This window comes from Equus asinus, chromosome 29 (genome assembly GCF_041296235.1).
Source record: "Equus asinus isolate D_3611 breed Donkey chromosome 29, EquAss-T2T_v2, whole genome shotgun sequence".
NCBI classification, from domain to species: domain Eukaryota; kingdom Metazoa; phylum Chordata; class Mammalia; order Perissodactyla; family Equidae; genus Equus; species Equus asinus.
In genome coordinates, this window is record NC_091818.1 from 2,137,500 (window position 1) to 2,281,678 (window position 144,179).

General features: G+C 45.5%; 1 pseudogene; it reads left to right on the plus strand.

The window, feature by feature from the left end:
* The first annotated feature begins 127,245 nt into the window (after positions 1–127,245).
* Positions 127,246–128,393, plus strand: LOC139042533 (mortality factor 4-like protein 1 pseudogene; annotated as a pseudogene).
* The last annotated feature ends 15,786 nt before the right edge of the window (positions 128,394–144,179 follow it).

A 144,179-nucleotide genomic window follows, 5' to 3' on the forward strand; every position in this document is an offset into this window, starting at 1 on the left:
CATGCCAGAACCACCTCTCAGATGTGCCAGAACCACGTGCAGGAGACGCCGGAAGCACCTGCCGAGCATGCCGGAACCACCGCCGGACACTCAAAGTCACCTGCCGGCTACGCCAGAACCACTTGGCGGACACCCAGGAATCACCTGCCGGGCATGGTGGAACCACCTCTCAGACGTACCAGAACCACGTGCGGCACACTCTGGAACCCACTACCGGACAGACCAGAACCACCTGCAGGACACACCGGAACCATCTGCTGAGCATGCCGGAACCAACTGCTCGACTCACTGTAACCAGATCCCTGACATGCCAAAATCACAGGCTGGGTATGCCAGAAGCACGTGGCTGACAGGCCGGGTTCAAATGCCGGGCATGCCGGAACCACCTGATCCACTCCCCAGAACCACCTGCCGGACATGCCAAAATCACCTGCCAGCTGCACCAGAACCACTTGGCAGACAGTCAGGAATCACATGCCGGTCATGCCGGAACCACCTCTCAAACGTGCAAGAACCACATACCGGAGACGCCGGAAGCACGTGCCGAGCGTGCCAGAACCACCTGTGGCACTCCACAGAACCGCCTGCCCGACACACCAAAGTCACCTGCCGGCTACACCAGAACCACTTGGTGGACAATCTGGAATCACCTGCCGTGCATGCCGGAACCACCTCTCAGACGTGCCAGAAGAACGTGCCGGACACGCCGGAAACACCTACCGCACAGACCGGAACCACCTGCCAGACATGCCTGAACCATCTGCTGAGCACGCCGGAGTCTCCTGCTCGACTCGCCGGAACCACCTTCCGGACACACCAAAATCTACTGCTGGCTTTGCGAGAACCACCTGGCGGACAGTCCGGAATCACCTGCCGGGCATGCAGGAACCACCTCTCAGACGTACCAGAACCACCTGCCGGACACGCCAAAATCGCCTGCCGGCTACGCCAGAACCACTTGGCGGACACTCCAGAATTACCTGCCAGGCATGCCAGCACAACCTCTCAGAAGTGCCAGAAGCACGTGCCGGACAGGCCGGAACCATCTCCCAGACACACCGGAACCACAGGAAACACTTGCCGGAACCATCTGCTTGACTCACCGGTCCCACCTGCCGGACATGCCAAAATCACCTGCCCGCTACACCAGAACCACTTGGCGGACAAGCCAGAATCACGTGAAGGGCATGCCGGCCCAACCTCTCAGACGTGCCAGAATCTCGTGCCGGACACCCCAGAACCACATGCCGGACAGACCGGAACCACCTGCCGGACATGCCGGAACCACCGGCTCGACTCGCCGGAACCACCGCCGGAAATGCAAAAATCACCTGCTGGCTACGCCAGAACCACTTGGCGAACACTCCGGAATCACCTCCTGGGCATGCAGGAACCACCTCTCAGACATGCCAGAACCACATGCCAATGACACCGGAAGCATCTGCCGAGCATGCCGGAACCACCTGCTCGACTCGCCAGAACCACCTGCCGGACACCCCAAAATCACCTGACGGCTACGCCACAACCAGTTGGTGAACACTTCGGAAGTACCTGCCAGGCTTGCTGGAAACACCTGCCTTTCACGCCAAAATCACCTGCCAACTACGCCAGAACGACTTGGTGGACACTCCGGAAACACCTGTCGGGCATTCCAGAACCACCTCTCAGACGTGCCAGAACCATGTGCCTGAGATGCCGGAACCACACCCCGAACAGACCAAAACCACCTGCCAGACACGCCTGAACCACCTGCCGAGCACACCGGAACCATCTGCTCAACTCGCCGGAACCACCTAGCTGACATGCCAAAATCATCTGCCGGGTATGCAAGAACAGCTTGGCGGACACTCTGCCAGACATGCCGGAACCACCTCTCAGACGTGGCGGAAGCACGTGCCCGACAAGACGGAAACACCTACCGCACAGAACGGAACCACCTGCCAGACATGAAGGAACCTCCTGCCGAGCACACCAGAGCCACCTGCTCGACGCGCAGGACCCACCTGCCGCACACGCAAAAATCACCTGCTGGCCTTGCCAAAACCACTTGCCAGACACTCTGGAATCACCTGCCGGGACTGCCGGACCCACCTCTCCAATGTGCCAAAATCAAGTGCGTGAGACGCCAGAAGCACCTGCTGAGCTACCCAGAAGCACCTGCTCGAATCGTCGGAACCACCTGTGGGCACGGCAAAATCACCTGAGGCTACGCCAGAACCACTTGGTGGACAATACAGAATCACCTGCCGGACATGCCAGAACCACCTGTCAGACGTGCCGGAACCACGTGCCGTACATGCCGGAACCACCTACTGGACGGACCAGAACCACCTACCGGACCTGCCTGAACCACCTGCCTAGCATGCCGGAACCACCTGCCGGACTCGCCAAAATCACCTCTGGGCTAGGCCAGAACCACTTGGAGGTCTCTCCAGAATCACCTGCAGGGCATGCCAGAACCACCTCTCAGACGTGCCACAACCACGTGCCGGAGAGACTGGAAGCACCTGCCGAGCTCGCCGGAACCACCTGCTGGACACGCTGGAACCACCTGCCTGACACGCCAAAATCATGTGCCGGCTATGCCAAAACCACTTGGTGGACACTCCAGAATCACCTTCCCGGCATGCCGGAACCACTTCCTGGACAGTCTGCAAACACCTGCTGGACCTGCCTGAACCAACTGCCGAGCACGCCGGAACCACGTGCTCGACTCACCAGAACCACCTGCCGGACACACCAAAAACACCTGTGGGCTATGCGAGAACCACTTGGAGGACTCTCTGGGATCACATGCTGGGCATGCTGGAACCAGCTCTAAGACATGCGAGCACCACATGCCAAAGATACCGGGAGCACCTGCTCAGCACACCGGAGCCACCTGCTCGACTTGCTGGAGCCAGCTGCTGGACACGTCCAAACCACATGCCTGCTATGGCAGAACCACTTGGCAGACTCTCTTCAATGTCCTGCCTGGCATGCTGGAACCACCTCTCAGACGTGCCGGAACCACCTCCTGGACAGACCAGAATGACCTGCCGGACCCGCCAGAACCACCTGCCCTCACGGCAGAACCACCTTCTCGACCTGCCAGAAACACCTACCTGACATGCCAATATCAATTGCCGGCTATGCCAGAACCACTTGTCGGACTCTCCCAGATCACCTGGCGGGCATGCCCGAACCACCTCTCAGACGTGCTGGAACCATGCGCCTGACACGCCGGAACCACATGCTGGAGTGACCGGAACGACCTGTTGGGCCCACCTGAACGACCTGCCGAGCACACTGAAACCACCTGCTTGACTCACCAGAACCACATACCGGACACGCCAAAATCACCAGCCAGCTATGCCAGAAACACTTGTCGGACACTCCGGAATCACCAGCAGTGTTTGCTGGAACCACCTCTCAGACGTGCCAGAACCATGTGCCGGACATGCCGGAAGCATCTACCAGAGAGAACAGAACCACATGACGGACTCGCCTGACCCCCTGCCGAGCATGCCGGAACCACCTGCTCGACTCGCAGGACCCACCTGCCGGACATGCCAAAATCAGCTGCCGGCTATGCCAGAACCACTTGCCGGACACTCCGGAATCACCTGCTTGGCATGCTGGAAGCACCTCTCAAACGTAACAGAACCGTGTGCAGGAGACGCCGGAAGCACCTGCCGAGCATGCCGGAACCACCTGATCCACTCCCCAGAACCACCTGCCGGACCCACCTGAACCACATGCCGGCTAGGCGGGAACCACTTGGCGGACACTCCGGAATCACCCGCCGTGCATGCCGGAAACACCCCTCAGACGTGCCTGAAAAACGTGCCGGACACGCCGGAACCACCATGCCGGACTGACCAGAACCACCTTCCAGACATGCCTGAACCACCTTACAAGCACGCTGGAACCAAATGCTCGACTCGCTGGAACCATCTGCCGGATATGCCAAAATCACCTGCCGGCTACGCCAGAACCACTTGGACGACACTCCGGAATAACCTGCCGTTCATGCTGGAACCGCACCACAGATGTGCCAGAAACAAATGCTGGACGCCCCCGACCACTTCCGTGAAAGATCGGAACCACCTGCTGAGCATGCCAGAAACACCTGCTTGACTCCCGGGAACTGCCTCCAGGGAAAGTGTCATAGAAATGCAGGTCAAACGGCCTTTCTTGCGAGGCCTTGACTCGCCACTTTAGAACTTCTGCTTCTGCCACAATTGCACCTTGCCAACCCGGCTCAGACGAAATGCCTACATCTTCCCCGGAAGCAACTGGGCTGAGTCCCAAAAGATTGAGCGTCCACGTGCTTGGGAGGCGAGAGACTGCACGCCTTTTTCCAACCACCATTGTGCACTGCTGGAGAGAGTGTCGGAAAGCAGCTATGTCAGAAAGACCCCTTTGCTCTCAGCCGTGCTCTCCATTGCTCTAGACGTGGAATGCACAATGCACTTGCTCCACCCTTCAAGGGGCGACAAGCCATGGACCATCTTCCTTCCATCTCTTTAGGAAGCTGAGAAAGAACTCGCTTTCAACAGTGCTCTTTCGGTGGCCTGGCAACATCTCATACAAAGGCAGCTGATATGCCGTTTCTTTTCAGTGCTTAACTCGCCGATTTGGAACTTCAGCTTCTGCCAGATTTCACCTTGGCAACCTGGCTTAGACGAAATGTCTACATCTTCCCCTTCAACAACGGGGACGATGCCCAGATGATTGTGCTTCCACATGCTTAGCAGGAGCAGACAATAGGCTTTTTACAGACCGCCATTGTGCACTGGTGCAGAAAGTGTCAGAATGCTCCTATGTCAGAAAGGGCCCTTTGCTCTCAGCCGTGCCCTCCATTGCTCTAGAGGTGGAAGGCACAAAGCACTGCCTCCATCCTTCATTGGGAGACAAGCCATAAACTGTCCTGCTTCCAGCTCTTTAGGAAGCTGGGAAAGCACTCGCATTCCACAGTGCTCTTACAGCGTCCTGGGAACATCTCATACAAAGGCAGCTGAACGCCGTGTCTTTTCAGCCCTTAACTCGCCATTCTGCAACATCCGCTTCTGCTGCATTTCCACCTTCCCAAACCGGCTCAGACAAAATGCCTACATCTTCCCCTGAAGCAACTGGGCTGAGTCCCAATGATTGAGCGTCCAGGTGCGTAGGAGGCTATAGACTGCATGCCTTTTTCCAACCACCATTGTGCACTTGTGGAGAGAGTGTCGGAAAGCAGCTATGTCAGAAAGACCCCTTTGCTCTTAGCCGTGCCCTCCATTGCTCTAGACGTGGAATGCACAATGCACTTGCTCCACCCTTCAAGGGGCGACAAGCCACGGACCATCCTTCTTCCATCTCTTTAGGAATCTGAGAAAGAACTCGCTTTCAACAGTGCCCTTTCTGTGTCCTGGCAACATCTCATACAAAGGCAGCTGAACGCCGTTTCTTTTCAGCCCTTAACTCGCCGATTTGGAACTTCTGTTTCTGCCACATTTCCACCTTGCCACCTGGGCTCCGACGAAATGCCTACATCTTCCCCTTCAGCAATGGGGACGAGGCCCATATGACTGTGCATCCACATGCTTAAGAGGAGACCGACAATAGGCTTTTACACATCACCATTGTGCACTGGTGGAGAGAGTGTCAGAAAGCACCTATGTCAGAAAGGTCCCTTTGATCTCAGCCGTGCCCTGAATTGCTCTAGAGGAGGAAGGCACAATGCACTGGCTCTGGCTCCACCCCTCAACGGCAGACGAACCAGAAACCTTCTTGCGTCCAGGTCTTTAGGACACTGAGAAAGAACTCGCATTCCATAGTGCTCTTAGAGCATGCAGGGAACATCTCATACAAGGGCAGCTGAAAGCCGTTTCTTCCAGCACTTCACTCGCCGATCTGGAACATCTGCATGTGCAACATTTCCACCTTGTAAACCCGGCTCAGATGAAATGCCTACAACTTCCCCTTAAGCAATGGGGATGAGGCCCGAATGATTGTGGTTCCACATGCTGAGGAGGAGAGAGACAATAGGCTTTTAACCAACACCCCTTGAGCAATGGTTGGGGGAGTGTCAGAAAACACCAATGTCAGAAAGGGCCCTTTGCTCTCAGCCGTGCCCTCCATTGCTCTGTAGGTGGAAGGCACAAAGCACAGCCTCCATCCTTCAATTGGAGACAAGCTATAAACTGTCCTGCTTCCAGCTCTTTAGGAAGCTGGGAAAGCACTCACATTCCACAGTGCTCTTACAGCATCTTGGGAACATCTCATACAAAGGCAGCTGAACGCCGTGTCTTTTCAGCCCTTAACTCGCCATTCTGCAACATCCGCTTCTGCTGCATTTCCACCTTGCCAACCCGGCTCAGACGAAATGCCTACATCTTTCCCTTGAGCAATGGGGACATGGCCAGGATGATTGTGGTTCCACATGCTGAAGAGGAGACAGACAATAGGCTTTTAACCAACCGCCCTTGAGTAATGGTTGGGGGAGTGTCAGAAAGCACCAATGTCAGAAAGGCCCTTTACTCTGGGCCTTGCCCTCCATTCCTCTAGAGGCAGGAGGCACCAGGCACTGGTACCACCCCTGAAGGGGATCAGAAAGCACCTATGGCAGAAAGCCCCCTTTGCTCTCAGCCATGCTCTCCATTGCTCTGCAGGTGGAAGGCACAAAGCACTGCCTCCATCCTTCAATGGGAGACAAGCCATAAAGTCTCTTGCCTCCAGCTTTTTAAGAAGCTGACAAACAACTCGCTTTTCACAGTCCTGTTACAGCATACCAGGAACCTCTCATACAAAGGCAGCTCAAATGTCATTTTTTCCCAGCCCTTAAATTGCAGATTTAGGACTTCTGCTTCTGCCACAATTCCACCTTGCCCACCCAGCTCAGACGAAATGCTTACATTGTCCCCTTAAGCAACTGGGCTGAGTCCCAAATTATTGTGAGACCATGTGCTTAGCAGGAGATAGGCAATGTGCTTTTCACCAACCACAGTTGAGCACTGGGGGAGAGAGTGTCAGGAAGCACCTATGTCCTAAAGGCCCCTTTCCTCTCGGCCTTGCCCTCCATTGCTCTAGACGTGGAATGCACAATGCATTGGCTCCACCCCTGGTGGGGCGACAAGCCACAGACCATCTTTTTTCCATCTCTTTAGGAAGCTGAGAACAAACTCACCTGACGTTTAGAAAGGAATCATGCCCCTTAGATGCCAGAAAACCCTTTGGAAACATGCCAAAAACACCCTCCACACACTCTCAAGGAACCACACCTTCATGTCAGAATGACCCACCAGGCACACCAGAAGCACCGACGTTGCATGTCAGAACCACCTGTGGAACAATGATTCTGACACTGCAGAACCGTCTCTTCAACATGCCAGCTGCACACAATAGACACGATGGAACCAGATTCCAAACGTAGCACAACGACATGCCAGACACATTGGAAACACCTGTTGGATATGCCACAAACAGGTGCCAGAAACACTGAAACCACCTGCGGAGTATGTCAGAACCAGGGGCCAGAAATGTTACAAACACCTGTCTTACAAGCCAGAGCCATGAGCCCAAAAATCAGGCAAGACCTCCGGACAGGCCAAAATAACCTGCCGGCTACGCCAGAACCACTAGGCGGACACTCTAGAAACACCTGCGGGCATGCAGGATCCACCTCTCAAACGTGCCACAACCACATGCCTGACATGCCGGAACCAACTCCCAAACAGACCGGAAGCACATGCCGAGCATGCCAGAACCACCTGCTTGACTCACTGGAACCACCTGCCAGACATGCCAGAACCACCTCCCAGCTACTCCAAAACCACATGGTGGACAGTCCGGAATCACCTGCAGGGCATGCCAGAACCACCTCTCAGACGTACCAGAACAATGTGTTGGACACGCTGAAACCACCTACAGGACAGACTGGAACCATATGCCAAGCATGCCAGAACCACCTGTTTTACTCGCCGGAACGACCTGCTGGACATGCCAAGATCACCCACTGGCATGCCAGAACCACTTGGCAGACATTACGGAATCACTTGCCAGGCATGCCAGAACCTCCTCTCAGACATGCCGGAAACACATGCCAGAGATGCTGGAAGCACAGGCCGAGCATGCCAGAACCACTTCCATGACAGACCGGATTCACCTGCAGGACACGCTGGAACCACCTGCTCGACTCACCGGAACCATCACCGGACAAGCAAAATAATCTGCCGAGCATGCCGGAAACACCTGCTTGACACGCAGGTCCCACCTGCCGGAGACGCCAAAATCACCTGCTGGCTATGCTAGAACCACTTGCTGGACACTTTGGAATCACCTGCTGGGCATGCTGGAACCACCTGTCAAATGTGCCAGAACCACGCTCCGGAGATGCCAGAAACACCTCCCGGACAGACCCGAACAACCTGCTGGACCTGCCTGAACCACCTGCCGAGCATGCCGGAACTACCTGCTGGACACGCGAAAATCACATGCCGGCTACACCACAACCAGTTACCGGACACTCCATAATCACCTGCCTGGCATGCCAGCACAACCTCACAGATGTCCCAGAAGCACATGCTCGACACACTGGAACCACCTCCGTGACAGACCGGAACCACCTGTCAGACTCACCGGAACCACCTGTTTGACTCGCTGGACGCACTTGCCGGACATGACAAAATCACCTGCTGGCTACACAAGAAACACTTGGCGAACAAGCCGGAATAACGTTCTGGGCATGCCAGCACAACCTCTAAGATGTGCCAGAAGCACGTGCCGGACATGCTGGAACCACCTCCAGGACAGACCAGAACCATCTGCCAGACACGCTGGAACCACCTGCTCAACTCGCCAGAACCACTTGATGAGCAATCCGGAATCACCTGCCAGGCATGCAGGAACCACGTCTCAGACGTGCCAGAACCATGTGCCAGAGACACCAGATGCACCTGCCAAGCACGGCGGAACCTCCTGCTCGACTCGCCGGAACCACCTGCCGGAGACGTCAAAACTACCAGCTGGCTAGGCCAGAATCACTTGGCAGAAGCTATGGAATCACCCGCCGGGTATGCCAGAACCACCTCTCAGAAATGCCGGAAGCACGTGCTGGACACGCCAGAACCACCTCTCAGAAATGCCGGAAGCACGTGCTGGACACGCCAGAACCACCTACTGGACAGACCGCAACAACTTGCCAGACCTGCCTGAACCACCTGCTGAGCATGCCGGAACAACCTGCTCGACTCGCTGGAGCCACTTGCTGGACATCCAAAATCACCAGCCAGCTATGCCAGAACCACTTGAAGGACACTCCGGAATCACCTGCAGGGCATGCCAGAACCACCTCTCAGATGTGCCAGAACCACATGCCACAGACTCAAATCACCTGCCGAGCATCCCGGAACCACCTGTCAGATGTGCCACAACCACATGCCAGTGAGACCAGAAGCACCTGCCGATCTCGCCAGAACCACCTGCTGGACACGCCGGAACCACCTGCCTGACATGCCAAAATCACGTGCCGGCTATGCCAAAACCACTTGGACACTCCAGAATCACCTTCTGGGCATGCCAGAACCACGTCATGGACAGACTGCAAACACCTGCTGCACCTACCTGAACAACCTGCCGAGCACGCCGGAACCACCTGCTCCACTCGCCAGAACCACTGGCCGGACACACCAAGAACACCTGCGGGCTATGCCAGAACCACTTGGAGGACTCTCCGGGATCACCTGCCGGGCATGCCGTAACCACCTCTCAGACGTGCTAGAACCATGTGCCGGACACGCCGGAACCACCTGCCAAGTATGCCAGAACCACCTGATCCACTCCCCAGAACCACCTGCTGGACACACCACAATCACCTGCCGGCTACGCCAGAACCACGTGGCGGACACTCTGGAATCACCTGCTGGGCATGCAGGAATCACCTCTCAGAAGTGCCAGAACCACGTGCTAGAGACACCTGAAGTACCTGCCGAGCACGCTGGAACCACCTGCCGGACATGTCAAAATCACCTGCGAGCTATGCCAGAACCACGTGATGGACAGTCCAGAATCACCTGCAGGGCATGCCGGAAACACCTCTCAGACGTACCAGAACAACGTGCTGGACACGCCGAAACCACCTACAGGACAGACCAGAACCATGTGCCAAGAATGCTGGAACCACCTCCTCAACTTGGGGGACCACCTGCCGGACACGCCAAGATCATCCGCTGGCATGCCACAACCACTTGGCAGACATTACGGAATCACTTGCCAGGCAAGCCAGAACCTCCTCTCAGACATGCCACAACCGCATGCCAGAGACGCTGGAAGCACATGACGAGCACGACAGAACCACTTCCAGGACCGACCGGAACCACCTGCAGGCCACGCTGGAACCACCGGCTCGGACTGCTGGAACCACGGCCAGACATACAAAATCACCTGTCGAACATGGAACCACCTGCACGGTCCGCAGGACCCACTGGCCGGACACGCCAAAATCACCTGCCATCTATGCCAGAATCACTTGCCGGACACTCTGGAATCACCTGCCGGGCATGCCGGATCCACCTCTCAAATGTGCCAGAACCACGTGATGGAGACGCCGGAAGCACCTGCTGAGCTCACCAGAAACACCAGTTTGAATCGCCGGAACCACATGCCGGACATGCCAAAATGACCTGCCAGCTACGCCTGAACCACTTGGTGGACAATCCGGAATCACCTGTCTGGCATGCCAGAACCACCTCTCAGATGTGCCGGAACCACATGCCGGACATGCCGGAACCACCTCCTGGACAGACCAGAACCACCTGCCGAAACCGCCTGAACCACCTGCTGAGCATGCCGGAACCACCTGCCAGACATGCCAAAATCAACTGCCAGCTACAATACAACCAGTTGCTGGACACTCCAGAATCACTTGACGGGCATGCCAGCACAACCTCTCTGACATGCCAGAAGCACGTGTCAAACACGCCGGAACCTCCTCCAGGACAGACCGGAACCACGTGCTGCACACGCCGGAACCACCTGCTCGACTCGCCGGAACCACTTGATTGAGAATCCAGAATCACCTGCCGTGCATGCCGGAACCACCTGCTTGAAGCGCCAGAACCACCTGCCGGACATGCCAAAATCACCTCCCGGCTATGCCAGAACCACTTGGTGGACACTCCGGAAGCTCCTGGCAGGTGTGTAGGAACCACATCTACGACTTGCCAGAACTAAGTGCCAGACATGCAGGAACCACCTTCTGGAGAGACCGGAACCACCTGCCGAGCAAGCCAGAACCACCTCCTCGACTCGTCGGAACCACCTGCCGGACACACCAAAATCACCTGCCAGCTATGCCACAACCACTTGTCAGACACTCTGGAAGCTCCTGCGGGGCATCCCAGCACAACCTCTCAGACGTGCCATAAGCACGTGCCGGACATGGCGGAACCACCTCCCGGACAGACCGGAACCACCTGCCAGACTCGCCGGAACCACCTGCTCGACGCGCTGGAATCTCCGCCGGACATGCAAAATCACCTGCAGGCTATGCCAGAACCACTTGGCGGACACTCCAGAATCACCTGCCAGGCATGCAGGAACCACCTCTCAGACATGTCAGAACCACATGCCAAAGACACCGGAAGCACCTTCCCAGCATGCCAGAACCACACGCTTGACTCACCGGAAGCACCTGACGGACACGCCAAAATCACCTGCCGGTTGTGGCGAACATTTGGAATCACATGCCGGGCATGCCGGAACCACTTCTCAGAAGTGCCAGAAACATGTGCCGGACATGCCGGAATCACCTCCCGGACAGACCGGAACCACTTGCCGGACACGATTGAACCACATGCCGAGCACACCGGAACCACCTGTTGCCTATGCCAGAACAACTTGGTGGACACTCTGGAATCACCTGCTGGGCATGCTGGCACAACCTCTCAGATGTCCCAGAAGCACGAGCTGGACACTCTGGAATCACCTACAGGGAAGACCGGAACCACCTGCCAGACTAGCTAGAACCACCTGCCAGACTCGCCGGAACCACCTGCTCGACACACGGGAACCAACGCTGGACAGGCAAAATCACCTGCAGGCTACACCAGAACCACTTGGCCGACACTCTAGAATCACCTGCCGGGCACGCCGGAACCACCTCTCACACATGCCAGAACCACATGCCAAAGACACCGGAAGCACCTGCCCAAAACGCCGGAACCACCTGCTTGACTCGCCGGAAGCACCTGCTGGACATGCCCAAATCACCTGCAGGCTATTCCAGAACCACGTGGTGGACTCTCTGGAATCACCTGCCAGGCATACCAGAACCACCTCTCACACATGCCAGAACCATGTGCCGGACGTGCCAGAACCACCTGCCGATTATACCGGAATCACCTGATCCACTCCCCAGAACCACCTGCCAGACAAGCCAAAATCAGCTCCAGCTATGCCAGAACCACTTGGCGGGCACTCTGGAATGACCTTCCGGGCATTCTGGACAACCTATCAGATGTGCCAGAACCACGTGCTGGACACGCCGGAACCACCTACCGGACAGATTGGAACCGCCTGCCGGACACGCCAGAACCACCTGCCAAGCACAGCGGAACCACCTGCTCGACCCGCCAGAACCACCTACCAGACATGCCAAAATCACCTGCCAGCTATGCCAGAACCACTTGTCGGAGACTCCAGAGTCACCTGCCAGGCATGCTGGAACCATGTCTCAGATGTGCCAGAACCACATGCCAGAGACGCCTGAAGCACCTGCCAAGAAAGCCGGAAGAACCTGATCCACTCCACAGAACCACCTGCCGGACAAGCCAAAATCACCTGCCGGCTAAGCCAGAACCACTTGGTGGCCACTCCAGAATCACCTGCCGGGCATGCCGGAACCACCTCTTAGACGTGCCAGAACCACATGCTGGACATGCAGGAACCACCCACCTGACAGAACGGAACCACCTGCCAGATGCGCCTGAACCACCTGCTGAGCATGCCGGAACCACCTGTTCGACTTGACGGAACCACCGCTGGACACGCTAAATCACCTGCCAGCTATGCCAGAACCACTTGGCGGACACACCGGAATCACCAGACGGGCATGCCGGAACCCCCTGCTTGACTCTCTGGAAGTACCTTCTGGACACACCAAAATCACCTGCCGGCTATGCCAGGACCACGTGTCAGACTCTCGGGATCACCTGGCGGGCATGCCAGAACCACCTCTCAGACGTGCCAAAGCCAAGTGCCTGACATGCCGGAACCACCTCCTGGACAGACTGGAACGACCTGCCGGAGCCGCCTGAATGACCCGCCAAGCATGCCGAAACCACCTGCTTGACTCGCCAGAACCACCTGCCGGACACGCCAAAATCACCATCTGGCTATGCCAGAACCACTTATCGGACACTCCGGAGTCACCTGCCGAGCATGTGGGAACCACCTGATCCACTCCCCAGAACCACCTGCTGGACACGCTTGAACCACCTGCCAGATAGGCGGGAACCACTTGGTGGACACTCTGGAATCACCTGCCAGGCATGGCGGAACCACCTCTCAGACGTGCCAGAACCAAGAGCCAGAGACCACAGAAGCACCTACCGAGAATGCAGGAAGTACCTGCTCCACTCCACAGAAGCACATGCCGAACACCCCAAAATCACCTGCCGGCTAAGCCAGAACCACTGGTCGGACAGTCAGGAATCACCTGCCGGGCATGCCGGAACCACCTCTCAGATGTGCCAGAACCATGTGTTGGACACGCCGGAACCACCTGCCGAGCATGCCGGAACCACCTGCTGGACTCACAGGAGCCACCTGCTGCACATGCCAAAATCACCTGCCAGCTATGCCAGAACCACTTGCCAGACACTCTGGAATCACTTGCCAGGCATGCCAGAACCACCTCTCAAACCTGCCAGTACCACGTGCCTGAGACACTGGAAGCACCTGCCGAGTTCGCCGGAACCACCTGCTCGACATGCCGGAACCACCTGCCGGACAAGCCAAAATCACCAGCCAGCTACCGCCGAACGACTTAGTGGACAGTCCAGAATCACCTGCCGGGCATGCCGGAACCACCTCTGAGACGTACCAGAACCACATGCCGGACACGCCGGAACCACGACCTGGACAGACTGGAACCACCTGCCGGACACACCTGTACCACCTGCCGAACACGCCGGAAACACCTGCTTGACTCGCAGGACCCACTTACTGGACATGCCAAAATCACATGCTGGCTGCGCCAGAGCACTTGCTGGACACTCTGGAATCACCTGCCGGGCATGCCGGAACCACCTCTCAGATGTGCCAGAAACATGTGCTGCAGTCCCTGGAAGCACCTGCCTAGCACGCTGGAACCACCTGCTCCACTACCAGGACCCACCTGACGGACACTCCAAAATCACCTGCCAGCTACAGCAGAACCACTTGGCGGACACTCCAGAATCACCTGCCGGGCATGCCGGAACCACCTTCCAGACGTGCATGAACCACCTGCCGAGATTGCCAGAACCACCTCATCGACTCACAGGACCCACCGGCCAGACACGCCAAAATCACATGCCAGCTATGCCAGAACCACTTGCTGGACACTCCGGAATCACCTGCCGGGTATGCCAGAACCATCTCTCAAACGTGCCAGAACCACGTGCCTGAGACGCCGGAAGCACCTGCCGAGCTCGGCCAAAACACATGCTCTACTCACCAGAACCACCTTACAGACACGGCAAAATCACCTGCCGGCTATGCCAGAACCACTTGGCATACAAGCCGGAATAAAGTTCTGGGTATTCCGGCACAACCTCTCAGACGTGCCAGAAGCACCTGCCAGACACACTGGAACCACCAGCAGGACAGACCGGAACCACCTGCTGGACACGCCGGAACCACCTGCTCAACTCGCCTGAACCACCGCCAGACACGCAAAATGACCTGCCGGCTACGAGAGAACCACGTGGCGGACACTCTGGAATCACCGGCCGGGAATGCCTGAACCAGCCCTCAGACAGGCCAGCACCACGTGCCAAAGATACCCTGAGCACCTGCCCAGCACACCGGAGCCACCAGCTCGACTCGCTGGAAGCAGCTGCCTGACACGTCCAAATCACATGCTGGCTACGACAGAACCACTTGGCGGACGATCTGGAATCACCTACTGGGCATGCTGGAACCACCTCTCAGACGTGCCAGAACCACGTGGTGGAGAACCTGGAATCACCTCCCGGAAAGACTGCAACCACCTACCGGACACGTCTGAACCACCTGCCGAGCACGCCGGAACCACCTGCTGGCTAGGCCAGAACCACTTGGCGGACACTCCAGAATCACCTGCCGGGCATGCCAGAACCACCTCTCAGACGTGCCTGGAAAACATGCCTGACACTCCGGAACCACCTCCCGGACTGACAGGAACCACGTTCCAGATACGCCTGAACGAGGTTATGAGGACGCCGGAACCACCTGCTGGACTCGCTGGAACCTCCTGCCTGATACGCCAAAATCATCTGCCAGCCACGCCAGAACCACTTGGCCCACACTCTGGAATAACTTGCTGGGCATGATGGAATGGCCCCTCAGATGTGCCAGAACCACGTGCTGGACGCCATGTACCACTTCCATGAAAGACCGGAACCACCTGCCGGATGCACCTTCTACACCTGCCAAGCATGCCGGAAACACCTGCTCGACTCCCGGGAACCACCTACAGGGAAAGTGTCATAGAAATGCAGGTCAAACGGCCTTTCTTGCCAGCCCTTAACTCGCCACTTTAGAACTTCTGCTTCTGCCAAAATTGCACCTTGACAACCTGGCTCAGACGAAATGCCTACATATTCCCCTGAAGCAACTGCACTGAGTCCCAAAGGACTGAAAGTCCACCTGCTTAGGAGGAGATAGACAATACGCTTTTTACAAACCACCGTTGCGCACTGGTGGAGAGAGTGTCGGAAAGCAGCTATGTCAGAAAGGCCCATTTACTCTCAGCCGTGCCCTCCATTGCTCTAGAGGTGGAAGGCACAAGGCACTGTCCCTGGATGAACCCCTCAATGGGAGACAAACCACATCTTGTCCTGCTTCCAGCTCTTTAGGAAGCTGAGAAAAAACTCCCTTTCCACAGTGCTCTTACGGTGTCCAGGGAACATCTCATACAAAGGAGGATGAACGCCGTTTCTTTTCAGCACTGCACTCGCTGGTCTGGAACATCAGCATCCTCCACATTTCCACCTTGCCAACCCTGCTCAGACGAAATGCCCACATCTTTCCCTTCAGCAATAGGGACGAGGCCTGAATGATTGTGGTTCCACATGCTGAGGAGTAGAGAGACAATAGGCTTTTAACTAACCACGAAGTGCAATGGTTGGGAGAGTGTCAGAAAGCACCAATGGCAGAAAGACCCCTTTACTCTCAGCCGTGCCCTCCATTGCTCTAGAGGTGGAAGGCACAAAGCACTGCCTCCATTCTTCAATGGGAGACAAGCCATAAACTGTCTTGCCTCCAGCTCTTTAGAAAGCTGAGAAAGAACTCGCTTTCCACAGTGATGTTACAGCATACAAGGAAACTCTCATACAAAGGCAGCTCAAACGCCATTTCTTCCCAGCGCTTAACTCGCCGCTTTAGGACTTCTGCTTCTGCCGCAGTTCCACCTTGCCAACCCGGCTCAGACGAAATGCCTACATCTTCCCCGGAAGCAACTGGGCTGAGTCCCAAGTGATTGAGCGTCCACGTGCTTAGGAGGCGATAGACTGTATGCCTTTTGCCAACCACCATTGTGCACCGGTGGAGAGAGTGTCGGAAAGCAGCTATGTCAGAAAGACCACTTTGCTCTCAGCCGTGCCCTCCATTGCTCTAGACGTGGAATGCACAATGCACTTGCTCCACCCCTCAAGGGGCGACAAGCCACAGACCATCTTCCTTCCATCTCTTTAGGAAGCTGAGAAAGAACTCGCTTTCAACAGTGCTCTTTCTGTGTCCTGGCAACATCTCATACAAAGGCAGCTGATATGCCGTTTCTTTTCAGCGCTTAACACACTGATTTGCAACTTCTGCTTCTGCCAGATTTCCACCTTGCCAACCCGGCTCAGACAAAACGCCTACATATTCCCCTTCAGCATGGGGACGAGGCCCAAATGATTGTGCTTCCAGATGCTTAGCAGGAGCAGACAATAGGCTTTTTACAAACAGCCATTGTGCACTGGTGCAGAGAGTGTCAGAATGCTCCTATGTCAGAAAGGGCCCTTTGCTCTCAGCCGTGCCCTCCATTGCTCTAGAGGTGGAAGGCACAAAGCACTGCCTCCATCCTTCAATTGGATACAAGCCATAAACTGTCCTGCTTCCTGCTCTTTAGGATGCTGGGAAAGCACTCACATTCCACAGTGCTCTTACATCATCCTGGGAACATCTCATACAAAGGCAGCTGAACGCCGTGTCTTTTCAGCCCTTAACTCGCCAATCTGCAACATCCGCTTCTGCCGCATTTCCACCTTGCCAACCCGGCTCAGATGAAATGCCTACATCTTCCCCTTGAACAATGGGGACGAGGCCCGGATGATTGTGGTTCCACATGCTGAGGAGGAGACAGACAGTAGGCTTTTAACCACCCGCCCTTGAGCAATGGTTGGGGGAGTGTCACAAAGCACCAATGGCAGAAAGGGCCCTTTACTCTCAGCCGTGCCCTCCATTGCTCTGCAGGTGGAAGGCACAAAGCACTGCCTCCATCCTTCAATGGGAGACAAGCCATAAAGTGTCTTGCCTCCAGCTCTTTAGGAAGCTGACAAGCAACTCGTTTTCCACAGTCCTGTTACAGCATACCAGGAACGTTTCATACAAAGGCAGCTCAAGTGGCATTTCTTCCAAGCCCTTAACTCGCAGCTTTAGGACTTCTGCTTTTGCCACAATTCCACCTTGCCAACCCGGCTATCAGATGAAATGCCTAAAACTTCCCCTTGAGCAACTGGGCTGACTCACAAATGATTTAGTGTCCTCCTGCTTAGGAGGCAATAGACTGCACGCCTTTTTCCAACCACCAATGTGCACTGGTGGAGAGAGTGTCGGAAAACAGCTATGTCAGAAAGACCCCTTTGCTCTCAGCCGTGCCCTCCATTGCTCTAGACGTGGAATGCACAATGCACTGGCTCCACCCCTCAAGGGGCGACAAGCCACAGACCACCTTGATTCCATCTCTTTAGGAAGCTGAGGAGGAACTTGCTTTCAACAGTGATCTTACAGCATCCAGGGAACATCTCATACAAAGGCAGCCGAAATGCCATTTCTTTTCAGCCCTTAACTTGCCGATTTGGAACTTCTGTTTCTACCAATTTCCACCTTGCCAACCGGGCTCCCACGAAATGCCTACATCTTCCCCTTCAGCAAGGGGGACGATGCCCATATGACTGTGCTTCCACATGTTTAAGAGGAGACCGACAATAGGCTTTTACACATCACCATTGTGCACTGGTGGAGACAGTGTCAGAAAACACCTATGTCAGAAAGGTCCCTTTGATCTCAGCCGTGCCCTGAATTGCTCTAGAGGAGGAAGGCACAATGCACTGGCTCTGGCTCCACCCCTCATTGGCAGACGAACCACAAATCTTCTTGCGTCCAGCTCTTTAGGACACTGAGAAAGAGCTCGCATTCCACAGTGCTCTTCAAGCGTCCAGGGAACATCTCATACAAAGGCAGCTGAAAGCCGTTTCTTCCAGCACTTCACTCGCCGATCTGGAACATCTGCATGTGCCACATTTCCACCTTGCCACCCTGGCTCAGACGAAATGCCTACAACTTCCCCTTAAGCAATGGCGACGAGGCCCAAATTATTGTGGTTCCACCTGCTTAGGAGGAGAGATACAATAGGCTTTTAACTAACCACCCTTGTGCAATGGTTGGGAGAGTGTCAGAAAGCACCAATCTCAGAAAAGCCCCTTTACTCTCAGCCGTGCCCTCTGTTGCTCTAGAGGTGGAAGGCACAAAGCACTGCCTCCATCCTTCAATGGGAGACAAGCCATAAAGTCTCTTGCCTCCAGCTTTTTAAGAAGCTGACAAACAACTCGCTTTTCACAGTCCTGTTACAGCATACCAGGAACTTCTCATACAAAGGCAGCTCAAATGGCATTTCTTCCCAGCCCTTAACTCGCAGGTTTAGAATTTCTGCTTCTGCCGCAATTCCACCTTGCCAACCCGGCTCAGACAAAATGCCTACATCTTCCCCTTAAGCAACTGGGCTGAGTCCCAAATGATTGTGCAAACATGTGCCTAGCAGGAGATAGGCAATGTGCTTTTCACCAACCACAGTTGAGCACTGGTGGAGAGGGTTTCGGAAAGCACCTATGTCAGAAAGGCCCCTTTCCTCTCAGCCTTGCCCTCCATTGCTCTAGACGCGGAATGCACAATGCATTGGCTCCTCTGCTCAAAGTGTGACAAGCCACAGACCATCTTTCTTCTATCTCTTTAGGAAGCTGAGAACAAACTCACCTGATGTATAAAAATGAATCATGCCCCTTAGATGCCAGAAAACCCTGGGAGACATGCCAAAAACACCCTCTGCACACTCTCAAACAACCACACATTCATGCCAGAATCACCCAACAGGCACACGAGAAGCACCCACGTTGCATGCAAGAACCACCTGTAACCACCTGCTGGACACAGTGGAATGACGATTCTGACACTGTAGAACCATCTCTTCAACATGCCAGCTGCACACAACAGACACGATGGAACCAGATTCCAAACATAGCACAACCACATGCCAGACACATTGGAAACACCTGTTGGATATGCCACAAACAGGTGCCAGATATGCCACAAACACTGAAACCACCTGCGGAGTATGTCAGAACCGGGGGCCAGAAACACCACAAACACCTGTCTTACAAGCCAGAGCCACTAGCCCAAAAATTAGGAAAGACCTGATGGAGACGCCAAAATAACCTGCTGGTGATGCCAGAACCACTTGGCAGACACCCAGGAATCACCTGACGGGCATGCCCGAACCACCTCTCAGACGTGCCCGAACCATGTGCCAGACATGCCAGAACCACCTCCCGGATAGACCAGAACCACCATTTGGACACGCCGGAGCCACCTGCCAAGCACACCGGAATGACCTACTCAACTTGGTGGAACCACCTGCTGGACACGCCAAAATCACCTGCCGGAACCCCAGAACCACATGGTGGACACTCTAGAATCACCTGCAGGCGTGCAGGAACCACCTCTCAAACGAGCCACAACCACATGCCTGACACGCCGGAACCACCTCCCGAACAGACCGGAACCACATGCTGAGCACGCCGGAACCACATGCTTTACTTGCTGGAACCACCTGCCAGACAAGCTAAAATCACTTCTCGGTTATGCCAGAACCACTTGTCGGACACTCCGGAGCCACCTGCCAGGCATGCTGCAGCCACCTCTGACACGCCAGAACCACACGCTGCACACGCCGGAACCACCTACAGGACAGACGGGAACCACATGTCAAAAACGCCGGACCAACCTGCTCGAATCACCGGAACCACCTCCCTGACAGACTGGAACCACCTGCCGGAAACCCTGAACCACCTGCCCAGCATGCCGGAACCACCAGCTCGACTCCCTGGAACCACCAGCCTCACACGCCAAAAACACCTGCCGGATATGCCAGAACCACTTGGCGGACACTCCAGAATCACCTGATGGGCATGCTGGAACCACCTCACAGACATGCCAGAACCACATGTCAGAGACACAGGAAGTACCTGCTTAGCACGCTGGAACCACCTCCTCGACTTGCCAGAAGCACCTCTCGGACACGCCAAAATGACCTGCTATGCCAGAACCACTTGGCAGACACTCCAGGATCACATGCTGGGCATGACGAAACCACCTCTCAGATGTGCCAGAAGCAAGTGCCGGACACGCCGGAACGACCTCCCAGAAAGACCAGAACCACCTGCCAGACACGCCGTAACCACCTGCTCGACTCACCAGAACCACCAGCCGGACTCGCCAAAATCACCTGCCGGACACACCAGAACCTCTTGGCCGAAACTCCGGAATCACCTGCCGGGCATGCAGGAACCACGTTTGAGACCTGGTAGAACCACGTGCCCGAGACGCCGGAACCACCTCCCGGACAGTCTGGAACCACATGCCGACCACGCCTGAACATCCTGCCCAGCACGCCACAACCACCTGCTCCACTCACCGGAACTACTTGCCGGACACGCGAAGATCACCTGCCGGCTGCCCCAGAACAACTTGGCGGACACTGCAGAATCACCTGCCGGGCATGCTGGAACCACCTCTCACACGTGTGAGAAGCACATGCCAGACACCCTGGAACCACCTCCCATAAAGACCAGAACCACCTGCCGAACACGCCAAAATCACCTGCTGTCTATGCCAGAACCACTTGGCCGAAACTCTGGAATCACCTGCTGGACCTGCCTGAACCACCTGCCGGACACGCCAAAATCACCTGCCGGCTACACTACAACCAATTGCTGGACAATCCGGAATCACCTGCTGGGCATGCCAGCACAACCTCTCAGACGTGCCAGAAGCACATGCCAGACACGCTGGAACCACCTCCAGGACAGACCGGAACCACCTGCCACACATGCCAGAACCACCTGCTCGACTCGCTGGAACCAATAGGTTGAGAATCCAGAATCACCTGCCGTGCATGCCGGAACCACCTCTCAGACATGCCAGAAAAACGTGCCGGAGACACCGGAAACACCTGCCGAGCATGCCAAAATCACCTGCCAGCTACGCCAGAACCACTTGGCGGACACTCCGGAATCACCTGCCAGGCGTGTTGGAATCACATCTAAGACGTGCCAGAACTATGTGCCAGACACGCAGGAACCACCTCCCGGAGAGACAGGAACCACCTGCTGAGCACGCTGGAACCACCTGCTTGACTCACCGGAACCATCTGCCGGACACCCCAAAATCACCTGCCGGCTATGCCAGAACCACTTGCAGGACACTCTGGAATCACGTGCCAGGAATGCTGGGTCCACCTCTCAGACGTGTGAGAAGCACATGCCGGACACCCTGGAACTACCTCCCAGAAAGACAGGAACAACCTGCCGGACACACCAAAATCACCAGCTGCCTATGCCAGAACCACTTGGCCGAAACTCTGGAATCACCTGCCTGGCATGCTGGAACCATGTCTCAGACATGCCAGAACCACATGCCGGATATGCCGGAACCAACTCCTGGAGAGACCGGAACCACCTGCCGGACATGCCTGAACCACCTGCGAGCACGCCGGAACCACCTGCTCGACTCGAGGGAAACACCTGCCGGACACGCCAAAATCACCAGCCGAGTATGCCAGAACCACTAGGCAGACACTCCAGAATCACCTGCCGGGCATGCCAGAACCACGTTTGAGACATGCTACAACCACATGCTGGAGACTCCGGAACCACCTCCCGGACAGTCCGGAACCACCTGCCAACCATGCCTGAAACAACTGCCGAGCACGCAGGAACCACCTGCTGGACACGCCAAAATCACCGGCCAGCTACGCCAGAACCACTTGGCGGACACTCTGGAATCACCTGCCGAGCACGCTGGAACCACCTGCTCGACTCGCCAGAACCACTGTCTGGACACGCAAAAATCACCTGCTGGCTACACCAGAACCACTTGGCGGACACTGCGGAATTCACCTGCCAGGCATGCAGGAACCATGTATGAGACATGCTAGAACCACGTGCCAGAGATGCCGGAACAACCTCCCGGACAGTCCGGAACCACCTGCCGACCACGTCTGAACATCCTGCCGAGCACGCCGCAACCACCTGCTCCATTCGCTGCAGCTACCTTCCAAGCATGCTGGAACCACCTGCCGTCTATGCAAGAACCACTTGGCAGACACTCCAGAATCACCTGCCCTGCATGCTGAAGGCAAGTCTCAGATGTGCCACAACCAAATGTCACACCTGCTGGAACCAACACCTGGAGAGACAGGAACCACCTGCCACACATGCCAAAATCACCTGCAGGCTATGCCAGAACCTCTTGGCGGACACTCCAGAATCACCTGCCGGGCATGCTGGAACAACCATTCAGACGTGCCAGAACCACATGCCAAACACTCCGGAACCACCTGCCGAGCACACCAGAATGACCTGCTCGACTTGCCAGAACCACGTGCCAGACATGCCAAAATCACCTGCTGGCTACGCCAGAACCACTAGGCAGACACTCCGGAATCCCCTGCCGGGCATGCCGGAACCACATTTGAGACATGCTACAACCACGTGCCGGACAAGCCGGAACCACCTCCCGGACTGACGGGAACCACCTGCTGGACACGCCTGAACCACTTGCTGACCATGCTGGAACCACCTGCTCGAGTCGCAGAAACCACCTGCCGGAAACACTAAAGTCACCTTCTGGCTATGCCAGAACCACTTGGCAGACACTCCGGAATCACCTGCCAGGCATGCTGGAACCACCTCCCAGACATGCCAGAAACACATGATGGACAGGCTGGAACCACCTCTCGGACAGACCGGAACCGCATGTTGGACACGCCTGAACCACCTGCCCAGCACACCGAAACCACCTGCTTGACTCGCCAGAACCACCTGACGGATACGCCAAAATCACCTGCTGGACATGCCAAAATCACCTGCTGGCTACACCAGAACCTCTTGGCAAACTCTCCAGAATGACCTGCCGGGGATGCCAGAACCACCATTCAGACATGCCGGAACCACATGCCATACACACCGGAACCACCTGCCGAGCACGCCGGAAACAGCTGCTCAACTCGCCAGAACCACTTGCCGGACAAGCCAAAATCACCTGCCGGCTACACCGGAACCTCTTAGCAGACACTCCGGAATCACCTGCCAGGCATGCAGGAACCATGTTTGAGACTTGCTAGAACCACATGCCAGAGACTCCGGAACCACCTCCCGGAGAGTCCAGAACCACCTGCCGACCACCCCTCAACCATCTGCCGAGCACACAGGAACCACCTGCCCGACTCGCCAGAAACACCTGCCAGATAACCCAAAATCACCTGGCGGCTACTCCAGAATCACTTGGCGGACACTCCGGAATCACCTGCCAGGTATGCCGGAACCACCTCTCAGACGTGTGAGAAGCACATGCCGGACACCCTGGAACCACCTCCTGGAAAGACCGGAACCACCTCCTGGACACGCCTGAACCACCAGCCGAGCACGCCAGAACCACCTGCTCGACTCGCGGTAACCACCAGCCGGGCACGCCAAAGTCACCTGCCGGCTATGCCAGAACCACTAGGCAAACACTCCGGAATCACTTGCTGGGCATGCTGGAACCAAGTTTCAGACATGCCAGAACCACATGCCGGAGATGCTGGAACCACCTGCCGACCATGCCTGAACCACCTGCTGAGCACGCCAGAACCACCTGCTGGCTGTGCGAGAACCACTTGGCGGACACTGAACAATCACCTGCCAGGCATGCCGGAAGCAACTCTCAGAATTGCCAGAACCACATGCCGGAAATGCCGGAACCAACCCCTGGAGAGACCGGAACCACCCGCTGGAGTCGCCAAAATCACCTGCCGGCTATGCCTGAACCTCTTGGCGGACACTCCGGAATCACCTGCCAGGCATGCCAGAACCACCATTCAGATGTGCCAGAACCACATGTCAGACACGCCGGAACCACCTGCCGAGCATGCCAGAATCACCTGCTCGACTCGCTGCAACCACTTTCTAGACCCGCCAAAATCACCTGCCGAGCACACCAGAACCACTTGGCGGACACTGCAGAATTCACCTGCCAGGCATGCAGGAACCATGTTTGAGACATGCTAGAACCACGTGTCAGAGACGCCGGAACAACCTCCTGGACAGTCCAGAACCACCTGCCGACCACGTCTGAATATCCTGCCAAGCACACCACAACCACCTGCTCCATTACCCGCAACTACCTGCCAAGCATGCCAGAACCACCTACGGCCTATGCGAGAACCACTTGGCGGACACTCCGGAATCACTTGCCCTGCATGCTGAAGGCAACTCTCAGATGTGCCACAACCACATGTCAGACTGCCGGAACCAACTCCTGGAGAGACCAGAACCACCTGCCGGACACGCCTGAACCACCTGCCAAGCACTCTGGAACCACCTGCTCTCTTCGCCAAAATCACCTGCCGGCTATGCCAGAACCTCTTGTTGGACACTCTGGAATCACCTGCCTGGCATGCCGGAACCAACTCCCAGACGTGCCAGAACCATGTGCCTGACACGCCATAACCAACTCCTGCACAGACCCGAACCACCCACCGGACACGCCAAAATCACCTGCCAGCTATGCCAGAACCTGGTGCCGGACACTCGGGGATCACCTGCTGGGCATGCCAGAACCACCACTCAAACGTGACAGAAACATGTGCTGGACATGCCAGAACCACCAGCTGAGAACGCAGTAACCACCTACTCAACTCTGCCAGAACCAGCTGCCAGACATGCCAAAATCACCTGCCGGCTACGCCAGAATATCGTGGTGGAAAGTCCGGAAACAGCTGCTAGGCATACCGGAACCACCTCTCAGACGTGCCAGAACCAGAGGACGGACACGCCAGAACCACCTGCCGAATTCGCCCGAACCACCTGCTCGACTCGCCGGAACCACATGCCAGACACGCCAAAATCACCTGCCAGCTACGCTAGAACCACGTGGCGGACACTCCGGGATCACCTGCAGGGCATGCTGGAACCACCTCTCAGATGTACCAGAAACACATGCCACACACGCCAGAACCACCTCCGGGAAAGACCGAAACCACCTGCCGGACACGCCAGAACCACGTGCCGGCTATGCAAGAACCACTTGGTGGACACTCCGGAATCACCTGCCGGGCATGCCGGAGCCAACTCTCAGACGTGCCAGAACCACATGCTGGACACGCCTGAACCACCTGCCGAGCACGCCAGAATCACCTCCTCGACTCACTGGAACCACCTGCCGGACACACCAGAATCACCTGCCAGCTACGCCAGAACCACTTGGCGGACACTCCTGAATCACCAGCCGGGCATGCCAGAACCACGTTTGAGACATGCTAGAACCACGTGCCGGAGACGCAGGAACCACCTCCCGCACTGACCAGAACCACCTGCCGAGCACGCCGGAACCAACTGCTTGACTCATGAGGAACACCTGCCATACATGCCAAAATCACCTGCCGGCTGCCACAGAACCACTTGGCAGACATTCTGGAATCACCTGCTGGGCATGCTGGAACCACTTCTCAGATGTGCCAGAACCACATGCCAGACACGCTGGAACCACCTCCGGGACAAACCAGAACCACCTGCCAGACATGCCTGAACCACCTGCTGAGCACGACGGAACCACCGACTCGACTTGCCAGATCCACCTGCCGGACACTCCCAAGTTACCTGCTGGTTACGCCAGAACCTCTTGCTGGACACTCCGGAATCACCTGCCGGCATGGCAGAACCTTCTCTCAGACGTGACAGAACCACATGCCGGACACTCTGGAACCACCTGCAGGACAGGCCTGGACCTCATGCCGAGCACGCCAGAACCACCTGCTCCACTCGCCGGAACCACCTACTGGACAAGCCAAAATCACCTGCCGGCTACGCAAGAGCCATTTGGCGGAGACTCTGGAATCACTTGCCGGGCATGCCGGAACCACATTTCAGACATGCCAGAACCACGTCCTGGTGCTTTTCGAGACTCTCCCCAGCAGTGCATTGTGCATTCCACGTCTAGAGCATTGGAGGGCATGGCTGAGAGCAAATCGGACTTTCTGACGAAGGTGTTTTCTGACACTCTCTCCACCAGTGCACAATGGCGATGTGTAAAAAGCCTATTGTCAGTCTCCTCCTAAGCACGTGGACGCACAATGATTTGGGACTCAGCCCAGTTGCTTAAGGGGAAGATGTAGGCATTTCGTCTGAGCCAGGTTGGCAAGGTGCAACTGCGGCAGAAGCAGAAGTCCTAAAGCGGCGAGCTAAGGGCGGGGAAGAAATGGCATTTGAGATGCCTTTGTATGCCTTTGCGTATGCTGTAACAGCACTGTGGAAAGCGAGTTCTTTCTCAGCATCCAAAGAGCTGGAAACAAGACAGTATGTGGTTTGTCTCCCATTGAAGGATGGAGGCAGTGCTTTGTGCCTTCCACCTATACAGAAATGGAGGTCACGGCCGAGAGTAAAGGGCCTTTCTGGCCTTGGCTCATTCTGACACTCCCCCAACCATTGCTCAAGGGCGGTTGGTTAAAAGCCTATTGTCTGTCTCCTCCTCAGTATGTGGAACAAGAATCATCCGATCCTCGTCCCCATTGCTCAAGGGGAAGATGTAGGCATTTCATCTCAGACGGGTTGGCAAGGTGAAAATTCAGCAGATGCAGATGTTGCAGATTGGCGAGTTAAGGGCTGAAAAGAAACGGTGTTCAGCTGTCTTTGTATGAGATGTTCCCAGGACGCTGTAAGTGTACTGTGGAATGCGACTGCTTTCCCAGCTTCCTAAAGAGCTGGAAGCAGGACGGTTTATGGCTTGTCTCCAATTGAAGAATGGAGGCAGTGCTTTGTGCCTTCCACCTCTAGAGCAATGGAGGGCACGGCTGAGAGCAAAGGGGTCTTTCTGACATAGGTGCTTTCCAACACTCTCTGCACCAGTGCACAACGGTGGTTGGAAAAAGGCGTACAGTCTATCGCCTCCTAAGCACGTGGACACTCAATTATTTTGCACTCAGCCCAGTTGCTTAAGGTGAAGATGTAGGCATTTCGTCTGAGCCGGGTTGGCAAGGTGGAAATGTGGCAGAAGCAGAAGTCCTGAAGCAGTGAGTTAAGGGCTGGGAAGAAATGGCGTTTGAGCTGCCTTTGTATGAGAGTTTCCCCGTATGCTGTAACTGCACTGTGGAAAGCGAGTTCTTTCTCAGCTTCCTAAAGAGCTGGAAACAAGACAGTTTATGGCTTGTTTCCCATTGAAGGATGGAGGCAGTGCTTTGAGCCTTCCACCTCTAGAGCAATGGAGGGCACGGCTGAGAGTAAAGGGGCCTTTCTGATATTGGTGCTTTGTGATACCCTTCAGGGGTGGTGCCAGTGCCTTGTGCCTCCTACCTCTAGAGGAATGGAGGGCATGGCCGAGAGTAAAGGGCTTTTCTGACATTGGTGCTTTCTGACACTCCCGCAAACATTGCTAAAGGGTTGTTGGTTAAAAGCCTATTGTCTGTCTCCTCCTCAGCATGTGGAACCACAATGAACCTGGTGTCTTCCCCATTGCTCAAGGGGAAGATGTTGGCATTTGGTATGAGCCTGGTGGCAAGGTGAAAGTAACCCCTGTGTCCCTGAAGCATGATGGGACAGCAGAGACACAATTATGACAAATCCTCTGACATCACAGTGGACCCGAAAAACAACCTGGCCTCATCTACACAGTGCCATAGTTGGGCTCAAGTAGCATATTCAAGTCCCATTGCTCTCAACGGTAGGTTGCCAATGGAACATGAAAGGGGCCGGCTGGTGGTGCAGCAGTGAGGCCCACACCTTCTGGGTCAGGGTCCTGGGGTTGGTCGGGTGGAATCCTGGGGGTGAGCCTGCTCACCACTGCTTCAGTCATTCTGGGGCACACGTCTGAGGTAGTGTAGACGCACATGGGAAGGGACGTTAGACAGGGCCAGACTTCCACAGCAAATACAGGAGCATTGCCAGCAGATGTGAGCACAGCGATGCACTTTTGTCAAAACAAAACCAATTTAAAGTCACAAAGAGTAGAAAAACTGAAGCTAGGAAAAAAAAAACAACAGCTTGCCAGAGAGAAGAATAAGATCTCTATGAAGAACCTTAGCAAAACAGGTGAAAGCTATGTCAATCAATACGTAGCAAACGTTTGGGGAAAGAAATTCAAGAAGACACAAGAAAGAAGGGTATTCCAGGATCTAGGAATGGAAGAATTAAGACACTTGAAACGTCCATACTGGAGAAAGAAATCTCTGGATTCCATGCAATCCCAGTCAAAGTTGCAGCAATATTTGCCACAGAGATAGAAGAGAGAATCCGAAAGTTTCTACCCAGAAACAAGAGACCCTGAATAGGCAAACGAATCCTCAGGAAAACGAACAGAGCAGGACGTGTCACACTTTCTGATTTCAAAATATACAATGAAGCGCTAGGTACGGAAATGGCACAGTCTGAGCTGCAAAACAGGCACACAGACCCATGAAACAGAATCGAGAGCCAAGAGCCCAACTCAAATGTACATGGACAGCCACTTTTCGAACAGGGAGCCAAGAGGAGACAGTGGAGAAAGGAGAGTCTCTACAGTAAACGGTGCTGGGAAGCCTGCACAGCCACAGGGAACACAACAAGAGCACTTTCTGATTTCAACATATAGGACGAAGCGCTAGGTACTGAAACAGCACAGTGTGGGAGCCCTGCATTTGCTGTGGAAGTCTCGCCCTTTCGTGACTCTTGGGTATGGTCTATGAATTTGCACAGGGCACTTGTAGGAATCTTTGCTATATTAGCTTAGGTCAAACTGAGCACTTAGAAAACGTGGTCATCTGGGTTGGTTTGACATCCTGAGATCAGAAACTCCAAATTCGAGGTGGTCCTGGCAACCCCCTTCACAGACACAATGTTTCCGAGACCAATTAGACAAATCTGATGAATTCCTCTCTCCAGGAAAGATATTTTTCTGTCTCTTTTCTGGATTTGGGAAGTTTTGAACCTGACCCCTGATCCTTGAACGTTCCCCTAGATTCCGTCTAGATACGGGCTTACTTTATTTCTATAGGCTGTGCCATTTGTTGGCCTTACATCCTCAGCCCTGGCCTGTTTATTTTTCTTGAAACAGAATTGTAATGTTCTCATTTTCAGCCTACTTCCTTACCTAGGGTGTCCAAACACATAATCAATAATCCTTCTAGGGCAAGAGGTAGGGGGAGATAATTTCACTGGAGCCAAACTGAGCACTCTAGCCTGGGAGGGCAGCCTTCACAAAGGAACGAAGCCCTTTGGAAAAGGGTGCTTTTCAGCACACTTGTAGAGCCCTTGCAAACAAGGAGACATACCCCAAGCGTGACAGGGCTCCATTCCTTCAAGGCTTCCAAGACATCTCTTGGGACACATTAGCATGTACCCAGTGGGCCCCCGTGATGCCAGATCTAAGGAAAGTGAGACTGATCTGCAAAGAATGCTAGGGGCCTAGGAAACGAGGCATCGATTCTTCTCTTACGTGTCCTCAAGACATCATTCTTGACTTTGGATCATGCTTAAGGCAGAAGGACAACGTAGGTCTGATAAGGCCCAAGTCTGGCCTCTTGTTTCCAATCAAGTTTCAAGCTTGAATCAGCATGGCCTCCCCATAGACTTGAATAGATGACAAGGTTCTCCTCTCAGTGCTTGTCCCACTATTCTCGCTTCTTGCCAAGGATTCCTTTCTTATCCCTTGAATCACAGTCTGTTTCATCTCTTCCAGTTTCTGTGCCTGCTTTCTGTATGTCAAAGCTGTTTCGGGGTATCTCTGCCTTTAATAGCCCAGCCTAGGCCAATCCTCAGACTGTAACTATGCGGCCATCTTGGGGGACATGATCACCGTGATGTCATAAACAACATCAAGATTCGAAGTTGTCCTGACAACCTCCCTGCACACAGCAAATATTGCTGCTTCCTTCACTGGGATTGCATGGATTCCAGAGATTCCTTTCTCCCGTATGGACGTTTGAAGTGTGTTAATTCTTCCATTCCTAGATGCCAGAATATCCTTCTTTTTCCTTTTGTCTTTTTGAACTTCTTTCCCCAAACGATTGCTAGTTTTTGAATTAACATGGCTTTCACCTGTTTTGCTAATGTTCTTCATAGAGATCTTATTATTCGTATGGCAATCTGTTCTTTTAGGTTTTTTTTGCTCAGTTTTTCAATTTCCACATTTGAGACAAAGCGCTATGTACTGAGATGGCACAGTCATGACCCAAAAACAGGCACACAGACCCATGCAACAGAATCGAGAGCGCAGAGCCGAAGTCAAAGGTACATGGACAGCCAATTTTCGACAAGGGAACCAAGAGGAGACAGTGGAGAATCGAGAATCTCTACAATAAACTGTGCTGGGAAGCCTGCACAGCCACATGAAAGACAACGAGAGTACACCCTGATGTTAACCTGTCACACACACCACATCGAAATGGATTAAATTCTTGAATGGCACTCTTGTAACCGTGAAACTGGCAGGAGAAGACCTAGGCAGAGTGCTCTTGGCCATCTGTCTGAGCCGCCTATTTGGAAGAAGCATGTCGGACTGGGCAAGGGCAACAAAGGAAACAAGAAAACCACGGGGACCACGTCAAATGCACATGCTTCTGCTCAGTCAGGGCAACCATCCACTCAATGCAAAGACAGCACAACAACTGGGTGAGGATGTTTGCAAACCACACATCGGACAAGGGGTGAAAAGCCCAAAGATACAATCAACTTGCACCTCTCCACAAGAGAAAAAACAAGAAGCCAATGAAAACCTGGGCAAAAGATGGAAACAGAGATTTCTCCAAAGAAGATAGAAAGAGGGCCAACAGGTGCATGAAAACTTGTTCACCATCATGAAATCTCAGGCCAACACAAATCCAACTGCAAGCACACAGCAGCTCACTGTGGTCAGAATGGCTAGAAGGAAGCAGACAGGAAACAACAAGTGTCAGAGAGGAGGTGGAGAGAAGGGAAGCCTCCTGCACTGCCGGTGGGAGTGTAAACCAGTGAAGCCACTACGCCAAAAGGTGTGGAACTGCCTCAGAAATTGAAGAACCCATTTCCCTAATGATCCAGCTATTCCTGTGTGGCGTGTTCATCCAAAGAACTCGGAAACACTACTGCATAAAGACATGTGCACCGCTGAGATCACCTCAGCCTTGCTGCCACTATTGTAGAATTGGAAGCCGCCCTGGTGCCCAGCAAGGGATGAATTCAGAAGGAAGATATGCTATAGCCACACAATGGCATACCACTCAGCCAGAACAAAGGATGCAATCCAGCCATTTGTGACCACCAGAATGGCTGTGAGGGTTTTAGGGGAAGTGAATCAAGCCCCAGGGAGAAAGTCAAATACCATAGGATCTCACTTACAAGGAGAAGAATAAACAAGCACTAACCAACAGGTGGCAAGGGACATTTGATTGTGGGTTCCACAGGCAAATCGGAGCGGTGGGGTAGGATGAAAGAGATGATGAGGCACAAGTGTGTGGTGAGAGCCTGTCATTAGGCTTACGCTGGTGCAGATGATGTAAGCTACTCAGAATTCTAAATCGATGAGGATGCAAATCTGAAAGATAAAGGATGTTCTAATGCAGGGTTATGGCAATAAATTCACCAAAAATCAAAAATCCAAAAAGGAGTCCAGAATGACGGCATAAAGCTTTGGGGGCTGAAAGAGATTAGAGAAGGTGAACTTCCAAGGATGGAACATCTTCTCAAAATGCTTACTGATGCTACAGAAAGGTAGACCATTCCAAACAGATGAAGAGGAATACTACCAAGAGAACATGATCCGTCCTAAACCCACGAACCAACGGAAAATGTTACCCTCCATGATTTTACTACTAATCACCTTCACAAATAATCCAAACAGACCCACGTCTTCCCAATTCAGGCTAAATGTTGGTCCAAAAGTACAATTCAGGGCCGTCTCTGTGGTGGAGCGGGTAAGTGCCCACATTCCACTTGGGCGGCCTTGGCCTCACTGTTTGACATCACGGGTGCACATCACATTAGCAGTGTTAGGAAATATAGATTTCATGGTACTATGCGGACAGGGATCATAAATAAGTTGCAATTGTGAGGATACGTTATCAATACGCACCAGAAAAAGAACCATGAGAATATTACAATCTATGAACGCATTTTGTACACTTCCCCAAAGGAGAAAGGAAGGAAAACATGTGACCTTCCAAGGTGGAATTTGCAGAGTGCTAGGAGATGACACGATCATTGCGCATCAGAGGATTGCCTGGGCAACTTCAACTTGGAAGGGAGTCCAGGACTTTCTCTGGTGAAGGGCCACCCACTTGGCCATCTACCCAAGATATAAGAGATACAACCCAGGATAATCTTACAGGAAAGAAACCAGTGTCTAGAGAGAATGGAGCAGGCCTTCAAAGTTTGAGAAGAAAGTTAGAAACCGACAAGAAATCCAGAGAAAGTAAAACTATCCAACCTGGAAAGGGTGAGGAGTCAGACTGGTCTGAGGTGGCTCTGAAAGTCTGTGTGCATGGAGGTTGTCAGGACAAGTTAGAATTTTGAGGTTTTTTTATGACATCACGGTGACCATGTCCCTGTTGTTTTCTAACTTTCTCTTCTAACTTTGAAAAGTCTACTACATTCTCTCTACACACAGGTATCTTTCCTTTAAGATTATTCTTGGTTTTATCTCTTATCTTTTGTGGATATGGTTAAACTGGTGGACTTTCCCCGGAGACAGTCATGGAGGCCATCCCAAGCTGAAGTTGCCCATTCAATTGCCTGATGCACAATGATCATGTGATCTCCCGGCAGTCTGACAATTCCACCTTGGCAAGTCACATGCTTTCCTTCCTTCATCATTTGGGGAAGTGTACCTCATGCGTTCACAGATTGTAATATTCTCAAGGTTCTCTTTCTGGTGTGTATTGATAAGGTCTCCTCACCATTTCTACTTCTTTATGTTCTCTGTGCCCATCAGACCGTGTAATCTGGATTTCCTAATGCTTGTGATATGGTCTACACCCGTGATGCTAAACTTTGAAACGCGGTCAGCTCAAGCGGAACATATGCCCTTACCCGCTACACCACAGGGCTGGCCCTGAATTGGACTTTTGGACCAAACTTTGGCCTGAACTTCGGAATATGTTGGCCTGCTTCGATCATTTGTGAAGGGAATCAGTAGTAACATCATGCACGGTAACATTTTCCATTGGGTCATGAGTTTGGCTCGGACAATGTTCTCTTGCTAGTATTCCTCTTCATCTCTTTGCAAAGGTCTACCTTTCAGTAGCATCATTAAGCATTTGGAGGTGATTGCCAATCCTTGGAAGTTCATCTTCTCTAATCTCTTTTAGCCTCCAAAGCTTTAGGCCGTAAATCTGCACCCCTCTTTGGAGTTTTGATTTTATGTGAATTGATTGTCATAACCCTGCATTGTAAGATCCTATAGCTTTCAGATCTACATCCTCATAGATTTAGACTTCTGTGTAAGTTACATCATCTTCACCACCGTAAGCCTAATTACAGGCCCTCATCACACACTTGTGCCTAATCAGCTCTTTCTCCCTCCGGTGGCCGCCCCCATTTCCCTCTGGGAACTACCAATCCTATGTCATGTGCTACCTGTTTGTTGGTCCATTTTTCCTCTTCTCCTTGTGCATGAGATCCTGTGGTATTTGACCTTTCCCCAGGGCTTTTTTCAGTTCCCCTAATACCCTCAGGAGCCTTTCTGGTGTTCACAAATGGCTGCACTGCCTCCGTTCCTACAACTGAGTGTTATGCCATTGTGTGGCTATAGCCCATCTTCCTTCTTCTTTCGTCACATCATGGGGACCAGGGCGGCCTCAAAGTCTTGGATATCGGGAGTAAGGCTGTGGTGAGCACAGTGGTGCACGGATCTCTATGCGTTAGTGTTTCCAAGTTCTTTGGATAAATATGCTGCCAAGGACTACCTGCAACTTATGGTAGATGGATTCTGACATTTCTGTGGGTATTCCACAGAGCTTTGCCTAGTGGCTGCACAGGTTTACACACCCACCAACAGTGCAGGAGGCTTCTCTTCTCTCCACCTCCTCCGAAACCTGTGGTTTCCTGTCTTCATCCTTATAGCCCTCTGACCACTGTGAGCTGCTGTCTCATTGCCGTTCAGATTCACATTGACCAGAGACTTAATGATGATGAGCATGTTTTCATATAGCCTGATGGCCATCTTTCTATCTTCCTGGGAGAAATGTCTGTTTCCATCTTTTTAACAGGTTGTATTGGGCTCGTTGTTTTTTTTCCTCTGGAGACATATGAGTTCATTGGATCTTTTGGCTATTCACCCCATCTCCGATGTGTAGTTTGCAAACATCCTGTCGCAGTTGTTGTGCTGTCTTTGTATTGAGCTGATGGTGTCATTGGCTGGGCAGAAGGTTCTGCGTTGGATGGAGTCCTGCTTGTTTCTTGTTTCCTTTGTTGCTATTGCTCAGTCACACATGCTTCTTCCAAACAGGCGGCCAAGCCAGATGGCAAAGAGCAAGCTGCCTGCGTTATCTCCTCAAAGTGTCACGGTTTCAAGTCTTCCATTCAAGGCCTGAATCCATTTCGAGGTGGTGTGTGTACCTGGTGTAACATCATGGTCTACTCTCATTGTGTTACATGCGGCTGTGCAGTCTACCCAGCACCGTTTCTTGTCGAGACTCTCCTTTCTCTGCTGTCTCCTCTTGGCTCCCTGGTCGTAAATGGGCTGTCCATAGATGTGAGAGTTGACTTCTGGGGTCTCGATTCTGTTGCATGGGTCTGTGTGCCTATTTTGGGGTCCAGGCTGTGCTGTTCAGGGCCTAGCTCTTTGTTCTATACGTGGCAATCAGAAAGGGTGATAATTGCTGCTTTGATCGTTTTCCTCAGGATTCATGTGTCTATTCAGTGTCCTTTGTTGCTGGATAGAAACTTTAGGATTCTCTCTCCTATTTGTGTGGGAGAGATTGCTGCAACTTTGACTGGGACTGCATGGAATCCAGACATTGCTTTGTCGTCAAAAATAATCCATAACCAATCTGTAAATGAAACTTTGGCTGAGCTTATTCTGAGCTTAAATCTGAGGATTATAACCCGGGGCCTTTCTTCCCAAAGGAAGAAAGGGCATCAAAGAAGTGGGGTGCACAGACTGGTTGTATTCCCCTCATAGAGGATGTTTCATATAGGGTTGAAATGTCCCATTTACAATAGTTGCGAGACTGCTCTGTTGGCACAGCGATTGATGGAAATAGCAGGTAGGTCTTCTGTCTCAGTGACCACAGCAGGGTGGTGGTCTGTTGTCACCAGCTGACTGGTCACAGGTGAGCTGGGTGGTCAAAGGTGAGTGCAGCAATCTGTTCATAGCCTAGGGCAAAACGCTTATCCCTAAGGAAATGTTAATGTTGGGAGAAGTTGCACCTTTATCTCAAGGGCCATAGGAAATGTCTAAGCAGATATGCAATGCATGCTAAATAGCCATAGTCAGGACCTTTTGGAAAAAACAAAATCAGGCCGAATTAGGTTTATACCAAATGGCTTCCTCATATACTCCAATATATCCTATTGCTTTCCATTATATTTCTCAGCTTCATGAGGTATGGACGTTTCAAGTGTGTCCGTTGTTCCATGCGAAGGGCACAGAATAGCCTTGCGTTTCCTTGTGACTTGTGGAATTTCTTTCCCCAAAACTTTGCTAGTTTTTGGTTTCCATCGCTTTCTCCTGTTTGGCAAAGGTTATTCTTAGATATAATTTTCTTCTCACTGGCATGGGTTTTTTTTATTTTGAGGTTCAGCTTTTCTATTCTTTACAACTTTTAATTGGTTTTGTTTGGCAGAAGTTTATGGCTGTGCTCAAATCTGCTGATCATGCCGCTGTATTGGCTGAGGAAGAGTGGTGCTCTCTAAAGTTGCTTCCCATCTGCCTCTACACTAGGTCGCACGCCTGGCCCAGAACAGCTGGACGATCATTGAGGAGGCTGACCCCCAGGATTCCACGTGGCTGACCCTGGGCTATTGACCCAAAAGAATCAGACTCCATGCTGCCCCACTGGCCAGCCCCTTTCATGTTCCATTGGCAACCTGCAGTTGAGTGGAATGGGACTTGAATATGCTACTTGAGCCCAAATCTGGCCCTGTGTAGATGAGGCCAGCCTGTTTATCTGGCACACTGTGATGTCAGAGGATTTGTCAGAATCGTGTCTCCTCTGTCCAGTCTAGCTTCATGGACACAGGCTTCAGAGCCTGCGGGGAGCAGTCTCATAACTCACCCTTCCCAGTTAGACCAGGTTTGACCTTCGCTGTAATTTTTGGGGTTGTGACTTTCTCAGACTTTCAAGCGTTCAAGCAGAATCTGTCTAAAGACTGACGTCTATCACTGTGGATTATTCACTTGTGATTTCTGTTGGCCTTCCATTCGACAGGACCTTATTTTCTTTTCCATAGTCCAATCGTCATGGTCTTTCTGAGGTATCTCCCTTTGGTATGCTTATCAGTGCATTCTCCTTCATTCCAAGTTATGAATTTTGCATTTCTTTAATCACCTTATGTTCTGTAGGCCGAGGTGTGAGTCCTTTCGTGATTGTTGGGTGTTGTCTTGGAATTTCTATAGGTCACTTGTAGGAATCTTTGCTATCCTGGTCGAGTTGACACTGCGCCTTGAGAACTCGTGGTCGTCTTGGCTGGTTTGCCATTGTGAGATCAGAAACTCCAGATTCGTGGGGGTCCTGGCAACCACCTTCACGGACATTATGTTTCTGAGACAAGTTAGCAAAATCTGATGACCTCCTCTCTCCAGGTAACAGATTTTTCTGTCTCTTTTCTGGATTTGGGAAATTTCGAACTTCACCCCTGATCCTTGGGATCTCCACCAGATTAGGTCTAGATACTGGCTTACTTTATTTCCACAAGGTTTTCTATTGGTTTGACTTACATCTTTAAATATAATGGTAGTGTTCTAATTTTCAGCCAACCCCCTTCCATATGGTGTCAAAACACAGAGTCAGTACTCCTTCTATGGCAAGAGATAATGGGAGAGAATTTCATTGGAGTCCAACTGAGCACGCTAGCCTGGGGGGGCAGTCTTGACACAGGAACGAAGCCCTCTGGAAAAGGGTGCTTTTCAGCACACTTCCCGTGCCCTTCCAAACCAGCAGACGTACTCAAAAAATGACAGGCATGCATTTCTTCAAGGCTTCAAAGAGATGTCTTGGGACACATTAGCATGTACCCAGTGGGCCCCCATGACTCCAGAGCTGTGGAAAGGGAGACTTCTCTTCAAAGGATGCTAGGGGCGTAGGACGGAGGCTTCGATTCTTCTCTTCAATGTCCTCAAGAGATCATTCTTGACTTTGGATTATGAGTAAGGCAGAAGGCCAACATAGGACTGATAAGTGCCAAGTCCGGCCTCTTGTTTCAAATCAAGTTTCAAGGTTGAATCAGCATGGCCTCCCCATCTACTTGAGTAGATGACAATGTTCTCCTCTCAGTGCTTGTCCCTCTGTTATCGCTTCTTCCCAGTGATTCCTTTCTTATCCCTTGAATCAGCATCTCTTTGATCTCTTCAAGTTTCTGTGCCTGGTTTCTGTTGGGAAAAGCTGTTTCTGGGTATCTCTCACTTCACTGTCACAGCCTAAGCAAATACTCGCCCTGGAAACATGCGGCCATCTTTGGTGACACGTTCAGCATGATGTCATAAACACCCTCGGATTTTTCTAAGTTATCCTGACAACATCCATGCACACAGTGTTTGAGAGCCATCTCATACCAGTCTGAAGACTCCATCTTTCCAGGTAGGATAGTTCTCCTTGTTCTGCATTTATTATCAGTTTCTAAGATTCTCCTCAAACATTGAAAGGTCTACTACCTTCCCTCCAGAGACCGGTTTCTTTCCTTTAAGATTATCCTGGGTTTTACCTCTTACCTTTTGTGGATATGGCCAAATGGGTGGATTTTCCACAGAGAAAGTCCTGGAGTCCCTCCCAAGTTCAATTTGCCCAGGCAATCCTCTGGCTCGTGTGATCACCTGGCAGTCTGACAATTCCACCTTGTCGGGTCACATGTCTTCCTTCCTTCATCATTTGGGGACGTGTACCTGATACGTTCATAGATTGTAATATTCTCATGGTTCCTTTTCTGGTGCGTATTGATAAGTTCTCACAATTTCTACTTCTTTATGATCTCTGTGCCGACCAGACCATGAAATCTGGATTTCCCATTGCTATTAATCTGATCCCCACCCGTGATGCTAGGCGGTGATGCCCCGGCCGCCCAAGAGGAATGTGGGCACTTACTTGCTAAACCACAGCGCCGGCCCTGAATTGGACTTTTGGAGCAATCTTTCGCTGAACTTGGGAAGAAGCTGGCCTTTTTCGATCATTCCTGAAGGTAATTAGTAGTGACCTGATAGAGGGTAACATTTTCCCTTGGTTCATGAGTTTAGCACAGAACACATTCTCTTTGTAGTATTCATCTTAATCTATTTGCAATGGTCGACCATTCTGTAGCATCATTAAGCATTTTGAGAAGCTTCACAATCCTTAGAAGTTCATCTCTCTAATCTCTTTCAGCATCAAAAGCTTTATGCCGCAAATATGCATGCCTTTTAGGATTTTCTCTTTCCCTGTGGGAACCACCAATCCAAAGGGAAGGCTGGTATCCAAAGCTAGAATGCTCAGTTTGGCACCAATGAAATTCCCTCCCCCTATGTCTCGCCATAGAAGAGTATTGCTTATGTGCTTTGACACCATATTTGAGGAAGTTGGCTGAAAATTAGAACATTACACTTATATTTAACGAAAAATAAACATGACAGAGATGACGATGTAAATCAAACAACTAACAAATCCTACAGAAATAAAGTAAACCAGTATCCAGACGTAATCTATTAGAATGATCAAGGATCCAGGATCCACTTCGAGCATCCCCAAATTCAGAAAAGAGACATAAAAATATCTTACTTGTAGAGATGAATTCATCAGATTTGTCTCATTTGTCTCGGAAACATTATGTCTATATGGTGGTTGCCAGGACAACCTAGAATTTGGAGATTCTGATCTCAGAATGTCAAACCAACCAAGATGACCTCGTGTTCTCAGTGCTTAGTTGGACCTAGGCTAGGATAGCAAAGATTCCTTTAAGTGAACCATTGAAATTCAAAGACAATACCCAAAAATCATGAAAGCACTCACACATCGTCCTAGAGAACATATGGTGACTAAAGAAATACAAAATTAATAACTTGGAATGAAGGAGAACGGAATGATAAGCATATCTATGGGAGACAGCTGAGAAAGACCACGACAACTGATGTGGATTAAGGCTGCCCCAGCTCGAAAAGCCCAAGGTTATCTGGCCTACATGTCAAAGCATATGACCCAGTGAATTTTTTTTGGTATGAATTAGAGGTGCCCCAGTGAGAGAAGCCCAGGTCATGCTCACCTACATGTCTATCTATATGGCCAGATTAGTATCTAATATTATATGACCACACAATAACCAGACCCCAACTGAACTGAAATCATTTAATGACGTTTACTTCATATTTTCTTTTTCCAGTAAAAATAAGTCACGTACCCATGACTCATAAAATTAGCCCTTACCCTCAACTCAGGGCAGCAGCAGGACATCTGACTGCCCATGGGTCCTTTCCCCAGCAGCAGCAGCAGCAGCTCTTCACTGCCCATGGGTCCTGTCCCCATGCATGCAGCTCTACACTGCCCATAGATCCTGTCCCCATGCAGCAACTCTTTACTGCCCATGGGTCCTGTCCCCATGTTATCCTGTAAAGTTCTCTAAATAAAAGAGCAGCACTACCAGACGTTGAGAGTCCAAGAAATCTTTCAACTCTTCAGCTCGCTGAGCCTGCATATCTTGTGTCCTGTATGGGGAACTTGCTTTGTCAGTTTTTGAGCTGAACTTCTGGTAAGTGCCCCTTTCTTCCTGGTGCCTCTCTCTTTTTCGAGGATGGATCTAAACTCACTTCTCCATCAGAAACTTTCTTGGTTAGCTCTATGAATCGATGTTTGTTGCCCATGGCTACTCTAAGGGGCAAATCACGGCATTCAGCTTGAAGAGAATCAGTAGCTTAAGCCTCAGGGTGATGTAGCATGAATTAATCCATTCCTTCCTGAGTCTATCTCTAATATATAAATATTACCTGGGCACACGTAGGCCACTTAAGTCATTAGGATGGTCGGCAATCTGCAAGACTCCGGTGGAAGGTTTCTTTTCCTAAGGCTGGATTGGGATACCTCCCATGGCACCTGATCATGCTCTGAACTGTGCAAATGTCCCAATCGGGAATCGAGTTCAAGGAAACTACCAAAGTCTAACCTTTGCTTGAGTATGGGAAACCCTTCTTCAGAGAATGACTCCAACACGCAATTGGGTGGAATGTCCCTCAGAGCGGCGGAAAATTCCTCACACTTTTTCTCCGTTATGTTCTCTCTTAAACTTCTCCTTTTGTCTCGAAGACCATTCACCAGGCACCTATTACTGCCAGGCAGAATAGGAAAGATGTTCACCAGGCACCTGTTACTGCCAGGCATCCGAGGGAAGGTATACAAGGGATGCAATGCTGGCAGACACCCCCGTCACCCCTTGATATAGGAACCCCACAGTAAGAACAACAGGTGGGATACTGCCGTAGGTTCAGGGGGCATTTTCAAGGTAATGGACGTGTCTCTTTCATCTTTGTTAGAGTTACAATGGCCATTTTCGTCTCCTTTTGAGCTTTGCAACTGGGAAACAAAGAAATCTTTCAAGAGTCAAGTCCTCCAACACTGGGAGCCCCAACTTTGGCTTTCTGGGCCTGATCACCCCGGCGACCCCAAGTAGGGTGCCCTCTCTTGGCGGTTGACTCATTGAGTATTTTAGTCACCTACTGAGTTGGCTATGAGGGTAGGAAATCTGTGATTTTTTCTGTGAACAGTCATGCTATGGTAGTGTGCCACAGCATGGAAGTGTTGTGTGACTCTCATCTTGAGAACCCTCTGAGAGTGGCCATGAGGGTGAGGTCTGGTGTCTTCTTTTCCTTTCTTTGTTTTGCTCATCATGTCCTCTGTTGTCACCAAGTCGAGGTTAAGATCAGGCTGGACCTGATCAGAACATGGACCTTCTGTAAAATCGAAAAACTTGAAAACATTTTTCAAGGGACTTAACTCTCAACCCGGGTACTGGGAGCCCCAGCCCCCAGTCAGTTCCAGGCCTTTGTAGGCACTCCACCCTTCTCCACTCCACTGTCAGTCGCACACTGGCTTTACTGGATGGGGAATGCCATAAGCATCCCCAGAGACTCACCACTCAGGGTCATTCTAACTAATTAGAAACTCTTTCAATTGTATGGGTTATGCCCTAGAAACTGCAGCTGGGAGAAAGTTTGTAAGGTTTCTCTGTGCCTTTCTGGTGCAGTTGGACAGGTAGATCAACCTAGAACGTCCTTCAAGTTATAGTCCAGTTTCTGAGAAATCAAGAGCAACCGTCCTTAGAAAATCCTTGCAAGACTGGAAAGACAGTTCTAGAGGCAGCTCAGTTTCGACCTAGTTCCTTTATCATGAAAAGAATTATCATCCCCCCTCTCCAGGAACTACTATCTAGCCAATCACTCAGTCTTAAGACTCAAAAAAAAAAAAAAAAGAAAGGAGGGGAAAGGATAAATGGCCATAAGTGTGTCATTGCAAAAAGTATAGCATCTAGAGAGTCTTCTCCATAAGCATTAGTAAAAAGGCTCAAAACAAAGTTTTGATTCATAACGGGTGAGCTTTATATTATTGTACCTGATTCACGGGAGTAGCTTTTAAAACAATAGTTGTACAGTCTCTGTGTATGTGTGTCTATGTGTACATTATACGTGTGATATTTTTACCCCTGGATGGTCTGGCCAAAATTAAGATCTCTGTTTAGTTGGCTTAAAGAAAGTGCTTTCATAAATTCTAAATGTAGTAGAAATTAACTCAGTGCCTTTCAAAGTTAACATCACGTGAATTAACCTTTGGTAAATGAAAGCTTCTTTAAGTTTGTTGGTTTGATTGAAAATAGTCTTGTTGTCAGAGTTGTCAGTATTTGCATACGATGCAGGCATTCAGCCTCGGTTTACTAGTCATATAAGTTCACGTTGTCTGTTAAATTTGTCAGCGAAATAATATATTTAAATGATGACCAGTTTTGTCTAATGCCTCATGAGGTTTCCATAGGTAATCTGAACATAATTGTTGGAAACAAATGGTTTAAATACATAAAACTCATAAAAGTGAATACAATAAGATTTATGGTCTCTATACTTGGGGGAAAAAAACAGATTCAAATTCTTTTGGTAACAATCTTGAATTTTGCCAAGTAATGTTAAATAATAAATATGTGAATATCTGGATCATTTTTGGATAGGATGAAACACTGAATCATTATTAATAAACACATCTAAGTTATCTACTTTTGGCTTCTTATGGAAGAGGCTAAAAGCGTGTGGGTGTATTAAAAAGCATGCCTTGTGCTTTGTTGTAAAGCGGCGTGTTTCTAAACTTATGAAGTGTTTAGAATGCTGATATAAAAGACAATCCATAATTGTTTACCTTTTTAGTGTTTACTTGGTCTGTTAAGGGTTAAAGTTCTAATTACCTTATGGAATTAAACCTACTGCAAATTACTAAGGGAAAGAGCTTTGTATTCAAGGAGGTTAAAATGGATGTTTTCAGTAAAAAAGGTATAAAGAATGGAAATATTTTTGTTTGATGGGTTAAGAAAGATAAATTTGTCGTGATGTACTAGAAAGGAAAAAACAAAGACTTTGGGTCAAATTCTGAAAACAAAAAAGAAAGTTGTAGAAGGTTTGTGAAGGAGAAATTCTGAAAGGAGTTTTATGCCTGGTCAAGTAGACTAAAGTAAGTTCAATTAAGTGCATGAGTTTGAAAGTTCAAAATAAGTAGGTGCAGAAATTCAAGTTTGGTTTTCTCTAAAAGGATACATTTTCTTGAACTTTTGATCTGCTCTTGGTAAAGAGGTCATAAAAGCTATTCCTTTGTGTAAGTCTACCTAAGAGACAAATCTGTTTTGTGAAAATAATGACTGAGGTCACTCTTAAGATTTTTGACTGTTTCTGTTATCACTTTGAATAGAGACCTGAGCATTGATTCACAGTGAGTGTTGCTTTCTATTTGAACAAGCATTTGAAAAGCTTTTGATATGTTTTGACGAGATTCTCCCTCAAAAATATTCAAATGCTGAATGAAGGCTTTCTTTTGACCTGGTAGGCAGAAGAAAAATTACTCTGAGGATTTTCAGAGGCCCGCTGAGTCTTCTCAAAGACATTTGCTCTCTCTTCCTATAAGAAGGAAGATATTAAACTAATTAGGCTTACTTGGTCTATTAAATTACATGGGAAACATTGTGAAATAAGTGATGATAGACTTCCTTAGGTGGTATAAGATGGGTAAATGTTATTAATATAGGTGTCTTAAAGTTATATAGCATTCCTAAGAGTCTGATCTTTCCTGGTTAACAGTCATAATTACAATTACTATCAGCAAGTGTTATATGTCACTGAAGTAGCCAAGTTTCTTTGTCAATTGCCCTTTTGAGTCCTTTGTCCATTTCCAGGTAGTTGTTGTTTTACTCTGATGCTTCTTTCTTTTGCAAATATGCTTCATCTTCCGAGAAATTCCAGGAAAGGGTTCTGACACAAAGGTTCTAAACGACAGGTTTCTGATAAACTTTCAGATTGTAAAACTAAACGGAGTAAGAAATTACAGAATTCTAACAGAAACTAAGCTCATCGATCTGCTAACAGAAAACTCAGCTCAAGAATTGATTATACAGGACTGTGTGAACTGATGAGGATGGTTGTAATTTTTTAGAACTTCTGTTTGAAATATTGTTGAGTTTTGATGTTTTGTTTTCTCATAATGAAGGAAATCTTTTTCTCTTTTCCCTTATGCTAACAATGACTTACAGCCATATGGTGAAATTATACCTTCATGAGCAAAACTGAAGCATTTATCTTTTTCTCCCTACCTTATCCCTAAGGAATTTGGAAACCCTTTGTCACTGAGTATGGTTATTTAGTGGCAATATTTGCATAAGTTCCATAAGAATCTGCTCTCCTTATAACAGGACACATTGGGTATACTACAAAGGCTTTGACTGGAATGTTATATTTGAAACATACAGGCTCAGATATGACAAGACAGCATTTCAGGAACAAAGATTGGACTTTCTGGAATACAGTCCCTAGGAAACATGGGCCTGGTACCTTGTTTACAGAGATTCTGGCAATCTTTCCCAGTCACTAAGGAAGCTTGCCTATCTGCCAGGTGCAAGGAACCTCCAAATATTTTGGTGGACCTCAAAGAGAACTCAACTCACATCTGTAGGTATTGCAGGCAAAATCTGATGGCAAGTACTTGGCTTGGCTTTTCTGGCATCTAGAGGCCTTCACAGATCAATGTGAGATTATTCTCCCTGCGGCAGCCCCAATTCATACTATAAAAATATCCACCAAGTCATGTAGTTTGGCATGTAGGCCAGGTCACCTTGGGCTTCTCTAGCTTGGGCAGCATTAATCCACATCATAAACCACCCCTGAATCCATTATGACCGGAAATCTTTGGGGATATGAATGATGGTCAGTCTTCTGTTACTACTTCTGGCTGTACAAGGTCGTAGAGCTGCCCCAAAATGGGGCCATAGGTACAGGTAGGAAGTTCAGTGGACCAGAAGTCTTCACCGGTGGACTTCAAGGGTGACAAGTTGTACAGAGCCTCTGGAGACGAGAGAATCCTTTGACGAGAGGTGGTCCAGGAGGTGAAACATTTTTGACATGCATAAGACAAACAATGAAACAGACAACAAAATATCATAAGAAATACAAGCAGTATGTTTAACCCAATGAGTAAGGTTTTGAAGTAGTGCAGAAACCTTGTCCTGACTAGGAGTTCAACCAATCATTTAGATTTAGGGTTGGTCAGACATGGATTTAATTTGGTGGCTGGGATACCAAGCCAGAAATATTCTGATGGTAGTCAGGAATATAGACACAACATTCAGTTTTTATAATGGCACAGGTGCCCCCTTGTGCTGCTGTCAAGACATCCAGAGCCATTTGGATTTGGAGGACTGCCTTACACACTTGGGATACTTCTAAATTGAGCAGCGAAATGCTATGTTGTGTATCATTTAATCCCTTCATAGTAAATTTGTCTAGGACTTCCATGTGCAAGACTTGAATATGCTACAAAAGTCGATTCCTAATTGGTGAAAGAAAATTGCGGAAATATGGTCATACCAGTGGAAGACAGGGCTGGTCAAGTTGGGTAGGTTAGCAGGAGGAGATATAGTAAATGTAGTTCCACCTTGCATCCAGACAAAGCCTAGAGTGCATCGTCCAATCCATGCAGGTGGTAGCCAAGGTCATAAATTGGAGCCACATATCCACTGAGCACCATTAGGGGCTAACCAACGCGTGTTGAGCCATGTATCCCAGTCAGTCTGAAACCAATCAGTATTTTTTTTAAGGCTATGATATGAGAATACATCTAACAGGGATTTTTTCCCATAGGTCGAGTGCTATAAGGCCTTGTATCACACGGGTGATTTTTCTTCCCCAAAAGAAAGTGGCCTTTTACTGAGTTGCCCACTAGTAGGAGTGAACCAAATATATTCATCCCAAATTTTGTATTGTCCATCCTGTGTGTATTAATAAGTTGGGAACATTACCTTTGGAACTTGTTCTGTACGATCCAACTGTGACAAGGCAAATCTAGTTAGTATTTGGACAGTAGTAGTGAAGGAAAATGATTGTGGCCAGGGAACTCCCAGGTGTCAGACGTAGATGGCCACAAGGAGACATTACTATTAATAATACATGAATATTGCGGAAGAAAAGAGCTAGAATCTAATATCCATGAATGCCTACTATAGATTCTACAGAAACATAATTTTTTCTCTCTTAAATCACTCTCATTTTTACAAAAGATAGCCAAATCAGGATTAACGGGTTTGCAAATCAAGTGTAGTTTCAATACAACTTGCTCCAATTATTTACATAAGAGCAGCAAGAATAGTAATTGTTCATACAGGCTTTTTAAAATGTGTTTCGCTGGATCTTTTCCTGCGGAATCTCAGATTGAACTGTGAAGGCCTCTAGAGGCTAGAAAAGCCAAGCCAAGGACTTGCCATCAGATTTGGCCTGAAGTACCTACAGATTTGAGTGGTGTTCTCTTTGAGGTCTCCCCAAATATTCAGAGGTTCCTTGCACCTGACAGATAAGCAAGCTTCCTTACTTACCGGGTAAGATTGCCAAAATCTCAGTAAACAAGGTACCAGGCCTGTGTTTCCGAGTGGCTGTATTCCAGAAAGTCCAATCTTTGTTCCTGAAACGCTGTCTTGTCATATCTGAGGCTGTGTGTTTCAAATATGACATTCCAGTCAAAGCCTTGGTAATATAACCAATGTGTCCTGTTATAAGGAGAACAGATTCTTATGGAACTTATGCAAATATTGCCACTAAATGACCATACTCAGTCACAAAGGGTTTCCAAATTCCTTAGGGATAAGGTAGGGAGAAAAAGATAAATGTTTCAGTTTTGCTCATAAAGGTATAATTTCACCAAATGGCTGTAAGTTTTAGTTAGCATAAGAGAAAAGAGAAAAAGATTTCCTTCATTATGAGAAAACAAAACAACACATCAAAACTCAACAATATTTCAAACGGAAGTCCTAAAAATTTGTAATCGTCCTAATCAGTGCACACAGTCCTGTATAATCAATTCTTGAGCTGAATCTTCTGTTAGCAGATCGATGAGCATAGTTTCTGTTAGAATTCTGTCATTTCTTACTCCGTTCAGTTTTACAATCTGAAGGTTTATCAGAAACCTGTCGTTTAGACTCTTTGTGTCAGAATCCTTTCCAGGAATTTCTCGGAAGCTGAAACATATTTGCAAAAGGAAAAAGCATCAGAGTAAAACAACAACTATCTGCAAATGGACAAAGAACTCAAAAGGGCAATTGGCAAAGAAACTTGACTACTTCTGTGACATATAATACTGCCAGATAATAAGTGAACTTATCACTGATAACCAGGGCAGACCAGAATTTTAGGAATGCTATCTAATTTTGAGACGTCTATATTAATAACATTTACCCATCAAATACCAGCTAAGGAAGTCTGTTGTCACTTATTTCACAATGTTTCCCATTTAATTTAATAGACCAAATAAGCCAAATTACTTTAGCATTTTCCTCCTTGTAGGAAGAGAGAGCAAATTTTTTGAGAAGTCTCAGGGACCCTCTGAAAATCCTCAGAGTAATCATTCTTCTGTCTACCAGGTCTAAAGAACGCCCTCATTCAGGATTTGAACATTTTTGAGGGAGAAGCTTGTCACAACATATCAAAAGTTTTAAAAATGTTGTTCAAATAGCAAACAACACTCACTGTGAAACAATGCTCAGGTATCCATTCAAAGTGAGAACAGAAAGAGTCAAAAATATTAAGACTCAGCCATTATTTTCACAAAACAGATTTGTCTCTTAGGTAGACGTACTCAAAGGAACAGCTCTTACATCCTCTTTACCAAGAGCAGATCAAAAGTTCAAGAAAATGTATCCTTTTAGAGAAAATCAAATTTGAATTTCTGCACCTACTTATGGTTCACATTCAAACTCATTCACTTAATTGAACTTACTTTAGTCTACTTGAGCAGGCATAAAACTCATTTCAGAATTCCTCCTTCACAAACCTTCTACATCTTTCTTTTTCATTTTCAGTACTTGTCCCAAAGTCTTTCTTTTTTCCTTTCTAGTACATCAGGAGCAATTTATCTTTCTTAACCCATCAAACAAAAATATTTCCATTCTTTATACCTTTTTTACTGAAAACATGCATTTTAACTTCCTTGAATACAGAGCTCTTTTGCTTAGTAATTTCCAGTAGCTTTAATTCCATAGGTTAGTTAGAGCCTTTAACGCTTAACGGACCTAGTAAACACTAAAAAGGTAAACGATTATGAAATGTCTTTTATATCAGCATTCTAAACACTTCACAACTTAAGAAACATGCCACTTCGCAATAAAACACAAGGCACGCTTTTTGATAAACCCAAACGCTTTTTGCCTCTTCAATAAGAAGCCGAAAGTAGATAACTTAGATGTGTTTAACAATAATGTGTGAGAGTTACGTTCTATCCAAAAGTGACCCGCATATTCATCTTTTTATCATTTAACTTAACTTGGCAAAACTCAAGATTGTTACCAAAAAGGATTTCGAAGCTGTTTTTTTCCCCAAGTATACAGACCATAAAAGTTATTGTACTCACTTTTATGAGTTTTATGTATTTAAACCATTTGTTTCCAACAATTATGTTCAGATTACTACGGAAACCTCATGAGGCATTAGACAAAACTGGTCATCATTTAAAGCTATTATTTTGCTGACAAATTTAACAGACAACGTGAACTTATATGACTAGTAAACCGAGTCTGAATGCCTGCATCCTATGCAAATACTGACAAGTCTGACAACAAGGCTATTTTCAATGAAACCAACAAACTTAAACAAGCTTTCATTTACCAAAGGTTAATTCACGTCACGTTAACTTTGAAAGTCACTCTGTTAATTTGGACTACATTTAGAATTTAAGAAAGCACTTACTTTAAGCCAACTAAACAGAGATCTTAATTTTGGCCATAGCATCCAGGGGTTAAAATATCACACGTATAATGTACACATAGACACATATACACAGAGACTGTACAACTATTGTAAAAACTACTGCCATGAATCTGGTACAATAATATATAGCTCACCAGTTACAAATCAAAACTTTGTTTTGAGCCTTTTTACTAATACTTATGGAGAAGACCCTCAAGATGCTAGACTTTTTGCAAGGGCACACTTATGGCCATTTATCCTTTCCCCTCCTTTTTTTTTTTTTCAGTCTTAAGAATGAGTGATATGCTAGATAGTAGTTCCTGGAGAGGGGGGAAGATAATCCTTTTCATGGTAAAGGAACAAGGTGGAATCTGAACTGCCTCTAGAACTGTATTTCCAGTCTTGCAAGGATTTTCTAAGGACGGTTGCTCTTGATTTCTCAGAAAATGGACTGTAACTTGAAGGACGTTCTAGGTTGATCTACCTGTCCAACTGCACCAGAAAGGCAGAGAGAAACATCACACATTTTCTACCAGCTGGAGTTTCTGGGGAATAACCCATACAATTAAAGTGTTTCTAATTAGTTAGAATGACCCTGAGTGATGAGTCTTAAGGGATGCTTATCTCATTCCCCACGGCAGTAAAGCCAGTGTCCGACTGACAGTGAAGTGGAGAAGGGTGGAGTGCATACAAAGGGCTTGAACTGGCTGGAGGCCGGGGCTCCCAGTACCCGGGTTGAGAATGAAGTTCCTTGCAGAAGGTTTTCAAGTTTTCCGATTTTACAGGAGTTCCAGGTTCTGGTCAAGTCCAGCCTGAACTTAACCAAGACTTGGTGAAAACAGAGGACATGATGAGCAAAACAAAGAAAGGAAATGAAGACATCAGACCTCACCCTCATGGCCGCTCAAAGAGGGTTATCAAGAGAAGACTCACTCAACAGTTCCCGTGCTGGGGCACACTACTGTAGCATGACAGTTCACAGAATAAATCACAGGTCTGCTACCCTCATAGCCAACTCAGTAGGTGACTAAAACACTCAATGAGTCAACCCCAAGAGAGGGCACCCTACTTGGGCTTTCCGGGGTGATCAGGCCCAGAAATGCCAAGTTTGGGCTCCCAGGGGTGGAGGTCATGACTGTTGACAGATTTCTTTGCTTGCCTGTTGCAAAGCTCAAAAGGAGACGAAAATCGCCATTGCAACTCTAAGAAAGATGAAAGAGACAGGTCCATTACCTTGAAAATCCCCCCTGAACCTGGGGCAGCATCCTACCTGTCATTCCTACTGTGGGGATCCTATAACAAGGGGTGATGGGGGTGTCCCCCAGACTTGCATCCATTGCATATCTTCCCTGGTATGCCTGGAAGTTACAGGTGCCTGGTGAACATCCTTCCTATTCTGCCTGGCAGTAATAGGTGCCTGGTGAATGGTCCCCAAGACAAAGGGAGAAGTTCAAGAGAGAACAGGATGGAGAAAATTAGTGAGGCATTTTCCGCCGCTCTGGGGGACATTCTACCCAATTGCGTGTTGGAGGGCTTCCCATACGCAACCAAAGGTTAGACTTTGGTACTTTCCTTGAACTGGAGTCCCAGTTGGGACATTCACACAGTTCAGAGCATGGTCAGGTGCCATGGGAGGTATCCCAATCCAACCTTAGGAAAAGAAATCTTACAGGGGAGTCTTGCAGATTGCCGACCATCCTAATGACTTAAGTGGCCGACCCGTGCCCACCTAAAATTTGTATATTAGAGATAGAGTCAGGAAGGAATGGAGTAATTCACTCTACATCGCCCTTAGGCTTAAGGTACTGATTCTCTTCAAGCTGAATGCCATGATTTGCCCCATAGAGTAGCCATGGGCAGCAAACGTGGATTCTTACAGCTATCCAAGACAGTTCCTGATGGAGAAGTGAATTTAGATTCATCCTCGAAACAGAGAGAGGCACAAGGAAGAAAAGGGCACTTACCAGAAGTTGAGCTCAGAAACCGATGAAGCAAATTCCCGGTAGGGGGGCCACAATATATGATGGTGGGTCAGCGAGCTGATGAGTCGGAAGAAAGATTTCTTGGTCTCTCAAGGCCTGGCAGAGGTGCTTTTATTTAGAGAATGGTACAGGATAACGTAGGGGCAGGACCCATGGGGAGTAAAGAGTTGCTTCACGGGGACAGGACCTATGGGTAGTGAAGAGCTGCAGGCATGGGAGCTGGACCCATGGGCAGTGAATAGCTGCTGCTGCTGCATGGGGAAAGGAGCCATGGGCAGTCAGATGTCCTGCTTCTGCCCTGAGTTGAGGGTAAGGGCAAATTTTATAAGGCATGGGTACGTGACATTTTTACTGGAAAAAGAAAAGATGATGTAAAAAGCCATTAAATGACTTCAGTACAGATGGAGTCTGGTTATTGTATGGTCGTATAACATTAGATACGAATTTGGCCATATAGATAGGCATGTAGGTGAGCATCGCCTGGGCTTCTCTCACTGGGGCACCTCTAATTCATACCAAAAAAGATTCACCGGGTCATATGCTTTGACATGTAGGCCAGGTAACCTTGGGCTTTTCGAGCTGGGGCAGCCTTAATCCACATCAATCGTCATTGTCTTTCTCAGCTATCTCCCATAGATACGCTTATCAGTCCGTTCTCCTTCATTCCAAGCTATGAATTTAGTGTTTCTTTAATCACCATATGTTCTTTAGGCTGATGTGTGAGTGTTTTCATGATTGTTGGGCATTGCCTTTGAATTTCCATCGTTCACTTGAAGGAATCTCTGCTATCCTAGCCTAGGTCCAACTGAGCACTGAGAACACGAGGTCATCTTGGTTGGTTTGACATTCTGAGATCAGAAACTCCAAATTCTAGGTTGTCCAGGCAACCACCTTATGGACATAATGTTTCTGAGACAAATTAGAGAAATCTCATGAATTCCTGTCTCCAGGTAAGATATTTTTATGTCTCTTTTCTAAATTTGGGAAGGCTGGAACTTGACCCTGGATCCATGGTCCTTCTAGTAGATTAAGCTAGATACTGCTTTACTTTATTTCTGTAGGGTTTATAAGTTGTTTGATTTACACCCTAAGCTCTGGCATGTTTATTTTTCATTGAATATAAGTGTAATGTTCTAATTTTCAGCCAACTTCCTCACATATGCTGTCAAAACACATAGTCAATAATCTTCTACGGCCAGAGATGGGTGAGACTTTCACTGGTGCCAAAGTGAGCATTCTAGCTTAGGATGTCAGCCTTCACTTTGGATTGGTGATTCCCAGAGGGAATGAAAAAATCCAAAAAGGCATGCTGATTTGGGGCATAAAGGATTTGAGGCTGAAAGAGATTAGAGAAGATGAATTTCCAAGGACCGTGAATCTCCTCCAAATGCTTAATGATGCTACAGAAAGTAGACCATTGCAAATAGATTATGGGGAGTACTATGAGGAGAATGTGTTCCGTGCTAAACCGATGAACCAAGGGACAATGTTACCGTCTATGATGTTACAAGTAATTACATTCACGAATAATCACAGCAGGCCATCTTCTTCCCAAGTTCAGGAAAAATATTGGTCCACAAGTAAAATTTAGGGCCAGCCATGTGTTCAGGAGTGTAAGTGCCCACATTCCTATTGGGTGGCCTGGGATTCATGGATTCGCATCACTGGTGCTGATCAGATTAGTAACGTTGGGAAAGATAGATTTCATGGTATGGTGTGTACAGAGATCACGAAGTCGAAATTGTGAGCATACATAGAGATAGGCAATAGGAAAAAAACATGAAAATATTGCAATCTATGACACATCTGGTACACTTCCCTAAATACAGACTGAAGGAAGTGATGTGACCTGCATAGGTAGAATTGGCGGACTGCATGAGATGACACAATCATTGCACATCATAGGCTTGAGTGGGCAACTTCAACTTTGGATGGACTCCAGGACTTTCACTGGGGAAAGTCTACACATTCGGCCATATTCACAAAATGTAACAGATTAAACCCAGGATAAACTTAAAGTAAAGAAACCATGTCTAGAGAGAATGTAGTAGACATTTAAAAGTTCAAGGATAAAGTTAGAAACCCACAAGAAATCCAGGAAATGGAAAACTATTCAAGCTGGAAAGGGAGAGTAGTCATGTGCATAGAAGATGCTGGGACAACTTAGAAGTTTGAGGGAGTTTATGACATCACAGTGAACATGTCACCCAAGATGGCCTCATGGTTATAGTCTGAGGATTGTCCTAGGCTACGATACTCAAGTTAGAGATACCCAGAAGAGAATTTAAAAACAGAAACCAGGCACTGAAACTTGAAGAGTGAGAATACACGCTGATTAAAGGGGTAAGAAAGAAGTCATTGTGAGGAAGCAATAATAGGGGGACATGCGCTGAGTGGAGAACATTGTAATCTACTCAAGTGTATGGGGAGGCCATGCTGATGCAAGCTTGAAACTTGATTTGAAACCAGAGGCTGGACTTGGGGCTTATCAGACCTACATTGTCCTTCTGCCTTAATCATAATCCAAAATTAAGAATGATCTCCTGAGGACACGGTAGACAATGATTGATGCTTCCTTTCCTATGCCCCTAGCATTCATTGAAGAGAAGTATCACTTTCCATAGCTCTGGCATTACGGAGCTCCAAAGGGTACATGCTAATGTGTCACAAGATATCTCTTTGAACCCTTGAAGGAATGGACCCCCGTCATGCTTCATGTATGTCCCATTGTTTGACAGGGCTCCAGAATTGTGCTGAGAAGCACCCTATTCCAGACGGCTTCATTGCTTTGTGAGGGCTGCCCTACCAGGCTAGTATGCTTGGTTTGGCTTCAATGAAATTCTCTCCCCGTATCTCTTTAAGTAGAATGATTATTAATATCGTGTATTGACAGCATATGTAAGGAGGTTGGCTCAAAATTAGAACATTACAATTATGTTTATAGAAAAATAAACATGCCAGAGCTGAGGAGGTAAATCGAACAAGTAAAACACTCTATAGAAATATAGTAAGCCAGTATCTAGACGTAATCTAGTGGAACACTCAAGGATTGGGAGTAAAGTTCGAAACTTCCCAAATCCAGAAATGAGACAGAAAAGTATCTTACCTGGAGCGGAGTTCATCGGATTTCTCTAATATGTCTCGGAAAAATAATGTCCGTGAAGGCGGTTGCCAGCACAACCTCGAATCTGGAGTTTCTGATCTCAGAATGTCAAAGCAACCAAGATGACCACGTGTTCTCAGGGCTCAGTGTCACCTCGGCCAGGATAGCAGTTTTCTACAGGTGACCGATGGAAATTCCAAGACAACACGCAACAATCACGAAAAGACTCAGACCTCGGCATACAGAACATATGGTGATTACAGAAATACAAAAGTCATAGCTTGCAATGAAGGAGAACGGACTGATAAGCATAGCGAAGAGAGATAGGTCAGAAAGACCGTAATGATTAGACTTTGGAAAAGAGAAAAAAATCCCTGAAAATGGAAGGCCAATAGAAATCACATCTGAATAATCCACAGTGAAAGACTACAGTCATTAGACAGACTCTGACTGGACGTTTGAAAGTCTGAGAAAGTCACAACGCCAAAAACTGCAGCGAAGGTCAAACCTGGACTAACTGGGAAGGGTGAGTTATTGGACTGCTCCACGCGGGCTCTGAAAGCCTGCATCCATGAAGCCAGACAGGACAGCAGACACACGATTCTGACAAATCCTCCGACATCACAGAGGGCCAGAAAAAGAAGCTGGCCTCATCTACACAGGGCCAGAGGTGGGCTCAAGTAGCATATCCAAGTCACGTCCCACTCAAATGCAGGTTGCCAATGGAACACGAAAGGGGCCGGCCAGTGGGGAAGTGGTGAAGTCCGCGCATTCTGGTTCGGCAGCCTGGCTTCGGCCACATTTAATCCTGCGGGTGAGCATCCTCACGGCTCGTCCAGCCATTCTGGGGCAGATGTGTGAGGTAGTGTAGAGGTAGATGGGAAGCGACATTAGACAGCTCCACTCTTCCACAGCAAATACAGCAGCATGGCCCGCAGATGTGAGCGCAGCCGTAAACTTCTGCCAAAACAATGCCAATCGAAAGTTGCAAAGAATTGAAAAATTGAACCTCAAAAAAGAAAGCATGCCAGTAAGAAGTAAAAGATATCTAGCAATAACCTTGGCCAAACAGGAGAAAGCTATAGAAACCGAAATCCAGAAAATTTCTGGGGAAGAAACTTCGGAAGACACAAGGAAATGGAAGGCTATTCCGTGTTCTTCGAATGGAAGAACTAACACACTTGAAGCGTCCATACCGCATAAAGCCATCTCTGGATTCCATGCAGTCCCAGTCAAAGTTGCAGCACTATTTCCCACAGAAATGGAAGAGAGAATCCTAGAGTTTCTATCCAGCAACAAAGGACACTGAATAGCCAAAGGAATACTGAGGAAAACGGACAAAGCAGCAGGCATCACACTTTCTGATTTCCAGATATAGGACTAAGTGCTAGGTACGGAAACAGCACAGCCTGGCGCCCAAAAGAGGCACACAGACCCATGGAACAGAATCGACAGCCCAGAGGTCAACTGACACACATATGGACAGCCCATTTTCGACCAGGGAGCCAAGAGGAGACAGCAGAGAAAGGAGAGTCTCGACAAGAAATGGTGCTGGGAAGACAGCACAGCCACATGGAACACAGTGAGAGTAGACCGTGATGTTACACCAGGGACACACACCACCTCGAAATGGATTAAAGCCTTGAACAGAAGACTTGAAAACGTGCAGCTTCTAGGAGAAAACGCAGGCAGCTTGCTCTTTGCCATCTGGCTTAGCCACCTGTTTGGAAGAAGCATGTGTGACCGGGCAAGGGAAACAAAGGAAACAAGAAGCAAGCGGGACTCCATCCAACGCAGAAGCTTCTGCCCAGCCAACGACACCATCGACTGACTGCGAAGACTGTGCAACAACTGACAGCAGATGTTTGCAAACCACACATCAGAGAAGGGGTGAACAGCCATAAGATCCAATGAACTCATACGTCTTCACAGGAAAAGAAACAGCGAGCCCAATCAAACCAGGGCAAAAGATGGCAACAGACAGCTCTCCCAGGAAGATAGAAAGATGGCCAACAGGCTGTATGAAAACATGCTCATCAACATTAAGTCTCTGCTCAATGCAAATACGAACGGCACTGAGATAGCAGCTCACAGCGGTCAGAATGGCTATAAGGATGAAGACAGGAACCAACAAGTTTCAGAGAGGAGGTGGAGAGAAGGCAAGCCTCCTGAACTGGTGGTGGGAGTGTAAACCAGTGCAGCCAATACGCACACTAGTGTGGAATTGCCTCAGAATTTTCAGAATCCATCTACAGTATGATCCAGGTATTCCTCTGTGGCGTATATATCCAAAGATCTTGGAAACACTAATGCTCAGAGATCCGTGCATCACTGTATTCCCCACAGCCTTACTCGCCATATGCAACACTTGGAAGCCTCCTTGATGCCCATCAAGGGACGAATGGAGAAGGAAGATGGGCTATAGCCACACAATGGCATAGCACTCAGCTGTAAGAACAGATGCAGTACAGCCATTTGTGACCAGCTGAATGGCTCCTGAGGGTATCAGGGGAACTTAAACAAGCCCTGGGGTAAGGTCAAATACCACAGGATCTCACATACAAGGAGAAGAGGAAAAATGGACCAACAAGCAGGTAGCACGTGACATAGGATTGGCAGTTCCCAGAGGGAGAGGGGTGCGGGGGACGGAGGGACAAAGAGTTGATTAGGCACAAGTGTGTGGTGAGGGCCTGTAATTAGGCTTACGGTGGTGAAGATGATGTAGCCTACACAGAAGTCTAAATCTATGAGCATGTAGATTTGAAAGCTATAGGATGTTAGAATGCAGGGTTACGGATATCAATTCACATAAAATCAAAACTCCGAAAACGGGTGCAGATTTACGGCCTAAAGCTTTGGAGGCTGAAAGAGATTCGAGAAGATGAACATCCAAGGATTAGCAATCGCCTCCAAATGCTTAATGATGATACAGAAAAGTAGAACTTTGCAAAGAGATGAAGAGGAATACTACCAAGAGAACATGGTCCGAGCCAAATCATGAATCAACGGAAAATGCTACCGTCCCTGATGTTACTACTGCTTCCCTTCACGAATGATCGAAGCAGGCCAACATCTTCCCAAATTCAGGCCAAAGGTTGGTCCAAAAGCCCAATTTGGGGCCTGGCTGTGGTGTAGCAGGTAAGTGCCCACATCCGCTTGGGCGGCCCGGGCTTCACCGGCTAGCATCGTGTGTGTGGATCAGATTACTAGCATAGAAAATACAGATTTCAAGGTCTGGTGGTCACAGAGATCGTAAAGAAGTAGAAATGGTGAGGAGACCTTATGAGTACACACCAGAAAAGGATCCACGAGAATATTACAATCTATGAACGCATCAGGTACACTTCCCCAAATGATGAAGGAAGGAAAACATGTGACCTGCCAAGGTGGAATTGTCAGACTGCTAAGAGATCACACGATCAGTGTGCATCAGGGGAATGCCTGGGCAACTTCAACATGAGAGGGCCTCCCGGACGTTCTCTGGGGAAAGTCCACCCATTCGGCCATATCCACAAAAGATAAGAGATAAAACCCGGGATAAGCTTAAAGGAAAGAAACCGGTGTCTAGAGGGAATGTAGTAGACCCTTCAAGTCCTTGGAGAAAGTTAGAAACCGACAAGAAATCCAGAGCAAGGAAAACTATCCTACCTGGAAAGGGGGACTAGTCAGATTGGGATGAGACGGCTCTGAAACACTGTGTGCATTGAGGTTGTCAGGACAACTTAGAATCTGAGGGTGTTTATGACATCACGGTGAACATGTCACCCAAGATGGCCGCATGTTTACAGTCCGAGGATTGGCCTAGTCTAGGACACTCAAGTGAGAGATACCCAGAAACAGCTTTTCCAAACAAAAACTTGAAAGGATCAAACAGACTCTGATTCAAGGGAGAAGAAAGGAATCATTGGGAACAAGCGATAATAAATGGACAAGCACAGAGAGGAGAACATGGTCACCTACTCAAGTAGATGGTGAGGTCGTGCAGATTCAATCTTGGAACTTGATTTGAAACAAGAGGCCAGACTTGGGGCTTATCAGACCTACATTGTCCTTCTGCCTTACTCATAATCCCAACTACAGAATGATCTCTTGGGGACGTTGAAGAGAAGAATCGAGGACTCCTTTCATAGGCCCCTAACATCCTTTGAAGAGAACCCTACCTTTTCATAGCTCTGGCCTCACGGGGGCCCACTGGTTACATGCTAAGTTTTCCCAAGAGATCTCTTTGAAGCCTTGAAGGCATGGACGCCTGTCATGCTTGGGGTATGTAGCTTGGTTTGGAAGGGCTCTAGAAGTGTGCTGAAAAGCACCCTTTTCCAGAGGGCTTCATTCCTGTGTGAAGGCTGCCCTCCCAGGCTACAGTGCTCAGTTGGGCTCCAATGAAATTAACTCCCCATCTCTTGCCGTAGAAGGAGTACTGATTCTGTGTTTTGACACCATATGGAAGGAGATTGACTGAAAACTAGAACATTACCATGATATTTAAAGAAAAATACACATGCCAGAGCTGAGGATGTCAATCAAACAGTAACAGACTCTGTAGAAATAAAGTAAGCCAGTATCTAGACGTAATCTAGGGGAGCGTTCAAGGTTCAGGGCTGAACGTCGAAACTTCCCAAATCCAGGGAAAGAGACGGAAGGATTTCTCACCTGGAGAGAGGAATTCATCAGACTCATCGAATTTGTCTCGGAACCATTGTGTCCGTGAAGGTGGTTTCCAGGACAACGTCTAACCTGGAGTATCTCATCTCACAATGTCAAATGAACCAAGATGGACACATGTCCTCAGTTCTCAGTTGGACGTAAGCTAGGATAGCAAAGATTCCTTCAACTGACAGATGGAAATTCAAAGACAACATCCAACAATCACCAAAGCACCTACACGTCGGCCTACAGAACATATGGTGATTAAAAAAATACAGAATTCCTAACCTAGAATGAAGGAGAACCCACTGATAAGCATATCGAAGGGAGATAGAACAGAAAGACCACTACGATTAGACTAAGGAAAGAAAACAAGCTCCCAGAAAATGGAAGGCAAACAGAAATCACACCTGAATACTCCACAGTGAATGAAGTCAGTGTTTACAAAGAGTCTGCTTGAACGTCTTTTGGGAGTTTTGATTTTACATGAATTGTTTGCCATAACCCAGCATTATAACATCCTATACGTTTCAGATCTACATCCTCATAGATTTAGACTTCTGTGTACGTTACATCATCTTCACCACCGTAAGCCTAATTACAGGCCTCACCACACACTTGTGTCAAATCAAGTATTTCTCCCTCTGGGCCCCGCCACCTTTCGCTCTGGGAACCACAAATCCCATGTCACGTTCTACCTGTTTCTTGGTCCTTTTTTTCCTCTTCTCCTTGTAAGTGAGACCCTATGGTATTTGACCTACCTTCTGGGGCTTGTTTCCATTCCCCTAAAACCCTCAGGAGCCATTCTGTTGGTCACAAATGGCTGGAAGGCATCTGTTCCTGCAGCTGAGTGCTATGCCATTGTGTGGCTATAGCCCATCTTTCTTGTCCATTCGTCCCTTGATGGGCACCAGGGAGGCTTCCCTGTCTTCGATATCGGGAGTAAGGCTGTGGTGAGCACAGCGGTGCACGGATCTCTGTGCATTAGCGTTTCCAAGTTCTTTGGATATATATGCCACAGAGGAATACCTGGATCATGTGGTAGATGGATTCTGAATATTCTGAGGCAATTCCACACCACTTCGGGTAGTGGCTGCACCGGTTTACACTCCCACCAGCAGTGCAGGAGGCTTGCCTTCTCTCCACCTCCTCTCTGAAACTTGTTGGTTCCTGTCTTCATCCTTATAGCCATTTTGACCACTGTGAGCTATCTCAGTGCCGTTCGTATTTGCATTGAGCAGAGACTTAATGATGATGAGCATGTTTTCATACAGCCTGTGGGCCATCTATCTTCCTGGGAGAAATGTCTGTTTCCATCTTTTGCCCAGGATTTATTTGGCTCGTTGTTTTTTCTCCTGAGGAGACATATGACTTCATTGGATCTTTTGGCTATTCACCCCTTCTCTGATGTGTGGTTTGCAAACCTGCTTTCGCAGTTGTTGTGACGTCTTTGCACTGAGTCCATGGTGTCGTTGGCTGGGCAGAAGCTTCTGCATGGGATGGAGTCCCGCTTGTTTCTTGTTTCCTTTGTTGCCCTTGCCCAGTCACACATGCTTCTTCCAAATAGGCGGCCAAGCCAGATGGCAAAGAGCAAGCTGCCTGCGTTTTCTCCTCGAAATGTCACGGTTTCAAGTCTTCCATTCAAGGCCTTAATCCATTTCGAGGTGGTGTGTGTGCCTGGTATACCATCACGGTCTACTCTCATTGTGTTACATTTGGCCGTGCAGTCTTTCCAGCACCATTTCCTGTCTAGAGTCTCTTTTCTCCGCTTTCTCCTCTTGGCTCCCTGGTCGAAAATGAGATGTCCATAGGTGTGTGAGTTGATTTCTGGGCTCTCGATTCTGTTCCATGCATCTGTGTGCCTCCTTTGCAGGCCAGGCTGTGCTGTTTTGGTACCTAGCTCTTCGTCCTATATGTGGCAGTAAGAAAGTGTGATAATTGCTGCTTTGTTTGTTTTCCCCAGGATTCCTTTTGCTATTCAGTGTCCTTAGTTGCTGGATAGAAACTTTAGGATTCTCTCTTCTATTTCTGTGGGAAAGATTGCTGCAACTTTGACTGGGACTGCATGGAATCCAGACATTGCTTTGTTGACAAAAGTAATCTGTAACCAATCTGTAAATGAAACTTTGGGTGAGCTTATTCTGAGCTTCAATCTGAGGATTATAACCCAGGGCCTTTCTACCCAAAGGAAGAAAGAGCATCATAGAAGTGGGGTGCACAGACTGGTTGTATTCCCCTCATAGAGGATGTTTCACATAGGATTGAAATGTCCCATTTACAATAGTTGCGAGACTGCTCTGTTGGCACAGCGATTGATGGAAATAGCAGGTAGGTCTTCTGTCTCAGTGAACACAGTAGGGTGGCAGTCTGTTGTCACCAGCTGACTGGTCACAGGTGAGCTGGGTGGTCAAAGGTGAGTGCAGCAATCAGTTCCTAGCCTAGGGAGAAATGCTTCTCCCTAAAGAAATGCTAATGTGGGGGGAAGTTGCACCTTTATCTCAAGGGCCATAGGAAATGTCTAAGCAGATATGCAATGCATGCTAAATAGCCATAGTCAGGCCCTTTTGGAAAAAACAAAATCAGGCCGAATTAGGTTTACACCAAATGGCTTCCTCATGTAGTCCAATATATCCAATTGCTTCCCATTTTTATTTGTCAGCTTTATGCCGTATGGACGTTTCAAGTGTGTCCGTTGTTCCATTCCAAGGGCACGGAATAGCCTTGCGTTTCCTTGTGTCTTGTGGAATTTCTTTCCCCAAAACTTTGCTAGTTTTTGGTTTCCATCACTTTCTCCTGTTTGTCCAAGGTTATTCGCAGATATCATTTTCTTCTCACTGGCATGGGTTTTTTTTGAGGTTCAGCTTTTCTATTCTTTGCAACTTTTAATTGGTTTTGTTTGGCAGAAGTTTATGGCTGTGCTCAAATCTGCTGGCTGTGCTGCTCTCTTTGCTGAGGAAGAGTGGCACTGTCTAACATCGCTTCCCATCTGCCTCTACACTACCTCGCACGCCTGACCCAGAATGGCTGGACGAGCGTTGAGGAGGCTCACCCCCAGGATTCCACGTGGCCGACCCTGGCCTGCCAACCCAGAACACGTGGACTTCACCGCTGGCCCACTGTCTGGACCCTTTCGTGCTCCATTGGCAACCTGCGGTTGAGTGGAATGTGACTTGAATATGCTACTTGAACCCAACTCTGGCCCTGTGTAAATGAGGCCAGGTTGTTTCTGTGGCCCACTGTGATGTCGGAGGATTTTTCAGAATCGTGTCTCCTCTGTCCAGTCTAGCTTGGTGGACACAGGGTTTCAGAGCACGCGTGGAGCAGTCTCATAACTCACCCTTCCCAGTTAGGCCAGGTTAGACCTTCCCTGCAGTTTTTGGGGTCGTGACTTTCCTGGACTTTCAATCGTTCAAGCAGAGGCTGTCTAAAGACTGACATCTTTCACTGTGGATTATTGAGATGTGATTTCTGTTGGCCTTCCATTTTATGGGACCCTGTTTGCTTTTCAATGTTCTAATCATCATGTTCTTTATGGGCTTGTGCTTTGACATGCTTATCAGTGCGTTCTCCTTCACTCCATTTTAGGAATTTTGTATTTCTTTAATCACCATATGTTCTGTAGGCCAAGGTGTGAGTCCTTTCGTGATTGTTGGGTGTTGTCCTGGAATTTTCATCGTTCACTTGAGGGTATCTTTGCTATCCCAGCCTAGGTCCAACTGAGCACTGACTACACGTGGTCATCTTGGTTCGTTTGACATTGTGAGATGATAAACTCCAGGTTCAAGGTTATCCTGGTAACCACCTTCACGGGCCCAATGGTTTCGACACAAATTAGATGAATCTGATGAATTTCTCTCTGCAGGTGAGAGACCTTCTGTCCCTTTTCTGGATTTGGGAAGTTTCGAGCTTGACCACTGATCCTTGAACTTTCCACTAGATTACGTCTAGATACTGGCTTACTTTATTTCTACAGGGTTTGTTATTTGTTTGATTTACATCCTCAGCTGTGGCATGTTTATTTTTCTTTAAGTATAATGGTAATGTTCTAATTTTCTGCCATCCTCTCTACGTGTGGTTTTGAAACACATTATCAATACTCCTTCTACGGTAAGAGATATGGGGAGAGAATCTCACTGATCCCACTGAGCCCTGTAACCTGGGAGGCCAGCCTTCACAAAGGATGGAAGCCCTCTGCAAAAGGGTACTTTTCAGCACACTTCTAGAGCCCTTCCAAACCAAGAGACATACCCATGCATGGCAGGGGTCCATTCCTTCAAGGCATCAATGAGCTCTCTTGTGACATATTGGCATTACCCAGTGGGCCCCCATGACTTGAGAGCTGTGGAAAGTGAGAATTCTCTTCAAGAATGCTAGGGGCCTAGGAAAGGAGGCCTCAATTCTTCTCTTCAATGTCCTCAATTGATCAGTCTTGACTTTGTATTATGGGTAAAGCAGAAGGACAACGTAGGTCTGATAAGCCCCGGGTCCGGCCTCGTTTTTCAGAACACATTTCCAGCTTGAATCAGCATGGCCTCCCCAGACTTCCGTAGATGACAATGTTATCCTCTGAGTACTTGACCCTCTATTGTCTCTTCTTCCCAATGATTCCTTTCTCATCCCTTGAATTAGCGTCTCTTTGATGTCTTCAAGTTTCTGTGCCCGGTTTGTGTTTGGAAAAGCTGTTTCTGTGTACCTCTCACTTGAATATCCTAGCCCAGGCCAATCCTAGAGCTGGAAACCTATGGCCAACTTTGGTGACATGGTCACCGTGATGTCATAAACACACTCAGAATTCTAAGTTGTCCTGACAACCTCCATGCACACAGTGTTTCAGAGCCATCTCATACCAGTCTGACGACTCCCCCTTTCCAGGTGTGATAGTTTTCCTTTTTCTGGACTTCTTGTCGGTTTCCAACTTTCTCCTCAAACCTTGAAAGATCTACTACATTCCTTCTAGACAGTGGTTTCTTTCCTTTAAGATAGTCCTGGGATTTATCTCTTATCTTTTGTGGATGTGGCCAAATGTGTGGACTTTCCCCACAGAAAGTCCTGGAGTCCCTGTGAAGCTGAAGTTACCCAAGCAATCCTCTGATGAGCAATGATCATGTCAACTCATAGCAGTCTGGTGTTTCCACCTTGGCAGGTCAGATGTTTTCCTTCCTTCATCATTTGGGGAAGTGTACCTGATGTCTTCATAGATTGTAATATTCTCATGGTTCATTTCCTGGTGTGTATTCATAAGGTATCCTCACAATTTCTACTTCTTCATGATCTCTGTCGTCACCATACCTTGAAATCTATATTTCCTAATGCTCCTAATCGGATCTGCACCTGAGATGCCAGCCTGCCAGTCCCAGGCCGCCCAAGTGGAATACGGACACTTACCCACTACACCAGAGGGCTGGCCCTGAATTGGACTTTTGGACCAACCTTTGGCTTGAACTTGGGAAGATGTTGGTCTGCATTGATTATTCGTAAAGGTAATTAGCAGTAACACCGTGGACAGCAGCATTTTCAGTTGGCTCAGGAGTTTAGCACGGGTCATGTTCTGTTGGTAGTGTCCTCTTCATCTCTTTGCAATGGTCTACCTTTATGTTGCATCATTAAGCATTTAGAGGTGATTATCAATCCTTTGAAGTTCATAATCTCTAAACTCTTTCAGCCTGCAAACTTTATCCCTTAAACCTGCTTGCCTTTATGGAGTTTTGATTTTAGGTGAATTGATTTCCATAACCTAGCATTAGAAAATCCTATAGCTTTCAGATTTACATCCTCATAGATTTAGACTTCTGTGTATGCTACATCTTATTCCCCACAGTAAGCCTAATTACAGGCCCACACCCCACACTTGTGCCTAATCAACTCTTTCTCCCACCGTCCACTGCCACCCGTTCCCTCTGGGAACCACCAATCCCATATCACTTTCTACCTGTTTGTTGGTCCTTATTTTAATCTTCTGCTTGTAAGTGAGATGCGATGGTATTTGATTTCTCCCTTGGGCTTGTTTCAGTTCCCCTCCCACCCTCAGGAGTGATTCTGCTGTCACAAATCGCTGGACTGCACTCTTTCTTACAGCTGAGTGTTTTGCCTTTGGGTGGATATAGCCCAACTTCCTTCTCCATTGGTCCTTTGATGGGCACCAGGGCGGCTTCCAAGTCTTGGATATCGGGAGTAAGGCTGTGGTGAACACAGTGGGGCACGGATCTGTGTGCATTAGTGTTTCACAGTTCTTTGGATAAACACGCTGGAGAGGAATCGCTGGATCATATGGTAGATGTATTTGGAAATTTCTGAGGCAATGTCACATGGCTATGCCTAGTCCCCTCACCGGTTTGCACTCCCACCAGAGGTGCAGGACTCTTCCCTTCTCTCCACCTTCTCTCTGACACTTGTTGTTTCCTGTTTTGTTCCTTATAGCCATTCTGAACACAGGGAGCTGTCATCTCATTGCCGTGAGGATTTGCGTTGGCCTTATACTTAATAGTGTTGAACATGTGTTCATACAGCTGTTGGCCACCTTTCTGTCTTCTTGGGGTAAATCTCTGTTTCCATCTTCTTCCCAGGTTTTAATGGGCTTGTTGTTTTTTCTCTTGTGGAGACGTGTGTGGTCATTGGGTCTTTTGGCTATTCAGCCCTTCTCAGATGTGTGGTTTGAAACATCCTCTCCCTGTTCTTGTGCTGTCTTTGCATTGAGTGGATGGTTTCCCCGGCTGGACAGAAGCTTCTACGTTGGATGGAGTCCTGCTTCTTTCTTCTTTTCTTTGTTGCCCTTGCCCAGTCACACATGCTTCTTCCAAATAGGCGGCTACCCCAGATGGCAAAGAGCAAGCTGCCTGTGTTTTCTCCTAGAAGTTTCACTGTTTCAAGACTTCTGTGAAGGCTTTAATCCATTTCGAGATGGTGTGTGTGCCTGGTGTAACATCATGATCTACTCTTATTGTGTTACATGTGGCTGTGCAGTCTTCCCAGCACCATTTATTTTAGAGACTCTCCTTTCTCCACTGTCTCCTCTTGCCTTCCTCATTGCAAATGTGCTGTCCATATATGTGTGAGTTGACCCTTGTGTTCTCCATTCTGTTCCATTGGGGTTTGTGCCTGTTTTGGGGGCCAGGCTGTGGTGGTTCGGTACCAAGTGCTTCGTCCTACATGTTGAAATCAAAGCGTGAAACGTCCTCCTTTGTTTGTTCTCCTCAGAAATCCTTTGGGTATTCCGGGTCCCTTGTTGCTGGATAGAGACTTTAGGATTTTCTCTTCTGTTTCTGTGGGAAAGATTGCTGAAAATTTGACTGGGATTGCATGCAACTCAGAGATTGCTTTATCCATTACGGACGTTTCAAGTGTTTCAGATCTTACATTCCTAGAGCACGGAATACCCTTCTGTTTCCTTGTGTTTTCTGGAATTTCTTTCCCTAAAGCGTTGCTAGTTTTCGGTTTCCATAGCTTGCACCTGTTTGTCTAAGCTTATTCCTAGAAATCTTATTCTTCTTACTTGCATGTTTTTCCCAGAGGTTCAGTTTTTCTATTCTTTGAAACTTTTCATTGCTTTTGTTTTGGCAGATGTTTATGGCTGTGCTCACATCTGGTGGTGATGCTGTTGTATTAGCTGGGCAAGAATAACACTGTCTGACGTTGCTTCCCATCTGCCTCTACACTACCTTGGACGCCTGCCCCAGAATATGTGGACCATCGGTGAGGAGGTTCACCTCAAGGATTCTGCACGGTCTGCCCTGGGTGCCAACCCAGAACTTGCGGACTTCACCACAGCACTACTGGCCAGCACCTTTCATGTTCCATTGGAAACCTGCATTTGATGTGGAATGTGAGTTGAATGTGCTATTTGGGACAAATCTTGCACTGTGTAGACGAGGCCATTTTGCTTTTCTTCTCCACTGTGATGTCAGAGGATTTCTCAGAATTGTGTCTCTGCTATCACGGCAAACTTCATTGACACAGGTTTTAAGAGCCAGATTTTAACAGTCTCATAACTCACCCTTACCAGTTAGCCTAGGTTTGACATTTGCTACAGTTTTTGGGTTTGTGACTTTCTCTGTCTTTCGAACGTTCAGGGAATGTCCAAAACGGACACCTTTCATTGTGGATTATTCAGGTGTGATTTCTGTGTGCCTTCCATTTTCTGGGACGGTTTTTTGTTTTCCATGTCATAATTGTTGATATGGGCTCAGCGAGCTGAAGACTCGAATGAAAGATTTCTCGGATATTGAAGGTCTGGCACTGGTGCTCTTTTATTTAGAGAATAGTATGGGATAGCATGGGACAGTACCCATGGGTAGTGAAGAGTTGCTGCTGCTCTCTGGGGATGGGACCTATGAGCAGTCAAAGCTCCTGCTGCTTCCCTGAGTTGAGGGTTAGGGCTAGTTTTATAAGTCATGGGTACATGATTTATTTTTACTGGAAAAAGAAATGATGTGGTAAAATGTCTTTAAATGATTTCAGTGTAGATGGGGTCTGCTTATTGTGCAGTCATATAACTTTAGATACGGATCTGGCCCTGTAGATCAGCATGTAGGTGAGGATGCCCTGAGCTTCTCTCCCTGAGTCAGCCCTAATTCCACCAGCTCATATAGTTTGGCATGTAGGCCAGATCACCTTGGGCTTCCCTAGCTGGGGCAGCCTTAATCCATATCATAAACACCCCCTGAACCCATTTGGACTGGAGAGGTTTGGGGATATGGACGATGGTCAGTCTTCTGTAACTACTTATGGCTGTACAAGGTTGCAGAGCTGTCCCTAAATGGGGTCATAGGTACAGGTAGGATTTTCAGTGGACTGGAAGCCTTCACCTGTGGAGTTCAAGGCTGACAAGGTATACAGAGCCTCTGGAGACGAGAGAATCATTTGACGAGAGGTGGTCCAGGAGGTGAAACTTTTTTCACATGCGGAAGACAGACAATGAAACAGACAACAAACTATAATAAGAAATACAAGCAATATGTTTAACCCAATGTATAACGTATTGAAGTAGTGCAGAAACCTGGTCCTGACTTGGAGTTCAACCAATCGTTTAGAGTTAGGGTTGATAAGATACGGATTTAATTTGGTGGTTGGGATAGAAAGCCAGAAATATTTTGACGGTAGTCAGGAATATAGACACAACATTCAGTTTTTATAATGGCATAGGTGCCCCCTTGTGCTGCTGTCAAGACATCCAGTGTCATTTGGATTTGGAGGACTGCCTTACACATTTGGGATGCTTCTAAATTGAGCAGAGAAATGCTATGTTGTGCATCATTTAATGCCTTCATAGTAAATTTGTTTAGGACTTCCATGTGCAAGACGACACTTTCAATTCCTAATTGGGGAAGAAAAATTGCAGAAAGATGGTCATACCAGTGGAAGACAGACCTGTTCAGCGCTGCTGCAGGTTGGGTAGGATAGCAGACGGAGATGTAGTAAATGTAGTTCTACCCTGCATCCAGACAAAGCCTACTGTGCATCATGCAATCCACTTAGGTGGCAGCAAAGGCCATAAATTGCAGCCGCATAGCCACTGAGCACCATTAGAGACTAACCAAAGTGTGCTGGGCTGTCTATCCCAGTCAGTCCCAAGCCAATCAGTACTTTTATAAGACTATGATATAAGAAAACACATGTAAAAGCGAATTTTTCCCATAGGTCGGCTGTTATTAGGCCATGTATCACGTGTGATTGGTTTGTTCCCAACAAAGAGTGAAATTTTACTGAGTTGACCACTAGTAGGAGTGAACCAAATACATTCATCCCAAATTTCATATGGTCCAACCTGTGTGTATCGATAAGTTGGGGACTTTACCTTTGGAACTTGTTGTTTCTGATCCACCTGTGACAAGGCAAATCTAGTTAGTATTTGGGGAGTAGTTTTAAAGGAAAATGTTTGCTTGTGGCCAGGGAACTCGCAGGTGTCAGACATAGATGAGCACAAGGAGACATTACGATTAGTAATAGATGAATCTTGTGGATGAAAAGAGCTAGAATCTAATATCCATGAATGCCTACTATAGCTTCTACAGAAACATAATTTTTTCTCTCTTAAATCACCCTCATTTTTACAAAAGATAGCCAAATCAGGATTAACAGGTTTGCAAGTAAAGTGTAGTTTCAATACAACTTCCTCCAATTATTTACATAACAGCTACAAGAATAGCAATTGTTTATACAGGCTTTTTAAAGTATGCTTTGCTGGAAATTTTTATGAGGAATCTCGGATTGAACTGTGAAGGCCTCTAGAGGCCAGAAAAGCCAAGTCAAGGATTTGCCATCAGATTTTGCCTGCAGTACTTACAGATTTGAGTGGAGTTCTCTTTCAGGTCCCCCAAAGTATTCAGAGGGTACTTGCACCTGCCAGATAAGCACGCTTCCTTACTTAACGGGTAAGATTGCCAGAATCTCTGTAAACAAGGTACCATGCCCATGTTTCCAAGTGGCTGTATTCCAGAAAGTCCAATCTTTGTTCCTGAAATGCTGTCTTGTCTTATCTGACCCTGTATGTTTCAAATATGACATTCCAGTAAAAGCCTTTGTAATATAACCAACGTGACCTGCTATAAGGAGAACAGATTCTTGTGGAACTTATGCAAATGTTGCCACGAAATGACCATACTCAGTAACAAAGAGTTTGACAATTCCTTAGGGATAAGGCAGGGAGAAAAAGATAAATGTCTCAGTTTTGATCATAACGGTATAATTTCACCAAATTGCTGTAAGTCAAAGTTAGCATAAGAGAAAAGAGAAAAAGATTTCCTTCATTATGAGAAAACAAAACAACACATCAAAACTCAACAATATTTCAAACAGAAGTCCTAAAAAATTATAATCGTCCTCATCAGTTCACACAGTCCTGTATAATCAATTCTTGAGCTAAATCTGTCCTTAGCAGACCGAGGAGCTTAGTTTCTGTTAGAATTCTGTAGTTTCTTGCTCAGCTCAGTTTTACAATCTGAAAGTTTATCAGAAACCTGTAGTTTAGATCGTCTGTGTCAGAATCCTTTCCCGGAATATCTCGGAAGATGAAACATATTTGCAAAAGAAAAAAGCATCAGAGAAAAACAACAATTATCTGCAAATGGACAAAGGACACAAAAGGGCAATTGACAAAGAAACTTGGATGCTTCTGTGACATATGACCCTTCCAGATAATAAGTGGACTTATGACTGATAACCAGGAAAGATAAGAAGCTTAGGAATGCTATATAATTTTAAGACATCTATATTAATAACATTTACCCATCTAATACCACCTAAGAATATCTATCATCACTTGTTTCACAGTTTCCCATGTAATTTAATAGAAAAAATAAGCCTAATTAGTTTAATGTTTTCCTCCTTACAGGAACAGAGAGCAAATTTCTTTGAGAAGTCTCAGGGGCCTTCTGAAAATCCTCAGAGTAATTTCTCTTCTGTCCACCAGGTCAAAAGAAAGACTTCATTAAGCATTTGAATATTTTTGAGGGAGAAGCTTGTCAAAACATATCCAAAGTTTTTAAAATGCTTCTTCAAATAGGAAACAACACTCACTGTGAAACAATGCTCAGGTATCTATTCAAAGTGATGACAGAAAGAGTCAAAAATCTTAAGAGTGACCTCAGTCATTATTTTCACAAAACACATTTCTCTCTTAGGTAGACTTACTCAAAGGAACAGCTTTTATAACGTCTTTATCAAGAGCAGATCCAAAGTTCAAGAAAAAGTATCCTTTTAGAGAAAACCAAATTTCAATTTCTGCACCTACTTATTTTGAACATTCAAACTCATTCACTTAATTGAACTTACTTTAGTCTACTTGAGTAGGCATAAAACTCTTTTCAGAATTTCTACTTCCCAAACCTTCTACAACTTTCTTTTTCATTTTCAGAATGTGTCAACTCTTTTTTTCCTTTCTAGTACATTAGGACAAATTTATCTTTCTTCACCCATCAAACAAAAATATTTCCATTCTTTATACCTTTTTTACTGAAAGCATACACTTTAACTTCCCTGAATACAGAGCTCTTTTCCTTATTAATTTCCAGTAGCTTTAATTCCATAAGTTAATTAGAACTTTTAAGCCTTAACAGATCTATTAAACACAAAAAAGTAAGCAATTATGAATTGTCTTTTATATCAGCATTCTACACACTTCATAACTTTGGAAACATGTAGCTTTACAATAAAACACAGGCATGCTTTTTGATACACCCACACGCTTTTAGCCTCTTCAAGAAGAAGCCCAAAGTAGATAACTTAGATATGTTTATTAATAATGATTCAGTGTGTCATCCTATCCAAAAATGACCTGCATATTCATCTTTTTATCATTTAACTTAACTTTGCAAAAGTCAAGATTGTTACACAGAAAAATTTTGAAGCTGTTTTGTTTCAACAAGTATACTGACCATAAAAGCTATTGTACTCACCTTTATAAGTTTTATGTATTTAAACCATTTGTTTCCAACAACTATGTTCAGATTTCCTATGGAAACCTCATGAGGAATTAGACAAAACGGGTCATCATTTAAAGCTATTATTTTACTGACAAATTTAAGAAAGTGAGCTTATATGACTAGATAACCCAGGCTGAATGCCTGCATTCTATGCAAATACCGACAACTCTGACAAGAAGATAATTTTCAATCAAACCAACAAACTTTAACAAGCTTTCATTTACCAAAGGTTAATTCACATCACGTTAACTTTGCAAGGCACTGAGTTAATTTCTACTACATTTAGAATTTATGTAGGCACTTTCTTTAAGCCAACTAAACAGAGATCTTAATTTTGGCCAGACCATCCAGGGGTAAAAATATCACACGTATAATGTACACATAGACACACATAGACAGAGACTGTACAACCATTGTTTTAAAAACTACTCCAGTGAATCAGGTACAATAATATAAAGCTCACCAGTTATGAATCCACACTTTCTTTTGAGCCTTTTTACTAATAGTTATGGAGAAGACCCTCGAGATGCTACACTTTTTGCAAGGGCGCACTTATGACCATTTATCCTTTCCCCTCCTTTTTTTTTTCAGTCTTAATAATGAGTGATGGGTTACATAGTAGTTCCTTCAGAGGGGGAATGAGAATCCTTTTCATGATAAAGGAAGTAGGTGGAATCTGAACTGCCTCTAGAGCTGTCTTTCCAGTCTTGCAAGGATTTTGTAAGGACAGTTGCTCTTGATTTCTCAGAAACTGGACTGAAACTTGAAGGACGTTCTAGGTTGATCTACCTGTCCAACTGCACCAGAAAGGCACAGAGATACATCACAAATTTTCTCCCAGATGAAGTTTCTGGGGCATACCCATACAATTGAAAGTGTTTCTAATTAGTTAGAATGACCCTAAGTGGTGAGTCTCTTGGGATGCTTACGTCATTCCCCATGGCAGTAAAGCCAGTGTCGGACTGACAGTGAACTGGACAAGGGTGCAGTGCCTACAAAGGCCTGGAACATGCTGGAGGCTGGGGCTCCCAGTAGCCGGGTTGAGAGTTAAGTCCCTTGCAAAATATTTTCAAGATTTTCAATTTTACAGAATGTCCAGGTTCTGGTCAAGTCCAGCCTGAACTTAAGCTCGACTTGGTGACAACAGAGGACATGATGAGCAAAACAAAGAAATTAAAAGAAGACACCAGACCTCACTCTCATGGCCGTTCCCAGAGGGTTATCATGATAAAAGTCACACAACAGTTCCCATGCTGAGGCACACTACCCGAGCATGACAGTTCACAGAATAAATCACAGGTCTGCTACCCTCATAGCCAACTCAGTAGGTGACTAAAATACTCAATGAGTCAACCGCCAACAGAGGGCACCCTACTTGGCGGTCGTCGGGGTGATCAGGCCCAGAAAGCCAAAGTTTGGGCTCCCAGTGTTGGAGGACTTGACTGTTGAAAGATTTCTTTGTTTCCCGGTTGCAAAGCTCAAAAGGAGACGAAAATGGCCATTGTAACTCTAAGAAAGATGAAAGAGACAGGTCCATTACCCTGAAAATCCCCCCTGAACCTAGGGAAGCATCCTACCTGTTGTTCCTACTGTGGGGGTGCCTATAGCAAGGGGTGATGGGGGTGTCCCCCAGAATTGCATCCCTTGGATACCTTCCCTGCTATGCCTGGCAGTAACAGGTGCCTGGTGAACATCTTTCCTATTCTGCCTGGAAGTAATAGGTGCCTGGTGAGTGGTCCCCAAGACAAAAGGAGAAGTTTAAGAGAGAACATGATGGAGAGAAATAGTGAAGAAGTTTCCGCCACGCTGGGGTCATTCTACCCAATTGCCTGTTGGAGCCATTCTCCAAAGAAGGGTTTCCAATACTCAGACAAAGGTTAGACTTTGGTACTTTCCCTGAACTGAAGTCCCGATTGGGACATTCACACAGTTCAGATGGTCAAGTGCATGGGAGGTATCCCAATCCAGCTTTAGAAATAGAAAACTACCACGAGAGTCTTGGAGATTGCCAACCATCCTAATGACTTAAATGGCTGACCCTTTCCCACGTAAAATTTATGTATTAGAGATAGGGTCAGGAAGGAATGGATTAATTCATTCTACATCACTCTTAGACTTAAGGTACTGATTCTCTTCAAGCTGAATGCCAGATTTGCACCATAGAGTAGCCATGGGCAGCAAACATGAATTCATGCAGCTATTCAAGACAGTTCCTGATGGAGAAGTGAATTTAGATCCATCCTCGAAAAAGAGAGAGGCACAAGGAAGGAAAGGGCACTTACCAGAATTCGAGCTCACAAACCAATGAAGCACGTTCCCCATATGGGCCACGAGATATGATGTGGGGTCGGCAAGCTCAAGAGTTGAAAATAAGATTTCTTGGACCCTCAAGGTCTGTCAGTGGTGCTCTTTTATTTAGAGAGTGGTACAGGATAGCATAGGGACAGGACCTATGGGCCGTGAAGAGCTTCAGGCATGGGGACAGGACCCATGGGCAGTGAAGAGCTGCTGCTGCTGCTGCATTGGGAAAGGACCCATGGGCAGTCACAGCTCCTGCTGCTGCCCGAGTTGAGGTTAAGGACTAATTTTATCAGGCATGGGTACGTGACTTATTTTTCCTGGAAAAAGAAAAGATGATGTAAAAAGTCATTAAATGATTTCAGTTCAGATGGGTTCTGGATATTGTGTGGTCACATAACACTAGATACGAAACTGGCCCCATAGATAGGCATGTAGGTGAGCATGGCCTGGGCTTCTCTCACTGGGGCAAATCTAATTCATACCAAAAGAAATTCAATGGGTCATATAGTTCTGCATGTTCACCAGCTAACCTTGGGCTTTAGAGTGTGGGCAGCCTTAATCCACATCAATCCTCATGGTCTTTCACAGCTGTCTCCCATAGATATACTCATCAGTGTGTTCTCCTTCAATCCAAGTTAGGAATTTTGTATTTCTTTAATCACCATATGTTCTCTAGGCTGATGTGAGTGCTTTCGTGATTGTTGGGTTTTGTCCTTGAATTTCCATCGTTCACTTGAAGGAATCTTGGCTATCCTAGCCTAGGTCCAACTGAGCACTGAGAACACGAGGTCATCTTGGTTGGTTTGACATTTTGAGATCAGAAACCCAAATTCTACTTTGTCCTGGCAACGAACTAATGGACATAATGTTTCTGAGACAAATTAGACAAATCTGATTAATTCCTCTCTCCAGGTAAGATATTTTTATGTCTTTTTTTCTGAATTTGGGTAGGCTAGACCTTGACTTCGGATCCTTCATTGTTCCAGTAGATTACGTCTGATACTGGTTTACTTTATTTCCGTAGGGTTTGCTAGTTGTTTGGTTTACATCCTCAGCTCTGGCATGTTTATTTTTCGTTGAATATAAGTGTAATGTTCTAATGTTCAGCCAACTTTCTCACATACGGTGGCAAACCACATAATCAATACTCTTCTATGACAACAGATAAGGGGAGAGAATTTCATTGGGGCCAAACAGAGCATTTTAGCTTTCACGGCAGCCTTCACTTTGGATTGGTGGTTCCCAGAGGGAAAGAAAAAATCCAAAAAGCTGTGCAGATTTACGGCATAAAGCTTTTGAGGCTGAAAGAGATTAGAGAAGATACACTTTCAAGGATTGTGAATCTCCTCCAAATGCTTAATGATGCTACAGAAAGGTAGACCATTGCAAATATATTAAGAAGAATACTACAAAGACAACATGTTCCGTGCTAAACTCATGAACCAAGGGAAAATGTTACCTTCTGTGAGGTTACTACTCATTACCTTCACGAATAATCACAGCAGGCAAGCTTGTTCCCAATTTCAGGCAAAAGATTGGCCCAAAAGTAAAATTCAGGGCCAGTCATGTGTTCTGGTGTGTAAGAGCCCACGTTCCTAGACTGTGGCCTGGGACTCATGGATTCGCATCACGGGTGCTGATCAGATTAGTAACATCAGGAGAGATAGATTTCATGGTCTGGTGCGGGCAGAGATCATACATAAGTGCAAATTGTGAGCAGACCTTATAGATATGCACCAGGAAAACAACATAAAAATATTACAATCTATGACGCATCTGGTAGACTTCTCAAATACAGAATGGAGGAAGTGATGTGACTTGCATAGGTGGAATTGTCGGACTGCACAAGATGACACAATCATTGAACATTAGAGGATTGGCTGGGCAACTTCAACTTGGGAGGGACTCGTGGACTTTTTATGGGGAAAGTCTACATATTTGGCCATATCCACAAAATGTGACAGATAAAACCAAGGATAAACTTAAAGTAAAGAATTCAGTGTCTAGAGAGAATGTAGTAGACATTTAAAAGTCCAAAGATAAAGTTATAAACAGACAAGAAATCCAGGAAATGGAAAACTATCAGACTGGTATCAGATGGCTCTGAAATACTGTGTGCATGGAAGATGCCGGGACAACTGAGAAGTGTGAGGGTGTTTATGACATCACAGTGAACATGTCACCCAAGATGGCCTCATCTTTATAGTCCGAGGATTGTCCTAGGCTATGATACTCAAGTGAGAGATACCCAGAAAAGAATTTAAAAACAGAAACCAGCACTGAAACTTGAAGAGTTAGAATTGCCGCTGATTAAAGGGATAAGAAATAAGTCGTTGTGGAGAAGCAATAAATAACAGAGAGACAAGCACTGAGTGGAGAACATTGTGATCTACTCAAGTAGATGTGGAGGCCGTGCTGATTGAAGCTTGCAACTTGATTTGAAACCAGAGGCTGGACTTGGGTCTTATCAGACCCACGTTGTCCTTCTGCCTTAATCATAATCCCAAATCAAGAATGATCTCCTGAGGACATTGTAGAGAAGGATCGATGCTTCCCTTCCTATGCCCCTAGCACTCATTGAAGAGAAGTCCCACTTTCCATAGCTCTGGCATTATGGAGGCCCACTGGGTACATGCTAATGTGTCACAATACGTCTCTTTGAACACTTGAAGGACTAGAACCCCGTCATGCTCCAGGTATGTCGCATTGTTTGGCAGGGCTCCAGAAGTGTGCTGAGAATCACCCTTTTCCAGAGGGCTTCATTGCTTTGTGAGGGATGCCCTACCAGGCTAGTGTGCTCAGTTTGGCTCCAAAGAAATACTCTGCCCCATCTCTTGGAGTAGAATGATTACTGATGACGTGTATTGACACCATGTGAAAGGAGGTTGTCTGAAAATTAGAACATTGCCATTATCTTTATAGAAAAATAAACATGAGGTTGTAAATCAAACAAATAACACACCTTATAGAAATACAGTAAGCCAGTATCTAGAAGTAATCTAGTGGAACGTTCAAGGATCGGGGGTCAAGATTGAAACTTCCCAAATCCAGAAATGAGACAGAAAAGTATCTTACCTGGAACGGAATTCATCACATCTGTCTAATTTGTCTCGGGTACATTATGTTCATGAAGAAGGTTAACATGACAAACTAGAATTTGGAGTTTAAGATGTCAGAACGTCAGAACAACCAAGATGAACACGTGTTCACAGTGCTCATTTTGACCAAGGCTAGCATGGTAAAGATTGCTACAAGTGACCAATGTAAATTCAAAGACAACACCCAACAATGAAAAGCACTCACACGTAGGCCTATAGAACATAGGGTGGTTAAAGCAATAGAAAATTGATACCTTGGGATGAAGGAGAACTGGCTCACAAGCATACCAAAGGGGGAAATCTGAGAAAGACCACGGTGATTATGCTATGGAAAAACAAAACGGGCTCAAAAGAAGGAAGGCAAACACAAATAACACCTGAATAATCCACAGCGAAAGGTGTCAGACTTTAGACAGACTCTGCTTGAACTTTTGAATGTCAGAAAGTGTCACAAACCAAAAATCTGCAGCGAGGTAAAACCTGGGCTACCTGGAAAGGGTGGGTATGAGACTCCTCCAAACGTCCTTTGAAACCCTGTGCCCATGAAGCTTGCTGGGGGAGCAGAGACATAATTATGACAAATTCTCTGACATCGCAGTTGACCGAAAATACAAACTGGCTACATCTACTCAGTGCCAGAGTTGGGCTGAAGTAGCCTATTTAAGTCACATTCCACTCAAAAGCAGGTTGCTGAGGGAACATGAATGGGGCTGGTCAGTAAAGAATTGGGGAAGTCTCCGCACTCTGAGTTGGCAGCCAGTAGTTGACAGGGTAGAATCCTGGGGGTAAACCTCCTCATCGCTGGTACAGTAATTCTTGGGCGGGAGTGGGAGGTAATGTAGAGGCAGATGAGAAACGACATTAGACAGAGCCACTCTTCCTCAGCAAATACGGGAGCATTTCCTGCAGATGTGAGAACAGTGATAAATCTCTTTCAAAAGGAAACAAATTAAAAGTTGCAAAGAATAGGAAAATTGAACCTCAATAAAAAAGAAAAAGGATGCCAGTAAGAAGAATAAGATACCTAGGAATAACCTCACCCCAACAGGTGAAAGCTCTGTAAACAGAAAACTAGCAAACCTTTGCAGAAAGAAATGGGAGAAGACACAAGGAAGCTGAAGGATATTCCATGCTCTTGAAATGGAAGAATTAACACACTTGAAATGTCCACACCGCATAGAGAAATCTCTTGATTCCATGCAATCCCAGTTAAAATTGCAGCAATATTTCTCACAGAGATAGAAGTGAGCATCCTAAAGTTCACATCCAGCAACAAAAGACCCCGAATAGCCAAAGGAATCCTGAGGAAAAAGAACAAAGCTCAATGTATCACACTTTCTGATTTCAACATATAGGATGAAGAAATTGAAATGGAAACAGCGCAGGCTGGGATGCAAAACAGAGAAACAGAACCATGGAACAGAATCAAGAGCCCAGAGGTATAGGGACACATATACGGACAGCCCATTTTCGATCACGGCGCCAAGAGGAGACAGTGGAGAAAGGAAAGTCTCTACAATGAACGGTGTGGTGAAGAGTGCAGAATCTCATGTAAGACAAGGAGAGTAGACCATGGTGTTACACCAGGCACAAACGCCAACTCGAAATGGATTAAAGTCTAGAATGTAATACTGGACACCATGAGACTTCTGGAAGAAAACATAGGTAGGGTGCTCTTTGTCATTTTTCTTAGCCTCATATTTGGAAGAAGCATATCTGTCTGGGAAAGGGCAATAAAGGAAACAAGAAACAAATGGGACTACATCAGACACAAAAGCTTCTGCATAGCCAAGGAAATCATTGATTCAATGCAAAGACAGCAAAACAACTGGGAGAGGATGTTTGCAAACCACACATTGGTGAAGGGGTGAATAGCCAAAAGAGCCAATAAACTCATACGGCTCCACAAGGAAAAAAAAAAAAAACAAGCCCCATTAAAATCTGGGCAAAAGCTGGAAACAGACATTTCTCCCAGGAAGATAGAAAGATGGCCAACAGGCTGTATGAAAACATGTTAATCATCATTAAGTCTCTGGTCAGTGCAAATCTGAAAGGCAATGAGATAGCAGCTCAAGGCGGTCAGAATGGCTATAACGATGAAGACAGGAAATAAGTTTCGGAGAGGAGGTGGAGAGAAGAGAAGCCTCCTTCACTGCTGGAGGGAGTGTAAACAGGTCCAGCCACGACATAAAAGGGTGTGGAGTTGCCTTAGACATTTCAGAATACATCGGCCATATGATCCAGCTATTCCTCTGTGGTGTGTTTATCCAAAGAACTTGGAAACACTCATACATAGAGATCGGTGCACACCTCTATTTACCCTGGCCTTATTCCCGATATCCAAGACTTGGAAGCCTGCCTGGTGCCCATCAAGGGATGAATGGAGAAGGAAGATGGGCTATAGCCACACAAAGGCATAGCACTCAGCTATAGGAACGGATTCAGGCCAGCCATTTGTGATCACCAGAATGGCTCCTGACGGTTTTAGGGGAACTGAAACAAGCCCCAGGTGTATGGTCAAATACCACAGGATCTCACGTAAAAGGAGAAGAGCAAGAACGGACCAAGAAACACGTATCACATGACAATGGATTGGCATATCCCAGAGGGAAAGTAGGGCAGTGGCCAGAGAGAGAAAGTGTTGGTTAGGCACAGGTGTGTGGTTAGGGACAGTAATTAGGCTTACGTTGGTGAAGATGATGTAACCTACTCTGAAGTCTAAATCTATGTGGATGTAGATCTGAAAGCTATAGGTCATTATAATGTTGGGTTACGGCAATCAATTCACATAAAACCAAAACTCCCAAAAGAGATGCAGATTTACAACCGGAAGCTTTGGAGACAGAAAGAGGTTAGAGAAGATGAACTTCCAAGTATTGGTAATCACCTCAACATGCTCAATGATGCTACAGAAAGGTAGACCTTTGCAAAGAGATGAAGAGGAATACTACCAAGAGAACATGTTCCGTGCTAAACTCATGAACCAACAGAAAACTTATCGCTCATGATGTTACTACTGATTCCTTCACGAATGATCGAAGCAGGCCAACATCTTCACAGGTCAGGTCAAAGGTTGGTCCAAAAGTGCAATTCAGGGCTGGCCCTGTGATGTAGCAGGTAGGTTCCTACGTTCCACTTGGGCGGCATGGGCTTCACCAGCTAGCATCAGGAGTGCAGATCAGATTACTAGCATTAGGAAATATAAATTTCAAGGTATGGTGGGCACAGAGATGATAAAGAAGGAGAAATTGTCATGAGACCTTAACAATATGCACCAGAAAAAGAACCATGAGTATATGACAATCCATGAAGGCATCAGGAACACTTCCCCAAATGATGAAGGAAGGAAAACGTGACCTGCCAAGTGGAATTTTTAGACAGCTAGGAGATCACACGATCATTGTGCATCAGGGGATTGCCTGGGCACCTTCCAATTGGGAGGGCCTCCAGGACGTTCTCTGAGGAAAGTCCACCCAATTGGGCATATACACAATGGATAAGATATAAAACAAGGGATAATCTTAAAGGAAAGGAACCGGTGGGTAGAGGGAATGTAGCATACCTTTCAAGTTCCACGAGAAAGTTAGAAACTGACAAGAAATCCAGAACAAGGAAAACTATCCTACCTGGAAAGATGGAGTCATCAGACTGATATGAGATGGCTCTGAAACACTGTGTGCCTGGAGGTTTTCAGGACAACTTAGAATTCTGAGGGTGTTTATGACGTCACGGTGAACGTGTCACCCAAGATAGCAGCAAGTTTAGAGTCCACGGATTGCCCTGGCTAGGATACCCACGTGAGAGATATCCAGAAACAGCTTTTCCAAACAGAAACCACACACAGAAACTTGAAGAGATCAAAGAGGCACTGATTCAAGGGATAAGAAAGGAATCATTGGGAAGAAGGGATACTAGAGGGGCAAGCACTGAGAGGAGAACATTGTTATCTACTCAAGTAGATGTGGAGGCCGTGCTGATTGAAGCTTGCAACTTTATTTGAAACAAGAGGCTGGACTTGGGGCATATCAGACCCACGTTTTCCTTCTGCCTTATTCATAATCCCAAGTCAAGAATGATCTCTTGAGGACATTGAAGAGAACAATTGAGGCCTTCTTTCCTAGGCCCCTAGCATTCTTTGAAGAGAGGTCTCCATTTGGATAGCTCTGGCGTCACAGGGTCCCACTGGGTACATGCTAATGTGTCCCAAGACATCTCTGTGAAGACTTAAAGGAATGGATGATTGTCATACTTGGGGTGTGTCCTTTGGTTTGAAGGGCTGTAGAAGTGTGCTTAAAAGCACCCTTTTCGAGAGAGCTTCATTCCTGTGTGAAGGCTGCCTTCCCAGGCTACAGTGCTCAGTTGGGCTCCAATGAAATTCTCTCCCCCACCTCTTGCCATGGAAACAGTATTGATTTCTTGTTCTGACAACATATGGAATGAGGTTTGCTGAAAATTAGCACATTGCCATTATGTTTAAATAAAAATACACCTGCCAAAGTTCAGAATGAAAATCAATCCAGTAGGAAACCATGTAGAAATAAAAAGCCCAGTATCCAGACGTCATCTTGTGGAGCATTCAATGATCAGGGGTCAAGTTTGAAACTTCCCAAATCCAGAAAAAAGACAGATAAATCACTTACCTGGAGGGAGGAATTCATCATATTTCTCTAATTTCTCTCGAAAACATAATGTCCGTGAAGGTGGTTGTCCGGACAACCTCGAATCTGGAGTTTCTGATCTGAGAATCTCAAACCTACCAAGACGACCATGTGTTCTCAGGGCTAAGTGTCACCTGGGCTGGGATAGCAAAGATTCCTACAAGTGACTGATGGAAATTCCAAGACCACACCCAACAATCACGAAATGACTCACACCTCGGGCTACAGAACCTATGGTAATTAAAGACATACAAAACTCCTAACTTGGAAAGAAGGAGAACGCACTGATAAGCAAATCGAATGGAGATATCTCAGCAAGACCATAACAATTAGACTGTAGAAAAGAAAAAATGATCCCGGAATATGAAGGCCAACAGAAATCAAAGCTGACTAATCCACAGTGAAAGACGTCAGTCATTAGACACACTCTGTTTGAACGTTTGAAAGTCAGAGAAAGTCACAACGCTAAAAACAGCAGCAAAGGTCAAACCTGGCCTAAATGAGAAGGGTGAGTTATGAGACTGCTCCCTGCGGGCTCTGAAAACCTGTGTCCACGAAGCTAGACTGGACAGCAGAGACACGATTCTGACAAATCACCCAACATCACAGTGGGCCAGAAAAGCAAGCTGGCCTCATCGACACAGGGCCAGAGTTGGGCTCAAGTAGCATATTCAAGTCACAATCTACTCAACTTCAGGTTCCCAATGGAACATGAAAATGGCCAGCCAGTGGGGCCGTGGTGAAGTCTGCACATTCTGGTTCAGCAGCCCAGGGTCAGCGATGTGGAATCCTGAGGGTGAGCCACCTCACCGCTCGTCCAGCCATTCTGGGGAAGGCATCTGAGGTAGTGTAGAGGGAGATGGGAAGCGATGATAGACATCGCCATTCTTCCTCAGGAAATGCAGCAGCATGGCCAGCAGATGTGAGCACAGCCATAAACTTCTGTCAAAACAAAACCAATTGAAAGTTGCAAAGAATAGAAAAACTGAACCTCAAAAAAGAAAGCATGCCCGTAGGAAGAAAAAGATGTCTAAGAATAAACGTGGCCAAACAGCATAAAGCTATGGAAACAGAAAGCTTGCAAAGGTTTGGGTGAAGATATTACAGAAGACACAAGGGAACGGAAGGCTATTCCGTGCTCTTCCAATGGAAGAACGAACACACTTCAAACGTCCATACCGCATAAAGCAGTGTCTGGATTGCATGCAGTCCCAGTCAAAGTTGCAACAATCATTCCCACAGAAATACAAGACAGAATCCTAAAGTTACTATCCAGCAACAAAGGACCCGGAATAGCCAGAGGAATCCTCAGGAAAACGAACAAGGCAGCAAGTCTCACACTTTCTGATTTCAACATATAGGACGAAGCCCTAGGTACGGAAACAGCACAGCCTGGCCCCCAAAACAGGCACACAGACTCATGCAACAGAACGAGAGCCTGGAGGTCAACTCACACATCTACTGACAGTGCATTTTCGAACAGTGAGCCTAGCGGAGAAAGTGGAGAAAGGAGAGTCTCCACAAGAAACAGTGCTGAGAAGACTGCACACCAACAGGTAACACAATGAGAGTAGACCATGATGTTACACCAGACATACACATGACCTCGAAATGGATTAAAGCCTTGAATGGAATACTTGAAACCATGCAACTTCTAGGAGACAACCCAGGCAGCTTGCTCTTTGCCATCTGGCTTGGCTGCCTATTTGGAAGAAGCATGTGTCAGTGGGCAAAGGCAACAAAGGAAACAAAAAACAAGCGGGACTCCATCCAATGCAGAAGCTTCTGCGCAGCCAACGACTCCATCGACTCAATGCAAAGACAGCACAACAACTGCGACAGGCTGTTTGCAAACCACACATCAGAGAAGGGGTGAGTAGCTAAAAGATCCAATGAACTCATATGTCTTCACAGGAATAAAAACAACGAGCCAAATAGAACCTGGGCAGAAGATGGAAACAGACATTTCTCCCAGGAAGATAGGAAGATAGCCAACAGGCTGTATGAAAACATGTTCATCATCATTAAGTCTCTGGTCAATGCAAATCCGAACGGCAATGAGATAGCAACACACAGTGGTCAGAATGGCTATAAGGATGAAGACGGGAAACAATAAGTTTCACAGAGGCGGTGGAGAGTAAAGAAGCCTCCTGCACTGCTGTAGGAATGTGAACCGGTGCAGCCACTATGCAAAGTGGTGTGGAATTGCCTCAGAAATTTCAGAATCCACCTACTATATGATCCGTCTATTCCTCTGTGGCGTATATATCCAAACATCATGGAAACACTAATGCACAGAGATCGATGCACTGCTGTGTTCACCACAGCCTTCCTCCTGATATCCAAGACTTGGAAGCGTCCGTGGTGACCATCAAGAGATGAATGGAGAAGGAAGATCGGCTATAGCCACACGATGGTGTAGCTCTCAGCTGTAGGAATGGATGCAGTCCAGCCATTTGTCACCACCAGAATGGCTCCTGAGGGTCTTAGGGGAACTGAAGCAAGCCCCAGGGATAAGGTTGAATACCACAGGATCTCATGTACAAGGAGAAGAGGAAAAACGGAGCAACAAAAAGGTAGGACGTGACATGGGATTGGTAGTTCCCAAAGGGAAATGGATGCGGGGGTCTGAGGGAGAAAGAGTTGATTAGGCACAAGTGTGTGGTGATGGCCTGTAATTAGGCTTACAGTGGTGAAGATGATGTAACCTACACAGAAGTCTAAATCTATGAGATTGTAGATGTGAAAAGCTATAGGATGTTATAATGCTGGGTTACGGCAATCAATTCACATAAAATCAAAACTCCAAAGAGGGGTGAAGATTTACGGCCTAAGCTTTGGAGGCTGAAAGAGATTAGAGAAGAACTGCCAAGGATTAGTAATCACCTCCAAATGCTTAATGATGCTACAGAAAGGTAGACCTTAGCAAAGAGATGAAGCGGAATACTAGCAAGAGAATATGTTCCTTGCTAAACTCATCAACCAAAGGTAAATGTTACCGTCATTCATGTTACTACTGATTCCCTTCACGAATAATCGAAGCAGGCTAACATCCTCCCAAGATCAGGCCAAAAGTTGGTCCAGAAGTCCAATTCATTGGTGGACCTGTGATGTAGCAGGTAAGTGCCCACGTTCCTTTCGCTTGGGCAGCCTGAGCTTCACAGGATAGCACCACGGTTTTGGATCAGATTACTAGCGTTAGGAAATCCAGATTTCACGGTCTGGTGGGCACAGAGATCATAAAGAAGTAGAAATGGTGAGGGAAACTGAGCAATACGCACCAGAAAAAGAACCATGAGAATATTACAATCTATGAGCGCATCAGCTACACTTCCCCAAATGATGAAGGAAGGGAACATGTGACTTGCCTGGTGGAATTATCAGACTGCTAGGAGAGGACACGATAAGTGTGCATCAGGGGATTGCCTGGGCAACTTCAACTTGGGAGGGAGTCCATGACTTTCTCTGGGGAAAGTCCACCCATTTCACCATATTCACAAAACAAAAGAGATAAAATCTTTGATAATCGTAACGGAAAGAGACTGGTGTGTAGAGGGAATGTAGTAGACCTTTCAAAGTTCGAGGAGAAAGTTAGAAACCGACAAGAAATCCAGAACAAGGAAAACTATCCTACCTGGAAATGGGGAGTGGTCAGACTGGTATGCGATGGCTCTGAAACACTGTGTGCATGGAGGTTGTCAGGACAGCTTAGAATTCTGAGGGTGTTTATGAACATGTCACCCAAGATGGCCCCATCTATACAGTCCAAAGATTGGCCGTTGTGTGGCTATAGATCGTCTGCCTTCTCCATTCGTCACTTCATGGGCACCACGTAGGCTTCCAAGTCTTGGATATTGGGAGTAAGGCTGTGGTGAACACAGTGGTGCATGGATCTCTGAGCATTAGTGTTTCCAAGTTCTTTGGATATATATGCCACAGAGGAATAGCTGGATCATATGGTAGATGGATTCTGAAAATTCTAAGGCAATTCCACAGCACTTTGGGTAGTGGCTGCACCTGATTACACTCCTCCCAGCAGTGCAGGAGGCTTCCCTTCTCTCCACCTCCTCTCCGAGACTTGTTGTTCCCTGTCTTCATCCCTATAGCCATTCTGACCACAGTGAGCTGCTGTCTCATTGCCGTTCGTATTTGCATTGCCAAAGAATTAATGAAGAAGAACATGTTTTCATACAGCCTGTTGGCCATCTTTTATCTTCCTGGGAGAAATAGCTGTTTCCATCTTTGGCCCAGGTTTTATGGGGATCGTTGTTTTTTTACTGTGGAGACATATGAGTTCTTTGGATATTTTGGCTAATCACCCCTTCTCCGATGTGTGGTTTGCAAACATCCACTCGCAGTTGTTGTGCTGTCTTTGCATTGAGTCAATGGAGTCATTGGCTGGGCAGAAGCTTCTGCATTGAATGGACTCCCGCTTGTTTCTTGTTTCCTTTGTTGCCCTTGCCCAGTCACACACGCTTCTTCCAAATAATTGGCTAAGCAAGATGGCAAATAGCAAACTACTTGCGTTTTCTCTTAGAAGTTGTACGGTTTCAAGTCTTCCATTCAAGGTCTTAATCCATTTCCAGGTGGTTTGTGTGGCTGGTGTAACCTTATGGTCTACTCTCATTGTGTTACATGTGTCTGTGCAGTCTTCCCAGCACCGTTTGTTGTCGAGACTCTCCTTTCTCCGCTGTCTCCTCTTGGCTCCTTGGTCTAAAATGGGCTGTCCATATATGTGGGAGTTGACCTCTGGGCTCTCGATTCTGTTCCTTGTGTCTATGTCCCTCTTTTTGTGGCCAGCCTTTACCGTTTCGGTATTTAGCAGTTCGTCCTAAATGTGGAAATTCGAAAATGTGGTACTTGCTGCCTTGTTCGTTTTCCTCAGGATTCCTTTGGCCGTTCCTGCTCCTTTGTTGCTGGATAGAAACTTTAGGATTCTCTCTTCTATTTCTGTGGGAAAGATTGCTGAAACTTCGATGGGGCTTGCGTGGAATCCAGAGATTGCTTTATCCAGTACGGACGTTTCAAATGTGTTTGTTCTTCCATTCGAAGAGTGTGGAATAGACTTCCGTTTCCTTGTGTCTTCTTTAATTTCTTTGCGCAAAGCTTTCCAGTTTGTTGGTCCTTGTTTGTCTCTTCTCCTTGTAAGTGAGCTCCTACGGTATTTGAGTTTCTCCCTGCGAGTTGTTTCACTTCCAATGAAACCCTCAGGAGCCATCCTTCTGCTCACTAATGGCTGGATTCTCTACTTTGTTATGGCTCAGTGATATGCCATTGTGTTCATAAAGCCCAGCTTCCTTCTCCAATCTTCCCTATCTATTCTTCCTTCTGCCTTGATGGGCATCAGGGCGGCTTTCAAGTCTTGGATAACGGGAGTAAGGCCAGGATGAACACAGGGGTGCACATATATTGGTGCACGACCTTTTCCAAGGTCTTTGGATAAACACGCCACTGAATAATAGCTGGATCATATAGTAGATGGATTCAGACATGTTTGAGGCAATTCCACAGGGCTTTGCGTCGTGGCTGCACCAGCTTACACTCACAGCAGCACTGTAGGAGTCTTCCCATCTCTGCAGCTCCTCTCTGACACTTATTTCCTGACTTTTTACCTATAGTCATTCTGACCACATTGAGCTGCTATCTCGCTGCCGTTTGGATTTCAATTGCCCTGAGTCTTAATGATGATGAACATGTTTTCATACACCTGTTGACCATCTCTATCTCTTCTTGGTTGAAATCTCTGTTTCCACCTACTGCCGAGGTTTTAATGGGCTTATTTTTTTTTCTCTTGTGGACCCATATGAGTTCACTGCATCTTTTGGCTATTCACCCGTTCACTGATGTGTGGTTTTCAAACATCCTCTCCCAGTGGTTGTACTGTCTTTGCATTGAGTCGATGGTTTCCTTGGCTGGGTAGAAGCTTTTGCGTTTGATGTAGTCCCACTTGTTTCTTGTTTCCTTTATTGCCCTTGCCCAGACAGAAAGGCTTCCTCCAAATAGGAGGCTAAGACAGATGACAAAGAGCAAGCTGCCAGCGTTTTCTTCCAGAAATCTCATGGTTTCCAGTCTTACATTCAAGACTTTAATCCATTTCGAGTTGGTGTTTGTGCCTGGTGTAACACCGTGGTCTATTCTCCTTGTCTTAGGTGAGGCTCTGCAGTCTTCCCACCACCATTTATTGTAGAGACTTTCCTTTCTCCCCTGTCTCCTCTTGGCGCCGTGGTCGAAAATGGTCTGTCCATATAGGTGTGTGTATACCTCTGGGCTCTTGATTCTGTTCCATGGTTCTGTGTGTCTGTTTTGCATCCCAGCCTGTGCCGTTTCCATTCCTAGTTCTTCGTCCTCTATATTCAAATCAGAAAATGTGATACATTGAGCTTTGTTCTTTTTCCTCAGTATTCCTTTGTTTATTTGGGGCCTTTTGTTGCTGGATGTAAACTTTAGGATGCTCGGTTCTATCTCTGTGAGAAATATAGCTGCAACTTTGACTGGGATTTCATGTAATCTAGAGATTGCTTTAGCCGGTGTGGAGGTTTCCAGTGTGTTCATTCTTCCATTTCAAGAGCATGCAATATCCTTCTGCCTCCTTGTGTCTTCTCCCATTTTTCTTCTGCAAAGGTTTGCTAGTTATCGCTTTACAGAGCTTTCACCTGTTGGGGTGAGGTTATTCATAGGTATCTTATTATTCTTACTGGCATTTTTTTTGAGGTTCAATTTTCCTATTCATTGCAACTTTTAATTTGTTTCCATTTGACAGAGGTTTATCACTGGGCTCACATCTGCTGGAAGTGCTCCTGTATTTGCTGAGGAAGAGTGGCCCTGTCTCACGTCGCTTCTCATCTGCCTCTACACTCCCTCTCACGCCTGCCCCAGAATGGCTGGACCAGCGGTGAGGAGGTCTGCCCCCAGGATTCCACCCAGCCAAGTGCAGGCTGCCGAACCAAAACTCGCGGAATTCCCCAGTTCTCCACTGCCCGACCCCTTTCAAGTTCCCTTGCAACCTGCAGTTGTGTGGAATGTGACTTAAATAGGCTACTTCAGCCCAATTCTGGCACTGAGTTGATGTAGACGGTTTGTATTTTTGCTCAACTGTGATGTCAGAGAATTTGTCATAATTGTGTCTCTGCTGTCCAGGCAAGCATCATGGACACAGAGTTTCAGAGCAGGTTTGGAGCAATCTCAGACTCACCCTTTCAAGGTAGCCCAGGTTTTACCTCGCTGCAGATTTTTGGTTTGTGACTTTCTGACTTTCAAAAGTTCAAGCAGAGTCTGTCTAAAGTCTGACATCTTTTGTTGTGGATTTTTCAGGTGTTATTTGTGTTTGCATTCCCTTTTTTGAGCACATTTTGTTTTTCCATAGTATAATCATCATGGTCGTTCTCAGATTTCCCCCTTTGGTATGCTTGTCAGTCAGTTGTCCTTCATCCCAAGGTATCAATTTTCTATTTCTTTAAGCACCCTATGTTCTATAGACCTACGTGTGAGTGCTTTTCATTGTTGGGTGTTGTCTTTGAATTTACATGGTCCCGTGTAGCCATCTTTGCCATGCTAGCCTTGGTGAAGATGAGCACTGAGAACACGTGTTCATCTTGGTTGGTCTGACATCCTGAGATCTTAAACTCCAAATTCTAGGTAGGCATGGCAACCTCCTTCATGAACATAATGTATCCGAAACAAATTCGGCAAATCTGCTGAATTCCACTCCAAATAAGATACTTTTCTGTCTCATTTCTGGATTTGGGAAGTTTCAATCTTGACCCCCATCCTTGAACATTCCTCTAGATTACGTCTAGATACTGGCTTACTTTATTTCTATAGGGTGTGTTATTTGTTTGATTTACATCCTCAGCTCTGGCAAGCTTATTTTTCTATAAAGATAATTGTAATGTTCTAATTTTCAGCCAACCTATTTACATATGGTGTCAATACACGTCATCAATAATCATTCTACTCCAAGAGATACGGGGATAGAACTTCATTGGAGCCAAACTGAGCACACTAGCCTGTTACGGTGGCCCTCACAAAGCAACGAAGCCATCTGGAAAAGGGTGCTTCTCAGCACATTTCTGTAGCCCTGCCAAACAATGAGACATACGCAAAGCACGACGGGGGTCCATTCCTTCATGGGTTCAAAGAGATATCTTGTGACACATTAGCATGTACCCTTTGGAGCTCCATAATGCCAGAGCTATGGAAAGTGATACTTCTCTTCAATGAATGCTAGTGGCATAGGAAAGGAAGCATCAATCATTCTCTACAATGTCCTCAGGAGATCACTCTTGATTTTGGATGATTAACACAGAAGGAAAATGTAGGCCTGATAAGACCCAAGTCCAGCCTCTGGTTTCAAATCAAGTTTCAAGCTTGAATCTCCATGGCCTCCCCCTATACTTGAGTAGATCACAGTGGTCTCCACTCAGTGATTGTCCCTCTATTATTGTATCTTCACAATGACTTCTTTCTTATCCCTTTAATCAGCGTCTATTCTATCTCTTCAAGTTTCACTGCCTGGTTTCTGTTTTTAAATTCTCTTCTGGGTATCTCTCCCTTGAGTATCAGTAGCCTAAGACAATCCTCGGACTAGTAACATGAGGCCATCTTGGGTGACATGTTCACTGTGATGTCATAAACACCCTCAAACTTCTCAGTTGTCCCGGCATCTTCCATGCACACAGCATTTCAGAGCGATCTCATACCAGTCTGACTACTCACGCTTTCCAGCTAGAATACTTTTCCATTTCCTAGATTTCTTGTCAGTTTCTAACTTTATCCTTGAACTTTTAAACGTCTAGTACATTCTCTCTAGACACTAGTTTCTTTACTTTAAGTTTATCCTGGGTTTTAGCTGTTACATTTTGTAGATATGGCCAAATGTGTAGACTTTCCCCAGAGAAAGTCCTGGAGTCCCTCCCAAGTTGAAGTTGCCCAGCCAATCCTCTGATGTGCAATGATCATGTCATCTTGTGCAGTCCGACAATTCCACCTATGCAGGTCACATCACTTCCTTCATTTTGTATTTAGAGAAGTGTACCAGATGTGTCATAGACTGCAATATTTTCATGTTTATTTCCTTGTGCGTATCTATAAGGTATGCTCACAATTTCCATTTATTTTTGATCTCTGTCTGCACCATACCATGGTGATAGATTCAGAAATCTATCTTTCCTAATGTTACTAATCTGATCAGCACCCATCATTGAATCCATGAATCCCAGGTCGTCCACTAGGAATGTGGGCACTTACACACCAGAACACATGGCTGGACCTGAATTTTACTTTTGGACCAATCTGTTGCCTGAACTTGGGAAGAAGCTGCCCTGCTGTGATTATTCGTGAAGGTAATTAGTAGTAACCTCACTCATGGTAACATTTTCCCTTGCTTCATGAGCTTAGCATGGAACACGATCTCTTCGTTGTATTCCTCTTAATCTATTTGCTATGGTCTACCTTTGTGTATCATCATTAAGCATTTGGAGGAGATTCACAATCCTTGGAAGTTCATCTTCTCTAACGTCTTTCAGCATCAAACGCTTCATGGTGCAAATCTGCATGCCTTTTTGGAAGAGTATTGATTATGTGTTTTGAAACCTATGTGAGGAAGTTGGCTGAAAATTGAAACATTACACTTATATTTAAAGAAAAATAAACATGCCAGAGCTGAGGATGTAAATCAAACAACTAACAAGCCCTACAGAATTAAAGTAAAGCAGTCCTTAGACGTAATCTACTCTAACGATCATGTTCGAGCCTTCCCAAATTCAGAAAAGAGACATGAAAATATCTTACCTGGAGAGAAGAATTCATCAGGTTTGTCTAATTTGTCTCAGAAACATTATGTCCATAAGTTGGTTGGCTGGACAACCTAACATTTGGAGTTTCTGATCTCAGAATGTCAAACCAACCAAGATGACGATGTGTTCTCAGTGCTCAGTTGGATCTAGGCTAGGGTAGCAACGATTCCTTCTAGTGAACAATGGGAATTCAAAGACAATACATAACAATCACAAAAGCACTCATGCATCGGCCTACAGAACATATGGTGATTAAAGAAATACAAAATTAATAACTTGGAATGAAGGAGAATGGACTGATAAGCATACCTATGAGAGATAGCTGAGAAAGAAAAAGACGATTGATGTGGATTAAGGATTGAAAATAGTCTTTTTGTCAGAGTTGTTGGTATTTGCATAGCATGCAGGCATTCAGCCTGGGTTTTCTAGTCATATAAGTTCACGTTGTCTGTTAAATTTGTCAACAAAATAATAGCTTTAAATGTTGACCAGTTTTGTCTAATGCCTCATGAGGTTTCTGTAGGTAATCTGAACATAATTGTTGGAAACAAATGGTTTAAATACATAAAACTCATAAAAATGAGTACAATAACTTTTATGGTCAGTATACTTGTTGAAAAAAAAAACAGCTTCAAAATTCTTTTTGGTAACAGTCTTGAGTTATGCCAAGTTAAGTTAAATGATAAAAATCTGAATATCTGGGTTGTTTTTGGATTGGATGTAACACCGAAACATTATTAATAAACATATCTAAGTTATCTACTTTTGGCTTCTTAGTGAAGAGGCTAAAAGCGTTTGGGTGTATAAAAAGCATGCCTTGTGTTTTATTGTAAAGTGGCGTGTTTCTAAAGTTATGAAGTGTTTAGAATGCTGATATAAAAGTCGATTCATAACTGTTTGCCTTTTTAGTGTTTACTACGTCTGTTAAGGCTTAAAAGTTCTAATTAACCTATGGAATTAAAGCTACTGGAAATTACTAAGGAAAAGAGCTCATATTCAAGGAAGTTAAAGTCTACGCTTTCAGTAAAAAAGGTATAAAGAATGGAAATATTTTTGTTTGATGGGTTAATAAATGTGTCCTAATGTACTAGAAAGGAAAAAAGAAAGAGTTTGGGACAAAATCTGAAACCAAAAAAGAAAGTTTTAGAAGGTTTGTGAAGGAGAAATTCTGAAAGGAGTTTTATGCCTGGTCACATAGACTAAAGTAAGTTCAATTAAGTGAATGAGTTTGAATGTTAAAAATAAGTAGGTGCAGAAATTCAAATTTGGTTTTCTTTAAAAGGATAAATGTTCTTGAACCTTTGATCTGCTCTTGATAAGGAGGTAATGAAAGCTGTTCCTTTGAGTAAGTCTACCCAAGAGACAAATCTGTTTTGTGAAAATAATGACTGAGGTCACTCTTAATATTTTTGACTCTTTCTGTTATCACTTTGAATAGATACCTGAGCATTGTTTCACAGTGAGTATTGTTTCCTATTTGAAGAAGCATTTTAAAAACTTTTTATATGTTTTAACAAGCTTCTCCATCAAAAATATTCAAATCCTAAATGAAGGCTATCTTTTCACATGGCAGACAGAAGAATGATTACTCTGAGGATTTTCAGAGGGCCCCTGAGACTTCTCAAAGAAATTTGCTCTCTCTTCCTATAAGGAAGAAAAATACTAAACTAATTTGGCTTATTTGGTCTATTAAATTACATGGGAAACATTGGGAAATAAGTGATGATAGATCTTCTTAGGTGGTATTAGATGGGTAAATGTTATTAATATAGATGTCTTAAAATTATATAGCATTCCTAGAATTCTGATCTGTCCTGGTTATCAGTCATAAGTCCAATTATTATCTGGAAGTGTTATATGTCACAGGAGTAGCCAAGTTTCTTTGTCAATTGCCCTTTTGATTCCTTTGCAAATTTTCAGTTAGTTCTTGTTTTACTCTGCTGCTTTTTTCTTTAGCAAATATGTTTCAACTTCCGAGAAATTTCTGGAAAGGATTCTGACACAGAGGATCTAATCTACAGATTTCTGATAAACTTTCAGATTGTAAAACTAAACTGAGTAAGAAACTACAGAATTCTAACAGAAACTAAGCTCCTCGATCTGCTGACAGAAGATTCAGCTCAAGACTTGATTATACAGGACTGTCTGAACTGATGAGGATGATTATAAATTTTTAGGACTTCTGTTTGAAATATTGTTGAGTTTTGATGTGTTGTTTTGTTTTCTCATAATGAGGGAAATCTTTTTCTCTTTTCTCTTATGCTAACTATGACTTACAGCAATTTGGTGAAATTATACCTTTATGAGCAAAACTGAAACTTTTATCTTTTTCTCCCTATCTTATCCCTCCGGAATTGGGAAACACTTTGTGACTGAGTATAGTTATTTGGTGGCAATATTTGTATAAGTTCCATAAGAATCTGTTCTCCTTATAACAGGACACATTTGTTATACTACCAAGGCTTTGACTGGAATGTCATATTTAAAACATACAGGCTCAGATATGACAAGACAACATTTCAGGAACAAAGATTGGACTTTCTGGAATACAGCCACTTGGAAACATAGGCCTGGTACCTTGTTTACAGAGATTCTGGCAATGTTACCCAGTAAGTAAGGAAGCTTGCTTATCTGACAGGTGTAAGGAACCTCCGAATATTTTGGGGGAACTCAAGGAGAACTCCACTCAAATCTGTAAGTACTGCAGGCAAAATCTGATGACAAGTCCTTGGCTTGGCTTTTCTGGCCTCGAGAGGCCTTCACAGTTCAATCTGAGATTCGTCAGAAAAAATTCTAGCAAAGCAGATTTTAAAAAGCCTGTATGAGCAATTACTATTCTTGCTTCTATGTAAATAATTGGAGAAAGTTGTATTGAAACTGCACTTTATTTGAAAACCAGTTAATCCTAATTTGGCTATCTTTTGTAAAAATGAGGGTGATCTAAGAGACAAAAATTATGTTTCTGTAGAAGCCATAATAGGCATTCCTGGATACTAGATTCTAGTTGTTTTCTTTGGCAAGATTCATCTGTTACTAATTGTAATGTCTACTTGTTGCCATCTATGTCTGACACCTGGGAGTTCCCTGGCCATCATCAAACATTTTTCTTCAATACTACTGCCAAATACTAACTAGATTTGCCTTGTCGTAGGTGGATCAGAAACAACAAGTTCCAAATGTAAAGTCCCCAACTTATTGATACGCATAGGATGGACAATATCAAATTTGGGATGAATATATTTGGTTCACTCCTACTCGTGGTCAACTCAGTCAAAGGTCACTCTCTGTTGGGAACAAACCAATCTCGCTTGTGATACATCAACTATTAACACCTGACCGATGGGAAAAATTCGCTGTTATATGTGTTCTCATATCATAGGCTTAAAAAAATACTGATGGGTTTGGGACTGACTGGGATAGATGGCCCTGCACACATTGGTTAGCCCCTAATTGTGCTCAGTGCCTATGTGGCTCCAATTTACAGCCTTGGCTGCCATCTGGATGAATTGGATGATGCACCCTAGGCTTTGTCTGGATGCAAGGTACAACGAGATCTACTATATCCCCTCCTGCTAACCTACCCAACTTGCAGCAACACTGAACCAGCTGTGTCTTCCACTGGTGTGACCATCTTTCCTCAATTTTCCTTCCCTCATTAGGAATCCAAAATGTCGTCTTGCACATGGAAGTCCTAAACAAATTTATTATGAAGGCATTGCATGACACTCAATATAGCACTTCACTGCTTAATTTAGAAGTATCCCAAATGTGAAAGGCAGTCCTCCAAATCCAAATGACACTGGATGTCTTGACAGCAGCACAAGAGCAGCACTGTGCCATTATAAAAACTGAATGTTGTGTCCATATTCTTGACTACCATCAAAATATTTCTGGCTTCCTATCCCCACCACCAAATTAAATCGATGTCTTAACCCTAACTCTAAACGATTCGTTGAACTCCTAGTCTGGATCAGTTTTCTGTACTACTTCAAAACCTTATTCATTGGGCTAAACATACTGCTTGTATTTCTTATGATAATTTATCTGTTTCGTTGTTTGTCTTCCGCATGTCAAAAATGTTTCACCTCGTGGACCACCTCTCGTCAATTGATTCTCTTGTCTCCAGAGGCTCTGTATACCTTGTCAGCCTTGAACACCATGGGTGAAGCCTTACGGTCCACTGAACTTCCTACCTGTGCCTATGGTCCCATTTAGGGACAGCTCTATGACCTTGTACAGCCAGAAGTAGTCACAGAAGACAGACCATCGTCCATATCCCCAAAGATTTCTGGTCCAAATGGGTTCAGGGGGGGTTTATGATGTGGATTAAGCCGGGCCCAGCTAGAGAAACCCAAGGTGACCTGGCCTACATGCCAAACTATGTGACCAGCTGGATTTCTTTATGGTATGAATTAGGGCTGAGAAGCCAGGGAGAGAAGCCCAGGGCATCATCACATACATGCTGATCTATATTGCCAGATTCGTATCTAAAGTTATATGACCACACAATAACCAGACCCATTCTGCACTGAAATCATTTAAGGATATTTTACATCATCATTTCTTTTTCCAGTGAAAGTAAGTCATGTACCCATGCCTTATAAAATTCGCCATAACCCTTAACTCAGGGCAACAGCAGGAGCTCTGACTGCCCATGGGTCCTGTCCCCATGTTATCCCGTACTATTCTCTAAATAAAAGAGCACCAATGCCAGACCTTTAGATTCCAAGAAATCTTTCATTCGAGTCTTCAGCTCGCCGAGCCCCTATCAACGATTATATCATGGAAAAGAAAAAACGGTTCAAGAAAATGGAAGGCACACAGAAATCACACCTGAATAATGCACAATGAAAGACATCAATTTTGGACATACTCTGAACGTTCTAAAATCAGAGAAAGTCACAACTCCAAAAACTGCATCGAAGGTCAAACCTAGGTTAACTGGGAAGGGTGAGTTACAAGACTGCTAAAATCGGGCTCTGAAAACCTGTGTTGATGAAGTTTGCTGGACTAGCAGAGACACAATTCTGACAAATTCTCTGACATCACAGTGGAGAAGAAAAACAAACTGGGCTCATCTACACAGCGCCAGAGTTGGGCTCAAGTAGCATATTCAAGTCACATTCCACTCAACTGCAGGTTGCCAATGAAACATGAAAGGCGCCACCAGTGGCGCAGTGGTGAAGTCCGCATGTTCTGGGTCAGCAGCCCGGGGCCGGACACGTGGTATCCTGGGTGTGAACCTCCTCACTGCTGGTCCAGCCGTTTACCGGCAGGCCTCCAAGGTAGTGTTGAAGCAGCTGGGAATTGATGTCAGACAGCATCACTCTTCCTCAGAAAATACAGCAGCATCGCCTGCAGATGTGAGCACACACATAAACATATGCCAAAACAAAATCAATGAACAGTTGCTAAGAACAGAAAAACTGAACCTCAAAAAAAAAATGCCAGTAAGAACAAAAAGATTTCTAGTAATAAGCTTAGCCAAACAGCTGCAAGCTATGGAAACCGAAAGCTAGCAAAGCTTTGGGGGAAGAAATTCCAGAAGACACAAGCAAACGGAAGGGTATTCCGTGCTCTAGGAATGTAAGTACTAAAACACTTGATACTTCCATAATGGATAAAGCAATCTCTGGATTCCATGCAATCCCAGTCAAAGTTGCAGAATCTTTCCCACAGAAATAGAAGAGAGAATCCTAAAGTCTCTATCCAGTGAAAAGGGACGCTGAATACCCAAAGGAATCCTGAGGGAAACAAGCAAAGCAGGACGTATCACACTTTGTGATTTCAACATGTAGGACGAAGTGCTAGGTACTGAAATGGCACAGTTTGGTCTCAAAAACAGGCAAACAGACCAATGGAACAGAATCCAGAACCCAGAGTTCAACTCACACATATATGGACAGCACATTTGCAACGAGGAAGGCAAGAGGAGAGAGTGGAGAAAGGAGAGACTAACAGAAACAGTGCTGGGAAGACTGGAGAACCACATGTAACACAATGAGAGTAGACCATGATGTTACACCAGGCACACACACCATCTCGAAATGGATTAAAGCCTTCAACGGAAGTCTTGAAACCGTGAAACTTCTTGGAGGAAACGCAGGCAGCCTGCTCTTTACCATCTGGCTTAGCCACCTATTTGGAAGAAGCATGTGTGACTGGGCAAGGGAAACAAATGAAACAAGAAACAAACGGGATTCCATCGAATGCAGAACCTACTGTCCAGCCAAGGAAACCATCTACTGAATGCAAAGACAGCACAACAACAGGGAGAGGATGTTTCAAACCACACGTCGGAGAAGGGCTGAATAGCCAAAACATCCAATGACCACACACGTGTCCACAAGAGAAAAATCAACAAGCCCATTAAAACCTGGGCAAAAGATGGAAACAGAAATTTACCCCAAGAAGACAGAAAGGTTGGGAAATAGCTATATAAACACATGTTCATCATCGTTAAGTCTAAGGCCAATGGAAATCCAAACGGCAATGAGATAACAGCTCACTGTGGTCAGAATGGCTACAAGGAACAAGACAGGAAACAAGTGTTGGAGAGGAGGTGGAGAGAAGGGAAGAGTCCTGCAGAACTTGTGGGAGTGTAAACCAGTGTGGGCACTACGTAAAGCCATGTGACATTACCTCAAAAATTTCAGAATCCATCTACCATATGATCCAGCTATTCCTCTCCAGCGTGTTTATCCAAAGACCTTGGAATCACTAAGGCATGGAGATCCCTGCACTGCTTTGTTCACCACAGCCTTACTCCCGATATCCAAGACTTGGAATCCTCCCTGGTGCCCATCAAGGGCTCTTGGAGAAGGAAGATGGGCTATATGCACACAATGGCATAGCACTCAGCTGTAAGAAAGGGTGCAGTCCAACCATTTGTGACACCAGAATGGCTACTGAGTATACGAAGGTAACTGAAACAATCCCCAGGGAGAAAGTCAAATACCATAGGATCTCACTTACAAGGAGAAGGTTAAAACAAGGAGCAACAAACAGGTAGCATTTGACAGGGGATTGGTGGTTCCCAGAGGTAACAGGTGGCAGGGGACAGAGGGAGAAACAGTTGATTAGGCACAAGTGTCTGGTGTGGGCCTGTAATTAAGCTTAGAGTGGTCAAGATGACGTAGCATACACAGAAGTCTAAATATATGAGGATGTAAATCTGAAAGTTATAGGATGTTATAATGCAGGGTTCCGGAAACCAGTTCACATAAAATCAAAACTCCATAAAGGCAAGCAGGTTTATGGCATAAAGATTGCAGGCTGAAAGAGTTTAGAGAAGATGGGCTTCAATGGATTGATAATCTCCATCAAATGCTTAATGATGCTACAGAAAGGTAGACCATTGCAAAGAGATGAAGAGGAGCATTACCAAGAGAACACGTTCCATGCTAAGCTCATGAGAGAACGGAAAATGTAGCTGTCTATGATGTTACAACTAATAACCTTTACGAATAATCAAAGCAGGCCAACATCTTCCAAAGTTCAGTACAAATGTTGGTTCAAAAGTCCTATTCAGGGTCGGCCCAGTGGTGTAGCGGGTAAGTGTCCATGTTCTGCTTGGGTGGCCTGGGCTTTGCTGGCCGGCATCACGGGTCCGGATCAGATTAGGAGCATTTGGAAATATAGATTTCAAGGTATGATGCAGACAGAGATCATGAAGAAGTAGAAATTGTGAGGATACCTTATGAATACACACCAGAAAAAGAACCATGAGAATATCAGAATCTATGAATGCATCAGGTATACTTCCCCACATGATGAAGGAAGTAAAACATGTGACCAGCCAAGGTGGAATTGCCAGAGTGCTATGAGATGACACGATCATTGTACATCAGAGGATTGCTGGGAACATAAAGTTGGCAGGGACTCCAGGACTTTCTCTGGGGAAAGTCCACACATTTGGCCACATCCACAAATGATAAGAGATAAATCCCAGGACGATCTTAAAGGAAAGAAACCAGTGTCTAGAAGGAATGTAGTAGACCTTTCAAGGTTCGAGGATAAAGTTAGAAACCGACAACAAGTCCAGAAAAAGGAAAACTGTCCTACCTGGAAAGGGAGAGTAGTCAGACTGGTATGAGATGGTTCTGAAACACTGTGTGCATGGAGGTTTTCAGGACAACTTAGAATTCTGAGGGTGTTTATGACATCATGGTGACCATGTCACCCAAGTTGGCTGAGGTTTCCAGCCCGAGGATAGGCCTAGGACAGTATATTCAAGTGACAGTTACCCAGAAACAGCTTTTCCAAACAGAATCCTGGCACAGAATCTTGAAGAGATCAAAGAGACGCTGATTCAAGAGTTGAGAAAGGAATCATTGGGAAGAAGCAATACTAGAGGGGGAAGCACTGAGAGGAGAACAGTGTCATCTACTCAAGTAGATGGGGAGACTGTGCTGATTCAAGCTTGAAACTTGTTTAGAAAAAAGAGGCTGGACCTGGGGCTTATCAGACCTACGTTGTCCTTCTGCCTTACTCATAATCCAAAGTCAAGAATGATCACTTGAGGACATTGAAGAGAAGAATCAAGACCTCCTTTTCTAGGCCCCTAGCATCTTGAAGACAAGTCTCTCTTTCCATAGCTCTGGCTTCACAGGGGTCCACTGGGTACATGCCAATGTGTCTCAAGAGATCTCATTGAAGCCTGGAAGGAATGGATCTCTGCCATGGTTGGCTATGTTTCTTGCTTTGGAAAGGCTCTAGATGTGTGCTATAAAGCACCCTTTTCCAGAGGGCTTTGTTCCTTGGTGATGGCTGCCCTCCCAGGCAAGAGTGCTCAGTTGGGATCAATGAGATTCTCTCCCCCATCTCTTATCTTAGAAGGAGTATTGATTATGTGATTCGAACTACATGTAAGGAGGTTGGCTGAAAAAGTAGAACATTTCCATTATATTTAAAGAAAAATAAACATGCCACAGCTGAGGATGTAACTCAAACAAATAAAAAACCCCTGTAGAAATAAAGTAAGAAACGATCTACACGTAATCTAGTGGAGCGTTCAGGGATGAGGGGTGAAGTACAAAACCACCCAAATCCAGAAAAGGGATGGAAGGATCTCCCCCCTGGAGAGAGGAATTCATCAGATTCATCTAATTTGTCTCGAAACCCTTGGGTCCTTGAAGGTGGTTGCCAGGACAACATGGAGTTTCTCATCTCACAATGTCAAACGAACCAAGATGACCACATGTACTCAGTGCTCAGTTGCACCTAGGCTAGCATAGCAAAGATTACTTCAAGTTACCAATAGAAATTCAAAGATAACACCAAACAATCACAAAAGCACTGACACACCAGCCTACAGAACATACAGTGATTAAAGAAATACAAAATTCCTAACTTGGAATGAAGGAGAATGCAATCATAAGCATGTCAAAGGGAGATAGCTCAGAAAGACCATGACAATTAGAGTATGGAAAAGAAAACATGGTCCCAGAAAATGGAAGGCCAACAGAAATCACACCTCAATAATCCACAGTAAAAAACGTCAGTCTTTAGACAGACTCTGCTTGAATGTTGGAAAGTCTGAGAAAGTGACAACCCCAAAACCTGCAGTGAAGGTCAAACCTGGGCTAACTGAGAAGGGTGAGTTCTCAGGCTGCTCCAAACGGGCTCTGAAACCGTGTGTCCATGAAGCTTCCCGGGACAGCAGAGACAAAATTCTGACAAATCCTGTGAAATCACATTGCACCGGAAAAACAACCTGGCCTAGTCGACACAGGGCCAGAGTTGGGCTCAAGTAGCATATTCAAGTCACATTCCACTCAACTGCAGGTTGGCAATGGAACATGTAAAGGGCCGGCCAGTGTTGCAGGGGTGAAGTCCACGTGTTCTTGGTCGGCCGGCCGCGGTCGGGAGCGTGGAATCCTGTGGTCATCCTCCTCATGGTGGTTACAGCCATCTGGGGCAGGCGTCCGAGGTAGTGTAGAGGCAGTTGGGAAACGACGTTAGACAGTGCCACTCATCCTCAGCAAGTACAGCAGCATTGTCAGCAGATGTGAGCATAGCAATAAACGTTTACCAAAACAGAACCAATTAAAAGGTGCAAAGAATAGAAATAATGAACCTCAAAAAGGGAAGCATGCCAGTAGGGGAAATAAGATATCTAAGACTATGCTTCACCAAACAGATGCAAGCTATGTAAACTAAAACCTGGCAAAGCTCTGCGGAAAGAAATTCCAGAAGACCTAAGGAAACGGAAGGCTATTTCATGCTCTTCAAATGGAAGAACTAATACACTTGAAACCTCCATACCCCATAAAGCAATCTGTGGATTCCAGGCAATCCCAGTCCAAGTTGCAGCAATCTTCCTCACAGAAATAGAGAGAGGATAGTAAAGCCTCTATCCAGCAGCAAAGGAATCTGAATACCCAAAGGAATCCTGAGGAAAACGAACAAAGCATGACATATCACACTGTCTGATTTCCTCATGTAGGACGGAGCGCAACGAACCGAAATGGCACAGTCTGGGTCCAAAAACAGGCACACAGACACATGGAACAGAATCGAGAGCCCAGAGGTCAACTTACGTACATATGGGCAACCCATTTTCGACAAGGGAACCAAGAGGAGACAGTGGAGAAAGGAGAGTCTCGACAAGCAACGGTGCATGGAAGACTACACAGCCACATGTAACACAATGAGAGTAGACCATGATGTTACACCAGGCACACACACCACCTCGAAATGGATTAAAGCCTTGAATGGAAGACTTGAAGCCGTGCAACTTCTAGGAGACAACCCAGGCAGCTTGCTCTTTGCCATCTGGCTTAGCCACCTATTTGGAAGAAGCATGTTTGACTAGTCAAGGGCAACAAAGGAAACAAGAAACAAACGGGACTTCATACACTGCAGAAGCTTCTGCCCAGACAAGGAAACCATCGACTCAGTGCAAAGTCAGCACAACAACTGGGAGAGGATGTTTTCAAAACACACATCAGAGAAGGGGTTAAGAGCCAAAAGATCCAATGACCTCATACGGCTCCAAAAGAGAAAACACAACAAGCCCACTAAAACCTGGGCAGAAGATGCAAACAGAGATTTCTCCCCAGAAGATAGAAAGATGGCCAATAGGCTGTATGAAAGCAAGTTCCTCATCAGGAAGTCCCATGCCAGTGCAAATCCAAACTTCAATGAGATAGCAGCTTACTGTGGTCACAATGGCCCTAAGTAACAAGCCAGGAAACAAGTGTCTGAGAGGAGGTGGAGAGAAGTGAAGCCTCCAGCACGGCTGGTGTTAGTGTAAACCGATGCTGCCACTCCACAAAGCAGTGTGGACTTGCCTCAGAAATTTAAGATTCCATCTACCATATGATCCAGCTCTTCCTCGCTGGTGTATTTTTCCAAAGAACTTGGAAACATCAATGCATAGAGATCCCTGCACCACTGTGTTCAAAACAGCCTTGCTCCTGATATCCAAGACTTGGAAGCTGCCCTGGTGCCCATCAAGGGACCAATGGAGAAGGAAGATGGGCTATAGCGACACAAGGGCATACTACTCAGCTATAAGTAAGGATGTAATCCAGCCCTTTGTGACCTCCAGGATGGCTCCTGAGGGTCTTATGGGAAGTGAAACCAGTCACAGGGAGAAAGTCAAATCCCATAGGTTCTCACTTACAAGGAGAACAGAAAAACATGGGCTAATGTACAGGTACCATGGGACAGTGGATTGGTGGTTCCCAAGGGGACTGGGGGGCGGAGGGAGGGTGAAAGAGAAGATTAGCCACAAGCATGTGGTTCAGGCCTGTAATGAGGCTTCCGGAGGGGAGGATGATATAACCTACACAGAAGTCTAAATCTCTGGGTGTGGAAATCTGAAAGCTACAGGATGTTATAACGCAGGGTTACAACAATAAACTAACATAAAATCCAAAATCCAGAAAGGCGTGTGGATTTACGGCATAAAGCTTTGGACTCTGAAAGAAATGAGAGAAGATAAACTTCCAAGTATTGACAATCACCTCCAAATGCTTAATAGAGCTACAGAAAGGTAGACCATTGCAACGAGATGATGAGGAATACTACCAAGAGAACATGTTCCGTGCTAATCTCACGCACCAACGGAAAATGTTCCCGTCCATGATGTTGCTAGTAATGCCATTCACCCATAATCAAAGGAGGATAACATCTTCCCAAGTTCAGGCCAATGATTGGCCCAAAAGTCCAATTCAGGGCCGGCCCTGTGGTGTAGGGGGTAAGTGCCCACGTTCCGCTTGGGCGGCCCGGGCTTCAGTGGTTCGCATCAGGTGTGGGGATCAGATTAGTAGCAATCGGAAATGTAGATTTCACGGTATGGTGCAGACAGAGACCATAAAGAAGTAGAAATTGTGAGGATGTGTTAGCAATATGCACCAGAAAAAGAAACATGAGGGTACTACAATGTGTGAACGCAGCTGGTACACTTGCCAAATGAAGAAGGAAGGAAAACTTTTAACCTGCCAAGGTGGACTTGTGAGACTGCTATGAGATGAAACGATCATTGCGCATCAGAGGATTGCCTGGGCAACCTCAACTTGGGAAGTACTCCAGGTCTTTCTATAGGGAAGGTCCACCCATTTGGTCATAGCCACAAATTATGAGAGATGACCTAGGACAATCTTAAAGGAAAGAAACCGGTGTCTAGAGAGAATGTAGTACACCTTTCAAAGTTGGAGGATAAAGTTGGAAACCGACAAGAAATCCAGAAAAAGGAAAACTATCCTGCCTGGAAAAGGTGCGTGGTCAGACTTGTATGAGATGGCTCTGAAACATGGTGTGCAGGGAGGTTGTCAGGACAACTTGTAACTTTGAGGGTGTTTATGATATCACGGTGAACATGTCACCCAAGATCGCCGCATATTTCCAGTCGGAGCGTTGGACTAGGCTAGGATATTCAAGTGAGAGATACCCAGAGACAGCTGTTACAAACAGAAACCGGGCACAGAATCTTGAAGAGATCAAAGAGACTATGATCCAAGGGATAAGAAAGGAATCATTGGGAAGAAGCGATAATAGAAGGACAAGCACCAAGAGGGGAACATTGTCATCTACTCAAGTAGATGGGGAGACCATGCTGATTCAATCTTGAAACCTGATTGGAAACAAGAGGCCAGACTTGGGGCTTATCAGACCGACTTTGTCCTTCTGACTTAATCTTAATCCAAAGTCAAGAATGAAGTCTTCATGACATCAAAAAGGAGAATCCATGCCTCCTTTCCTGGGCCCCTAGCATTCTTTGAGGAGAAGTCTCCCTTTCCATAGCTCTGGCATCACGGGGGCCCACTGGGTAGACGGTTATGTCTCACAAGAGTACTCTTTGAAGCCCTGAAGGCGTGGGCACCTGTCATGCTTGGGGTATGTCTCCTTGTTTGGAAGGGCTCCAGAAGTGTGCTGAAATGCACCCTTTTCCAGAGGGCTTCGTTCCTTTGTGAAGGCTGCCCTCCCAGGCTAGATTGCTCCATTGGACTCTAATGAAGTTCTCTCCCCATATCTCTGACCCTAGAAGGAGTATTGATTATGTGTTTTGACACCTTATGTAAGGAGTTGGTGGAAAATTAAACATTACAGTGACATTTAAAGAAAACTACACATGCCAGATCTGAGGATGTAAATCAAACAAATAAACCCTATAGAAATAAAGCAAGCCAGTATCTGGACGTAAGCTAGTGGAATGTTCAAGGATCAGGGCTCAAGTTAGAAACTTCCCAAATCCAGAAAAGAGACAGAAAAATCTGTTGCCTGGAGAGAGGAGGTCATCAGATTTGTCTAATTTGTCTCGGAAACATCATTTCCGTGAAGGTGGTTGCCAGGACACCCATGAATCTGGAGTTTCTGATCTCAGAATGTCAAACCATCCAAGAGGACCTGATGTTCTCAGTGCTCAGTTTGGCCTAGGCTAGGATAGCAGAGATTCCTTCAAGTGACAGATGGAAATTCCAAGACAACACCCAACAATCACGAAAGGACTCACACCTCGGCCTAGAGAAAATATGGTGATTAAAAAAATACAAAATTAATAACTTGGCATGAAGGAGAACGGATTGATAAGCATATGTAGGGGAGATAGCTGAGAAAGACCATGATGATTAGACTGTGGAAATGAAACCAAGGTCCCCGAAATGGAAGGCAAACTGAAATCACACCTGAATAATCCACTATGAAATATGTCATTCATTAGACAGACTCTGCTGGAATGTTTGAAAGTCCGAGAAATTCACAACCCCAAAAACTGCAGCGAAGGTCAAAGCTGGGCTACCTGGGAAGGGTGAGTTGCGAGTTTGCTCCAAGCGGGCTATGAAAGCCGGTGTCCATGAAGCTTGCCGGGACAGCAGAGACACAATTCTGACAGATCCTCTGACATCACACTGGACCAGATAAACAAGCTGGCCTCATCTACACAGGGCCAGAGTTGGGCTCAAGTAGCATACTCGAGTCACCTTCCACTCAACTGCAGGCTGTCAATGGAAAATGAAGGGGCCGGCCAGTGGTTCAACGGTGAAGTCCACGCGCTCTGGGTCGGCAGCCAGTGGTGGCCGCATAGAATCCTGGCGTGAACCTCCTCACGGCTGGTCCAGCCATTCTGGGACATGCGTCCGAGGTAGTGTAGAGACAGATGGGAAGAGACGTTAGACAGGGCCCTCTTCATCAGGAAATACAGGAGCATTGCCAACAGATGTGAGCACAGAGATAAACTTCTGCCTAAACAAAAGCAATTAAAAGTTACAAATGATAGAAAAACTTACCCTTAAAAAAAAAATAAAAGCATGCTTTAGAAGATTAAGGTATCTAGGAATAACCTGAGCCAAACAGGTGAAAGCTATGTAAACCGAGAAATAGCAAAGCTTTGAGGAAAGAAATTCCACAAGACACAAGGAACTGGAAGGGCATTCAGTGCTCTTGGAATGGAAGATGTAACACATTTGAAACGTCCGTACTGGATAAAGCAATCTCTGGATTCCATGCAATCCCAGTCAACGTTGCAGCAATCTTTCCCACAGAAATAGAAGAGGGAATCCTAATGTTTCTCTCCAGCAACAAAAGACCCTGAAGAACCAAAGGAATCTTGAGGAAAACAAAGAAATCATGACGTATCATCACAATGATTCCTTTCTTATCCCTTGAACCAGCGTCTCTTTGGTCGCTTCAAGATTCTGTGCCTGGTTTCTGTTTGTAAAAGCTGTCTCTGGGTATCTCTCACTTGACTATCCTAGCCTAGTCCAATGCTAGGACTGGAAACATGCGGCCATCTTGGGTGACATGTTCACCGCGATGTCATAAACACCCTCAGAATTCTAAGTTGTCCTGAAAACCTCCATGCACGCAGTGGTTCAGACCCATCTTATACCAGTCTGACTATTCCCCCTTTCCAGGTAGGATAGTTTTCCTTGTTCTGGATTTCTTGTCAGTTTCTAACTTTCTCCTCGAACTTTGAAAGGTCTACTATATTCCCTCTAGACACCGGTTTCTTCCCTTAAAGATCATCCCTGGTTTTATCTCTCATCTTTTGTGGATATGGCCAATGGACTTCCTCAGAGAACGTCCTGAACTCCGTAAGAAGTTGATGTTGTCCAGGCAATCCCCTGATGCACAATGATCGTGTGATCTCCTAGCAGTGTGACAATTCCACCTTGGCATCTCACATGTTTTGTTTCCTTCATCATTTGCGCAAGTGTAGTTGACGCGTTCATAGATTGTAATATTCTCATGGTTCTTTTTCTGGTGAGTATTGATAAGGTCATCTCAGACTTTCTACTTCTTTATGATCTCTGTGCCCACGAGACCATGAAATCTGGATTTCCTAATGCTAGTAATGTGATCCACACACGTGATGCTAGCCAATGAATCCCCGGCCACCGAGGCGGAACGTGGGCACTTACCTGCTGCAATACAGGGCAGGCCCTGAATTGGACTTTTGGACCAAACTTTGGCCTGAAATTGGGAAGATGTTGGCCTGCTTGGATCATGCATGAAGGGAATCAGTAGTAACAACATGGAAGGTAGCATTTTCCGTTGTTTCATGAGTTTAGCACGGAACATGTTCTCTTCCTAGTATTCCGCTTCATCTCTTTGCAAAGGTCTACCTTTCTGTAGCATCATTAAGCATTTTGAGGTGATTACCAATCCTTGGAAGTTCATCTTCTCTAATCTGTTTCAGCCTCCAAAGCCTTAGGCCGTAAATCTGCACCCCTTTTTGGAGTTTTGATTTTATGTGAATTGGTGGCCGTAACCCTGCATTATAACATCCTATATCTTTCACATTTACATCCTCACAGATTTAAAGTTCTGTGTAGGTTACATCATCTTCACCACCATAAGCCTAATTACAGGCCCTCACCACACACTTGTGCCTATTCAACTATGTCTCCCTCCGGGCCCAGGCTCCCATTCCCTCTGGGAACCACCGGTTCCATCTCACGTGATTCCAGCTTGTTTGTCCTTTTTTTCTATATCTCTTTGTAACTTAGATCGCATGGTATTTGACCTTCTCCCTGGGCTTGTTTCAATTCCCCTCATACCCTCAGGAGCCATTCTGGTGGTCACAAATGACTGGACTGCATCCATTCCTACAGCTGAGTGCTATGCCATTATGTGGATATAGCCCATCTTCCTTCTCCATTCGTCCCTTGATGGGCACCAGGGCGGCTTACAAGTATCTTGGGAGTAAGGCTGTGGTGAACACAGTGGTGCACGGATCTCTATGCATTAGTGTTTCCAAGTTCTATGGATATACAAGCTGCCGAGGAATAGCTGGATCATATGGTAGAAATTTCTGAGGCAATTCCACACTGCTTTTCCTACTGGCTGCACCGGTTTACACTCCCACCAGTGGTGCAGGAGGCTTCCCTTGTCTCCACCTCCTCTCTGACACTTGTTGTTTCCTGTCTTGTTCCTTATAGCCATTCTGACCACAGGGAGCTGTTATCCCATTGCCGTTTGGATTTGCACTGGCCTGAGAATTTATGATGGTGAACATGTTTTCATACAGCTGTTGCCCATCTTTCTCTCTTTGGGAGAAATCTCTGTTTCCATCTTTTGCCCAGGTTTTACTGGGTTTGTTGTTTTTCCTCTTGTGGAGACGTGTGAGGTTATTGGATTGGCTATTCAGCCCTTCTCTGATGTGTGGTTTGCAAACATCCACTGCCAGTTGCTGTGCAGTCTTTGCATTGACTTATGGTTTCCTTGGCTGGGCAGAACCTTCTGCGTTGGATAGAGTCCCGTTTGTTTCTTGTTTCCTTTCTTGCCCTTGCCCAGTCACACATGCTTCTTCCAAATAGGCAGCTAAGCCAGATGGTAAAGAGCATGCTGCCTGGGTTTTCTCCTAGAAGTTCCACGGACTCAAGTCTTCCATTCAAGGCTTTAATCCATTTCGAGGTGGCATGTGCCTCGTTTAACATCATGTCCTACTCTCATTTTGTTACCTGTGGTTGTGCAGTCTTCCAAGAAACATTTCTTCTCTAGACTTTCCTTTCTCCGCTGTCTTCTCTTGTCCCTCTGGTCGAAAATGAGCTGTCCATATTTGTGTGAGTAGACCTCTGTGCTCTTGATCGTGTTCTATTCGTCTGTGTGCCTGTTTTTGGGCCCAGACTGTGCTGTTTCAGTACCTAGTGCTTCGTCCTGTATGGTGAAATCAGAAAGGGGGATACGTCCAGCTTTGTTCATTTCCCTCAGGATTCCGTTGGTTATTCAGTGTCCCTTATGCCTGGATAGAGACTTTAGGATTCTCTCTTCTATTTCTGTGGGAAAAATTACTACAACTTTGACTGGGATTGCATGGAATCCAGAGATTGCTTTATCTGTTTCGAACTTTTCAAGTGTGTTAGTTCTTCCATTCCAAGAGTACGGTGTAGCCTTCCGTTTCCTTCTCTCTTCTGGAATTTATTTCCCAAAAGCTTTCTTCCCTTTCGTGTTACATAGCATGCACCCGTTTGGTTAAGGTCATTCATAGATATCTTAGTCTTCTTACTAGTATGCTTCTGTTTTTGAGGTTCAGTATTTATGTTCTTTGCACCTTTTAATTGGTTCTGTTTTGGCAAACGTTTATGGCTGTGCTCACATCTGCTGACACTGCAGCTGTATTTGCTGAAGAAGAGTGGCCCTGTCTAACGCTGCTTCCCATCTGCCTCTGCACTACCTCGGACGCCTGCCCCAGAATGGCTGGGCCAACGGTGAGGAGGCTTACCCCCAGGAATCCACGTGGCCTAGCGTGGGCTTCCAACCCAGAATGCACGGACTTCACTGCTACAACACGGCCTGGCCCCTTTCATGTTCCATTGCCAACCTGCTGTTGAGTGAAATGTGAATTAAATATGCTACATAAGCCCAAATCTGGCCCTGTGTAGACTAGGCCTGGTTTTCTTTCCAGTCCACTGTGATGTCAGAGGATTTGTCAGAATTGTGTCTCTGCTGTCCCGGCAAGCTTCATTGACACAGGGTTTCAGAGCCCGCTTGAAGCAGTCTCGTAACTCACCCTTCCCAGTTAGCCCAGGTTTGACCTTCATTGCAAGTTTTGGGGTTGTGACCTTCTCGGTCTTTCCAACGTTCAAGCATAGTCTGTCTAAAGACTGACGTATTGCACTGTGGATCATTCAGGTGTGATTTCTGTTGGGCTTCCATTTTCTGGGACCCTGTTTTCTTTTCCATAGTCTAATCGTCATGGTCTTTCTGAGGTATGTCCCTTCGAGATGCTTGTCAGTACATTCTCCTTCATTCCAAGTTAGGAATTTTGTATTTCTTTAATCACCATATGTTCTGTAGGCCTATGTGTGAGTGCTTTCATGATTCCTGGGTGTCGTCTTTGAATTTCCATCGGTCACTTGAGGGAGTCTTTGCTCTCTTAGTCTAGTTGCAACTGAGCACTGAGTACGCGTGGTCATCTGGGTTCGTTTGACATTGTGAGATGAGAAACTCCAGGTATGACGTTGTCCTGGCAACCACCTTCAGGAACCCAATGCTTCTGAAACAAATTAGATGAATCTGATGAATTCCTCTGTCCAGGTGAGAGACCTTCTGTCTCTATTCTGGATTTGGGAAGTTTCAAACTTCACCCTTGATGCTTGAACTTTCCACTAGATTATGGCTAGATACTGGCTTACTTTGTTTCTACAGGTTTTGTTATGTGTTTGATTTACCTCCTCAGCTGTGGCGAGTTTATTTTTCTTTAAATATAATGGTAATGTTCTAATTTTCAGCAAACCTCCTTACGTGTGGTATCGAAACACGTAATCAATATTCCTTTTACGGCAAGAGAGGGTGGAGAGAATCTCATTGATCCCAACTGAACACTCTAGCCTGGGAGGGCAGCCTTCACAAAGGAACAAAGCCCTCTAGTAAAGGTGCTTTTCAGCACACTTCTAGAGCCCTTCTAAACCAAGCAACATACCCAAACATGGCAGGGGGCCATTCTTTCCAGGCTTCAATGAGATCTCTTGAGACACATTGGCATGTACCCAGTGGGCCCCCGTGACTTGAGAGCTATGGAAAGGGAGACTTGTCTTGAAAGTTTGCTGAGGCCTAAGAAAGGTGGCCACGCTTCTTCTCTTCAATGTCCTCAAGTGATCATTCTTGACTTTGGATCATGAGTAAGGCAGAAGGACAACGTAGGTCTGATAAGCCCCAGGTCCAGCCTCTTTTTTCTAAACAAGTTTCAAGCTTGAATCAGCACAGTCTCCCCATCTACTTGAGTAGATGACACTGTTCTCCTCTCAGTGCTTCCCCCTCTAGTATCGCTTCTTCCCAATGATTCCTTTCTCAACTCTTAAATCAGCGTCTCTTTGATCTCTTCAAGATTCTGTGCCAGGATTCTGTTTGGAAAAGCTGTTTCTGGGTAACTTTCACTTGAATATACTGTCCTAGGCCTATCCTCGGGCTGGAAACCTCAGCCAACTTGGGTGACATGGTCACCATGATGTCATAAACACCCTCAGAATTCTAAGTTGTCCTGACAACCTCCATGCACACAGAGTCTCAGAGCGATCTCATGCCAGTCTGACTACTCTCCCTTTCCAGGTAGGACAGTTTTCCTTTTTTTGGACTTGTTGTCGGTTTCTAACTTTATCCTCGAACCTTGAAAGGTCTACTACATTCCTTCTAGACACTGGTTTCTTTCCTTTAAGATCGTCCTGGGATTTATCTCTTATCATTTGTGGATGTGGCCAAATGTGTGGACTTTCCCCAGAGAAAGTCCTGGAGTCCCTGCCAACTTTATGTTCCCAGCAATCCTCTGATGCACAATGATCGTGTCATCTCATAACACTCTAGCAATTCCACCTTGGCTGGTCACATGTTTTACTTCCTTCATCATGTGGGAAAGTGTACCTGATGCATTCATAGATTCTGATATTCTCATGGTTCTTTTTCTGGTGTGTATTCATAAGGTATCCTCACAATTTCTACTTCTTCATGATCTCTGTCTGCATCATACCTTGAAATCTATATTTCCAAATGCTCCTAATCTGATCCGGACCCGTGATGCCGGCCAGCAAAGCCCAGGCCACCCAAGCAGAACATGGGCACTTACCCGCTACACCACTGGGCCGACCCTGAATAGGACTTTTGAACCAACATTTGTACTGAACTTTGGAAGATGTTGGCCTGCTTTGATTATTCGTAAAGGTTATTAGTTGTAACATCATAGACAGCTACATTTTCCGTTCTCTCATGAGCTTAGCATGGAACGTGTTCTCTTGGTAGTGTTCCTCTTCATCTCTTTCCAATGGTCTACTTTTCTGTAGCATCATTAAGCATTTGAAGATGATTATCAATCCATGGAAGCCCATCTTCTCTAAACTCTTTCAGCCTGCAATCTTTATGCCATAAACCTGCTTGCCTTTATGGAGTTTTGATTTTATGTGAACTGGTTTCCGGAACCCTGCATTATAACATCCTATAACTTTCAGATTTACATCCTCATATATTTAGACTTCTGTGTATGCTACGTCATCTTGACCACTCTAAGCTTAATTACAGGCCCGCACCAGACACTTGTGCCTAATCAACTGTTTCTCCCTCTGTCCCCTGCCACCCGTTACCTCTGGGAACCACCAATCCCCTGTCACATGCTACCTGTTTGTTGCTCCTTGTTTTAACCTTCTCCTTGTAAGTGAGATCCTATGGTATTTGACTTTCTCCCTGGGGATTGTTTCAGTTACCTTCGTACACTCAGTAGCCATTCTGGTGTCACAAATGGTTGGACTGCACCCTTTCTTACAGCTGAGTGCTATGCCATTGTGTGGATATAGCCCACCTTCCTTCTCCATGGGTCCCTTGATGGGCACCAGAGGAACTTCCATGTCTTGCATATCGGGAGGAAGGCTGTGGTGAACACAGCGCTGCACGGATCTCTGTGCAGTAGTGTTCCCAATTTCTTTGGATAAACACGCCGCAGAGGAATAGCTGGACCATATGGTAGATGTATTTTGAAATTTCTGAGGCAATTCCACAAGGCTATGCCTAGTGCCTTCACTGGTTTGCACTCCCACCAGCGGTGCAGAACTCTTCCCATCTCTCCACCTCCCCTCCGACACTTGTTGTTTCCTGTCTTGTTCTTTATAGCCATTCTGACCACAGTGAGCTGCTATCTCATTGCCGTTTGGATTTGCATTGGCCTTAGACTCAATGATGATGAACATGAGTTCATAAAGCTATTGGCAACCTTTCTGTCTTCTTGGTGTAAATCTCTGTTTCCATCTTTTGCCCAGGTTTTAATGGGCTTGTTGTTTTTTCTCTTGTCGAGACGTGTGAGGTCATTGGATCTTTTGGCTATTCAGCCTTTCTCCGATGTGCGGTTTGAAATATTCTCTTCCTGCTGTTGTGCTGTCCTTGCATTGAGTCGACGGTTTCCTTGGCTGGACAGAACCTACTGCATTGGATGGAGTCCCGTTTGTTTCTTGTTTCCATTGTTGACCTTGACTAGTCACACATGCTTCTTCCAAATAGGCGGCTATGCCAGATGGCAAAGAGCAAGCTCCCTGGGTTTTATTCTAGAAGTTTCACGGTTTCAAGTCTTAAGTTGAAGGGTTTAATCCATTTCGAGGTGGGGTGTGTGCCTGGTGTAACATCATGGTCTACTCTCATTGTGTTACATGTGGCTGTGCAGGCTTCCCAGCACCGTTTCTTTTAGAGACTCACCTTTCTCCACTGTCTCCTCTTGCCTTCCTCGTTGCAAATGAGTTGTTCATATATGGGCGAGTTGACCTCTGGGCTCTGGATTCTGTTCCATTGGTCTGTGTGCCTGTTTTTGGGAGCAGGCTATGTTTCGGTACCTAGCTCTTCGTCCTACATGTTGGAACCAGAAAGTGTTTTACATCCTGCTTTGTTCGTCCTGCTTTTTTCCTCAGGATTCCTTTGGGTATTCAGGGTTCTTGTTGCTGTATAGAGACTTTAGGATTCTCTCTTCTATTTCTGTGGGAAAGATTGCTGCAACTTTGACTGGGATTGCATGGAATCTAGAGATTGATTTATCCTTTATGGCCATTTCAGTTGTTTTAGTTCTTACATTCCTAGAGCATGGAATACCCTTCCGTTTGCTTGTGTCTTCTGCAATTGCTTTCGCCAAAGCTTTGCTAGTTTTCGGTTTCCATTGCTTGCACCTGTTTGTCTAAGCTAATTCCTAGAAATCGTATTGTTCTTACGTGCATGTTTTTTCTTTCTGAGGTTCAGTTTTTCTATCCTATGCAACTTTTCATTGGTTTTGTTTTGGCAGATGTTCATGGCTGTGCTCACATCTGCTGGCGATGATGCTGTACTTTCTGAGGAAGATTGACGCTGTCTGACGTTGCTTCCCATCTGCCTCTACACTACCTCAGACGCCTGCCCCAGAATGGCTGGACCAGCTGTGATGAGGTTCACCCCCAGGATTCCGCATGGCCTGCCCGGGGCTGCTGACCACAACATGCAGTGTTCACCACTACACCACTGGCCGGCACCTTTCATGTTCCATTGGCAACCTGCAGTTGAGTGGAATGTGACTTGAATGGGCTACTTGGGCCAAATGTGGCACTGTGTAGATGAGGCCAGTTTATTTTTCTTCTCCACTGTGATGTCAGAAGATTTGTCAGAATTCTGTCTCTGCTGTCCTGGCACACTTCATTGACACAGGTTTTCAGAGCCCGATGTTAGCAGTGTGATAACTCACCTTTACCAATTAGCCTAAGTATGACATTTGCTCCAGTTTTTGTGGATGTGACTTTCTCTGACTTTCGAACGTTCAGAGTATGACTAAAACTTAATTGTTTCATTGTGGATTATTCAGATGTGATTTCTGTGTGCCATCCAATTTCTGTGACCGTTTTCTCTTTTCCATGGTATAATTGTTGATATGGGCTTGGCGAGCTGAACACTCCAATATAAGATTTCTTGGACTCTCAAGGTCTGGCATTGGTGCTCTTTTATTTAGAGAATAGTACGGGATGGCATGGGGACAGGACCCATGGGCAGTGAAGAGCTGCTGCTGCTCCCTGGGGATGGGACCCATGAGCAGTCAGAGCTCCTGCTGCATCCCTCAGTTGAGGGTTAGTGATAATTTTATAAGGCATGGGTACATGACTTGTTTTTACTGGAAAAAGAAAGGATGATGTTCAATGTCTTTAAATGATTTCAGTGCAGATGGGGTCTGGTTATTGTGCGGTCACATAACTTTAGATACGAATCTGCCCATATATATTACCATGTAGGTTAGTATGCCCTGAGATGCTCTCCATGGGACAGCCCTAATTCATATCAACAAAAAATCCACCGGGTCATATAGATTGGAATGTAGGCCAGGTGACCTTGGGCTTTTCTAGCTGGAGCAGCCTCAATCCACAACATAACCCCCCTCGAACCCATTTGGACCGGAAATATGTGGGGATATGGACGATGTTCACTCTTCTGTAAATACTTCTGGCTGTACAATGTTGTAGAGGTGTCCCTAAATGGGGCCATAGGCACAGGTAGAAGCTCAGTGGACCAGAAGTCTTCACCTGTGGAGTCCAAGGCTAAGTTATACAGAGCCCCTGGAGAGGAGAGAATCATTTGACGAGATGTGCTCCAAGAGATGAAATATTTTGGCATGCAGAAGACAAACAACGAAATAGACAACAAACTACAAGTAGAAATACAAGCAGTATGTTTAACCCAATGAATAAGGTTTTGAAGTAGTGCAGAAACCTGGTACTGACTGGGAGTTCAACCAATCGTTTAGAGTTAGGGTTGGTCAGACATGGATTTAATTTGGTGGCTGGGGTAGGAAGCCAGAAATATTTTGATGGTAGTCAAGAATATAGGCAAAACATTCAGTTTTTATAATGGCACAGGTGGCCCCTTGTACTGCTGTCAAGACATCCAGTGCCATATGGATTTGGAGGACTGCCTTACACATTTGGGATACTTCTAAATTGAGCAGCGAAATGCTATGTTGTGCCTCATTTAATGCCTTCCTACTGAATTTGATTAGGACTTCCATGTGCAAGACAGCATTTTCAATTCCTAATTGGTGAAGGATAATTGAGTAAAGATGGAAATACCAGTGGAAGACACAGCTGGTCCAGCGCTGTTGCAGTTGGGTAGGTTAGCAGGAGGAGATATATTAAATGTAGTTCTACCTTGCATGCAGACAAAGCCTAGGGTGCATCATCCAATCCATCCAGGTGGCAGCCAAGGCCATAAATTGGACCCACATCAACACTGAGCACCATTAGGGGCGAACCAAAACGTGCTGGGCCGTCTATCCCAGTCAGTCCCAGACCAGTCAGTATTTTCTTAAGGCTATGATACGAGAACACAAATAACAGGGAATTTTCCCTATATGTCGAGTGCTATTAGGCCATGTATCACAGGTGTGATTGGTTTGTTCCCAACAGAGAGTGATCTTTTACTGGGTTGACCACTAGTAGGAGTGAACCAAATATATTCATTCCAAATTTGATATGGTCCATCCTGTGTCTTGATAAGCTGGGGACTTTAAATTTGGAACATGTTTAGGATCCACCCGTGACAAAGCAAATCTATTTAGTATTCGGGCAGTAGTATTGAAGGAAAATGTTTGATGGTGGCCAGGGAACTCCCAGGTGTCAGAGATAGATGGCCACAAGGAGACATTATGATTAGCAATAGATGAAGCTTGCAAAAGAAAACAGCTAGAATCTAATATCCAGGAATACCTACTATAGCTTCTACATAAACGTATTTTTTCTCTATAAATCACCCTCATTTTTACAAAAGATAGCCAAATTAGGATGAACTGGTTTGCAGATAAAGTGTAGCTTCAATACAACTTGCTCCAATTATTTACATAAGAGGAGCAAGAATAGTAATTGCTTATACAGGCTTTTTTAAATCTGCTTTGCTGGACTTTTTTATGAGGAATCTCAGATTCAACTGTGAAGGCCTCTAGAGTCTAGAAAAGCCAAGCCAAGGACTTGCCATCAGATTTGGCCTGAAGTACCTACAAATTTGAGTGGTGTTCTCTTTGAGGTCCCCCAAAATATTCGGAGTTCCTTACACCTGTCAGATAAGCAAGCTTCCTTACTTACTGGGTAACATTGCCAGAATCTCTGTAAACAAGGTACCAGGCCCATGTTTCCAAGTGGCTGTATTCCAGACAGTCCAATCTTTGTTCCTGAAATGCTGTCTTGTCATATCTGAGCCTGTGTGTTTCAAATATGACATTCCAGTCAAAGCCTTGGTAATATAACCAATGTGTCCTGTTATAAGGAGAACAGATTCTTATGGAACTTATGCAAATATTGCCACTACATAACCATACTCGGTCACAAAGGGTTTCCCAATTCCAGAGGGATAAGGTAGGGAGAAAAAGATAAATGTTTCAGTTTTTCTCATAAAGGCATAATTTCACCAAACGGCTGTAAGTCAAAGTTAGTTTCCTTCATTGTGAGAAAACAAAACAACACATCAAAACTCAACAATATTTCAAACAGATGTCCTAAAAAATTATAATCATCCTCATCAGTTCACACAGTCCTGTATAATCAACTCTTGAGCTGAATCTTCTGTCAGCAGATTGATGAACTTAGTTTCTGTTAGAATTCTGTAATTTCTTACTCAGCTCAGTTTTACAATCTGAAAGTTTGTCAGAAACGTGTAGTTTAGAACCTCTGTGTCAGAATCCTTTCCAAGAATTTCTTGGAGGATGAAAGAGATTTGCAAAAGAAAAAAGCATCAGAGTAAAACAACAGCTATCTGCAAATGGACAAAGGACTCCAAAGGGCAATTGCCAAAGAAACTTGGCTACTTCTGTGACATATAACACTTCCAGATAATAATTGGACTTATGACTGATAACCAGGACAGATCAGAATCTTAAGAATGCCATATAATTTTAAGACATCTATATTAATAACATTTACCCATCTAATACCACCTAAGAAAGTCTATCTTCACTTATTTCCCAATGTTTTCCATGTAATTTAATAGACCAAATAAGCCTAGCTAGTTTGGTATTTTCCTCCTTATAGGAAGAGAGAGAAAATTTCTTTGAGACGACTCAGGGGGCCTCTGAAAATCCTCAGAGTAATTTTTCTTCTGTCTACCAGGTCAAAAGAAAGCCTTCATTCAGGATTTGAATATTTTTCAGGGAGAAACTTGTCAAAACATATCAAAAGTTTTTAAAGTGCTTCTTCAAATAGGAAACAACACTCACTGTGAAACAATGCTCAGCTATCTATTCAAAGTGATAACAGAAAGAGTGAAAAATCTTAAGAGTGACCTCACTCATTATTTTCACAAAACAGATTTGTCTCTTAGGTAGACTTACTGAAAGGAATAGCTTTTATAACCTCTTTATCAAGAGCATATCCAAAGTTCAAGAAAAAGTATCCTTTCAGAGAAAACCAAATTTGAATTTCTGCACCTACTTATTTTTAACATTCAAACTCATGCACTTAATTGAACTTACTTTAGTCTACTTGACCAGGCATAAAACTCCTTTCAGAATTTCTCCTTCACAAGCATTCTACAACTTTGTCCCAAAGTCTTTCTTTTTCCTTTCTAGTACATCAGGACAAATTTATGTTTCTTAACCTATCAAACAAAAATATTTCCATTCTTTATACCTTTTTTACTGAAAACATCCATTTTAACTTCCTTGAATACACAGCTCTTTTACTTATTAATTTCCAGTAGCTTTAATTCCATAGGTTAATTAGAACATTTAAACCTTAACAGACCTAGTAAACACTAAAAATGTAAACAATTATGAATTGTCTTTTATATCAGCATTCTAAACACTTCATAAATTTAGAAACGTGGTACTTTACAACAAAACACAAGGCATGCTTCTTAATACACCCAAACGCTTTTAGCCTCTTCACTAAGAAGCCAAAATCAGATAACTTAGCTATGTTTATTAATAATGTTTCAGTGTTTCATCCTATCCAAAAATGACCCAGGTATTCAGATTTTTATCATTTAACTTAACTTGGCAAAACTCAATATTGTTACCAAAAAGAATTTCGAAGCTGTTTTTTTCCCCAAGTATACAGACTGTAAAAGTTATTGTGAGTTTTATGTATTTAAACCATTTTTTTCCGACAATTATGTTCAGATTACCTACGGAAACCTCATGAGGCATTTGAAAAAACTGGTCATCGTTTACAGCTATTATTTTGCTGACAAATTTAACAGACAACGTGAACTTATGTGACTAGTAAACCCAGGATGAATGCCTGCATACTATGCAAATACCGACAACTCTGACAAGAAGACTATTTTCAATCAAACCAACAAACTTAAACAAGTTTTCATTTAACATAGGTTAATTCACATCTCGTTTACTTTGAAAGGCACTGAGTTAATTTCTACTACATTTAGAATTTAGTAAAGCACTTACTTTAAGCCAACTAAACAGAAATCTTAATTTTGGCCATAGCATCCAGGATAAAAGTATCACACCTATAACATACACATAGACACACCTACAGAGAGACTGTACAACCATCCTTTTAAAAACTACTGCTGTGAGTCAGGAACAATAATATTGAGCTCACAAGTTATGAATCCAAACTTTGTTTTGAGCCTTTTTACTAATACTTATGGAGAAGACCCTCAAGATGCTAGACTTTTGGCAAAGACACACTTATGTTCATTTAACCTTTCCCCTCCTTTTTTGTTTTTCAGTCTTAAGAATGAGTGATAGACTGGACAGTAGTTCCTGGAGAGGGAGGATGATAATCTTTTTCATGATAAAGGAACTAGGTGGAATCTGAACTGCCTCTAGAGCTGTCTTTCCAGTCTTGCAAGGATTTTGTAAGGACAGTTGCTCTTTATTTCCCAGAAACTGCACTGTAACTTGACGGTCCTTTTAGGTTGATCCACCTGTCCAACTGCACCAGAAAGGCACAGAGAAAAATCGCAGATTTTCTCCTAGTTGGAGTTTCTGGGGCATCACCCATACAATTGAAAGTGTTTCTAATTAGTTAGAAGGATTTTGAGTGGTGAGTCTCTGGGGATGCATACGGCATTCCCCATGGTAGTAAAGCCAGTGTCTGACTGACAGTGGACTGGAAAAGGGTGCAGTGCCCACAGAAGCCGGGAACTGGCTGGAGGTCAGGGCTCCAAGCAGCCGGGTTGAGAGTTAAGTCCCTTGCAAAGTGTTTTCAAGTTTTTCGATTTTACAGAAGGTCCAGGTTCTGGTCAGGTTCAGCCTGAACTTAAGCTCGACTTGGTGACAACAGATTACATGATGAGCAAAGCAAAGAAAGCAAAAGAAGACACCAGACCTCACCCTCATGGCCACTCCCAGAGGGTTATCAAGATAAGAGTCACACAACAGTTCCCGTGCTGGGGCACACTACCCTAGCACGACAGTTCACAGAATAAATCACAGGTCTGCTACCCTCATAGCCAACTCAGTAGGTGACTAAAATCCTCAATCAGTCATCTGCCAAAAAAGGGCACCCTACTTGGTGTTGCCCTGGTGATCAGGGTAGAAAGCCAAAGTTGGGGCTCCCAGGCGTGGAGGCCTTGACTCTTCAACGATTCTTCTGTTTTCCGGTTGCAAAGCTCAAAAGGAGATGAAAATGGCCCGTGTAACTCTAACAAAGATGAAAGAGACACGTCCATTACCTTGACAATCCCCTGTGAACATAGGGCAGCATCCCACCTGTCATTCCTAATGTGGGGTTCCTATAGCAATGGGTGATGGGGGAGTCCACCAGCATTGCATCCCTTGTGTACCTTCCCTCGGATGCCTGGCAGTAACAGGTGCCTGGTGAACATCTTTCCTATTCTGCCTGGCAGCAATAGATGCCTGGTGAATTGTCCCTGAGAGAAAAGGAGAAGTTTAAGAGAGAACAGGATTGAGAAAAATAGTGAGGAATTTTCCGCCGCTTTGGGGGACATTTTACCCAATTGCGTGTTGGAGGCATTCTCCGAGAAGGGTTTTCCATACTCAACCAAAGGTTAGACTTTCTTACTTTCCTTGAACTGGAGTCCCAATTGGGACATTCACACAGTTCAGAGCATGGTCAGGTGCCATGGGAGGTATCTCAATACAGCCTGAGGAAAAGAAACCTTCCATGGGAGTCTTGCAGATTCCCAACCATCCTAATGACTTAAGTGGCCAACCCGTGCCCAAGTAAAATTTATATATTAGAGATAGAGTCAGGAAGGAACGGATTAATTCATTCTACATCACCCTTAGGCTTAAGGTACTGATTCTCTTCAAGCCGAATGCCATGATTTGCCCCACAGAGTAGCCATGGGCAGCAAACGTGGATTCATACAGCTATCCAAGAAAGTTCCTGATGGAGAAGTGAATTTAGATCCATCCTCGAAAAGGAGAGAGGCACAAGGAAGGAAAGGGCATTTACCAGAAGTCATCTCACAAACCGATGAAGCAAAATCCCCGTACGGGCCACAAGATATGATGCGGGGTTGGCGAACTGAAGAGTCAAAAGAAAGATTTGTTGGACTCTCAAGGTCTGGCAGTGATGCTCTTTTATTTAGAGAACGGTACAGGATAGCATGGGGACAGGAGCTATGGGTAGTGAAGAGCTGCAGGCATGCGGACAGGACCCATGGGCACTAAAGAGTTGCTGCATGGGGACAGGACCCATGGGCAGTCACAGCTCCTGCTGCTGCCCTGAGTACAGGGTAAGTGCTAATTTTATAAGCATAGTTACGTGACTTACTTTTGCTGGAAAAAGAAAAGATGATGTTAAATGTCATGAAATGATTCCAGTTCAGTTGGGGTCTGGTTATTGTGTGGTCGGATAACATTAGATACGAATCTGGCCATATAGATAGGCATGTAGGTGAGCATGACCTGGGCTTCTCTCACTGGGGCACCTCTAATTCATACCAAAAAATGATTCACCGCGTCATGTAGTTTGGCATGTAGGCCAGGTAACCTTGGGCTTTTCGAACTGGGGCAGCCTTAATCCACATCAATCGTCATGGGCTTTCTCAGCTATCTCCCATAGATATGCTTATCAGTCCATTCTCCTTCATTCAAGTTATAAATTTTGTATTTCTTTCATCACCATGTGTTCTCCAGCCTGATGTATGAGTGATTTCCTGATTGTTGGGTATTGTCTTTGAATTTCAATCGTTCACTTGAAGGAATCTTTGCTAAGCTAGCCTAGGTCCAACCGAGCACTGAGAACACGTGGTCATGTTTGTTGGTTTGACATTCTGAGATCAGAAACTCCAAATTCTAGGTTGTCCTGGCAACCACCTTATGGACATAATGTTTCTGAGACAAATTAGACAAATCTGATGAATTCCTCTCTCCAGGTAAGATATTTTTATGTCTCTTTTCTGAATTTTGGAAGGCTCGAACTTGAGTCCGGATCCCTGATCGTTCGGGTAGATTATGTCTAGATACTGGTTTACTTTATTTCTGTAGGATTTGTTAGTTGTTTGATTTATATCCTCTGCTCTGGCATGTTTATTTGTCATTAAATATAAGTGTAATGTTGTAATTTTCAGCCAACTTCCTCATTATGGTGTCAAAACACATAATCAATACTCTTCTATGGCAATACATTGGGGGAGAGAATTGCACTGGGGCCACTGAGCATTCTAGCTTTGGATGGCAGCCTTCACTTTGGATGTGAGTTTCCCAGAGGGAAAGAAAAAATCCAAAAAGGCATGCAGATTTGTGGCAAAAAGCTTTTGAGGCTGAAAGACATTAGAGAAAATAAACTTCCAAGGATTGTGAATCTCCTCCAAATGCTTAATGATGATACAGAAAGGTAGACCATTTCAAATAGATTAAGAGGACTACTATGAAGAGAACGTCTTCCATGCTAAACTCATGAACCAAGGGAAAATGTTACCGTCTATGAGGTTACTACTAATTACCTTCATGAATAATCACAGCAGGCCAGCTTCTTCCCAAGTTCAGGCAAAAAATTGGTCCCAAAGTAAAATTCAGGGCCAGCCATGTGTTCTGGTGTGTAAGAGTCCATGTTACTAGTGGGCGGCCTGGGATTCATGGATTCGTATGACACGTACGGATCACATTAGTAACATTAGGAAAGATAGGTTTCATGGTATGGTGCAGATAGAGATCATAAATAAGTGGAAATTGTGAGCATACCTTATAGATATGCACCAGGAAAAAAACATGAAAATATTGGAATCTATGACACATCTGGTACACTTCCCTAAATACAGAGGGAAGAAAGTGATGTGACCTGCATAGGTGGAATTGTCAGCCTGCACGAGATGACACGATCATTGCACGTCAGAGGATTGCCTGGGCAGCTTCCACTTGGGAGGGACTCCAAGACTTTCACTGGGGAAAGTCTAAACACTCGGCCATATCCACAAAATGTAACAGATAAAACCCAGGATAAACTTAAAATAAAGAAACCAGTGTCTAGAGAGAATGTACTAGACATTTAAACGTTCAAGGATAAAGTTGGAAACCGACAAGAAATCCAGGAAATGGAAAGGGTGAGTGTCAGAGTGGTATGAGATGGCTCTGAAACACTGTGTGCAAGGAAGACGCCGGGACAACTTAGAAGTTTGAGGGTGTTTATGACACCACAGTGAACGTGTCACCCAAGATGCCCTCATCTTTATAGTCTGAAGATTATCCTGGGATACGATACTCAAGTGAGAGATACCCAGAAAAGAATTTAAAAACAGAAACCAAGCACTGAAACTTGAAGAGATAGAATAGACGTTGATTAAATAGGTAAGAAAGAAGTCATCGTGATGAAGCAATAATACAGGGACAAGCACTGAGTGGAGACCATGGTCATCTACTCAAGTATATGGCGAGGCCATGCTGATTCAAGCTTGAAACTTGATTTGAAACCAGAGGCTGGACTTGGGGCTTATCAGACGTACAAATTCTCCTGCCTTAATCATAATCCAAAATCAAGAATGGTGTCCTGAGGACATTGTAGAGAAGGATTGATGCCTCCTTTCCTTTGCCTCTAGCATTAATTGAGGAGAAGTCTCACTTTCCATAGCTCTGGCATTACGGAGGCCAACTGGGTACATGATAATGTGTCACAATACATCTCTTGGAACCCATGAAGGAATGGAACCCCGTCATGCTTCTAGTATGCCTCATTTTTTGGCAGGGCGCCAGAAGTGTGCTGAGAAACACCCTTTTCCAGATGGCTTCGTTGTTTTGTGAGGGCTGCACTGCCAGGCTAGTGTGTTCACTTTGGCTCCAATGAAATACTCTCCCCCATCTCTTAGAGTAGAACGATTATTGATAACGTGTATTGACACCATATGTAAGGAGGTTGGCTCAAAATTAGAACATTACCATTATCTTTATAGAAAAATAAACATGCCAGATCTGAGGATGTACATCAAACAAACAACACACCCTATAGAAATAAAGTAAACCAATATCTACACGTAGTCTAAGGGAACGTTCAACGATCGGTGGTCAAGTTCGAAACTTCCCAAATCCAGGAATGAAACAGAAAAGTACCTTCCCTGAAGCGGATTCATCAGATTCGTCTAATTTGTCTCAGATACATTATGTTCATGAAGGAGGTTGCCATGACTACCTATAGTTTGGAGTTTAAGATCTCAGGAGGTAAGACCAAGCAAGATGACCACGTGTTCTCAAGCTCACTTTGACTTTGGCTAGCATGGCAAAGATTGCAACAAGTGACCAATGTAAATTCAAAGACAACACCCAAAATGAAAAGCACTCACACGTAGGCCTATAGAACATAGGGTGATTATAGAAATAGAAAATTAATACCTTGGGATGAAGGAGAACTGACTGAAAAGCATACCATAGGGAGAAATCTGAGAAAGACCATGATAATTATACTATGGAAAGCAAAATGGGCTCAGAAAAGGGAAAGCAAACACAAATCAAACCTGAATAATCCACAAGGAAAGATGTCAGACTTTAGGCAGACTATGCTTGAACTTTTGAAAGTCAGAGAGTGTCACAAACCAAAAAACCGCAGTGAGGTAAAACCTGGGCTACCTGGAAAGGGTGAGAATGAGACTGCTCCAAACGTGCTCAGAAACACTGTGTCCATGAACCTTGCCTGGACAGCAGAGACACAATTTTGACAAATTGTTTGACTTTGCAGTTGACCAAAAATGCAAACTGGCTACGTCTACTCAGTGCCAGACTTGGGCTGAAGTAGCATATTTAAGTCACATTATACTGAACTGCAGGCTGCCAAAGGAATATGAAAGGGGCCGGCCAGTGGAGAATTGGGGAAGTCCGTGCATTCTGGGTCGGAAGCCTGGAGTTGACAGGGTGGAATACTGGGGTTAAACCTCTTCACCGCTGGCCAAACCATTCTGTGGCAGACGTGGGAAGGAGTGTAGAGGCAGATGAGAAGTGACGATAGACAGGGCCACTCTTCCTTAGCAAATACAGGAGCACTGTCATCAGATGTGAGAACAGCGATAAACTTCTGTCAAAAGGAAGCAAATTAAAAGTTGCAAAGAATAGGAAAATTGAACCTCAAAAAAAAATGTCAGTGAGAAGCTTTAGATACCTAGGAATAACCTCGCCCCAACAGGTGAAAGCTTGGTAAATCAAAAACTAGCAAACCTTGTGGAAAGAAATGGGAGAAGACACAAGGAAGGAGAAGGATATTCCATGCTCTTGAAATGGAAGAATTAACACACTGGAAACCTCCACTCCGGATAAAGCAATCTCTAGATTACATGAAGTCCCAGGCAAAGTTGCAGCAATATTTCTCACAGAGATAGAAGCGAGCATCCTAAAGTTCACATCCAGCAACAAAAGACCATGGATGGCAAAAGGAATCCTGAGGAAAACGAACAAAGCTCAATGTATCACACTTTCTCATTTCAACATATAGGATGAAGAAATAGGATTGGAAATGGCGCAGGCTGGGATGAAAACAGACACTCAGAACCATGGAACACAATCGAGAGCCCAGAGGTATACGCACACATACATGGACAGCCCATTTTCGACCACAGAACCAAGAGGAGACAGTGGAGAAAGGAAATTCTCTACAATAAACGGTGCTAGGACAACTGCAGAGCCTCATGTAAGACAAGGAGAGTAGAGAACGATGTTACACCAGGCACAAACACCAACACAAAATGGATTAAAGTTTTGAATGTAAGACTGCAAACCACGAGACTTCTGTAAGGAAACCTAGGCAGCATGCTATTTGACATCTGTCTTAGCCTCCTATAAGTAAGATGCATGTCTGCTTGGGCAGGGGCAACAACGGAAACAAGAAACAAATGGGACTACATCAAATGCAAAAGCTTCTGCCCAGCCAAGGAAACCATCGACTCAATGCAAACACAGTACAACCACTGGGAGAGGATGTTTGAAAACCACACATCGGTGAACGGGTGAACAGCCAAAAGATGCAGTGAACTCATATGTGTCCACAAGAGAAAAAAAAATAAGCCCATTAAAACCTGGGCAGTAGGTGGAAACAGAGATTTCACCCAAGAAGAGATAGAGATGGCCAACAGGTGTATGAAAACATGTTAATCATCATCAAGACTCAGGGCAATTGAAATCCAAATGGCAGTGAGATAGCAGCTCACTGTGGTCTGAATGACTATAGGTAAAAAGTCAGGAAACAAGTGTCAGAGAGGAGCTGCAGAGATGGGAAGACTCCTACAGTGCTGCTGTGAGTGTAAGCTGGTGCAGCCACGACGCAAATCAGTGTGGAATTGCCTCAGACATGTCAGAATCCATCCATGGTAGATGGATTCTACCATATGATCCAGCTATTATTCAGTGGCGGGTTTATCCAAAGACCTTCGAAGAAGTTGTGCACTGATATATGTGCACCCCTGTGTTCACCCTGGCCTTACTCCCGTTATCCAAGACTGGGAAGCCGCCCTGATGCCCATCAAGCCAAAGGACGAATAGAGAAAGAAGATTGGAGAAGGAAGCTGGGCTTTATGAACACAATGGCATATCTCTGAGCCATAACAAAAGAGAGAATCCAGCCATTAGTGACCAGAAGGATGGTTCTTGAGGGTTTCATTGGAAGTGAAACAGCTCGCAGGGAGAAACTCAAGTACCGTAGGAGCTCACTTACAAGGAGAAGAGACAAACAAGGACCAACAAACTGGAAAGCTTTGCGGAAAGAAATTAAAGAACACATAAGGAAACGGAAGTCTATTCACCGCTCTTCAAATGGAAGAACGAACACACTTGAAACGTCCATATTGGATAAAGCAATCTCTGGATTCCACGCAAGCCCCATCGAAGTTTCAGCAATCTTTCCCACAGGAATAGAAGAGAGAATCCTAAAGTTTCTATCCAGCAACAAAGGAGCAGTGAAGGCCAAAGGAATCCTGAGGAAAATGAACAACTCAGCAAGTACCACATTTTCGAATTTCCACATATAGGACGAACTGCTAGGTACTGAAACGGCAAAGGCTGGCCACAAAAAGAGGAACACAGACACAAGGAACAGAATCGAGAGCCCAGAGGTCAACTCCCACATATATTGACAGCCCATTTTAGACCAAGGAGCCAAGAGGAGACAGCAGAGAAAGGAGAGTCTCGGATAAATGGCGCCGAAGCAGGACCCGAAGCCTAAATTCCAGGAGGGTGAGCGAGTGCTGTGCTTTCATGGACCTCTTCTTTATGAAGCAAAGTGTGTAAAGGTTGCCATAAAGGACAAGCAAGTGAAATATTTTATACATTACAGTGGTTGGAATAAAAATTGGGATGAATGGGTTCCAGAAAGCCGAGTACTCAAATACGTGGACACCAATCTGCAGAAACAGCGAGAACTTCAAAAAGCCAATCAGGAGCAATATGCAGAGGGGAAGATGAGAGGGGCTGCTCCAGGAAAGAAGACATCTGGGCTGCAGCAGAAAAACGTTGAAGTGAAAACAAAAAAGAACAAGCAGAAAACACCTGGAAATGGAGATGGTGGCAGTACCAGTGAGACACCTCAGCCTCCTCTCAAGAAAAGGGCTCGAGTAGATCCTACTGTTGAAAATGAGGAAACATTCATGAACAGAGTTGAAGTTAAAGTCAAGATTCCTGAAGAACTATAACCATGGCTTGTTGATGACTGGGACTTAATTACCCGGCAAAAACAGCTTTTTTATCTTCCTGCCAAGAAGAATGTGGATTCCATTCTAGAGGATTATGCAAATTATAAGAAATCTCGAGGAAACACAGACAATAAGGAGTATGCTGTTAACGAAGTTGTGGCAGGGATAAAGGAATACTTCAATGTAATGTTGGGCACTCAGCTATTCTACAAATTTGAGAGACCACAGTATGCTGAAATCCTTGAGAACACCCTGATGCTCCCATGTCTCAGGTGTATGGAGTGCCACATCTACTGAGATTGTTTGTACGAATTGGAGCAATGTTGGCCTATACACCTCTGGATGAGAAGAGCCTTGCTTTATTACTGAATTATCTTCATGATTTCCTCAAATACCTGGCAAAGAATTCTGCAACTTTGTTTAGTGCCAGCGATTATGAAGTGGCTCCCCCTGAGTACCACCGGAAAGCTGTGTGAGAGGCGCTGACACTCACTTATGTTTGGATCTCTGTAAACACATTTTTGTTCTTAGTCCTTCTCTTGTACAAATGATGTACTTTGAAAATGTCAGTGTATAACAGAATTGATGTTTGTTTGTTTTCTGTTTGATTTTAAACAGAGAAAATAAAAGGGGTTACAGCTCCTTTTTTTTTTTTTCATTTCAAAGTTACTACCAGTGTATTCATGATGGACAATGGAGAGACATACTGTAGAGTGTTTTATTGCCTAGTTGACAAAGGTGCTTTTGAATGCTGGTGGTTCTATTCCTTTGACACTACGCACTTTTATAATATGTGTTAATGCTATATGACAAAATGCTCTGATTCCTAGTGCCAAAGGTTCAATTCAGTGTATATAACTGAACACACTCACCCATTTGTGCTTTTTTTTTAAATGGTGCTTAAAGTAAAGAGCCCATCCTTTGCAAGTCATCCATGTCGTTTCTTAGGCATTCTATCTTTGCTAAGATTGTTGAAGAATGGTGGCTTGTTTCATGGTTTTTGTATTTGTGTCTAATGCACGTTTTAACATGATAGACGCAATGCATTGTGTAGCTGCAGTTTTCTGGAAAAGTCAATCTTCTAGGAATTGTTTTTAAGATCTTCAATAAATTTTTTCTTTAAATTTCAAAAAAAAAAAAAAGAAAGGAGAGTCTCGATAAGAAATGGTGCTGGGAAGACTGCACAGCCACATGTATCACAATGAGAGTAGACCATGATGTTACACCAGCCACACACACCACCTGGAAATGTATTAAGGCCTTGAATGGAAGGCTTGAAACCATGCAACTTCTAGGAGAAAATGCAGGCAGCTTGCTCTTTGCCATCTGGCTTAGCCGATTATTTGGAAGAAGCATGTGTGACTGGGCAAGGGCAACAAAGGAAACAAGAAACAAGCGGGACTCCATCCAACGCAGAAGCTTCCGAACAGCCAACGACTCCATCGACTCAATGCAAAGACAGCACAACAACTGCGAGTGGATGTTTGCAAACCACACATCGGAGAAGGGGTGATTAGTCAAAATATCCAATGAACTCATATGTCTCCACAATAAAAAAACAATGAGCCCCATAAAACGTGGGCAAAAGATGGAAAGAGATATTTCTCCCAGGAAGATAAAAGATGGCCAACAGTCTGTATGAAAACATGTTCATCATCATTAAATCTTTGGCAATGCAAATACGAACGGCAATGAGATAGCAGCTCACAGTGGTCAGAATGGCTATAGGGATGAAGACAGGGAACAACAAGTCTCGGAGAGGAGGTGGAGAGAAGGGAAGCCTCCTGCATTGCTGGGGGGAGTGTAATCAGGTGCAGCCACTACCCAAAGTGCAGTGGAATTGCCTTAGAATTTTCAGAATCCATCTACCATATGATCCAGCTATTCCTCTGTGGCATATATATCCAAAGAACTTGGAAACACTAATGCTCAGAGATCCATGCACCACTGTGTTCACCAAAGCCTTATTCCCAATATCCAAGACTTGGAAGCCTACGTGGTGCCCATGAAGTGACGAATGGAGAAGGAAGACGATCTATAGCCACACAATGGCCAATCTTCGGACTGTATAGATGTGGCCATCTTGGGTGACATGTTCATAAACACACTCAGAATTCTAAGTTGTCCTGACAACCTCCATGCACACAGTGTTTCAGAGCCATCGCATACCAGTCTGACCACTCCCCATTTCCAGGTAGGATAGTTTTCCTTGTTCTGGATTTCTTGTCGGTTTCTAACTTTCTCCTCGAACTTTGAAAGGTCTACTACATTCCCTCTACACACCAGTCTTTTTCAGTTAAGAATATCAAAGATTTTATCTCTTATGTTTTGTGGATATGGTGAAATGGGTGGACTTTCCCCAGAGAAAGTCATGGACTCCCTCCCAAGTTGAAGTTGCTCAGGCAATCCCCTGATGCACACTTATCATGTCATCTCCTAGCAGTCTGACAATTCCACCAGGCAAGTCACATGTTTCCTTCCTTCATCATTTGGGGAAGTGTAGCTGATGCGTCCATAGATTGTAATATTCACATGGTTTTTTTCTGGTGCATATTGCTCAGTTTCCCTCACCATTTCTACTTCTTTGTGATGTCTTTGCCCACCAGACCGTGAAATCTGGATTTCCTAACGCTAGTAATCTGATCCAAAATCGTGGTGCTATCCTGTGGAGCTCAGGCCGCCCAAGTGGAACGCGGGCACTTACCTGCTATATCACAGGTCCGCCAATGAATTGGACTTCTGGACCAACTTTTGGCCTGATCGTGGGAGGATGTTAGCCTGCTTCGATTATTCGTGAAGGGAATCAGTAGTAACATGAATGACGGTAACATTTACCTTTGGTTGATGAGTTTAGCATGGAACATATTCTCTTGCTAGTATTCCGCTTCATCTCTTTGCTAAGGTCTACCTTTCTGTAGCATCATTAAGCATTTGGAGGTGATTACTAATCCTTGGAAGTTCATCTTCTCTAATCTCTTTCAGCCTCCAAAGCTTAGGCCGTAAATCTGCACCGTTTTTTGGAGTTTTGATTTTATGTGAATTGATTGCCGTAACCCAGCATTATAACATCCTATAGCTTTTCACATCTACAATCTCATAGATTTAGACTTCTGTGTAGGTTACATCATCTTCACCACTGTAAGCCTAATTACAGGCCCTCATCACACTTGTGCCTAATCAACTCTTTCTCCCTCAGATCCCCGCATCCATTTCCCTTTGGGAACTACCAATCCCATGTCACGTCCTACCTTTTTGTTGCTCCGTTTTTCCTCTTCTCCTTGTACATGAGATCCTGTGGTATTCAACCTTATCCCTGGGCCTTGCTTCAGTTCCCCTAAGACCATCAGGAGCGATTCTGGTGGTCACAAATGGCTGGACTGCATCCATTCCTACAGCTGAGAGCTATACCATCGTGTGGCTATAGCCGATCTTCCTTTTCCATTCATCTCTTGATGGTCACCACTGACGCTTCCAAGTCTTGGATATCGGGAGTAAGGCTGTGGTGAACACAGCAGTGCATCGATCTCTGTGCATTAGTGTTTCCATGATGTTTGGATATATACGCCACAGAGGAATAGATGGATCATGTTGTAGGTGGATTCTGAAATTTTTGAGGCAATTCCACACCACTTTGTGTAGTGGCTGCACTGGTTCACATTCCTACCAGCAGTGCAGGAGGCTTCCTTTCTCTCCACCTCCTCTGTGAAACTTATTGTTTCCCGTCTTCATCCTTATAGCCATTCTGACCACTGTGTGTTGCTATCTCATTGCCGTTCGGATTTGCATTGACCAGAGACTTAATGATGATGAACATGTTTTCATACAGCCTGTTGGCTATCTTCCTATCTTCCTGGGAGAAATGTCTGTTTCCATCTTTTGCCCAGGTTCTATTGGGCTCGTTGTTTTTATTCCTGTGAAGACGTATGAGTTCATTGGATCTTTTAGCTACTCACCCCTTCTCCGATGTGTGGTTTGCAAACAGCCTGTCACAGTTGTGCTGTCTTTGCATTGAGTCGATGGAGTCATTGGCTGGGCAGAAGCTTCTGCATTGGATGGAGTCCCGCTTGTTTTTTGTTTCCTTTGTTGCCTTTGCCCACTGATAAGTGCTTCTTCCAAATAGGCAGCCAAGCCAGATGGCAAAGAGCAAGCTGCCTGGGTTGTCTCCTAGAAGTTGCAGGGTTTCAAGTATTCCATTCAAGGCTTTAATCCATTTCGAGGTCGTGCGTATGTCTGGTGTAACATCATGGTCTACTCTCATTGTGTTACCTGTTGGTGTGCAGTCTTCTCAGCACCGTTTCTTGTGGAGACTCTCCTTTCTCCACTTTCTCCTCTAGGCTCACTGTTCGAAAATGCGCTGTCAGTAGATGTGTGAGTTGGCCTCCGGGCTCTCATTCTGTTGTATGAGTCTGTGTGCCTATTTTGGGGGCCAGGCTGTGCTGTTTCCGTACCTAGGGCTTCGTCCTATATGTTGAAATCAGAAAGTGTGAGACTTGCTGCTTTGTTCGTTTTCCTGATGATTCCTCTGGCTATTCCGGGTCCTTTGTTGCTGAATAGAAACTTTAGGATTCTGTCTTGTATTTCTGTGGGAATGATTGTTGCAACTTTGACTGGGACTGCATGCAATCCAGACACTGCTTTATGCGGTATGGACATTTGAAGTATGTTCGTTCTTCCATTGGAAGAGCATGGAATAGCCTTCCGTTTCCTTGTGTCTTCTGTAATATCTTCGCCCAAACCTTTGCAAGTTTTCTGTTTCCATAGCTTTCTGCTGTTTGGCCACGTTTATTCCAAGATATCTTTTTCTTCCTACTGGCATGCTTTCTTTTTTGAGGTTCAGTCTTTCTATTCTTTGCAACTTTCAATTGGTTTTGTTTTGACAGAAGTTTATGGCTGTGCTCACATCTGCTGGCCATGCTGCTGCATTTCCTGAGGAAGAATGGCGATGTCTATCGTCGCTTCCCATCTCCCTCTACACTACGTCAGACGCCTTCCCCAGAATGGCTGGACGAGCGGTGAGGTGGCTCACCCCCTGGATTCCACATTGCCAGTCCTGGGCTGCTGAACCAGAATGTGCAGACTTCACCACGTCCCCACTGGCTGGCCCTTTTCATGTTCCATTGGCAACCTGCAGTTGAGTAGATTGTGACTTGAATATGCTACTTGAGCCCAACTCTGGCCCTGTGTCGATGAGGCCAGCTTGATTTTCTGGCCCACTGTGATGTTGGGTGATTTGTCAGAATCGTGTCTCTGCTGTCTGGTATAGCTTCGTGGACACAGGGTTTCAGAGCCCGCAGGGAGCAGTCTCATAACTCACCCTTCTCATTTAGGCCAAGTTTGACCTTTGCTGCTGTTTTTGGCTTTGTGACTTTCTCTGACTTTCAAACGTTCAAACAGAGTGTGTCTAATGACTGACGTCTTTCACTGTGGATTAGTCAGCTTTCATTTCTGTTGGCCTCCATATTCCGGGATCCTTTTTTCTTTTCTATAGTCTAATTGTTATGGTCTTGCTGAGATATCTCCATTCGATTTGCTTATCAGTGCGTTCACCTTCTTTCCAAGTTAGGAGTTTTGTATGTCTTTAATTACCATAGGTTCTGTAGCCCGAGGTGTGAGTCATTTCGTGATTGTTGGGTGTGGTCTTGGAATTTCCATCAGTCACTTGTAGGAATCTTTGCTATCCCAGCCCAGGTGACACTTAGCCCTGAGAACACATGGTTGTCTTGGTAGGTTTGAGATTCTCAGATCAGAAACTCCAGATTCGAGGTTGTCCGGACAACCACCTTCACGGACATTATGTTTTCGAGAGAAATTAGAGAAATGTGATGAATTCCTCCCTCCAGGTAAGTGATTTGTCTGTCTCTTTTCTGGATTTGGGAAGTTTCAAACTTGACCCCTGATCATTGAATGCTCCAACAGATTACGTATGTATACTGGGCTTTTTATTTCTACATGGTTTCCTATTGGTGTGATTTTCATTCTGAACTTTGGCAGGTGTATTTATATTTAAACATAATGGCAATGTTCTAATTTTCAGCAAACCTCATTCCATATGTTGTCAGAACAAGAAATCAATACTGTTTCCATGGCAAGAGGTGGTGGAGAGAATTTCATTGGAGCCCAACTGAGCACTGTAGCCTGGGAAGGCAGCCTTCACACAGGAACGAAGCCCTCTCGAAAAGGGTGCTTTTAAGCACACTTCTACAGCCCTCCAAAAAAAAGGACACACCCCAAGCATGACCATCATCCATTCCTTTAAGTCTTCACAGAGATGTCTTGGGACACATTAGCATGTACCCAGTGAGACCCTGTGACGCCAGAGCTATGCAAATGGAGACCTCTCTTCAAAGAATGCTACGGGCCTAGGAAAGAAGGCCTCAATTGTTCTCTTCAATGTCCTCAAGAGATCATTCTTGACTTGGGATTATGAGTAAGGCAGAAGGAAAACGTAGGTCTGATATGCCCCAAGTCCAGCCTCTTGTTTCAAATAAAGTTGCAAGCTTCAATCAGCACGGCCTCCACATCTACTTGAGTAGATAACAATGTTCTCCTCTCAGTGCTTGCCCCTCTAGTATCTCTTCTTCCCAATGATTCCTTTCTTATCCCTTGAATCAGTGCCTCTTTGATCTCTTCAAGTTTCTGTGTGCGGTTTGTGTTTGGAAAAGCTGTTTCTGGATATCTCTCACGTGGGTATCCTAGCCACGGCAATCCTCGGACTCTAAACTTGCTGCCATCTTGGGTGACACATTCACCGTCACGTCATAAACACCCTCAGAATTCTAAGTTGTCCTGAAAACCTCCAGGCACACAGTGTTTCAGAGCCATCTCTTATCAGTCTGATGACTCCATCTTTCCAGGTAGGATAGTTTTCCTTGTTCTGGATTTCTTGTCAGTTTCTAACTTTCTCGTGGAACTTGAAAGGTATGCTACATTCCCTCTACCCACCGGTTCCTTTCCTTTAAGATTATCCCTTGTTTTATATCTTATCCATTGTGTATATGCCCAATTGGGTGGACTTTCCTCAGAGAAAGTCCTGGAGGCCCTCCCAATTGGAAGGTGCCCAGGCAATCCCCTGATGCACAATGATCGTGTGATCTCCTAGCAGTCTAAAAATTCCACTTGGCAGGTCACATGTTTTCCTTCCTTCATCATTTGGGGAAGTGTTCCTGATGCGTTCATAGATTGTCATATACTCATGGTTCTTTTTCTGGTGCATATTGTTAAGGTCTCGTGACAATTTCTCCTTCTTTATCATCTCTGTGTCCACCATACCTTGAAATCTATATTTCCTAATGCTAGTAATCTGATCTGCACCCCTGATGCTAGCTGGTGATGCCCGCGCCGCCCAAGTGGAACGTAGGAACCTACCTGCTACATCACAGGGCCAGCCCTGAATTGCACTTTTGGACCAACCTTTGACCTGACCTGTGAAGATGTTGGCCTGCTTCGATCATTCGTGAAGGAATCAGCAGTAACATCATGAACGGTAACGTTTTCTGTTGGTTCATGAGTTTAGCACGGAACATGTTCTCTTGGTAGTATTCCTCTTCATCTCTTTGCAAAGGACTACCTTTCTGTAGCAACATTGAGCATGTTGAGGTGATTACCAATACTTGGAAGTTCATCTTCTCTAACCTCTTTCTGTCTCCAAAACTTCCGGTTGTAAATCTGCATCTCTTTTGGGAGTTTTGGTTTTATGTGAATTGATTGCCGTAACCCAACATTATAATGACCTATAGCTTTCAGATCTACATCCACATAGATTTAGACTTCAGAGTAGGTTACATCATCTTCACCAACGTAAGCCTAATTACTGTCCCTAACCACACACCTGTGCCTAATCAACACTTTCTCTCTCCGGCCACTGCCCCACTTTCCCTCTGGGAAATGCCAATCCATTATCATGTGATACCTGTTTGTCGGTCCGTTCTTGCTCTTCTCCTTGTACGTGAGAGCCTGTGGTATTTGACCATACCCCTGGGGCTTGTTTCAGTTCCCCTAAAACCGTCAGGAGCCATTCTGGTGATCACAAATGGCTGGCCTGAATCCGTTCCTATAGCTGAGTGCTATGCCTTTGTGTGGCTATAGCCCATCTTCCTTCTCCATTCATCCCTTGATGGGCACCAGGCAGGATTCCAAGTCTTGGATATCGGGAATAAGGCCAGGGTAAATAGAGGTATGCACCGATCTCTGTGTATGAGTGTTTCCAAGTTCTTTGGATAAACACACCACAGAGGAATAGCTGGATCATATGGTCGATGTATTCGGAAATGTCTAAGGCAATTCCACACCGTTTTGTGTCGTGGCTGCACCTGTTTACACTCCCTCCAGCAGTGCAGGAGGCTTCTCTTCTCTCCACCTCCTCTCCGAAACTTATTTCCTGTCTTCATCGTTATAGCCATTCTGACTGCCGTGAGCTGCTATTTCATTGTCTTTCAGATTTGCACTGACCAGAGACTTAATGATGATTAACATGTTTTCATACAGCCTGTTGGCCATCTTTCTATCTTCCTGGGAGAAATGTCTGTTTCCAGCTTTTGCCCAGATTTTAATGGGGCTTGTTTTTTTTTTTTTTCTTGTGGAGCCGTATGAGTTTATTGGCTCTTTTGGCTATTCACCCCTTCACCAATGTGTGGTTTGCAAACATCCTCTCCCAGTTGTTTTGCTGTCTTTGCATTGAATCAATGATTTCCTTGGCTATGCAGAAGCTTTTGTGTCTGATGTAGTCCCATTTGTTTCTTGTTTCCTTTATTGCCCTTTCCCAGACAGATATGCTTCTTCCAAATATGAGGCTAAGAAAAATGACAAAGAGCACCCTACCTATGTTTTCTTCCAGAAGTCTCATGGTTTCCAGTATTACATTCTAGACTTCAATCCATTTCGAGTTGGTGTTTGTGCCTGGTGTAACACCATGGTCTACTCTCCTTGTCTTACATGAGACTCTGCATTCTTCCCAACACCGTTCATTGTAGAGACTTTCCTTTCTCCACTGTCTCCTCTTGGCGCCGTGATCGAAAATGGGCTGTCCGTATATGTGTCCCTATACCTCTGGGCTCTTGATTCTGTTCCATGGTTCTGTTTCTCTGTTTTGCATCCCAGCCTGCGCTGTTTCCATTTCAATTTCTTCGTCCTATATGTTGAAATCAGAAAGTGTGATACCTTGAGCTTTGTTCTTTTTCCTCAGGCTATTTGGGGTCTTTTGTTGCTGGATGTGAACTTTAGGATCCTCACTTCTATCTCTGTGAGAAATATTGCTGCAACTTTGACTGGGACTGCATGGAATCAAGAGATTTCTCTATGTGGTGTGGGCATTTCAAGTGTGTTAATTCTTCCATTTCAAGAGCATGGAATATCCTTCCGCTTCCTTGTGTCCTCTCCCATTTCTTTCTTCAAAGGTTTGCTAGTTTTCTGTTTACAGAGCTTTCACCTGTTGGGGTGAGGTTATTCCTAGGTATCTTATTCTTCTTACTGGCATCCTTTTTCTTTTTTATTGAGGTTCAATTTTCCTATTCTTTGCAACTTTTAATTTGTTTCCTTTTGAAAGAGATTTATCACTGTTCTCACATCTGCTGGTAATGCTCCTGTATTTGCTGAGGAAGAGTGGCCCTGTCTAATGTCGCTTCTCATCTGCCTCTACATTATCTCCCACTCCCGCCCAAGAATGGCTGCACCAGCGGTGAGGAGGTTTACCCCCAGGATTCTACCCTGCCAACTCCTGGCTGCCAACTCAGAGTGTGTGGGCTTCCCCAATTCTTTAGTGACCAGCCCCATTCATGTTCCCTCAGCAACCTGCATTTGAGTGGAATGTGACTTAAATAGGCTACTTCAGCCCAACTCTGGCACTGAGTAGATGTAGCCAGTTTGTATTTTCGGTCAACAGCGATGTCAGAGAATTTGTCATAATTGTGTCTCTGCTCTCCCGGCAAGCTTCATGGACACAGGGTTTCATAGGACGTTTGGAGGAGTCTCATACCCACCCTTTCCAGATAGCCCAGGTTTTACCTCGCTGCAGTTTTTTGGTTTGTGACACTTTCTGAATTTCAAAAGTTCAAGAAGAGTCTGTCTAAAGTCTGACACCTTTCGTTGTGGAGTATTCAGGTGTTATTTGTGTTTGCCTTCCCTATTCTGAGCCCTTTTTTTTTTTCCATAGTATAATCATCATGGTCTTTCTCAGATTTCCCCCTTTGGTGTGCTTGTGAGCCAGTTCTCCTTCATCCCAAGGTATCAATTTTCTATTTCTTTAACCACCCTATGTTCTATACGCCTACGTGTGAGTGCTTTTCATTGTTGGGTGTTGTCTTTGAATTTACCTTGGTCACTTGTAGCAATCTTTACCATGCTAGCCTTGGTCAAAATGAGCACTGTGAACACGTGTTCATCTTGGTTGGTCTGACGTTCTGACATCTTAAACTCCAAATTCTAGTTTGTCATGTTAACCTTCTTCATGAACATAATGTACCCGAGACAAATTAGACAGATGTGATGAATTCCGTTCCAGGTAAGATACTTTTCTGTCTCATTTCTGGATTTGGGAAGATTCGATCTTGACCCCCGATCCTTGAACGTTCCAGTAGATTACGTCTAGATACTGGCTTACTGTATTTCTATAAGGTGTGTTATTTGTTTGATTTACAACCTCATGTTTATTTTTCTATAAACATAATTGTAATGTTCTAATTTGCAGACAAGCTTCTTTCACATGATGTCAATACACGTCATCAGTAATCATTCTACTCCAAGAGATGGGGGAGGAGTATTTCATTGGAGCCAAACTGAGCACACTAGCCTGGTAGGGCATCCCTCACAAAGCAATGAAGCCCTCTGGAAAAGGGTGATTCTCAGCACACTTCTGGAGCCCTGCCAAACAATGCAACATACCTGGAGCATGACGGGGTTCTAGTCCTTCAAGGGTTCAAAGAGATGTATTGTGACACATTAGCATGTACCCAGTGGGCCTCCGTAATGCCAGAGCTATGGAAAGTGAGACTTCTCTTCAATGAGTGCTAGGGGCATAGGAAGGGAAGCATCGATCCTTCTCTACAATGTCCTCAGGAGATCATTCTTGATTTGGGATTATGATTAAGGCAGAAGGACAACGTAGGTCTGATGAGACCCAAGTCCAGCCTCTGGTTTCAAATCAAGTTGCAAGCTTCAATCAGCACGGCCTCCACATCTACTTGAGTAGATCACAATGTTCTCCACTCAGTGCTTGTCTCTCTGTTATTTATTGCTTCTCCACAATGACTTATTTCTTATCCCTTTAATCAGCGACAATTCTAACTCTTCAAGTTTCAGTGCTGGTTTCTGTTTTTAAATTCTTTTCTGGGTATCTCTCACTTGAGTATCGTAGACTAGGACAATGCTCGGACTATATAGATGAGGCCCTCTTGGGTGACATGTTCACCGTGATGTCATAAACACCCTCAAACTTCTCAGTTGTCCCGGCATCTTCCATGCACACAGTATTTCAGAGCCATCTGATACCAGTCTGATAGTTTTCCACTTCCTGGATTTCTTGTCTGTTTATAACTTTATCTTTGGACTTTTAAATGTCTACTACATTCTCTCTAGACACTGAATTCTTTACTTTAAGTTTATCCTTGGTTTTATCTGTCACATTTTGTGGATGTGGCCAAATATGTAGACTTTCCCCAGAAAAAGTCCACGAGTCCCTCCCAAGTTGAAGTTGCCCAGCCAATCCTCTGATGTTCAATGATCGTGTCATCCTGTGCAGTCCGACAATTCCACCTATGCAAGTCACATCACTTCCTCCATTCTGTATTTGAGAAGTCTACCAGATGCGTCATAGATTGCAATATATTCATGTTGTTTTCCTGGTGCATATGTATAAGGTATGCTCACAATTTCCACTTATGTATGATCTCTGCCCACACCATACCATGAAATCTATCTCTCCCGATGTTACTAATCTGATCAGCACCCGTGATGCGAATCCATGAGTCCCAGGCCACAGAGTAGGAACGTGGGCTCTTACACACCAGAACACATGACTGGCCCTGAATTTTACTTTTGGACCAATCTTTTGCCTGAACTTGGGAAGAAGCTGGCCTGCTGTGATTATTCGTGAAGGTAATGAGTAGTAACCTCACAGAAGGTAACATTTTCCCTTGGTTCATGAGTTTAGCACAGAACACGTTGTATTTGTAGTATTCTTCTTAATATATTTGCAATGGTCTAACTTTCTGTACCATCATTAAGCATTTGGAGGAGATTCACAATCCTTGAAAGTTTATCTTCTCTAATCTCTTTCAGCCTCAAAAGCTTTATGCCGCGAATCTGCACAGCTTTTTGGATTTTTTCTTTCCCTCTGGGAACCACCAATCCAAAGTGAAGGCTGCCATCAAAGCTAAAATGCTCCATTTGGCCCCAATGAAATTCACTCCCCCTATCTCTTGTCATAGAAGAGTATTGATTATGTGGTTTGCCACCGTATGTGAGGAAGTTGGCTGAAAATTAGAACATTACACTTATATTTAACGAAAAATAAACATGCCAGAGCTGAGGATGTAAACCAAACAACTAGCAAACCCTACAGAAATAAAGTAAACAAGCATCTAGACGTAATCTACTGGAACAATGAAGGATCCGAAGTCAAGGTCTAGCCTAGCCAAATTCAGAACAAAAGACATAAAAATATCTTACCTGGAGAGAGGAATTCATCAGATTTCTCTAATGTGTCTCGGAAACATTATGTCCATAAGGTGGTTGCCAGGACAAACTAGAATTTGGCGTTTCTGATCTCAGAATGTCAAACCAACCAAGATGACCTCGTGTTCTCAGTGCTCAGTTGGACCTAGGCTAGGATAGCCAAGATTCCTTCAAGTGAACGATGGAAATTCAAGGACAAAACCCAACAATCACGAAAGCACTCACATCGGCCTAGAGAACACATGGTGATTAAAGAAATACAAAATTCCTAACTTGGAATGAAGGAGAACACACTGATGAGCATATCTATGGGAGACAGCTGTGAAAGACCATGAGGATTGATGTGGATTAAGGCTGCCCCCATTCGAAAGCCCAAGGTTAGCTGGTGAACATGCAGAACTATATGACCCATTGAATTTCTTTTGGTATGAATTAGAGGTGCCCCAGTGAGAGAAGCCCAGGTCATGCTCACCTACATGCCTATCTATGGGGCCAGTTTCGTATCTAGAGTTATATGACCACACAATATCCAGAACCCATCTGAACTGAAATCATTTAATGACTTTTTACATCATCTTTTCTTTTTCCAGGAAAAATAAGTCACGTACCCATGCCTGATAAAATTAGTCCTTAACCTCAACTCCGGGCAGCAGCAGGAGATGTGACTGCCCGTGGGTCCTTTCCCAATGCAGCAGCAGCAGCAGCTCTTCACTGCCCATGGGTCCTGTCCCCATGCCTGCAGCTCTTCACTGCCCATAGGTCCTGTCCCCATGCTATCCTGTACCATTCTCTAAATAAAAGAGCACCACTGCCAGACCTTGAGGGTCCAAGAAATCTTTTCAACTCTTGAGCTTGCCGACCCCACATCATATCTTGTGGCCCATATGGGGATCGTGCTTCATTGGTTTGTGAGCTCGAATTCTGGTAAGTGCCCTTTCCTTCCCTGTGCCTCTCTCTTTTTCGAGGATGGATCTAAATTCACTTCTCCATCAGGAACTGTCTTGAATAGCTGTATGAATTCATGTTTGCTGCCCATGGCTACTCTATGGTGCAAATCTGGCATTCAGCTTGAAGAGAATCAGTACCTTAAGCCTAAGAGTGATGTAGAATGAATTAATCCATTCCTTCCTGACCCTATCTCTAATACATAAAGTTTACGTGGGAACGGGTCAGCCATTTAAGTCATTAGGATGGTTGGCAATCTCCAAGACTCTCGTGGAAGGTTTCTATCCCTAAAGCTGGATTGGGATACCTCCCATGCACTTGACCATCTGAACTGTGTGAATGTCCCAATCAGGACTGCAGTTCAGGGAAAGTACCAACGTCTAACCTTTGGCTGAGTATTGGAAACCCTTCTTTGGAGAATGGCTCCAACACGCATTGGGTAGAATGACCCCAGCGTGGCGGAAACTTCTTCACTATTTCTCTCCATCATGTTCTCTCTTAAACTTCTCCTTTTGTCTTGGGGACCACTCACCAGGCACCTATTACTTCCAGGCAGAATAGGAAAGATGTTCACCAGGCACCTGTTACTGCCAGGCATAGCAGGGAAGGTATCCAAGGGATGCAATTCTGGGGGACACCCCCATCACCCCTTGCTATAGGCACCCCACAGTAGGAACAACAGGTAGGATGCTTCCCTAGGTTCAGGGGGGATTTTCAGGGTAATGGACCTGTCTCTTTCATCTTTCTTAGAGTTACAATGGCCATTTTCGTCTCCTTTTGAGCTTTGCAACCGGGAAACAAAGAAATCTTTCAACAGTCAAGTCCTCCAACACTGGGAGCCCAAACTTTGGCTTTCTGGGCCTGATCACCCCGACGACCCCCAAGTACGGTGCCCTCTTTTTCCGGTTGACTCATTGAGTATTTTAGTCACCTACTGAGTTGGCTATGAGGGTAGCAGACCTGTGATTTATTCTGTGAACTGTCATGCTCGGGTAGTGTGCCCCAGCATGGGAACTGTTGTGTGACTTTTATCATGATAACCCTCTGGGAACGGCCATGAGGGTGAGGTCTGGTGTCTTCTTTTAATTTCTTTGTTTTGCTCATCATGTCCTCTGTTGTCACCAAGTCGAGCTTAAGTTCAGGCTGGACTTGACCAGAACCTGGACATTCTGTAAAATTGAAAAACTTGAATATATTTTGCAAGGGACTTAACTCTCAACCCGGCTACTGGGAGCCCCGGCCTCCAGCATGTTCCAGGCCTTTGTAGGCACTGCACCCTTGTCCAGTTCACTGTCAGTCCAACACTGGCTTTACTGCCATGGGGAATGACGTAAGCATCCCAAGAGACTCACCACTTAGGGTCATTCTAATTAGAAACACTTTCAATTGTATGGGTATGCCCCAGAAACTTCATCTGGGAGAAAATTTGTGATGTATCTCTGTGCCTTTCTGGTGCAGTTGGACAGGTAGATTAACCTAGAATGTCCTTCAAGTTTCAGTCCAGTTTCTGAGAAATCAAGAGCAACTGTCCTTACAAAATCCTTGCAAGACTGGAAAGACAGCTCTAGAGGCAGTTCAGATTCCACCTACTTCCTTTATCATGAAAAGGATTCTCATCCCCCCTCTCCAGGAACTACTATGTAGCCCATCACTCATTCTTAAGACTGAAAAAAAAAAAGGAGGGGAAAGGATAAATGGTCATAAGTGCGCCCTTGCAAAAAGTCTACCATCTCGAGGGTCTTCTCCACAAGCATTAGTAAAAAGGCTCAAAAGAAAGTGTGGATTCATAACTGGTGAGCTTTATATTATTGTACCGGATTCACAGCAGTAGTTTTTAAAACAATGGTTGTACAGTCTCTGTCTATGTGTGTCTATGTGTACATTATACATGTGATATTTTTACCCCTGGATGGTCTGGCCAAAATTAAGATCTCTGTTTAGTTGGCTTAAAGAAAGTGCTTACATAAATTCTAAATGTAGTAGAAATTAACTCAGTGCCTTTCAAAGTTAATGTGATGTGAATTAACCTTTGGTGAATGAAAGCTTGTTAAAGTTTGTTGGTTTGATTGAAAATTATCTTCTTGTCAGAGTTGTCAGTATTTGCATAGGATGCAGGCATTTCAGCCTGGGTTATCTAGTCATATAAGTTCACTTTCTCAAATTTGTCAGTAAAATAATAGCTTTAAATGGTGACCAGTTTTCTCTAATTCCTCATGAGGTTTCCATAGGTAATCTGAACATAGTTGTTGGAAACAAATGGTTTAAATACATAAAACTCATAAAGGTGAGTACAATAACTTTTATGGTCAGTATACTTGTTGAAACAAAGCAGCTTCAAAATTTTTCTGTGTAACAATCTTGACTTTTGCAAAGTTAAGTTAAATGATACAAAGATGAATATGCGGGTCATTTTTGGATAGGATGAAACACTGAATCATTATTAATAAACATATCTAAGTTATCTACTTTGGGCTTCTTCTTGAAGAGGCTAAAAGCGTGTGGGTGTATCAAAAAGCATGCCTGTGTTTTATTGTAAAGCTGCATGTTTCTAAAGTTATGAAGTGTTTAGAATGCTGATATAAAAGACAATTCATAATTGCTTACTTTTTTGTGTTTAGTAGATCTGTTAAGGCTTAAATGTTCTAATTAACTTATGGAATTAAAGCTACAGGAAATTAATAAGGAAAAGAGCTCTGTATTCAGGGAAGTTAAAATGTATGCTTTCAGTAAAAAAGGTATAAAGAATGGAAATATTTTTGTTTGATGGGTTAAGAAACATAAATTTGTCCTAATGTACTAGAAAGGAAAAAAGAAAGA